Source organism: Rana temporaria, chromosome 11 (genome assembly GCF_905171775.1).
Source record: "Rana temporaria chromosome 11, aRanTem1.1, whole genome shotgun sequence".
In the NCBI taxonomy this organism is placed as follows: domain Eukaryota; kingdom Metazoa; phylum Chordata; class Amphibia; order Anura; family Ranidae; genus Rana; species Rana temporaria.
Window position 1 is genome coordinate 39,547,575 of NC_053499.1, and position 121,896 is coordinate 39,669,470.

At 45.2% G+C, this 121,896-nt stretch overlaps 1 protein-coding gene across 2 annotated transcripts; it reads left to right on the top strand.

The window, feature by feature from the left end:
• The first annotated feature begins 11,796 nt into the window (after positions 1-11,796).
• CPT1A (carnitine palmitoyltransferase 1A) lies at positions 11,797-121,168 on the top strand. Of its 2 annotated transcripts, none has more exons than XM_040328372.1 (19): positions 11,797-11,893; positions 46,451-46,608; positions 60,027-60,169; positions 66,075-66,246; positions 67,717-67,818; positions 71,316-71,453; positions 75,492-75,569; positions 79,106-79,213; positions 81,912-81,999; positions 94,817-95,012; positions 97,331-97,519; positions 100,754-100,859; positions 102,620-102,736; positions 103,309-103,473; positions 104,398-104,532; positions 107,968-108,120; positions 112,476-112,589; positions 113,307-113,399; positions 119,899-121,168. In XM_040328372.1, exons 2-19 carry the CDS (start codon positions 46,468-46,470, stop codon positions 119,995-119,997), a joined length of 2,337 nt encoding a protein of 778 aa, XP_040184306.1. In that variant the 5' UTR covers positions 11,797-11,893; positions 46,451-46,467; the 3' UTR covers positions 119,998-121,168. The 2 variants fall into 2 exon arrangements, with proteins under 2 accessions (XP_040184306.1, XP_040184307.1); XM_040328373.1 differs by lacking the exon at positions 81,912-81,999 and adding an exon at positions 82,560-82,644.
• Positions 121,169-121,896: the final 728 nt, after the last annotated feature.

Sequence of the window (121,896 nt, forward strand, 5' to 3'; positions counted from 1 at the left end):
TGAACGCTGATAGCCGCAAACGCGGTAAAACGCTGCAAAATTCGCGGCAAAAACATGCGTTTTAAACGCCGGTTTTTGCCTTTGAAAACTTGAGTTTACATGTGTTTGCATTTGCTTCTCGTGTGCATGGGGCCTTAGAGGCGCCTCTCTTCTCTTTTATACTCAGTTGTGACATAACGCTACTCTTATATCAAGAAATTGCCTGTATATCAAGGCAAAATTTATAAAAAAAATTAGCTTGTCTTGCAAAACGCTGTCAAACCAAGTTATGCCTCGTACACACGACCGGGATTCCCGACGGGAAAAGATCTGTCGGAAATCCCGGGGAGAAAACCTAGAACCTGTTCGGTAACTTTTCCCCGTACACACGAGAGGTTTTCCCGTCGGGAAAACTCCATAAGAGCTTTGGTCGGGAATCCCGACTGTGTGTATGCTCCATCGCAGTTTTTCCCATAGGAAAACTGCCAAAAACTGCCGGGAAAAAGTCACCCGGGAATTCCGGCAGAAAAAAAGAGAGCAGGTTCTCCCGTCTGAAAAACTTTTCCTATCTGGAAACGCGGCCATGTGTATGAGGCATTACTCTCAAACCAAGGTTTTACTGTATAAATTAATGTTTACATCCTTTGACCTCCAATTCATAAGGTTTGGTCCAAAAAAAATTAGAACGTTTGGTCCAAAGAATTCAAACGTTCCTGTTTTATTTCCCAACCTAAGGCCCCTTTCACACGGGTGTCTCCATTTGGCGGACTTTGCTTGCTCAGCAAGGGGTCGCTCCACTGATCCACGCTGAGCAGGCGGATAACAGGTCCGTCTCTGCTCATTGTACAGAGCAGAGACGGACACAGTCCCGCTCTCCTCTATGAGGAAATCGGGTGAACACGGGCCGCCAGTCCATTTACACCCGATTTGATCTGCCAGACAGATGGAAAATAGGACCACCATCCATCTAGAGTTTATGTACAGGATCAGATTGGATAGCTAAGGATATCACCGGACATGCCGCTGAATCCACCATTAAATAGGGGTGAGTGCTGGGTCCGATCAGATCCGCCTGAAAAACGAACAAGTGGGCCAGATCAGACAGCCCGTGTAAAAGGGGCCTAAAGGGACTCATTAGAAAGATGTAAATAGAGGCACTTTTGTTTACATCCACCTGCCCATAGAATAACACTTGGGGCCAGATTCTGGTACATCCGCGTATCTTTGCCGTCCGTGGAAATCTCCCAGTGTGCATTGCTCGTAATACGCCGCAAGGACATATTGGTTTTGACGTGAACGTAAATTACGTCCAGCCCCATTCACGGACGAGTTACGCAAACAACGTAAAATTTTCAAATTTCGTCGCGGGAACGCCAGCCATACTTAACATTGGTACGCCGCACTTACACCACCATATAGCAGGGGTAACTTTATGCTGGAAAAATGCCTAACTTAAACGGCGTAACTGTACTGCGTCGGCCGGGCGTACGTTCGGGAATTCGCGTATCTAGCTGATTTTTTTCAATATTTCGACGCGTAAATCAGCGTACACGCCCCTAGCGGCCAGCGTAAATATGCAGTTACGATCCGAGGGCGTAAGAGACTTACGCCTGTCGGATCTAAGGGAAATCTATGCGTAACTGATTCTAAGAATCAGGCGCATAGATACAACGGTGCAACTCAGAGATACGACGGCGTATCTAGAGATACGCCGTCGTATCTTGGTTGTGAATCTGGGCCTGAGTTTCTGTTATGATCTGCTTGAAAACTGACATGCTGAAGGCTCGTCTTAAAGGTTAAGTTCACCTTTCTGAACTTGTTACATGTTACACCCATATTTATTGTGTAACATGTTCAGCGTCAGACCTCTCCTTCGATCCCCTTTCCTTCTCCCCACTATCGCTGTCACAATTTAGATCCCTGTGTATCAATGAACTACAAGTACAGGCAGCCTATGTGGCTGATGACTTTTAGTTCTTAATGAACGACCAGGCCACTGTAGAGCATTGTAGGTAGTTCATTGACCTTGCTGTCATTCAGTAACTGCTGACCCGTATCGGAGGTACAAGCAGACATCTACACAGACTGCAAAACCTTGGCATTACACCCATGATCTGCTAATTGTAAATGTAAAGCCTTGTACACATGTACGCGATTCCCTGCGGTAAAAAGTCCGCCTGAGGGGAAAACTAAGAACCTGCTCGGTAAGTTTTTCCCCCTACATACGAGAGGTTTTCCCAACAGGAAAACTGCGATGGAGCTTTGGTTGGGAATACCGGCCATGTGTATGCTTCACATAGGAAAACTGCCAGGAAAAAGACCGCCGTGAGCTGGTTCTCTTTTTTTTTCCGGCAATTTTCCTGTCGGGAAAACTTAGATGAAGCATACACACGGCCGGTTTTTCCGGCCAAAAAAATGATGATCAAATAACACCAAATGAAAGCTCTATTTGTGGGGGGAAAAAAACAAAGGCCCGGATTCAGATAGAAGTTACGCTGGCGTATCTATTGATTCGCCGCGTAACTTCTAGGAAGCTCCGGCGTATCTTTTTTCTGTATTCAGAAAACAAGATACGCCAGAATTTTGCTAAGATCTGACTGGCGTAAGCCTCTTACACCGTCGTATCTTAGTTGCATATTTACGCTGGCCGCTAGGTGGCGCTTCCGTATATTTACGCGAGGAATATGCAAATTAGGTAGATACGCCGATTCAGAAACGTACGTCCGCCCGGCGCATTTTTTTACGTCGTTTACATTAGGCTTTTTCCGGCGTAAAGTTACCCTTGCTATGTGAGGGGTATCCTATGGTAAGTATGGACGTCGTTCCCGCGTCAAATTTTAATTTTGTTTACGTTGTTTGCGTAAATCTTTCGCGAATAGGGCTGTACGTAAATTACGTTCACGTCTAAAGCATTGACGATTTGCGGCGTAATTCCGAGCATGCGCACTGGGATTCTTTCACAAACGGCGCATGCGCCGTTCGTAAAAAACATCAAATACGTGGGGTCACACTAAATTTGGATAAAACACGCCCACATCATCCACATTTGAATAAGGCGGGCTTACGCCGGACCACATACGTTACGCCGCCGTAACATAGGGCGCAAGTTCTTTCTGAATACGGAACTTGCGCCCTAATTTACGACGCCATAATGTATCTGAGATACGTTACGCCCGCCGATAGATACTCCAATGTATTTGAATCCGGGCCAAAGATTTCACATTGGGTACAGTGTTGCACTGCCGCGCAATTGTCATTCAAAGTGCGACAGCGCTGAAAACTAAAAATTGGTCTGGGCAGGAAGGGGGTGAAAATGCCCGGTATTGAAGAGGTTAAGAGACAGATTTCTTTTTTTCTTTTGCCTCTTTTGTTAAAAAAAATAAACAGTGCAGACACATCAATAAAATACAGTGCCATTGCTTTTAGCGTTACAACATGTTGACCAAATGCAAAATGCATACAGGCTTTAGTAAAAACGCAGGTGTTTATTTTTTCTTATAAAATCGTGGAATATCTACATGGTAATAAAAGAGAGACAAATAAAAAGTTGTACTATGACATGACCAGCCACTCCCTCATCATCCTCCTGAGTAACAGGATATAGTATTGTTTACTGACCTCTGACAGGTAGTGCTCTGTGCAGCTGCTGGGAAAACATTAGCATTGGCTGAACATCATCATTCCCCAGTGTAGTCTTATTTTTACATGTGCCCAAGGTATTGTACACAGTGGCCAGTGCTTTGTGCCATCTTCTGTTCTATAGATAGCAAGCAAACTCAAAAAGGCCAAAGAAAAACACTGGCCCAGATTCAGGTAGCCTTGCGCTTTTTTTACGTAGGCGCAGGGCACCGTTTTTGCCCTGCGCCCCCGCAAATTTTCTGCGCTACCCGCGATTCACGGAGCAGCAGCTCCGTAAATTGCGCGTGCGCTCCGGCAAAATGCCCGGCGTAAGCGCGCGCAATTTAAATGATCCCGTAGGGGGCGGGAATCATTTAAATTAGGCGCGTTCCCGCGTCGAGCGTAGGGCGCATGCTCCGTCGGGAAACTTTCTCGACGTGCATTGCGGTAAATGACGTCGCAAGGACGTCATTTGCTTCAAAGTGAACGTGAATGGCGTCCAGCGCCATTCACGATTCACTTACGCAAACGACGTAAATTTCAAATTTCGCGACGCGGGAACGACGGGTATACTTTAGCATTGGCTGCCCCTGCTATTAGAAGGGGCAGCCTTACGCTAAACACGCCGTACGCAAACGACGTAAACAGGGCGCGCGTACCGTAGTGAATCGGCGTTAGTATGCAATTTCCATACTATACGCTGAGCACAACGCAAGAATGCAGCGGCCATCGCAAGAATGCAGCCTAAGATATGCGGGCATAAGAGCCTTATGCTAGTCATATCTTAGGCTGCAGTCGGCGTAACGAGGTTCCTGAATCAGGAGCATTCGTTACGCCGGCGCAAGTAAGCAATTGCGCTGCGTAACTATGGTTACGCAGGCGCAATTGCTTCTTGAATCTGGGCCACTGTAACTGAACTTCTGGTAAACATCTAAGTTCACATATCAAATACATATAAGGGAGCGGTTTTACCTGCCAAAGGAATTTGATTTCAGTCCATCCATTCCTGAGATCATAGGCGTGCGCACTGGGTGTGCCAGGTGTGCCCACCCTAATCACCCTGTGCAGCACAGATTCCCCCTACTGCCCTGGCTCCCATCTTTCTCCATGCAGCACTGCCAGATTTACTCCTCTCCTATCTGCTGTTGCTGCTGGGATGTTTTAGGAGTGGGGAAGGGGCCAGTAAATATGTAATTTACCGGCCCCTTCCCTTTCTGAATGAACATTGTGAGTGATCGGTAGTGTATGTTTGGACTTTTTTCTAGGCCGGCCGCTAGGTGGCGATTCCATTGCGGTCGGCGTAGAATATGCAAATGACTAGTTACGGCGATCCACGAAGATCCGCGCGTTCGTCGCAATCTCGTACGTCGTCGCTAGTCGTTTTTACCCGTCGCAAAGTTACACCTGCTTTAACATGGCTTATCTTTAGAACAGCCATGTTAAAGTATGGCCGTCGTTCCCGTGTCGAATTTCAAATTTTTTTTTTTTGCGTAAGACGTCCGGGAATACGAAACGCCGTAATGCACGTCGCAGTTCAAAAAAACGTCGGGGCGCCGTAATTTTGCGCATAGCACGTCGGGAAATTTTAACACGGAGCATGCGCAGAACGTTCGGCGCAGGAACGCGCCTAATTTAAATGGTGCCCGCCCCATTTGAATTAGGCGGGCTTGCGCCGAGCGGATTTACGTTACACCACCGCAAGTTTACAGATAAGAGCTTTGTGAATCAGGCACTTACGCTGTAAACCTGCGGCGGTGTAACGTAAATCAGATACGTTACGCCGCAGGGGGAGCAACGTAATTGTACCTGAATCTGGCCCATAGATTCTTCCCTTTATTATCTAGTCTACATGAGTAATCTTATGCCCCGTACACACGATCGGAAATTCCGCCAGAAAAAGTCCGATGTGAGCTTTTGAACGGAAATTCCGACCGTGTGTATGCTCCATTGGACTTTTGCTGAAATTTCCGTCAGCAAAAGATTGAGACCTGGTTCTCCAATTTTCAGACGGAAAAAAATTCGATCCTCTGTAGCAATTCCGACGCGCAAAATTCCGACGCATGCTCGGAAATAATTCCACGCATGCTCTGAAGCATTGAACTTCATTTTCTCGGCTCGTCGTAGTGATCAATTCGGGACGAGGGTGCGGCTATTCGTTTCTAGCCGCCCCCTCGCGATCGCTCCCCAGAGCTGAAGAACGGGGAGAGCCGTATGTAAACACGGCTTCCCCGTGCTTCACTGTCATCCCTTTTATAGGGAGACTCGATAGATGACGTCAGACCTACAGCCACACCCCCCTACAGTTGTAAACACACACTAGGTGAAGCATAACTCCTTCAGCGCCCCCTGTGGTTAACTCCCAAACTGCAACTGTAATTTTCACAATAAACAATGCAATTTAAATGCATTTTTTGCTGTGAAAATGACAAAAAATGTGTCAAAATTGGCCGAAGTGTCCGCCATAATGTCGCAATCACAAAAAAAAATCGCTGATCGCCGCCATTAGTAGTAAAAAAAAAAATAATAATAAAACTATCCCCTATTTTGTAAGCTATAAATTTTGCACAAACCAATCGATAAACGCTTATTGTGATTTTTCTTTATACCAAAAATAGGTAGAAGAATACGTATCGGCCTAAACTGAGGAAAAAAATGTATATATGTTTTTGGGGGATATTTATTATAGCAAAAAATTGGCGCTCTATTTTTGTTTATAGCGCAAAAAATAAAAACCGCAGAGGTGATCAAATACCACCAAAAGAAAGCTCTATTTGTGGGGAAAAAAGGACGCCAATTTTGTTTGGGAACCACGTCGCACGACCGCGCAATTGTCTGTTAAAGCGACGCAGTGCCGAATCGCAAAACCTGGCCTGGGCATTTAGCTGCTTAAAGGTCCGGGGCTTAATTGGTTAATTACTCAAGTTCTGAGGCTGATTTAATGCAGATAAGGCACCAAGTGAGTTTAATTACAGAACCTGTGCAATTAATATGTGTCCTGGATTAAAGGGGTGTGACAACCCTAGCTCCACCCCCTACTCTCTCCTCATAGGATTTAATTGACAGCAGCAGGAGACCATGGCACCCACTACTCAGTGGCGGCTGATGGTTTTTATTTTTTAGGGGGGGCGCAAACAACCTCCCCCCTGCTCGCCAGTTGGTCCGGTGTTCTGCCGATGAAGTTCCCCCCTGGCGGATAAGGACCCCCCTGTACTGCGCAGGCGCGGTGCTTGCACAGAAAGAACCTCAATGGAGCCTCTGAAAATAGTCAAAGCTGTACACGGCTCTACACGGCGCCTGCGCAATGATTATGACACATGCCGCACGCTCCCGATGCTAGTGCTACTCTGCAAGGAGCGGGGGTGATTTTACAATAAAGTACACGTCTTAGCGGGGCATGTTAAATCAAATGAAGGGCGGGTTTTGCACTGTTGACGGGCGGGTTTTGCAACGTAATCTGCGCATCAACATTGCAAAACCAGCCCATCTACATTGCAAAACCCGCCCTTCATTTGTTTTAACCGCCCCACTAAGATGTGTAGTTTATTGCTAAAATCACCCCCGCTCCTTGCAGAGTAGCACTAGCATCGGGAGCGTGCGGCATGTGTCATAGTCATTGCGCAGGCGCTGTGTAGAACTGACTCTCAGCTCTACATCTTCGGCAGGACAGTTGAGGTTCGTACTGTGCAAGCGCCACGCCTGCGCAGTACAGGGGAGTCCTTATCCGCCGGGGGATCTTTTTCGGCAGGACACCGGCACTTACCCCAACTAGGTGGCGGGCGGCAGCTCCTCCGCTCCTGCTCTGTCTTCTCCTTCATCACGGCGGCTTCCATGCATCTTCTCCTCATAGGTGCTAAATAGGTTTGCCTGTCCTTTCAGCCAATCGGGTGACAGGACTCAAACCAGCTTCCTGGTTGGCCAGGAGGAGGAAAAGTGTTAGAATAATGAATAATGTTTCTCTATTCTAACACACCTGGGTGGGCTGTGAACGCACGTTCTGCGCCCCGAGCTCACCCTAGCTCCGGCTCTAATCAGTGCTTCAAAAAAACACCCACCCCGCATTGGATGCATGCGTCCTGAAAAGGTCCTGATGTATGAATTTGGGGGGGGGGGCGGCATGGATAGGGGAAGCGGCGCCCGTGCACCCTCAATAGATGAGCCATTACTATGAATCTGCCTTTTAAGACCAGGGAAATAGAGCAGCGTTGCTGCAGACGGGCACAGTGCTGGATTGATACAGGACTGCGTGGGCTTGTGCTTGTTTGGGCTCAATCCTGAGTCGGGCTGTGTGTGTCCAAAGACACATACAGCACGGCTCGGCCCTGCCCCCCACTCTCTGCTCACAGGAGTTGAATGACAACAGCAGGAGCCAATAGCTACCGCTGCCTCAGTAAAGCCTGTGAGAGCAGGGAGAGGGGAGAGAGCCACTACAGGAGGGGCACAGCGCTGGATCGAGTGAGGGCTTGGGTAAGTATTTGGGGAGGGGGGAGGAGGCGATACTGCTACTGGACATTTTTTACCTTAACCACTTCAGCTCTGGGAAGGTTTGACCAGAATGACCAGGCCATTTTTTGCGATGCGTTATTTTAACTGACAATTGTGCGGTCGTGCATTGATGTCTTTTCGCCCCCACAAATAGAGCTTTCTTTAGGAGGTATTTGATCACGTCTGTGGTTTTTATTTTTTGCGCTATAGCCTATAAACAAACAAAAAAATTACTATATAATAATATTTTTTACTTTCTGCTATAAAACACATCCAATAAAACAGTTTAAAAAATCCTGCTGCTGTCAATCATACTCCTGTGAGGAGAGAGGGGGCGGGGCTTGCCAGCACTGTGTGTGTCTTAGCAACCAGCTTGCTACAGGAGGTACACAAAGGAAGGAAGAGGGGCAACGTCACTGGGGACTGTCTGAAGAAGAGGTAAGTGACCCTTCTCTGTAATATTGTTGCACACAGCAGGTAAGTATAACCTAATTTTTGAGCCCAGGTTCACACTATTGCGAACACAGCCATCGCCTGTGATTCGCACTCGGTCTGTATGGCTGAATTTGCATTGCATATGATGTGGTGCGAATCACATGCGAGGTCGCACCGAGCACTTGTGAGAACCCAGCCTAAAGCCTAGTACACACCATTAATTTTTTAGGTTCAACCAAGCAGTTTGAACAAAAAAAAAACTTGACATCTTAGGACAGAGCAACTGTACTAACAATCTGTTAGTACAGCGATCTCCCCTGCACCAGAACACTTCCGGTCAGCACTCTCAGCCAAAACGCCAAACATCCGGCTTCTTTCAGACCGGCTCCTAAACACAAGGGTCGAATGTCGGCTGGTTTATTATGATGTCACCCAACATTTGGCCCGCGTATACTAGGCTTTAACCTCCTGGCGCTGAGAGTACGTAATTATGCAGCCTCTTGGGCGGTGGGCGTGGAAGCTGAGAGGTCGCACTAAAGGCCAAAAAAACACTCTGTCATGTTTTTATTGCTGCCCAGGGTCGCCATTAGGGGGGTACAGGCATTACACCTGTAAGGGGCCCGATGGTCCCCATGGGGCCCAGCCGCCCCCCCGTTTTTTTTTTTAAATGTAAATATATGCATCCAATGCGCTTTCTTCGCCATTAACCACTTCCCGACCACCGCATGTATATGTACGTCCACAGAATGGCACGTACAGGCAGATGGGCGTACATGTACGTCCCCGCCTTTCCGCGGGACCCCCCCCCCCCCCGCTACATGCGGCGGTCGGATACCCGCGGGGAGCGATCCGGGACGACGGTGCGGCTATTCGTTTATAGCCGCTCCGTCGCGATCGCTTCCCGGAGCTGAAGAACGGGGAGAGCCGTATGTAAACACGGCTTCACTGTGGCGCTGCATCGATCGAGTCATCCCTTTTATAGGGAGACTCGATCGATGACGTCAGACCTACAGCCACACCCCCCTACAGTTGTAAACACACACAAAGTGAACACTAACTCCTACAGCGTCCCCTGTGGTTAACTCCCAAACTGCAACTGTCATTTTCACAATAAAGAATGCAATTTAAATGCATTTTTTGCTGTGAAAATGACAATGGTCCCAAAAATGTGTCAAAATTGTCCGAAGTGTCCGCCATAATGTCGCAGTCACGAAAAAAATCGCTGATCGCCGCCATTAGTAGTAAAAAATGTTTTTTTATAAAAATGCAATAAAACTATCCCCTATTTTGTAAACGCTATAAATGTTGCGCAAACCAATCGATAAACGCTTATTGCGATTTTTTTTTACCAAAAATAGGTAGAAGAATACGTATCGCCCTAAACTGAGGAAAAAATAAATTATATATGTTTTTGGGGGATATTTATTATAGCAAAAAGTAAAAAATATTGCATTTTTTTCAAAATTGTCGCTCTATTTTTGTTTATAGCGCAAAAAATAAAAACCGCAGAGGTGATCAAATACCACCAAAAGAAAGCTCTATTTGTGGGGAAAAAAGGACGCCAATTTTGTTTGGGAGCCACGTCGCACGACCGCGCAATTGTCTGTTAAAGCGTCGCAGTGCCGAATCGCAAAACCTGGCCTGGGCATTTAGCTGCCTAAAGGTCCGGGGCTTAAGTGGTTAAAAAATGCATGGATAGTAAGTTATATGGTTTTCAGTGGCATAGCTCACACCAGTGCTGTCAGTTCCAGAAAAAGAAAGTAGAACATGCTGCATTTTGTCTGCACTGAACTGTACTGGAATGTGGTAAAACGCATCAAAAACGCGCTGGTTCCTATTTAATATGAAAAAAACAAGAGGGGGGAAAAAATGCAGTAAAACGAATTAAAAACGCTCATGCAGAAAAACATCCAGGGCCAGATTCAGAAAGATACGCGCATCTTTCTGCTGGCGTAACGTATCTCCGACACGTTACGCCACTCTAACTTTGGGCGCAAGTTCTGTATTCAAAAAGAACTTGCGCCCTTAGTTACGGCGGCGTAACGTATGTGTTGCGGCGTAATTCAAATGGGGATGTAGGGGGCGTGTTTTATTCAAATTTGGCTTGACCCCGCGTATTTGACGTTTTTTTTTAACGGCGCATGCGCCTTTTGTGAAAACATCCCAGTGCGCAATCTCGAAAATCTGCCGCAAAACGTCATTGCTTTTGACGTGAACGTAAATTATGTCCAGCCGTATTCGCGAACGACTTATGCAAACGACATAAACATTTCAAAACTCTGCGCGGGAACGACGGCCATACTTAACATAGGATACGCCGCACATACACCTCATATAGCAGGGGTAACTTTACGCCGGAAAAAGCCGAACGCAAACGACGTAAAAAAAAAGCGCCGGGCGGTCGTTCGTTTCTGAATCGACGTAAATAGTAATTTGCATATTCCTCGCGTAAACAAACGGAAGCGCCACCTAGCGGCCAGCGTGAAATTGCAGCCTAAGATACGACGGTGTAAGACACTTATGCCGCGTACACACCATCACTTTATGTGAGTGGAGGGAAAACGTTGTTTTATGTCTTGTGAAAAACGACAAAAAAAATTGAAGCATGCTTCAATTTTTTGTGTCGTTTTTCAAAACGTCGTTTTTTGTTTCACAAAAATTGACCGTGTGTAGCAAAAAACGACGTTTAAAACAACGTTTTTAAACCCGCGCATGCTCAGAAGCAAGTTATGAAGCGAGCTTCAATGGAAAAAAGTGCTGAACGTAACCTCGCTTTGCTAGAGCATTGTAAAAAAAAACGATGGTGTGTAGGCAACGTCGTTTTTGAAAATTGAAGTTTCAAAAACGTCGTTTTTTACTTCACAAAAAAAAAATCGTTTTTTTTCATGGTGTGTACGCGGCATTACACCTGTCGGATCTTAGGGATATCTATGCGTAACTCATTCTCTGAATCAGGCGCATAGATACGACGGCCGGACTCAGAGATATCAGGAGATACGCCGTCGTATCTCCTATCTGAATCCGGGCCCCACACTGCATTTCTATGGTGTGAACTGGCCCCTTGAGGTGTTTAACGCGTCTGTTCTGCGTTATCGTCTCAAGCAGGAAGTCCAAAGTGAAATATTGAAATGATGGCAACGACGCCAGCGATTTCCTCAGCATCGCCTGCCACTTGTGGGTTTGAATGAAATTCCATGGCAGCCAGCTAGGAAGCTCCAGCTTGTGTAGTGTGTGTGTGTGAGGAAACAATGCAGGTCCCTCCCTCTTGTAGGAAGGCGCAGGGCGGGGGAGGGCTGACTTTCCATTCTGTGAGGGTTGCAGGGCAGAGAGGCTTGGAGATCTGCAGAGCTCAGGCTTATCAAGAGGAGAGCACAGGCAGGTAACACATGCTTCCATTCTAGCAACTTCTAACCCTGCATCCTTTTCCCTGGGTATTGTATTGTTTGCTTTTCTCCCATCTGCTAATACAGGAGGACCATGCCACACATGCAACTTTATACCGGTGTCACCCATGGTGATGATGTAGTTGTCGCCGGTCATTGGGATGAGTAACCCTTGCATTGCCAGGGTCTTCATCAACGAGAAATGTGCCGCAACCTGTGATCTGTCATCAGACCGCAAGGGACAGCTGTCATCTTATTCCTATGGGCAACTTTAAGGGAGCTTTCATTAGACAAGACTGGGCTGTTGTGATCTGGTTGCTATGGGTTACCACATTAAAGGGCCCTTCCTTAGGCAAGACAACTGTCACCTGGCTGCTATGGGTAACCACATTAAAAGGCATTTCCTTCTACAACTGTCATCTGGTTGCTATTGGTAACCACATTAACGGGCCCTTCCTTAGACAAGACGGCGGTCATCTGGTTGCCATGGGTAACCACATTAAAGGGCATTTCCTTCGACAACTGTCATCTGGTTGCTATTGGGAACCACATTAACGGGCCCTTCCTTAGACAAGACGGCGGTCATCTGGTTGCCATGGGTAACCACATTAAAGGGCATTTCCTTCGACAACTGTCATCTGGTTGCTATTGGGAACCACATTAACGGGCCCTTCCTTAGACAAGACGGCGGTCATCTGGTTGCTATGGGTAACCACATTAAAGGGCCCTTCCTTAGGCAAGACAACTGTCACCTGGTTGCTATGGGTAACCACATTAAAGGGCATTTCCTTCGACAACTGTCATCTGGTTGCTATTGGTAACCACATTAACGGGCCCTTCCTTAGACAAGACGGCGGTCATCTGGTTGCTATTGGTAACCACATATTGCTAGTTGCACAATGCCAGTTATCACGTTCATTGTATGGTGCCAATTCATTCAGGACCTGCAGAAATGTCCTTTTTCTTTGTTACTTTCTATTTTGATATTGTTACATTTATGTGATACATTAGACATCAGGGCCTCCAAAAATGTTACAGTTTTCTTACATCTTAAAATATTTCTATGTTAATATTTTGTATTGTTGTTTTATTTTTATTTTATGTGTTGCAGTGCCTGTGATACATTAGACATCAGGGCCTCCAAAAATGTTACAGTTCTGTTTTCTTACATCTAAAAATATTGCTATGTTAATATTTTGTATTGTTGTTTTATTTTCTTAAATGCCCACACTTGTGCGGGTCGCGAACGCTCACAAAACCTTGCGCGTTCCCGACCCGCAGCCAAAACGCGCTGCTCTTTAGCAGGCGCATGGGTTACCATTCGTTCTTGCATCAGAAAAACGTGCAGTGTCGCAGCACCATGCAATTCAGTAGCGGCGCGATTTTTATTGAACTTGCGTTTTCTCATTTGAAATGAATGGGCTGCTGTACCCGCGACGTATACGTGCAAATGCGCCACACAAGCGCAAACGTAGCCTTACGTTGCACGCCGTTCGTTCATACATGGGATATAGTCCTGATTATTATGGATTTATATAGCGCAAACATTTTACGATATAAAGGGAGACGGCACTGTTATCATGGAATATAATACAAGATGGGTTGGGCGGGGGCTGCGCCCTAGAGCTTACAATCTAAAAGCTGAGGATTATGTTTTAGGATTATTATACATTCTGCTGCCTCCATCCTGTGTAGGGAAATGATTACAGGGGATAGATTTTTCAAATTCACTTTCATGTCAGCGTGGATTAGATTGCAAGCTTTGCTGCCCACGAATCCTTTGTACTCTCTAGAACCCTATCGCTATGATCTAGATCTGATTCACAGTGGAAGGATCTCTGGCTCAGCCTGTCCTATCACATGCTGTTTGGTGGTCTCCATTGTAAAGAGAACCTTCCTCTCCTCCATTGATTCACGTTCCGTCCAGGCCAGCCAATCACAGCGCGCGACCTTTTACCTACTTTCTGTGCAGACGCCGTCATGTGCTCTCAGAGCGGGTTTGGGGGTTGGGTGCGTGACGTGTACGGAGGGGCGGGGCCTGCTTTAGGAATAGTGTAGTGTGTGAATGCTGTTGTGCCCTTGACTATAAAAAAGGGAGATGATGAGGAGAAGTGGGGGAAGGTGGAAGTCATTAGAGTGCAGAGTAATGCTATAAGAACTGGCTGCCAGGGAGAATAGAATTCCTCCTCAGCTTCCTTGTTTATCCTGTGCTGCTGTTTATAAATAAAGTTCTGGCCCCCATTCACACATGAGCACTCTGTGGTGTTTCCTTACACCTGACTGGGCGTAACACTCGGACTGCCATTGTGTGTAATTGTGCTTGTTCACTTTTCAGCGCACAGTCGTTTGTACACTCGGCGCCGCACAGTCAAAGACGTATATGAGCTATATTGGCTGCATGCATAGAGCTGTGCAGAGCCTGCCTACCGATGTCTGGGACCCGCTGCTACCACCATGAACAGTTGCTCGTTGGGAGGTGGCTGTACGTGGTTGTGCGCCAGGAGTTGCGTAAAGTATCCGCATACGCACTGGCCCTATGCTCTGAATGTACGCTATCTGCATTCAGAGCATGCTTCAGTGCATATGTAGCTGCTTTACACAACCTGTGGCGCACGACTGCTTACAGCTACCTCTTCTTCTAATGTATCTCAATGGGCAGTTGTACATGGTTGCAGGGGGTCCCAGGAATGAAAGTCAGTATGCAGGCTCTTGCACGCACACATGGAGCGTATTTTTGATATACTCAGGTGTTTTTGGCCCCAAAGACTTCAATGGGAGTGCCTGTAAACACGCATGCCTCTCTGCACTTAAAGCGGAGCTCCACCCTAAAGTGGAACTCCCGCTTATCGGAACCCTCCCCCCTCCGGTGTCAAATTTGACACCTTTCAGGGGGAGGGGGGTGAAGTTACCTGTCTAAAGACAGGTATTTGCACCCACTTCCGGCCACACAGTCTCGGGCAGACTGCGGGCATGACGTCACCTCCCGTACCCCCCCCCCCCCGTTGTGTTCTGGGAACACTCGGCTCCCAGTACACAGCGGGAGCCAATCGACAGGCGTAGCGCGACTCGCGCATGTGCCGTAGGGAACCGGGCAGTGAAGCAGGAGCGCTTCACTTTCTTGTTTCCCTCACCGAGGATGGCAGGGGGGGGGGGGGCAGCAGAGTGATGAGCGATCGCTTGTCCTCTGCTGTGGACGATGCTGGACTCCAGGACAGGTAAGTGTCCTAATATTAAAAGTCAGTAGCTGCAGTATTTGTAGCTGCTGGCTTTTAATATTTTTTTTTCAGCGGACATCCTCTTTAAAGAGGAAGTAAACACTCAGGGCCAACTTACACCTACAGGTAAGCCTAGATTAAGGCTTACCTGTAGGTGTTTGCAATATTTCCGAGACCTACACGGTCTCTGAGATATTTGCAATTGCCCCAAGCGATGCCTAAGACGGCGCATGCGCCGTTGAAGGCATCGCTCTTGGAAATTGCAAATATCTCCGAGACAGGGCACACTGTGCCGTTTCAAGCTGGAGTCAGTGTTGCCAACGTCCGTATTTTTATGGACAGTTCATAAAAAACAGGCACTTTTTCCCCCCGTTCGTAAATGTCTGTGGTTGCGGGAATGGGCCAGTAAAAATACCCGGGATCGGTTCAGCTTGGAACTGCGCATGGAGATTGGAGGCAAGGAGGTGATTTGAGGCAGGGGGTGATAGTGGCTGCAGTGGCACCGCAGAGGGTGATGGAGGCAGGGGGAGATTGGAGGCAGGGGTGTTAGTGGCAGGGGGTGATTGGAGGCAGGGGATGATGGTGGCACCGCCGAGGGGGATGGTGGCACCGCAGAGGGTGGGGGATGGAGACAGGGGTTATTCATGGCACCACAGAGGGGGATGGAGGCAGGGGGTGATTGGAGGCAGGGGGCCTGGGGGAGATTGGAGGCTTGGGAAGATTGTGGCACTGCAGAGGGGGGAGAAGGCAGGGGGTGTTGGTGGCAGAGGGGGATGGAGGCAGGGGGTGATGTGACTAAATAATTTGCCCTAATTATATCGAAAATAACAAAAATATGTTTTTTTTTACCTTAATATCTACCTTAAATCACATTGCTATTTGCCTAGCGTACTTGTTTGTAGCCTAAATATTGAAATTTGCACCTTAAAATGTAATTTAGTAACTTTTGTGAAATGCCAGTAAAAACGTGGCTATTTCCAGTAAATTTTGTGTGTCGTGCCAGTACATTTCAATCTTGTAGGTTGGCAACACTGCCTGGAGTCATGCCGTTAAAGGCGGCTCCCGCACATGTCACAGAGCTGAAGCACAGGGCCAGTCAGAGAGCCAGAGTTCGTGGCCCCCAGAGAAAGAGGGCTGAAGAATGGACGCTCGCTGCCAGCGTGGAAGACAGTGACATTGCGGGCTTCTCCTGCAGGTAAGTGTCACATAATGGGTTACTATGCGATGCATAGTAGCCCATTATGCTTTACCTTTGCAGGGAAACATAGAGGAAGTAAAACCCATCAGGGTTTACGTCCTCTTTAAAGGATAAGTTCACCTTTTCTAACATGTCACATGTTACACCTATATTCAGGGTGAATATGTAAGACCCCTTTCTCACTAACGCCGCAAAGTGAAAAGCTCTGCAAAAGCACTTGGCATTTTATAAGCAGTTTCAAGCGCCTTAGTGTGAAAGGGGTCTAACATTTTAGTGCTACAACTGCCTCCATGCCCCCCTCCCCCCAAGCACTGTGGTAGTTCATTGAAAGTTCCTGTCAGTGTGTAAGCCCCCTTTCACACTGAAGGCGCTTTTCAGGCATTTCAACGCTAAAAATAGCGCCTGAAAAGCGACTCTCAAGGCTCCCCAGTGTGAAAGCCAGAGTGCCAGAACACTGGGGCGGTGCGCTTGCAGGACAGAAAAAAAATAGTCCTGCAAGCAGCGTCTTTGGGGCCGTGGGGGAGCACGCTCCTAAACCAACCCCCGCCATTGAAATCAGTGGGCAGTGCTGCCGAAGCGCCTGCAAAGCGCTTCAGCAGCAGTGTTTTCCGGGTGCTTTTAACCCCTGGTTAACTCCTTTAGGGTTAAAAGCACCCCGCAGAGCACCGGTAAAGCACCGCTAAAGCTAGCAGCGATTTACCGCTAACGCGGCTGCGCTACCAGTGTGAAAGGGGTCTAACTGAAAGCTTCTACGGGCACCCAGCTCACACACAGTCTGCAAGAGCCCTGCATAGCACACACAATCTGCTCATCATGAGTGCAATGCTTTGCAGGCTCCCAATAAAAATAAATGAATGTACATTTTTGTACCTGCAAAAAGATGTGCATTTAGGCCCCTTCCACATGGGGACGGATCCTTTAGCGGCATCCGCCAGCTTAGCGGGAGATCTCTCCGTTGATCTCCGAAGAGTCGGCGGATGACAGGTCCCTCTCTGCTCACTGAGCATGTCCGTTTTCATCAGATCTCATCCGATCTGGCGACGTATCGATTTTAGCGGATCGGATGTCAGCGGACATGGTCACCGCTGACATCCGATGCTCCATAGACCTGTATGGAGTGCCCGTTCAGGTCCGCCGAATAAACTGACAGGCGGACCTGAACGGCCTTATTTATTTATTAAAACATGAACTTATCCTTTAAGCTGGGTTCACATATATGCGAATTGGATGTGTTTTTAACCATATCCAATTCGCATAACATGTGAGTGTGACTGGCTTTCAATGGAGCGAGTTCACACATGTCTGGGGTGGCTGCGGTACAGTTTTGAAAAGGGTCCTGTGCGTTTTTAGGTCTGGTTCAGGTACAAATTCAGGGGGAAATTCGCACCGGAACCGGTAAACAAAGACGCACAGGACTCCGAAATGCAAACCGGAGCTGCAGATATGTGAACCCAGCCTCGTGTTTTTTCACCGGTGAAAAAAATTCTGTCAGTGACCGACCCAACAGCCCCCCCCCCCTGTTTTACTTACCTCAGCCATGTATTTCTCTCGGCGGAGAAGCGCTGTCCCTCTCTGCACGGGGTCCCGGCTCTTGATTGGATAGATTGACAGCAGCGCAGCCATTGGCTCCCGCTGCTGTCAATCAAATCCAATGACGCGGGGTGGGGCCGAGTCCGGCATTCGTGTCTATGGACTGGGGTGCGCGCCTGCAAGGTAACCCCCCAGAGAGCACTTCTTCTAGGGGGTTATCTGATGAGGAGTCGCGAGAGCTGCCGAGGGACCCCCAGAAGTCGAAGATCAGGGCCACACTGTGCAAAACGAGCTGCACAGTGGAGGGAAGTATGACATGTTTGTTTTAAAAAAAAAAAATCGAAGGTTTACAATAAATTTAAACAAATGCTTTCCTCCTCTAGAGCTCCTCGTCCTCCTTGCCTGGCACAGGAAATAAACGCCTGGAGCTTTATACATGTGCAAAACCTCTTGCACAAAGGTTGTAACATGTTTTAAAAACATTCATTTACATATACAAGAGCAGTTCAATAAGAAAATACACTCTACTCATGTGTGACTGAGGGCTGGACGTATCATGTTTTTGGTGTCACGTGGAAACAGATGTGTGGCAGTGCCACACCACACCTCCTGTGATTGCCTGTCATTAGTGGATTTATGTAAGGAACAGTAGAAGCAAATATATAGTACTAAAGTTTTTATCAAGGGCTCCTTCATACTGAGGATTACCTTTTCTGCTGACCAAAATCTGCAGCAGCTAAACTTTACCCTATGCATACACCCGTAGTTGGCAGCCATGAGGACAGATTGGTACCCTGTATAAGTCAATGGCTGGTGCCACCACTGTCCACGTTCAAGCACTCATACAGGTTGTTCAATGGCAATAGGGCTGTTGACTGGCCCTAGATAGAGACCGCTTGCATCCAGGGTTGGCTGTTCTGACTGCAGCTATTCATATAGTGTGAATGCGTACAGATGCTGCTTTTAGGCCTCGTTTACACATACGTTTAAGTGACAGATCCCAAGTTCCACAAGCAGCTGCAGGCATTAAGCCCCATACAAAGCAACAAAAGACCAACAAGGTCCGCAGCTGTTCACATGTAATCAGACATGCAGTGATTACCTGTGATAGCCGTTTCACACTAGCGTCATGCGGGAACCAGCGCCATTCCAGTGCCCATTCCCGCATCACATAGAATTTGCAGGCAGTTCACACTGCCCTATGTGAACTGCTGCAGGTGTCAATAGATAGTTAATGACACCACCAGATTGGTTCACGTATTGCAGTGCGAACTGTAAATTCGGCCAGAAATCTAATTACATCCATGCAATCTGATTCTGGTGCGGACAACGAAAAAGGATCCTGCATGATTTTGGTCCGAATGCGATGCAAATTCAGCTATACAATTTGTATGGCTGAATTTGCATCGCATGACATCGCATGTGATCTGCACAGCAGTGTGGTGCGAATCACATGTGATGCCTCAATCTGTGGATGATCTGCCCTGGATTCAAACAGTTGGCATCCACAAGCCAGCATCAGATCCCCCATTTTTAGCTTGTGGATCTGGACATTAAAGCGGATGTGCGCTGAAAAAAAAAAATGAAAAGCCAGCAGCTACAAATACTGCAGCTGCTGACTTTTAATATTAGGACACTTACTTGTCCTGGAGTCCAGCACCGTCCGCAGCAGAGGACGAGCGATCGCTCGTCACTCTGCTGCCCCCCCGCCATCCTCGGTGAGGAAACCAGGAAGTGAATCGCTCCGGCTTCACTGCCCGGTTCCCTACGGCGCATGCGATTGGCTCCCGCTGTGTACTGGGAGCCGAGTGTTCCCAGAACACAACAGGGGGGGGGGTTGGTGACGTCATGCCCGCAGTCTGCCCGAGACAGGTATCTGCACCCCCCTCCCCCTGAAAGGTGTCAAATGTGACACCGGAGGGGGGGAGGGTTCCGATCAGCGGGAGTTCCACTTTAGGGTGGAGCTCCGCTTTAAAGTGTTCCCACCTTGCTTTGCATGTTTCCGCACCTCATGTTTTAGAACTCTAACAGGCAGGACAAGTCTACCTACAACAATCAGGTCAGGTAGGTAGTAGTTGGAAGTACAATAAGAGTCACTGAGTAAAGGATGTAATAAAACACAATGGCATTCTCCAAAACCTGAAGTATCAGTTTTGTGTGGACTGACCTTGGTGCAAAGCACAGGTTGCTCTGATCTGGAGTTACCGATCACTAACTCACTAATATAAAGATCACATTCATTCATTCAGTCATAGCCCTGGTGCCAAACCAGTGGCCCAGGATCCTTGTGTGGCCCTTAAGCCGCTGCAGACACAAATCAGTTTTTCCCTATTGCCCTATTATAGTAGTGATTTCTAGCAGTTTTACGTGATATGTCTCCAGTCAATGTCCCCTGAAGCATGTTCCCAGTCTTCAACAATTCCTATAGCATGTTCAAAGTTTCTTACAGTCTCTTGTATTACGTCCCTGACCATCTCTTGTATCACGTCAGCAGTCCCTGACCATCTCTTGTATCATGTCTGCAGTCCCTGACCATCTCTTGTATCATGTCTGCAGTCCCTGACCATCCCTGACCATCTCTTGTATCTGCAGTCCCTGACCATCTCTTGTATCTGCAGTCCCTGACCATCTCTTGTATCATGTCTGCAGTCCCTGACCATCTCTTGTATCATGTCTGCAGTCCCTGACCATCTCTTGTATCATGTCAGCAGTCCCTGACCATCTCTTGTATCATGTCTGCAGTCCCTGACCATCTCTTGTATCATGTCTGCAGTCCCTGACCATCTCTTGTATCATGTCAGCAGTCCCTGACCATCTCTTGTATCATGTCTGCAGTCCCTGACCATCTCTTGTATCTGCAGTCCCTGACCATCTCTTGTATCTGCAGTCCCTGACCATCTCTTGTATCTGCAGTCCCTGACCATCTCTTGTATCTGCAGTCCCTGACCATCTCTTGTATCTGCAGTCCCTGACCATCTCTTGTATCTGCAGTCCCTGACCATCTCTTGTATCATGTCTGCAGTCTCTGATCATCTCTTGTATGGCCCTAAAATTATATTTCTACTCGTATACATTTGCAGTATAACAGCTAGGTAACACTATAGTCGGGTACTGCACTGCATTACATTTTCTGGCTTCCATTAAAGTTGAACTACAGTTAATTTATAAACAAATTCCAGTTAAAAATCATAATATAATAAGGAAAACTGGATTGTTTTAAATGCAAGTTGGCGTTGCCCTTTGTATCTGTGCAAGCATAACTATGCTTTGGTTATGATATGAATGAACACAGTGAGTGTGTTCACTGAGTTCATTTAGAAAAGGAAGGCATATTGACATATTTACCATCCCCTTCCCCATTGTCCATCCTCAAACATCCCCCCACAGCAGCTGGGGGGGGGGGGGGGTAACCAGCAGCACTGTGGGGGGAGGTGCAACATGGGGGGAAGCCTGGCCAGGAGAGGGAATTGGCACCACACGTAGTAGTTAGGTTATGCTCAGGCACACCACCTGTGCACGCCTATGGGGTACACAGCACTAGTGGCTCTCAGCTTAGTGTGGCGTGCTACAAAGTCCAAAAAATAAGGGTGTTGTTTAAAACAGCCAATCAGGTATTTTCTTTCATTTTCCAATATATTCTCGAGAAAGAAGATTGTGAATCATATCTGCATGAACTTTGCCTTTATGTGGCCTGTTACCTCCACCCCTCCCATGTTGTCTCATCTTTATTACTTTTATTACACTTGCTTTTTCTTGGAATTCTAAGTACTTGGCGCTTGATTAAAAACACTAATCAGTACCGATAGGCCAGCACTGAGCAGTCATTTATTATTATTATTAATTAAGATTGTCTGTCTGACACTTCTCCGTTAAAAAAATAATTATAGTCTTGACCAGGAAAATGTCAATACTTTTTTAAAGGGGTTGTAAAGGTTTGTTTTTTATTTTCTAAATAGGTTCCTTTAAGCTAGTGAATTGTTGGTTCACTTACCTTTTCCTTTGATTTCCCAATGTTTTATTTTATTTGTCTGAATCTCTCACTTCCTGTTCCTCCTCAGTAAGCTTTCCACCATCATCTGGTTGGGTGTTAGTCAGCCAGAACAGCTTACTGAGGAGGAACAGGAAGTGAGAAATTCAGACAAAGAAAACAAAGAAAAAAAAAACATTTAGAAGAGAAATTGAAGGAAAAGGTAAGTGAACCAACAATGCACTACCTTAAAGGAACCTATTTAGAAAATAAAAAATGAACCTTTACAACCCCTTTAACCACTTTCTTACTGGGCACTTAAACCCCCTTCCTGCCCAGGGGACTTTTTGCGATTTGGCACTGCGTCGCTTTAACTGACAATTGCGCGGTCGTGCGACGTGGCTCCCAAACAAAATTGACGTCCTTTTTTTCTCACAAATAGAGCTTTCTTTTGGTGGTATTTGATCACATCTGCGGTTTTTATTTTTTGCGCTATAAACAAAAATAGAGCGACAATTTTGAAAAAAAAAATATATATTTTTTACTTGTTGCTATAATAAATAGCTCAATTTTTTATTTATTTTTTTATCCTCAGTCTAGGCCGATACGTATTCTACATATTTTTAGTAAAAAAAAAAAAAAAAATCGCAATAAGCGACTGGTTTGCGCAAAAGTTATAGCACCTACAAAATAAGGGACAGAATTATTATTTTTTAGTATTTTTTTTTTACTAGTAATGGCGGCGATCTGCGATTTTGATTGCGACTGCGACATTATGGCGGACACATCGGACACTTTTGACACATTTTTGGCACCATTCACATTTATACTGCGATCAGTGCTATAAATATGCACTAATTACTGTATAAATGTGACTGGCAGGGAAGGGGTTAACACTAGGGGGTGAGGAAGGGATTAAATGAATTCCCTATATAGTGTTCTAACTGTGGGGGAAGGGGGGTGACTGGGGGAGGTGACCGATCTGTGTCCCTATGTACAAGAGACACAGATCGGTCTCCTCACTCCCTGACAGCACCGCTGTCTGTGAGAGCCGGCAATGAGAGATGATCTCATATGTAAACATATGAGATCATCTCTCATTGGCCGCACAGATCGCCTAGCAAACGGCCACTCCGTTCACGGCGATCTGTGATTGGCTGTGTCCAAGGGACACGGCCAGAACAGAAGTTCCCTGCTGCGTGCTCGGGAGCGCGCGTGGGGAACGCGGAAAGGGGCGGCCGTAAAAACACGGCGCCCCAGAGAAGTAGAACCACCCTGCGGCCGTATATAGTCCTACGGCCGTCGGGAAGTGGTTAAGTGAAGAAGAAGTGGTTAAGTTACCCCTTTATTTTTTCTGTACTCAGCCACAGACCTACAACTGCTGAGATTGGGGGCTACACAATTCATACTTCTATACTCATACTTGTATTACAGTATCTTGCTGTAACACCTGTGTAAATCATGCACACATTGTTGCACCATTCACGTAATTTACTGAAGCCGGCCATACATTCGCAGATTATTTATTTTTTTCATTCAGCCCGCAGGCTGAAAAAAAAAATTGGATTTCTTAATCCTTAATCCGTCTACCAGTATTGGTTTCAGTATCGGAGCATTTGCACGAGTAAAAGTACCACACCACATTAAAAAAATAGGTATTGGTATTGGCGAGTACTTAAAGCCTAAGGTCCGCCCGCCACTTTAAAAATTAAAAGTCTTTTAACATTAGGACACTTACCTGTCCTGGAGTCCAGCGATGTAGGCACCGCAGCCAATGTTTACATCGGCTGGTCGGGTGCTGCCACTGCCATTGCAAGTAAGGGAATCCGGCTTCACGGCCAGGTCCCTATTGAGCATGTGCGAAGCGTACTGCGCTCTCTAACTGGCCCGGCAGAAAGGGAGGGAGAGAGGAGGAGGGGAGGGGCCAAGTTGCTGATGTAATTCTCCGCTGTCTGGTCTTGCAGAAGTGGGGACAGGGTACCTGTAAAAAACAGGTACCCGCTCCCCACCGAAAGGTGCCAAATGTGGCATCGGAGGGGGGGGGGGGGGGATCGGATAAGCAGTTCCACTTTGGGGGCTCATTATGAAGATTGAGGTGAAGAATCCTGGAATTAGGCTGGGTTCACACTAGTGCGCTGTCCGTGCAAATCAAATGCGATGTCTGTGCAATGTGATTTTTGCCATACAGATAGTATGGCTGATATCGCACTATATTCAGACCAAACACGCTCAGGACCCTTTTTTTGGTCCGCACCAGAATTGGATCCCATGTTCGCGTGTTCACACTTATGCAATCCGATTCACGTCTGAACTGTCAGTTCACAGTGTGATATGCGAGCTGAAATGGGGGTGTTGTTAATGTTGTATGACACTCCCCAGCAGTTCGCATATGGCAGTGTGAACTGCCGTGCGATTCGGATGCGATGGGTGAACCCGCAGTGGATTCACTGGGTTCCCGCATCGCATGAGTGTGAACCCAGCCTTAAAGCTGAGAATTTCATAGCAGATCACTTTTTGTCCCTGTTGTTGATGTTGGGTGAAATCTGATTTCTTTCTATGGGAAACAGTTCAATGTTTGCTACTACTGTATTGTGATTGCTTGTGTTTTATGGCAACAAATAGCACCCTTCCTTTGTTGCATGATAGCAAAGCAGCTCTAGTGTTTGATTGGCTATTGTGGTAGTACAGACAGCATTCCTTCCAGACACTAATAAATTGGGCTCCTGAGATGTAAATCTGGCCCTGGCAGAAGTTCTGTTTAGTGTTGTTTGGACTCTTAGGCTGCATTCACATTGTAACGCCGCGTACGCGGCGTATTTTGCCGCGATTTGTTTACTTTATTTTTTTTGTTTAACAAATAATTTCCATTGATGTCTATGCCGAACGCCGAAAGCCGCCTGAAAAAAAGGGTCCGGGACTTGTTTTCAGGCGTACGGCGTACAGCGTTTCGGCGTGAGATGTGAACCATCTCATAGACAGCAATGGAAATTCGCCCCTCCAGCGGCACTAGCGTCGCGCTTCAGGCGTATATACGCCGAGGTGTGAATGCAGCCTTCATGGCAGCTTCCTGTAATGCCGCATACACACGATCGGAATTTCCGATGAAAAAAGTCCATCAGACTTTTTTCAATCGGAAATTCCGATCATGTGTGGGTCCCATCAGACTTTTTTCTGTCGGTATTTAGAAATAGAACATGTTTTATTTTCTTCCGATGGAAAAAAAAAAACGATAGGAAATTCCTATCGTCTGTGTGCAACTCCGACGTAGAGAAAAAACCCACGCATGCTCAGAATCAAGTCGACGCATGCTCGGAAGCATTGAAATTAATTTTTCTTGGCTCGTCGTAGTGTTTTATGTCACCGCGTTTTGGACGGTCAGAATATAGTCTGACAGTGTGTATGTAAGACTGATGGAAGTCGGCTTCATCGGATTTTATTCCATCGGAAATTCCGATCGTGTGTACGCGGCTTTAGAAGAACAGACTGCAGTTTGTTCACACTATAAAAATGAATTTGCTGCCCCTGTTATCAGTTATGGATACACAATGTCACTAACATGAGATAGTTTCCGTAACAATCTTTGATGACAGACCAAGTCTATTGGGGTGAGTTCTTCTTCTTATCTGTCTGTCCTGTTCCTTCCATTAGTTACCATTATATGAATGAAGCGTAGCCCAAAGCATGCTGGGTGTGACCCTGTACTCTGCCCCGCGCCATTATCATCAAAGGAACAGAAAGAACAATCGTCATTAGGGGTAGTGAGCATACAAAGATATTTTATTAGTACTAGACTTCCTTACACAATAAAACACTGTTATAAAGGCAGGAAGGAGTTCCATTGTTAACCTTTTCATGCCCTGTAAAAAGACATATATTATTGGTATAGTAAAGCCACATGTACACGTAGTACACCGCTGCGTTTGAAATTTTTTGGCTATAAACATAAAAAGACAAACAATAATAAAAAAAACACACTTGCTAAAAAAAACATCAAATAGAAAAAAAAATAATCCAATTTCTTCATCAATTTAGGCCAATGTGTATTCTGCTACATATTTTGGTCAAAGAAAATCCCAATAAGAGCCGGTTCACACACAGGCGACCCGATCTCAAGGCGTCTTGAGAGGCAACTTGCAAAATGACTTCAGTATTGAAGTCAATGCAAGTCGCCCCGAATCGCCCCCAAAGTAGTACAGGAACCTTTTTCTAAGTCGGAGCGACTTGCGTCGCTCCTATTAGAACGGTTCCATTCACTACAATGGGACGCCACTTGTCAGGCGGCTGAGTCGCCTGACGAGTCGCCCCAGTGTGAACCGGGTCTTAGTGTATATTGTTTGGTTTGTGCAAATGTTATAGTGTCTACAAACTATTGGATGGATACTGGAATTTTTATTTATTTTTTATACTAGTAATGGTACCAGGGGCGGACTGACAACCCAATGGCCCCCCTGGGCAATAGGAGATTATGGGGCCCCCGGGCAATAGATTATGGGGCCACAGTAGGGTGACCACGTGTCCCGGATTGCCCGGGACAGTCCCGCATTTTGCAGGTCTGTCCCGGGCACCTTCATTCCAGGACAATACAGTGTCCCGGAATGAAACTGACACAGCCACCCCCCGGGGGCCCCCAAAAAAGGCTGCCACATCACTGCTTTACACACTGACAGTACTTGTCTTGGCCGGGAATGCCTGGGGAAGCACAATCCCCCGCCCCCTGCTTGTGATTGGAGAAATCATAAATCCCACCTCTTGTGTCCAATCACTGTGTTGTGATTCGTTACAGCACAAGCTAATTTTTGAGAAGGTGGGGTGTCCCTGAATGGCAGTTTGGAAATGTGGTCACCCTAGGCCACAGTATACATACACACATACAGTATACATACACACATACAGTATACATACACACATACAGTATACATACACACATACAGTATACATACACAATATACACACAGAATACACATACACACACTGAAAAGGAACTGGAGAGCTATAATCTTGGGATTTTTTAAAAAGACAGATTTTTACATACTGTCCCTGGTTTTACTGAGGCTGGCAACCCTGATGGGGCCCCCTAGTGGCATGGGGCCCTCGGGCAGTGCCTGAATGGTCAGTCAGCCCCTGAATGTTGCCGATCAGCGACTTATAGCAGGACTGCAGTATTGCAGCGGACAGTCAGACACTAACTGACACTTTTTTGGAACCAGTGACACTACAGTTTTGGGGTTGCATGAAAAAAAACTGACAGCTCCGAGCCATGCAAGGTTAGTTCAACGATCTCCCCCCACTGAGCTGTTGAGTTCTGACAGAGGAATGCCCCCCCTGCTAGAACACTCCAATCACCACTCTCTGCCATTGGCTAAGAGCTTTGATCGGGAGTCGGTCGACTGCTGGTTTTCCAGCATCTATGTGCGACAGAAGCCAGCCGAACGGTTGGCTTCTGTCGTACAGGCCGACATACACACGGGCAGAATGTCAGATGATATTTTCAGTACCGGTAAATATTCTTTGACATTCTGCCCGTGTGTACGGGGCTTGATACAGTGATCACTACTAAAAATATACACTGACACTGTACTAATGACACTGGGTGAGAAGGGGGTTTAACATTTAGGGCTATCAAAGGGTTAAATATGGGCGTATCTAAAACACAGATCAATGCACTATTAGCACTATTATCCCGTTTTCCAAAATCAGACATATGGCGATACGTCCCCATCCATCCATGGCGGATCGGATCGGGTGAGATCTGATGAAAACAGACATGCAGATCTCTCCATAGGAGACAGCGGCGCTGCACAAGCCCCTCCCCGCTCAGTGAGCAGAGAGGGACTTGTCATCCGCCGGCTCAGTGGAGATCTGCGGAGAGATCTCCCGCTGAGCTGGCGGACTCCGCTGAGACGGAGTCTGCCTAGTGTGACAGAGGCCTTATGAATTAGCTCTAATACTGTTATTACATAAAACACGTGAACTGTGATGAGTAAGGATCTGTTTAGCTGCAGGCAATGTCTCGGATGTTTATCCAACACTCTGTATTATTAAGCACCTTTTTATTACTACAAATATTTTGCAAGTATTCTCTGGTGTGTGTCAGTTTATTTCAAGTGCTTGTTGTAAAAAAGTGCACACATGATGCCTGTGCCCCTCTAGCTAAAAGTCATTTGCAAGCAATCTTTTCTGCGTTTACAATTAAGTGAAAATCACTTAGCACGATTATTCTGTATAACGTTAAAGGGTGTAGTTATGAAAAAAAAATTTCTTTAACCACTTAAAACCCGGACCTTTATGCAGGTAAAGGACCCGACCAGTTTTTGCGATTCGGCACTGCGTCGCTTTAACTGACAATTGCGCGGTCGTGCGACGTGGCTCCCAAACAAAATTGGCATCCTTTTTTTCCCACAAATAGAGCTTTCTTTTGGTGGTATTTGATCACCTCTGCGGTTTTTCTTTTTTGCGCTATAAACAAAAATAGTTTGTTATAGCAAAAAATACTTTTTGCTATAATAAATATCCCCAAAAAAGATATAAAAAAACATTTTTTTTCCTCAGTTTAGGCCGATACGTATTCTTCTACCTATTTTTGGTAAAAAAAAATTGCAATCAGCGTTTATCAATTGTTTTTTTACAAAATTTATAGCGTTTACAAAATTGGAGATCGTTTTATTGCATTTTTATTAATATTTTTTTTTTACTACTAATGGCGGCGATCAGCGATTTTTTAATTTTTTTGTGACCGCGACCTTATGGCGGACACATCGGACAATTTTGTCACATTTTTGGGACCATTGTCATTTTCACAGCAAAAAATGCTATAAAAATGCATTGTTTACTGTGAACATGACAATTGCAGTTTGGGAGTTAACCACTAGGGGGAGCTGAAGGGGTTAAGTGTGACCTCATGTGTGTTTCTAACTGTAGGGGGCGGGGCTGGACGTGTGACGTCATTGATCGTGTTTCCTTATAACAGGGAACACACAATCAATGACACTGCCACAACGAAGAACAGGGAAGGTGTGTTTACACTCACCTCTCGCCGTTCTTCAGCTCCGGAGGACCGATCGTGGGACACCGGCGGCGATCGCGTCCGCGGGTGCCGCGGCCACGGTCATGGAGCTTCGGACCGGGACGCGTGCACGTGCCATTCTGCTGACGTATATCGGCGTGAAGGGGTCCTTAAGTGGTTAAATTAATGAACACATCATAATTACCTGCTCTGTGTAATGGTTTTGCACAGAGCAGCCCCAATACTCTTCTTCTCGGGTCCCCTGCCGGAACTTCTGGCCCCTCCTTCTTGCAGATTGTCCCCATAGCAAGCTGCTTGCTTGCTGCTCGCTCCCAAGCGCCTCTGTAAGTCTATAGGACACGGGGGGGGGGGGGGTTATTTACGAAAGGCAAATCCACTTTACACTACAAGTGCAAACTACAAGTGCAAAGTGCACTTGAAATTGCACTGAAAGTGCACTTGGAAGTGCAGTCACTGTAAATCTGAGGGGTAGATCTGAAATGAGGGGAAGCTCTGCTGATTTTATTATCCAATCATGTGCAAGCTAAAATACTGTTTTTTATTTTCCTTGTATATTGGAAATGGTTCACATCTCCACGCCGAACGCCGTACGCCTGACGCCTGAAAAAAGTCCCGGACCTTTTTTTCAGGCGGCTTTCGGCGTTCGGCATAGGAGATGGGAACCATCTCCATAGAGGGGGTCAAGGCTGCATTCACAATCGCAGCGTTTTGTCGCCGCAAATCGCGGTACAAAACGCCGCAATTTGTCGCCGCAATTCGCGGGACAAAACGCAGCGATTTTGTACGCCTAGGTGTGAATGCAGCCTAAGAGAGGAGCTACACACAGAAGTTTTTTTTTTTTTTTACAGTAACAAGTGCAGAAGTTACCATTGATGATGTCCTTTTGAAAAGCTAGTACACACGATCAGAAAATCGGACGGAAAATGCAGCTTTTTAAAGCGATCGTACGATTATCTGATCATTTGTGCACAGCTTTCGAGAGCCAATCACGACAGTTCATGCAAAATTATTTGCAGGAACAACCACGAAATTATGATTTCCGTTTAATCGGTACAGTATTCGTCTGAAAAAAATCAGAAGACCAAGACCGCGCATGTACGGAAATAAAAGGATACATTATACAATACATTACATCGCTTCCCAAGTTGTACGAGAATTTTCGTAAATCAAGTCACCTCTTCATTTTCGATATGAGACTACCAATGCGAAAAAATATTTGTGTGTAAGAGGCTTTAGGTTCCTGGCTGTGCCCGGCTTGTATTTATAGTCGCTGATCAGGAACAAGTATGCAGTTAGAGAATTCAGGGGAAGAAATTAACTCCTGATCTGCATCATAGTTCTATGGCCAGGTTTTCTCGGTCTCTCTTTCCCCAGTGATCACTCATGCCGCGTACACACGATAATTTTTCGGCATCGTTTTAAAAAAATTATCTAGCAAAGCGAGGTGACGTACAACACGTACAACGGCACTATAAAGGGAAGTTCCATTCGCCTTTGGGCTGCTTTAGCTGATTCCGCGTTAGTAAAAGACGATTCGCACTTTTCTGTCTGTTACAGCGTAATGAATGCGCTTACTCCATTATGAACGGCAGTTTTACCAGAACGAGCGCTACCGTCTCATAACTTGCTTCTGAGCATGCGCAGGTTTTTTACGTCGTTTTAGCCCACACATTTTTTTACAACCCGAAAAACGACATTGTTTAACCACTTAAGACCCGTACCTTTAGGCAGCTAAAGGACGCGGACACTTTTTGCGATTCGGCACTGCGTCGCTTTAACTGACAATTGCGTGGTCGTGCAAAGTGGCTCCCAAACAAAATTGAATTCCTTTTTTCCCCCCACAAATAGAGATTTATTTTGGTGGTATTTGATCACATCTGTGGTTTTTTATTTTTTGCGCTATAAACAAAAATAGAGCGACAATTTTTACTAGTAATGGCGGCGATCAGCGATTTTTACCGTGACTGCAACATAATGGCGGACACATCGGATACTTTTGACACCATTTTGGGACCATTGTCATTTTTACAGCGATCGGTGCTATACAAATGCACTGATTACTGTTAAAATTACACTGGCAGTGAAGGGGTTAACCTGTAGGGGGGTGCTGAAGGGGTTAAGTGTGTCCTAGGGAGTGATTCTAACGTAGGGGGCGTGGCTACGAGTGACACATCACTGATCGCTGTTCCCGATGACAGGGAACAGACGATCAGTGACATGTCACTAGGCAGAACGGGGAGATGTTGTGTTTACACTGACATCTCCCCGTTCTTCAGCTCTGTGACCCGATTGTGGGCAAGGTCACGGAGCTCGCAACAGGGTCGCGAGCGCGCCACCGGCAACGTGCATGCGACCACATGGCGGCAAATTAAAGGGGACGTGTCTGTACGCCCATTTGCCCAGCCGTGCCATTCTGTCGACGTAAATAGGCATGCGGCGGTCCTTAAGAGGTTAATGATGTGCTGGCCAGCTTCCCAGCCTGCTAGTTAACAACCAGCTATTCACATTTTGTTAAAGAGAAAAAAAAGAAAAACACATGAAAACTGCATGCAAAAATGCGGATTCATAAACGGAAAAACACACCACAAAAACACATTAGCCACCAGATGTGAACCAAGGGTTAAACACATTGGCAGGTCATTTTAGCCTTTGCCATGAGCCCTTTACCAGGCTCAGTACACAATTGGGTGGTTGGTGTTAGTTGTGGCATGCATGGCTCAGTTGGATGCAGCATTTGGCTAATGGTTGGTTATTGATCTTTATTGCACATGGGCGATGGATTCTCTTTTTTGCTTTATGGTGGCTAACAGATTTTGAACACTAGGGACTAACAAAAAAAAAAAATGTCCTAACTGTAATTTCACGGAAATCTATTTCCTTCTTGTTGGATTCACAAAGCACGAGTGCTTCCCAAAACGCACTATATGCAATCTCCTAACACTCAGGCCGGGTACACACGGACAAACATGTATGGTGAAAGCGGTCCGTCGGACCGTTTTCACCATACATGTCTGCCAGAGGGCTTCTGTACGATGGTTGTACACACCATCGTACAGAAGTCCGCGCGTAAACAATACGCGGGGCGTGTCCGCGGTGTCGCCGCGTCGATGACGCGGTGTCGCCGCGACAATGACGCGGCGACGTGGGCGGCCCGCCTGTAAAATGCTTCCACGCATGCGTCGAAGTCATTTGACGCATGCGAGGGACGGCGGGCGCCTGGACATGTACGGTAGGTCTGTACTGACGACCGTACATGTCCGAGCGGGCTGAATTCCAGCGGGCTGTTTTAAAACAAGTCCAGGAATATTTGTCTGCTGGGAAAAGGCCCGGCGGGCAAATGTTTGCTGGAATTCGGCCCGCTCGCGCCCACACACGACCAAACATGTCTGCTGAAACTGGCCTGCGGGCCAGTTTCAGCAGACATGTTTGCTCGTGAGTATGGGGCCTCAGAGTTTCCCTTTGCTATATTTAGCACATCAAAGAAAAAAAATCATACTTACAAGCGCAGACTCTGGCCAAGGGATGAAATCTGCAGTGAACTGCAGCACATATATTGCCGCAGGGAGGTCGTTAGACTATGCACTCCATCAGAATAGATTATGCTCAACAATTTGTTTGCATGCATAAAACTGCAGTTGCATGGGAAATTGCTTTTCCCGTGATCAGAAATGTATTTTAGTTTTGTGTCTAAAATGTTTTTTTTTTTTTAATAGAGATAAAAGGTGCCCTTTAGCCCAGGTTCACACTGGGCTGCGGGAGTGAAGCCGTGCGAGTTCAGCTGAACTCGCACGGCTTCACTCCCGCTGGCAGTCACGATTTTGGCCGCAATTTCAGAGACATCTGTGCAGGTTTCTGCACAGATGTCAATGGAAATCGCAAAAAGTAGTACAGGAACTACTTTTTGAAATCTGTGCGGCGTCGCACTGATTAGGATGGTGCCATTGCAGACAATTTCTGGCAAATGCCGCCGATTTGAGATGCGATTTGATATCTCAAATCGCATCTCAAATCGTACCAGTGTGAACCAGGCCTGAATAGAAGAGATATTGTACTCCTCTTTTCAGCAGCCCTTGACATCTACAACATTGCAGTTTCCATCAGTGGGCCAGATTCACATAGAGATACGACGGTGTATCTCCTGATACACCGTCGTATATCTGAGTTAGGCCCGTCGTATCTATGCGACTGATTCATAGAATCAGTTACGCATAGATATGCCTAAGGATCTTAACTGCAATTTAAAAATGGCCGCTGGGGGCGTTCTCGCTGATTTACGCTGAGAAATATGTAAATCAGCGAGATACGCCAATTCAGGAACGTACGCGGGCCCGACGCAGTGTTGTTACGACGTTTACGTAAGCGTTTTCCCGGCGTAAAGATAAATATGCCCCCTAGGTGGCGTAACCCAGAGGCGATTCAGTTCGCATGTGTTGCGCTTTACAAGTCTCTCTCTCTTAAGTATAGCCCTCGTTCACGCGTCGATTTTTTTTTTTTTACGTCGTTTGCATACGCCGATTCTCAAACGCGCTGGACGCAAGTTAAGCTCACGCCGAAACCAGCGATGTCATTGGGAGCAATACACGCCGGGAACATTTGCGGACGGCGCATGCGCATTTAAATCGGCGTGGGGACGCGCCTGATTTAAATAGTATACTCCCCACTAGCCGCGGAATTTGAATTCCGCCAGGGGATTTACGATCCGCCGCCGCAAGTTTGGAGGTAAGTGTTTTGTGAATTACCCACTTGCCTCTCAAACTTGCGGCGGCGGATCTTAAATCACATAGGTCACGCGGATCTAAAGATCCGCTGATCTATGTGAATCTAGCCCAGTGTCTTTTGCATTCAACACTTCTGGGAGTGTCAGAGGCCTGCATCTCCCGCTATGTGTGAAAGGCATCGTCAAGGAAAGTGCTGTGGTCTTTTCGAGATGTAATAAATACTTGTGTGCAGAGGTGTAACTACAGGGTGGGCCATTTATATGGATACACCAAAAACAAAAGTTGGATTCAAAATGGCCGCCATGGTCACCACCCATCTTGAAAAGTTTCCCCCCTCACATATACTAATGTGCCACAAACAGGAAGTTAATATCACCAACCATTCCCATTTTATTAAGGTGTATCCATGTAAATGGCCCACCCTGTAGAACCATCTGAGCTTCAGGGCAAGAAACCATTAAGGGCCCCCCTGACCGCCAAGGCCCTTTCAGTTGGCCCTTCCCTCCGAGCCTGGGACTTTTCCTATTGATTCCTGGTCTTTTACTTCTATCACACACTGGGACACATGAAGTTGCAAGACAAGTAAAAACACATTCCTTTCAATGAGTGCCTTTTTAATCAATGTGACTCAAGTCACAAAAAAAAGATCCTACACCTCTTTTCTGTAACTTTCTTGAGATTTAAGTGCCAAAGACTGAAATGTTTAATCACAAAAGACACAAGGAAAGCACATGCAAGTCAAATGATTTTGGGGTCAGAGCAGTGTGAACCAAGCCTTATGATCCCATTTGGCTCCCCCCATGGTGGCGGAATGCCAGGGCCCAGTCGCAAGTGAGACCTTCGCGACCCTGGTAGTTCCGCCACTGCCTGAATGCTTTACTCTTCCACAATCCTTAGAAGGCGTGCTTTTTTTCATGTCTGTATTAACGGTAATGGTGGCATGTGAGCTCATTGCAGCTTCGCCTAACAATAAGGGTACATTAACCTGTCCCATGTCCTTCTACCCCAGGTCTATGCATGTATGTGCCACCAAATGTAAAAAAATTATGTGTATTGTGGAAGTGCTGGATCCTAGAGTGGGCAAGGATATGTTGCCCAATTTGTGGATTGTTAGAGACAGCTCTCCATCAGCAGGGAAAAGCCAAAGAGTCCCTGGTAACATTTGTAGGATATTAGAAGCATTGGAGCACCACACTGATTAAATCAGTCCAGTATGGTGTTTTTTTTAGATTTGATGCAAAGGTAAAGAAAAAAAACGCATTTCAAGTGCTCACATTTCCCCCTTCATCAGGGTCTTGTGTGCTGCCCATGAATACCAATCTGTACCTGACTTATGTCAAAATAACAGATACAGCAGTGACAACCTACACTGGCTGCTGGCTGCTGGCTGCTGGCTGCTGGCTACTGCTGTGTTTGTTATCGGTACAGACAAGTAGAGATGTGTCATCATTGACAGAATATATGCCCTGATGAAGGGGGATTTCTCCTGGAAACGAGTTGGCTTTTTACCTTTTATTATATCCAGCAAAACTTCTATACTGGATTTTTTTAATCAGTGTACAGCTCCCATTCTTCCAAAACCCTGTCAGTAAATTTAGGCACAGTTAGACAAACGTAAAACAACATACATTTCGTAGGGTGGTAAACAGTTCTCTGATTTTAATTAGTGAGGGCCTCTATTTCCAGAAGAACATAAACGTGGAATGTAATATGAATCAAAGCACTGAGCTGATAAATATAATGTATTCACATAATGTGACTTTCAAAACAGCATCAGTTTTGTTTCTGTGGTTTGGTCTTGGTGTACATTCATGTTATAACTTGCAAATTGATTAGGTTTGGTTAAATACACATAGCGGAATGAAGTATTGTTTGCCTTGTGGTATGAAGTCAAAAAGGTTGTCGGGCTCCCTTTTATCAGCAAGGGAGAATGTAAACTGATCTACAGTGCCATGAAGATCATTGCTGATTACAGCTATGGCTGTGCCACTTGTCACATTGCTTTGTGATTTTCATGGTAAGGACACTGATGATTTCATACTGGGGCAGAGCCATAGGCTCAGAGCAGCCCCTTTTCATTTTTGGTGAAGTCCCAGCTTGGCCAATCATATAGACACATTTTAAAAAATCTGACCCTACTTATGGAAGCTTAAAGCGGAGCTCCACCCTAAAGTGGAATTCCCGCTGATCGGAACCCTCCCCCCTCCGGTGTCACATTTGATACCAGTCTTAAGACAGGTATTTTCACCCACTTCGGCCACACAGTCTGTGGGCAGACTGCGGGCAGGACGTCACCTCCCCCCCCCCCCCTCGTTGTGTTCTGGGAAAACTCGGCTCCCAGAGCACAGCGGGAGCCAGTCAGCAGGCGCAGCGCGACTCGCGCATGCGCCGTAGGGAACCGGGCAGTGAAGCCGGAGCGCTTCACTTCCTGGTTCCCTCACCGAGGATGGCGGGGATGGCGGGGGGGGCAGCCGAGTGACGAGCGATCGCTCGTCTTCTGCTGCGGACGGCGCTGGACTCCAGGACAGGTAAGTGTGCCGATATTAAAAGTCAGCAGCTGCAGTATTTGTAGCTGCTGACTTTTAATATTTTTTTTTTTTCAGCGGACATCCTCTTTAACATTTTTTTGGCAAAACCACAAAGCAATCCAAGACATAATGAATAAAGAGCAACAGATTTTATGCATCTAATCGTGCGGAATTGTTTTGGGATGATAAGAATACAAGGCATAAAATAATTTTAATCAACCACATGAATGTAATCTGAAATGGTCTAATCGAACGTAGTGGAAAAATCTAAAGAGCTTGCTGTTTTTGTTTTTTTTTATTCCATTTTGAATTTAATTGCAATTGTTCCTCTTCATTGAAACCATCATTTTTTAACATCATTTTATATTTTAACTTCCACATTAACCAAATTCTTGTGGTCAGTTGAACTCATGGATGGTATATTGACTCATTTCTGGCAATCACTTTCAATCAAATTTACAATTACCAGTGGATCGAAAGTGGTTGAAATCTAAAATTGCTGCCCATGTGGTGTGCGCAGTCTATAGCATTAGGGTGTGCACCCCAAAGCTCAAACACACAGTACTTGATCACTCACAATGTTCATTCAGAAGGGGAAGGGGATGGTCAATTACATATGTACAGGCCCCTTCCTCCACTCATCCTAAAACATCCTTGCACCAACAGCTGGCGGGAGAGGGGGGAAGCTGGTAGCGCTGCAGGGGGAAGGAGGAAGCCAGGGAAGTAGGGGGAATCTGTGCTCTAAAGGGTGATTAGGGTGTGCCTGGGCACACCTGGCACACGCTGTGCGTACGCCTATGTTGCTGCCTCAATGACCAGCTTTAGGGGGAATGGCCTGGGATGTATTCTGTCACACAATGGCCCATAAATAGTAGCTCACTGACCAAGCTATTCCTCTGGCTCCCCTTTGCACATCTCAAATAGCACCCTTTGTTTGCTTTTATCTAGCCCTTGGGGCACTATTTTATCTACTGATACCAACAATGGCACATAATTCCTTGCCAATGAAGAGGCACAAATCCTCCCAATGACACCAATATTGGGGCAAAATTCCTCTCAGTGATACCAACGATAGGGCACAATTGCTCCCAATGACACCAAAGATGGGGTATTTGTTTTTTCCCACTGACATCAAGACCTTTTCTACTCTCAATGGCCATAGCCCAGCCCTCCTAAAGTCTGAAAGACAGTAAACTGGCCCTTTGTTTAGAAAGTTTGGAGACCCTCATTAACTCCCGCCTCGACTATGCAAACTCCCTCTACCTAGGTCTACCCAAATACCAGATTTCTCGTCTACAAGTCGTTCAGAACATAGCAGCAAGACTGATAACAGGAAAAAAAAAACTTGGAATCTATCACCCCGGCATTGAAGACTCTCCACTGGTTATTTATAAAGGATTGGATTACATTCAAGACTCTCCGCCTCACCCACAAATGCACACAAGGAAACACGGCTCAATATCTATGTGAGAAAACGCTACACCACTAATCGGGCCCTCCGATCAACAAATCAAAACCTCCTCCACATCCCCAAATCCCACTACAAATCTAAAGGAGAACGAAAGATTCGCAGTCCAAGGACCACGGCTATGGAACACTCTACCCACGAACATCCGCATGGAAGAAAACCATCGGGCCTTCAGAAAAAAACTTAAGATCCACCTCTTCTGAAGGACCTGGACGAAATGGGACAAAGCGCCTTGAGGCGATTCAGTTCGCATTTGTAGCGCTATACAAGTTACTCACTCTCACCCTCACCCCTGCTTTGAACTATCTAAAGTCAAACTGTTGTCTTTGGGTATGAAAGGGAAGGGCTTTTCCTAGTGCAGATGCCTTTCTACATCTCTCCCTAGAGGTTAGCTCTGGGGTCTTGAAGTTTGGTTATTATCCCTATGTGAAACATTACCTACATGGACTGTACATGTCCTTGTTTTTTGTGAGGGCTTCCTTTCAAAATCAGGAAACATATTGCCTGGATAAATGGCTTCCAGCCAAATTGGCCCAAGTTTGTGTATACAGTGAGGAAAATAAGTATTTGAACACCCTGCTATTTTGCAAGTTCTCCCACTTGGAAATCATGGAGGGGTCTGAAATTGTCATCGTAGATGCATGTCCACTGTGAGAGACATAATCAAAAAAAAAAATTACAGAAATCACAATTTATGATTTTTTAACTATTTATTTGTATGATACAGCTGCAAATAAGTATTTGAACACCTGTCTATCAGCTAGAATTCTGACCCTCAAAGACCTGTTAGTCTGCCTTTAAAATGTCCACCTCCACTCCATTTATTATCCTAAATTAGATGCACCTGTTTGAGGTCATTAGCTGCATAAAGACACCTGTCCACCCCATACAATCAGTAAGAATCCAACTACTAACATGACCAAGACCAAAGAGCTGTCCAAAGACACTAGAGACAAAATTGTATACCTCCACAAGGCTGGAAAGGGCTACGGGGAAATTGCCAAGCAGCTTGGTGAAAAAAGGTCCACTGTTGGAGCAATCATTAGAAAATGGAAGATGCTAAACTTGACTGTCAATCTCCCTCAGACTGGGGCTCCATGCAAAATCTCACTTCGTGGGGTCTCAATGATCCTAAGAAAGGTGAGAAATCAGCCCAGGACTACACGGGAGGAGCTGGTCAATGACCTGAAAAGAGCTGGGACCACCGTTTCCAAGGTTACTGTTGGTAATACACTAAGACATCATGGTTTGAAATCATGCATGGCACGGAAGGTTCCCCTGCTTAAACCAGCACATGTCAAGGCCAGTCTTAAGTTTGCCAATGACCATTTGGATGATCCAGAGGAGTCATGGGAGAAAGTCATGTGGTCAGATGAGACCAAAATATAACTTTTTGGTCATAATTCCACTAACCGTGTTTGGAGGAAGAAGAATGATGAGTACCATCCCAAGAACACCATCCCTACTGTAAAGCATGGGGGTGGTAGCATCCTGCTTTGGGGGTGTTTTTCTGCACATGGGACAGGGCGACTGCACTGTAATAAAGAGAGGATGTCCAGGGCCATGTATTGCGAGATTTTGGGCAACAACCTCCTTCCCTCAGTTAGAGCTTTGAAGATGGGTCGAGGCTGGGTCTTCCAACATGACAATGACCTGAAGCACACAGCCAGGATAACCAAGGAGTGGCTCTGTAAGAAGCATATCAAGGTTCTGGCGTGGCCTAGCCAGTCTCCAGACCTAAACCCAATAGAGAATCTTTGGAGGGAGCTCAAACTCCGTGTTTCTCAGCGACGGCCCAGAAACCTGACTGATCTAGAGAAGATCTGTGTGGAGGAGTGGGCCAAAATCCCTCCTCCAGTGTGTGCAAACCTGGTGAAAAACTACAAGAAACGTTTGACCTCTGTAATTGCAAACAAAGGCTACTGTACCAAATATTAACATTGATTTTCTCAGGTGTTCAAATACTTATTTGCAGCTGTATCATACAAATAAATAGTTAAAAAAAATCATACATTGTGATTTTTGTATTTTTTTTTTTTGATTATGTCTCTCACAGTGGACATGCACCTACGATAACAATTTCAGACCCGTCCATGATTTCCAAGTGGGAGAACTTGCAAAATAGCAGGGTGTTCAAATACTTATTTTCCTCACTGTATATACACGTGTTTGATGTAGATAAGAATATTAGATAAAAAGCTCCACTGAAGTAAGGTCTGAGGTGAACCTCTTTACCACTGTAGTAGGGTCTGATGTGAACCTCTTTACCACTGTAGTAAGGTCTGAGGTGAACCTCTTTACCACTGTAGTAGGGTCTGAGGTGAACTTCTTTACCACTGTAGTAGGGTCTGAGGTGAACCTCTTTACTCAATGAAGCACTGGAGAAATGTTTAGGCCTCATCTGTTAATAAACGAAATAACTAAAGTAGTTTATATTCTCCAAACAGATGTATTGTACATAGAAGCTCGATATTCTCAAAACTTCCCCTGTGGATTATTGAAGCCACTGTCTGTGCCAAGTGACAGCTCCAGTTACAGTGATTCAGATTGTTGGCCATTTCTTATGTAAGAAAAACAGATGTGTTTGTTGCATTAAGTCAGTAGGAAATACCTGACCATGTTCCAGCGTTTGGCTGAAAAGAAAAACCTAACCCAGAGATCAATATGTGCTTTGAGTGTTTGAGTCTTTGTATTTTCCTTTATTATTTTGACATTTGTAGCACTAATGCCGCATACAGACGGTCATTTTTTGTGATGAAAAAAAATGACGTAGCATACACACCATAGTTTTTTCAAAATGCTCTAGCAAAGTGCGGTTATGTTCAGCACGTACGACGGCACTCTGTTCCATTCAAGCTCGCTTCATAACTTGCTTCTGAGCATGCGCGGGTTTAAAAACGTTGTTTTAAACGTCGTTTTGCCCACACACTATCATTTTAAATTACACAAAAAACGACGTTTTGAAAAACGACACCAAAAATTCAAGCATGTTCGAATTTTTTTTTTTGTCGTTTTTCAGAAGACATGGTCATTTTAAATGACGTTTTCAAAAATATTTCGTTTTTTTTTTCATCACAAAAAACGACCGTGTGTACGCAGCATTAGTCTAAGGCTGGGTTCACACTACTACACTACTTTCATCCTACTTTGCTCTGCTACATTGGTCCTACATGTATCCTACATTGGTCCTACATCCATCCTACTTTCATGAACAGGATACTACTTTGGTCCGACTTCAATGATATTCAATGGGCCTGAAGTAGGATCAATGTAGGACCAAAAGTAGTACAGGGAGCATTTTCAAAGTCGGACCGACTTGTGTAGGACGCTACAAGATGCTCTCATAGGGAAACATTGAACACAGAGCAAAGTAGGATGAAAGTAGTGTAGTAGTGTGAACCCAGCCTTAGGGGACCTGTTAAGGTGGCCCCTGGCAGTCTTTTTTATAGGGCAGGGCAGCTGTAACCAACACCTCCAATCTCATCTCACTGATTGGACTCCAATTGGCTGATGAGGCTGGGTTCACACTACTACACTACTTTCATCCTACTTTGCTCTGCGTTCAATGTTTCCCTATGAGAGCGTCTTGTAGCGTCCTACACAAGTCGGTCCGACTTTGAAAATGCTCCCTGTACTACTTTTGGTCCTACATTGATCCTACTTCAGGCCCATTGAATATCATTGAAGTCGGACCAAAGTAGTATCCTGTTCATGAAAGTAGGATGGATGTAGGACCAATGTAGGATACATGTAGGACCAATGTAGCAGAGCAAAGTAGGATGAAAGTAGTGTAGTAGTGTGAACCCAGCCTGACACCTCACTCCAATTTGCTCTTGGAGATGTCATTAGTCTAGGGGTTCACATACTTTTTCCACCTGCACTGTGAATGTTTACATGGTGTGGTCAATAAAAACATGGTAACATTTAATTATTTGTGTGTTATTAGTTTAAGCAGACTGTGATTGTCTATTGTTGTGACTTAGATGAAGATCAGATCACATTTTATGACCAATTTGTGCAGAAATCCATAGCAATCCAAAAGGGTTCACATACTTTTTATTGCAACTGTATATACATTTCAGCGGTGGATTTAGTGCCATTTAGGTTGTAGGTCAGAATTACAGAAATAGCTGGCCATACAATAAATTATACTTTTCCCTTTTAGATACACATTTTTCTCATTAGGTTTCCAAAATATTCCAGTTACACTGTTATTCTACAGAGCGTCTTTACTGCTTATGCTGTTCATAGGACTATATTTGGATTACGTCTCAGACATTTCTCAGGGAAACCTAATGCTAAATATGAAGTTGTACTTTTTATATTTAGCCTGTGTAAACAGGGAATACAGAGTTGAACATGTATTTATCATTCTTAGGGATTTTGATAAAAAATAAATGCATTTACAGTACGTTAAAGAGCTATGGCCCAGATTCTCGTAGATGGGAGTAAAACTGCAGCAGCGTAATGTATGTCATTTACGTTACGCCGCCGCAAGTTTTACAGGCAAGTGCTTTATTCACAAAGAACTTGCCTGTAAAATTGCGGCGGCGTATCGTAAATCCCCCGGCGCAAGCCCGCCTAATTCAAATGAGCCGGGTAGGGGGCGTGGAGCATTTAAATTAGGCGCGTTCCCGCACCGAACGTACTGCGCATGCGCCGTCCGGAAAATATCCCAGGGTGCATTGCTCCAAATGACGTCGCAAGGACGTCATTGGTTTCGACGTGAACGTAAATGGCGTCCAGCCCCATTCACGGACGACTTACGCAAACGACGTAAATTTTAAAATTTTGAAGGGGGAAACGACGGCCATACTTAACATTGGTTGCCCCTCATATAGCAGGGGCAACTTTACGCGTCGCAAATCTAATGTAAACGTCGTAACTTCACTGCGTCGACCGCGCGTACGTTCGGGAATTCGCGTATTTTGCTAATTTGCATACTCGACGAGGAAAACGACGGAGGCGACACCTAGCGGCGAAAAAAAATTGCATTTAAGATCCGACAGCATAAGAGCCTTACGCCTGTCGGATCTAATGGTTATCTGTGCGTAACTGATTCTAAGAATCAGTCGCATAGATACGGCGGCCCAGATTAGGACTTACGACGGCGTACATTGCGTTGCGCCGTCGTAAGCCCTTTGAAAATCTGGGCCTATGTGTGTAGTACTATAAGTCCCAACAGCCAATTAGGTCTCAAATACAGTTTTCTTTATTTTTTCACATGCTTTCGCCGGATCATCCTTTTGCATGTTGATGGGAACCACTGCAATCCAACGGTGAAAAAGCTGAGGTCTAAAAGCCAACATTCTTTTTTTACCAGTTTGGTGGGACATTGCAGCTTGACAAGACCTGGTACCTTACCAGTTTTGATCACTGTTAGGACTGGGGCAATATCACAGTTTGGTATCTGTTCTATTGCCCATACACTTACTATGGGGGGGGGGGGGGGGGCTGGGGTCTGCGCACAGGTGCGGTCACATGATTTGACATTTTATGTTGTCATGGGTTGGCTTTAGGTTTGCGGCTGCTGAGGAAGGCCAGTCCTGTAGCCTGTAGTAAGTAAGGACTCATTTTTATAATTGCTGCAGGGGTAACTATAGGACATGGGTGCTCAACCTGTGGCCCTCCAGCTGTTGCAGAACTACAAGTCCCATGAGGCATTGGAAGGCTGACAGTTACAAGCATGACTACCAAAGGCAGAGGCCGGATGGAACTTGTAGTTCCACAACAGCTGGCGGGCCACAGGTTGAGCGCCCATAGAAAAAATATATAGAAAAAAAACATTTCTTTCTTTCATCGGAGCCCCCCTTTTCCCTCATGTTACCTGCTGATTGACCCTGCTTTCCCTGTGTTTGTACCTTCTGCTATGAGTATGCATGGGTGGGTGAAAGAGGAGCTAGAAGCTGTGCAATAGGTGGTTTCACATGTGCCAGCACACAGCCAACCAACAGTATGCATACCATAGAGGGTGTCAACAATGCTCCTGCAGATGCACAGGCTTTATCAGCATTGTTACCCCATTACAAGAGATCCATTACTGGCAGGATCAACTGGTCAAAACTGAGTAAATAAAAACTTGCACAAAGAAGTGAACTCCCTCCATGCAATCAACAGGATAGGCTGCCGGGATTTTTTTTTTTGGGGGGGGGACTCACTTTTTAAAAATGGCAATGACAAGACCCTGAAAGACTTGTACCAAGTGCTTCAAGTGTCTTATCACATCTGCACATTGCTATACATTGGAGTTGATTTTCTTAAAGAAAATAGAAAATTAGGTGAAGCTTCACTTTCCAAAGAATACCCAATCACATGCAAGGAAAAAAAAAAAAAGATTTTTCCTTGCACATGATTTGATGATGGAAGTCAAGTAGCTACTGTACTTGCAGAGTGCACAGTCTATTTGCCTTTAGTAAAGCAACCCCATTATGTACACTGGCTACATCAAGTAAAATTGAGAAGGCTCCTATAAGTGTTTTTGGAATGCTATAAAAATGCTTAAAGGCTTATGCATCATTATTATACTTTAAGCCTATTATAAGTTGGCAAGTTCAGTAGGTTCCTTAATCTTAGTTGAGAACATTGTGTGCGTGTAAGACTAAAGATAAATCCATTGTCACAATTAAAATTTTTATTTTCCTCTATAAAGATTTAGTTAAAATTCAGCACGTGTGCACATAGAGAAAATGTTATCAATGCAGATACATTGTGAAATGTCACATTGCTTAGCACAGACACAAATGAAAGTTTGTGGTCACCCAACACTAAAATGTCAGCTTTGGTGGACAATGACGTGGTACAGTACATACTAACTACTGATCAGTCTTTTACAGTTCACGGTCCTGAACTCTGCTCCTGGATCTATGTAGCAGGCTCATAGATGGCGTGTCCCTTAAAGTTTACATTCTTTCATTCTGTTCCTGAATCTAGGTACCAAGCTCATAGATATAGTCTGTTGAAGTTCAAAGTTCTGAATTCTCCTCCTGAATCTAGGTACTAGGCTTATGGATATCAATCTGTTCTCGAATCTAGGTACTAGAGCTGCACGATTCTGACCAAAATGAGAATCACAATTTTTTTGCTTAGAATAAAGATCACGATTCTTTCACGATTCCCGCAGCGAAAAATCTTTCATATTATACAAAACAAAATTGGGCTAACTTTACTGGTTGAATTCATTAAAGTGTAATTTTTTCCCAAAAAATTGCATTTGAAAGACTGCTGCGCAAATACAGTGTGACATAAAATATTGCAACAACCACCATTTTATTCTCTAGGGTCTCTGCTAAAAATATATATATATATATATATATATATAAAATGTTTGGGGGTTCTAAGTAGGGTTGTACCGATACTAGTATCGGTATCTGGACCGATACTGAGCATTTGCGCGAGTACTTGTACTCGCGCAAATGCTCCCAAAGCCTGACCGATACTTTTTTTCCCCCCGAGAGCTGGTGGAGAGGGGGTGGAGTGTGGGTGGAGAGGGGGCGGAGAGTGGAGCAGAGCAGTCCTTGTATGGAGGAGAGGAGAGCTGCTGCCGCCTAGTCCCCTAAGACAAAGCCAAGTCCCCCCCCCCCTGCCGCTGCCGACATCTAGTTAATTTACGCTGGGGGAACACAACAGCTTTCATTTGAATAGCTGTGTGTTCCCAGCCACGCCTTATGTATAGACACTCCCCCTTGCCCAGAAACGTTGACAGACTGTCTATCAAAGTGCCCGAGCAAGGGGGAGTGTCTATACATGACCAGGCGCGGCGGGGAACACACAGCTATTCAAATGAAAGCTGTTGTGTTCCCCCAGCGCAAATTAACTATATGTCTGCAGCGGCGGGGGGGGGATTGGCTTTCTCTTAGGGGACACAAGGCTGCATTAGGGACATGGCTGCATTAGGGACATGGCTGCATCAGGGACATGGCTGCATCAGGGACATGGCTGCATCAGGGACATGGCTGCATCAGGGACATCAGACATGGCTGCATCAGGGACATGGCTGCATCAGGGACATGGCTGAATTTAGGGACAAGGCTGCATTTGGGGACACATGGCTGCATTTAAAAAAAATAATCTGTAATCGCTATCGGCGAGTACATGAAAAAAAGTATCGGTACTTGTACTCGGTCCTAAAAAAGTGGTATCGGGACAACCCTAGTTCTAAGTAATTTTTTTGCAAAAAAAAAAAAATGATTTTAACTTGAAACCAACAAATGTCAGAATTTTTTTAGTGTTTAAGTGGTTAAACTTTCCTTATTTACACACGGAAGTCTATTCCTTTGATCTAAAGGACAAATTGTTACAATGTTTATACTTAGTTCCACTGCTAAAGAATGTTCTAATACTTGGCAGACCACCATTTTTTTTTTTCTCCTTTCTTTTGACGGCTGTCGGCTTCAGCAGAGAGAATTCTCTGCATAGAAAGAATCAGGAAATATTGTTTCAAGATCGCAAGGGGGAAAAAATCGCAATAACGATTCTTAACGATTAATCTTGCAGCTCTGCTAGGTACCAGGCTCTCTTTTGAAGTTCAAGGTCCAATTCCTGAATTTTGTTCTTGAACCTAGGTACTGGGCTCATAGAAGTACTGTATATTGTAGTGCAACAGTCAGGGAGTTAGAGCAAAGAGCCGACTCATTCACCGTAAGCCGTTGCTAAGCAAAACCAAATCTGAAGAAACCTCAGTTTTGTAAATCGGACACATTTTCACACTTATGACCAAAGCTAAGACCACATCCAAGATTGCATTGCAAGTGTCATTTAGTAGGTTACTGAAAAACCTGCATTGCATTGTGGGTGGTTGTAAAATAGGCCTTTTAGGTTTGACTAATCTACACTCATCCTGTAATAAAGCTGTTGTCATTACATATGTCAGAACTCATTATTTTTTTTATTTTTTTTTTATCCATAGGAGAGTGGTAAGTAAGGATGGCAGAAGCCCACCAAGCCGTCGCATTTCAGTTTACAGTAACTCCAGATGGCATTGACCTGAGATTAAGTCATGAAGCTCTGCGACAGATCTATCTCTCTGGCCTCCACTCCTGGAAGAAGAAGTTCATTAGATTTAAGGTAACAAAAGCCTATATATATATGCAGTGATACCATCAAATGATTTTTATTAATATAATCTGTCACAGATGCAGTGTATTTTTTGACAAAATGCTCTGTGCAAATGCAGATACTACCAAAACTAACCGCACACCTTCAGACTTTGGGTCTGGTTGGGGTTGTACAAATTTTTACACGTCCATTTATTGCAGTGGTTCTCAACCTGGGGGTCGAATGATGATTTGCCAGGGGTTACCGAATCCTGGGCTCCTGAAGCCTTTTCGTGGCCGCCCTTTCTGGAGCCTGCGGAGGCCCACTCAACCTATTCGCAGCCACCAATTCTGTTCATTGCATGGCTGGGGAGAGACTAGAGGTCAGCTGACTGGTGAGGAATGTGAAGTGGGAGGGGCTGAAGGAGACCCTATCTCTTGACTTCGGCATAGGTGTCACTGCTGTGAGACACCACAGAGCTGGAGACAAAGTGAAGCCGGAGACGTAGTAAGTAACACTACCTGTGATTAGAGTTGCCATTAAAAGTCCCCACTATAGTTCTCAGATCAGCAGATGACCTTGCTCAAGAGCACCTAAGTTGGCTGATCAGAACTCCCCGCCAGCACTGCTACTCATCCAAACTTCCCGCTAGCATTGATACTCATCCCAACTCCCTGCCAGCATTGCTACTCATCCCAACTCCCCGCCAGCATTGCTAGTCATCCCAACTCCCCGCCAGCACTGCTACTCATCCCAACTCACCTCCAGCACTGCTACTCATCCCAACTCACCTCCAGCACTGCTACTCATCCCAACTCCCCGCCAGCATTGCTAGTCATCCCAACTCCCCGCCAGCATTGCTAGTCATCCCAACTCCCCGCCAGCATTGCTAGTCATCCCAACTCCCCGCCAGCATTGCTAGTCATCCCAACTCCCCGCCAGCATTGCTAGTCATCCCAACTCCCCGCCAGCATTGCTACTCATCCCAACTCCCCGCCAACATTGCTACTCATCCCAACTCCCCACCAGCACTTCTACTCATCCCAACTCCCCGCCAGCACTGCTACTCATCCCAACTCCCCGCCAGCACTGCTATTCATCCCAACTTCCCGCCAGCACTGCAACTCATCCCAACTTCCCGCCAGCACTGCAACTTATCCCAACTCCCCGCCAGCACTGCTACTCATTCCATTCTCTCCACCCCCCACCAAGGAGTAAGAGAAGGAATTAAAATAGAGAATACAGGGAAGGGAGACAAAAAGAGGGAGAGGAACAAAGAAAAAGGGAGAGAAAGAAAGAGAAAGAACAAGAAAGACGGCTAGCGAGAGGGATGGGGGACAAGAAATTAGGATAAAGAGGGATAAAGGGGGAAGGAGAACAAATAAAAAGTGGTACATCCTAAAATGTACCATAAGGGGTTTTAATACTGTACGAGGGACTCAGGGAGCACTAAATGTCCATGGGTTAGGGGCGCAAATTACTTGTCTTGCCTTGGGTGCTGACAACTCATGCTACAAATATTTCTCTTTCGTTCATAGACGGACACAGCATTCTTTGACATTAGGGTTATATCCGCTTTCACTAGGAGAGTTTAGGCAGAAAAAAAGCGCTTAAAGTGTTAACAAACACAAGCCTTAGTGCAGCTCCTCCCAGGGGGCGTGGCCCCCCCGGTATAACCCACACCCTGCTCTAACAGCCTCAGTTTTTTCCTGCCTAACGTCAGGAGAGTCAGGCACTCTGGAGTTCCTGTACTCTGGAGATTTTTTTCTTGCGATTTTCTCGCTTTTTATTATTTTGTTCCTGCATTTTTTTGGAATCCTGTGATTCTTCTATCAACAGCCGACTGGGTGACAGGCTGGGTCCTCGGCCCTTGTAGTCCCCCCAGGTTCGGCCTTCGAGCGTGTGCCGGCCCTCAGCTCAGCTTTGGGACGTCCACGACAGGCCCCATTGCTCCAGGGGCGGCCGGGGAACTTCGGTTCTAGGGCACACATATGACCGGTCTCTATGGCCTTGTCACAGTGTGTCTGGCCGACAGCCATGCCGTTTAGCGGACGTTGGATCTGTCTGGGATACCTCCAGCCGGTGGTCGCAGGACGGGTAAGTAGTGGCCTCTTGCTCAGGTAAGTGGTCTGGCTGGAAATTTCCCCTGGGGAGGTCGACTGAGGGTTTGCCCTGCTTTCCTCTCTCCCTTTTTTCCTCTCCCTCCTTCCCAGTTTCTGGGTGACGGCCGTGAGGTGGGGGCCCCGCTTGGGGGGCTCAGTCTGACCTGGGGGCTGCTACTGCTGTGGGTGCTGTGTTTTTCTGGGCTGCCATATGTGCGGAGGGGGTCCTGTGGGCCTGTGTACTGTGTGTGTCACTGGGGCTTTGCTGTGTGTTTTTTGAAAAAACCGCCGTTTTCGGGCGCCATTTTGCCGCTGACGGCGGTGTTTTATGGCGCAGTTGTAATTGCAGCGGCCATTTTCTCGGAGCCCGCAGACATATCGGCGGCCATCTTGATACAGCTCTTGTGCCTAGGATGACGGCGCGTACGGCTCTGCACATTTTCCTTTTGGATGGCGCGGCACAGGCAGCGTTTTTGGCTCTCGGCAGCGGCGGTCTGGTCGGACGGTGAGTCCTCCGGGGGGGGGGGTTTCCCTGTTCTCTGTGGCGGCTGGGGGGATGTCCTGTGGAGCCTGCCAGTACTAGGGGATGTTAACCCTTAGTGTCCCTGTTCCTGCGGCCTCCAGGGATGCTGTGCTGGCAGTCCCTGAGGCGTTTTGGGTCAGGATGGGAGTGTTGGAGGGATGTGGGAATTGCACTTTATTTCCCCCTCTGCCTCTCTCTGGGTATTTTTTCTGACAGGGAATCAGGCCTCACTGAGGCGTCTGGTTTTGTTTTTTTGTCAGTAGCTGCTGGCTGAAGTCCACACGGACTGTGAGGATGGCCCTGTTTCAGGGTCAGCACTTGATGGTGCTGTTGTTGGGGCTCTTAACACTGCGGTGCGGGTTACCATGGTTAGCTATGGTGGTTTCGGAGGTGGCATCAGTGGTGTCAGTCCCTTTTTGGGTTCCGTGCCACCCCGCACCGCAATATGTGTTTTTTCCTTGTGTTCCATGTCTGGAATATGTTGTGCAAGGATTGGGATCAGTCGCAGGGCACAAAATGCTTTGCGGTCTGTCCCCTCTTTTTTGGGGAGGATTCCTGTATCAGGGTGTCTCTCTCTCTCCCCCCCCCCCCCGCCCCCTGTGTTCAGCTGGGTAGCTTGTTTTTAAAACAAGGCTGCCACATTACCTGGGGAAGGGGCTCCCGCTTTTGGGGACCCCGCTGATAGGGGTGCTGTGAATGTGGTCGCTCCATATTCACAGCGGGGGGGGGGGGCGGTGGTGAGTCCGGTTTTGGCCGGGACTCTGGTGTCGCAGACGTTTCCCGGATGGGGAGCTGGAGGCGCAGAATGCTTCTATGGCCTGCGTGGTCCTGACCGACCAGTTTGTACTAGGTCAGATATTTGTCTGTGTGTCGACCCCGGATATGCTCCCCTTGCTCTCCAGGGCATCCGCCTGCGCCATGTTTTCTGCCCTGCCTTGTATGGCTGGGGGTTGGTCTGCGGACGGTCTTTTCAGTAGTCCCTGGTGGTATTGCCCTGTGGGGGTGTACGCAGGGGTGTCTCTGATTGTCATCATAAAGGATGCCATCATAAAGGATGCCACGGGCGGTGTGAGCACTCTGCTCCCGCAATCTAAAAAAGGGTAGGTGCCTCACTGTAGGCGAGGGCCCTCATTTACTGTTCCCCATGCGTTTTTTGGTTTTCGCCCGCCAAGTGCGGCAGGAAAACATTTTCAAGGGGCTAGGACGTCCACTGAGGACACAGGCGCCCCGGGTGCCGCAAGCCCAGCAAGCCTGCTCCCGCTTGGATGTTTGCCTCCGCTCGCATCTCGGGTGGGGGGCTGGCTCCGCGAATTCGCGGCTCGGTGGAGGTCTCTCCTCTCTGACCGTTGGGTTGCGAGGTAGTTTCCTCTGGGTGCGAGACAGGATTTCTCTCTTGTCTACCAAACAGGTTTTTTCCCTCCATCCTCTGGCTGGCCGGGTGGCTCTGTCAGGGGCTGTCCAGGATCTTCTGGTCAGGGCAGTGATTGTGCCAGTTCCCTCGTGGAACAGGCTCCGGGGTTTTTCTCCAATCTGTTTTGTGGTCCCCAAAGGAGGACGGGGCCCGTCCAATCCTGGGCCTCAGGCCCTTGTTTGTTTTTTTATAAAAGTGCAAACTATCAGGATGAGGTTTTTCTGGCGTCCTTGGATGCCGTGAACACAAACCTGCATGTTCCCATATGCTCAAAGCACCAGAGTTTCTGGACTTTGCGGTCAGGGAGGACCATTTTTCATTGTGGCCCTCCCGCTCGGCTTGGTGTCGACACCACAGGTTTTCACCGAGGTGCTCGTTCCGATACTGGCCCGGCTGTGGCAGAGGGGGTTTGTTATTGTGGGATGTCTGTACAACATTCTCCTACGAGCTTCCTCGAGCTCTGAATTAGTGGAGCCATGTCTGTCACGTGTCAGACTCTCCAAGAGTTTGGCTGACTTCTGTTTTGTCCAGAAGTCAGTGTTGGTCCCGTCTCAGGGACTGGAATTCCTGGGACTAGTCCTGGATTCCGCCGGGGCGAAAATTTTTTTCTCCTAACGGAAAGAATTCAGACTCTGCAATCTGCTGGGCAGCAGTTGTCGACCTAGTAGTGGTCATCTCTGCGATTCTGCATGAGGGTGCTGGGTCTGACGGTGGCCTCTGTCGAGGCGGTTCCGTATGCCAAATTCCACGCCAGGGTGCTACAGAGGGTACTGCTGTCTCGTGGGGACAAGCTTCCGTCATCCCTGGATTACCAGGTTCAGTTGAGTCACCTGGTCCCTGGTGTGGTGGCTGACTTTTCCGGTGCTTCGGGCTGGAAAGGCATTTCTGCCATGTCACTGGACGGTGGTCGCGACGGATGCCAGCCTCTCCGGTTGGGGAGGGTTTTTTTTGGGGCACCCAGTCAGCCCTGTGGCGCTGGACTCAGGTGGAGTCCCACCTACCAATCGGTGTTCTGGATCAGGCTTGCCTTGCCTGGTGGTCCCTGGATCTACAGGGCTGACCATTCAGGTCCCTGTCCGACAACGCTGTGGCGTACGTCGACCATCTGGGAAGCACACGGAGTTCTGTTGCAGCGACGAGGGTCGCGCACATCCTTCGGTGGGCCGAAAGGTCCGTTCCGGCTCTATCGGCCGTGTACATTCTGGGAGTATGGAATTGGCGGGCCGACTCCTGAGTCGGACTGCGCTAGACCAAGGAGAGTGGTCTCTCCACCCGTAGGGGTTTTCAGTGTCTGTGCCGAAAGTGGGGCACTCCATGCGTGGACCTTCTAGCGTCCCGCCTCAACCGGAAGGTGCCATGTTTTTTTGGCCAGGTCAAGGGACCCATGGGCAGACGCGTCAGGCGCGTTGGTGGCTCCTTGGGGTCACTGTCGCCTACTTTAAACCTTCCCTCCTCGGTAGCTTCTTCCTCGACTGCTGCGCAGAGTGGAAGCCGAGGGAATTCTATCAATCCTGATTGCCCCAGATTGGCCGCGTCGCTCATGGTACGCGGACCTGGTGCGTCTGGTGGCAGACACCCCCTAGCGCGTTCCCCTGGGGGTTGATCTTCTGTTACAGGGTCCGATCATCCACCCTGTTTTTTACAGCCACTGGCTTAGCGGCGTGGCTGTTGAGAGCCTGGGGCTGTGGGCCCGAGGCCTATTGGGCTCAGTGGTCTCTACCGTGCTGCCTGCATGGAAGTCTACCTCACGTAGGTTTTACATCATACGTGGAAGGCCTGCATCTCTGTGTGTGAGGAGATGAAGTGGCACCCTCGGACATACGTGGTGTCCAGGATTCTGCGTTTTTTTTTTACAGCAGGGAGTGGATCAGGCTCTCGCCTTAAGTACGGTTAGGAGTCAGTTTTCTGCTCTGGCTGTTACTTTCAATGAGCCTTGGCGTCGCACTCCTTGGTGCGTACGTCTGGTCTGGGGGTCTGGCATGTGGCCCCTCCACTACCCCCATGGGATTTGAATTTAGTCCTTTTGGTTCTTCTGGATGCTCCCTTTGTGGACATTCGGGAGGTTTTTTGTTGACTGTCACGAGACGGGAGCAGGTTTAGCTCAGCGCTAGAGTACCTGCCCTTCATGCATTTGACTCTGGGTGCTAGCCCAGGAAGGTCTGCATCGTCACGTGGCCATGGCTCAGCGTGGGCATTTACACTGTGATTTTTTCTGGTAGCAATTACCTCGATCAGACGAGTGTTTGTCTGTTCTGGCCAGTGGCGGCCCGTCCATAGGGGCGCCCGGGCGCCGCCCCCCATCCCACAGTCAGTAAAAAAAAAAAAAAAAAAAAAAAAATTTTTTTTAAATCTGTCCCTTTAAGAATTTTTTTTTTCCCCAAAAAAGGGCCTTATGGGCTCTATGTCCGCGTGCCGGACGCCGGGAACAGTCCTGTAAGAGTAGCGCCACGTCTGTGCAATCACGGGATTGCAGACGCGGCGCTACATTGGCACAAAAAATATGCCTTTGTGGCGCTCTCCATCGCGCCATTTGCTTCCGGCGCGATGGAGTGTATAGTTATGGCCGGGCGGGTGCATACACTGTCTGTGTGCACCCGCCCGTCTCTGTGCTCGTTCCGACGTCACTTGAAAAACAGGAAGTGACGTCGGGTCAGCTAGAGCTCAGTGCGCCCGACCGTGGACGAGGTAAGCTTGCCTGTCTCTACTTCGGCTGCCGCATCACAGCTGCATCCAACCCCTCCCGCGATTTGCGATTTCCACAAAGTATGTTCGTATTCGGCCGGCCGTCCCCCCCCCCGCTTATTCAAATAAATTTTTTCAATTGATTATTCGGCGGCACAACCCCCCCCCCCCCCGCTTATTCAAAGGCTTTTTTTTGCATTTAATATTCGGCGGCCCCCCCCACCCCCCGCTTATTCAGTCTTTTTTTTTATCTAATATTCGGCGGCTGGCATCCACCCTCCACCCCCCCCTGCTTAATCCAATTTCTTTTTTATATATTTTTGTAATATTTTTTTAAAATATTTTTTAATATTTAATATTCAGCGAAAATAATGCCAGGCAACAACCCCCCCCCCCCCAATCAATGTTTTTTTTTATTTAATATTATTTAAATATATTAAGCTTATTAACAGTTTATTTTTTATATTTGATTCAATTTAGCATTAAGTATAAAAAAGTTTTTTTTTTTAATAACTGGGGGGGGGGTGGTCTGGTGGGGTAGTGTTACCGCCCGCTGTAGTGTTACTTGTGCTGTAATGAATTTTTACATAGAAAATAAATGTTGTTAATAAATGGGTAAATGAATTATAAAAAAAAGATTTTTCCAATAACGGTTATTAAAAAAATCTTTTTTTTATAATTCATTTACCCATTTATTAACAACATTTCTTTTCTATGTAAAAAATCATTACAGCACAAATAGCGGGCGGTAACACTACCCCACCAGACCACCCCACCCCCCCCCCCCCCCCAGTTATTAAAAAAAAAAAAAAATTTTTATACTTAATGTGCAGGGAAAATATCGGCCGTCAACACCACCCCCCGCTTGCAAATTGTCCTGCGACTTGGGACTGGAAAGTTGCAGGATAAGTTGGACCCGATGATTTCCAATGAGAACTGTTCATATCTGTGCAACTTTGAAGTAGTCCCTGCATTACTTTTGTCCCACTTTGATGTGACTTGAGTCCATAGACCTCCAGAATACATAGGCATTGCTTCAAGTCGATGCAAAATCGCACCAAAAAATTGTGGCAGAATCTTGCGACTTTCAGGCTAATGCAGTCTGAAAGTTGCACAATTCTACTGCAATTCTGATGTGACTGTAAGCAATGCCTGTGTATTCTCGAGGTCTATGGACCTCAAGTTGCATCAAAGTGGGACCAAAGTAATGCAGGGACTACTTTGAAGTCGCACAGATATGAACGGTTCTCATTGGAAATCATGGGGTACGACTTGTCATGCAACATTTAAGTCCCAAGTCGCAGGACAAGTAATTCCTGCAGTCTCTGGTAATCTTGTGTAGTATGTCCGCAGTCTCTGGTAATCTTGTGCAGTATGTCCGCAGTCTCTGGTAATCTTGTGTAGTATGTCCGCAGTCTCTGGTAATCTTGTGTAGTATGTCCGCAGTCTCTGGTAATCTTGTGTAGTATGTCCGCAGTCTCTGGTAATCTTTTGCAGTATGTCCGCAGTCTCTGGTAATCTCCTGCAGTATGTCCGCAGTCTCTGGTAATCTCCTGCAGTATGTCTGCAGTCTCTGGTAATCTTGTGCAGTATGTCCGCAGTCTCTGGTAATCTTGTGCAGTATGTCCGCAGTCTCTGGTAATCTCCTGCAGTATGTTTGCAGTCTCTGGTAATCTCCTGCAGTATGTCCGCAGTCTCTGGTAATCTCCTGCTGTATGTCCGCAGTCTCTGGTAATCTTTTGCAGTATGTCCGCAGTCTCTGGTAATCTCCTGCAGTATGTCCGCAGTCTCTGGTAATCTCCTGCAGTATGTCCGCAGTATGTCCGCAGTCTCTGGTAATCTTCTGCAGTATGTCCGCAGTCTCTGGTACTCTTGTGCAGTATGTCCGCAGTCTCTGGTAATCTTGTGCAGTATGTCCGCAGTCTCTGGTAATCATGTGCAGTATGTCCGCAGTCTCTGGTAATCCTGTGCAGTATGTCCGCAGTCTCTGGAAATCTTGTGCAGTATGTCCGCAGTCTCTGGTAATCCTGTGCAGTATGTCCGCAGTCTCTGGTAATCCTGTGCAGTATGTCCGCAGTCTCTGGTAATCTTGTGCAGTATGTCCGCAGTCTCTGGTAATCCTGTGCAGTATGTCCGCAGTCTCTGGTAATCTTGTGCAGTATGTCCGCAGTCTCTGGTAATCTCCTGCCCATTTCGAGTACTTCATTACTAACAGTGTCATATTTTAGTTTGTTTGCACCGATCTGTAAGGCTGCGCTATATACCATGATTTGTGATGCTGGGGCTATATACTCTGTGCTGTGACGCTGAGCTGTATACTCCTGACATTGAGTGGAATACAGGGGACGGAGTGGTGGATTCTATAAGGGGTGTGGCTTATGAGAAGTGGGAGGGACCAAATGTGGAAGGGCGGGGTATTGCGCCCCCCCATCATAAAACTTCACCAGCCGCCACTGGTTCTGGCGGCCTTGTCTTGCAAGGCTCCCTACTTGGTCATCCATAAGGATGAGGGGGTGCTGCGACCGCAGCCGTCTTTTCTCTCCAGGGTCGTTTCGGCTTTTCACGTTGATGAGGACATTGTTCTTCCATCCTTATGTCCTTGGCCGAAATGCAGGGAGGCGGCCTCTTTACATCCTCTGTATGTGATTCGGGCCCTACGTATGTACTTATCTGCTACGATTCCGTTCCGGAAGTCGGTCTCACTGTTCGTGTCGCTGGCTGGTTCTACCAGGGGGCCTGGTAGTCTCGTCAGCCACCCCTTTTTCGGGGTGGATCCGACGAATTGTGCTTCAGGCCTATGCCCTGAAGGGGCTGGCGCCTCCCTTTTGGGTTACGGCGCATTCGACCAGGGCGATCGGAGCCTTTTTGGTTTTTCTGGCATCTGGCCTCTGTGTTACAGGGGTATATGGCAGCGACCTGGTCGTCGATCCACACTTTCAAGGTCTTACGAGGTGGATGTGTGCGCATCTTCTGATGCCTCCTTTGGCCGCAGATGTTACAGGCGGCGTTTTATGGTGGGAGTTTCTCCGTTGAGCAACTCCCGGTTTTGTTTGGGGTGTAACCTGTTTTGCTGTGTTATTTCCCGCCCCTCGAATTTTTTGACACTGCTTTGGGACGTCCCTAATGTCAAAGAATGCTGTGTCCGTCTATGAACGAAAGAGAAAATAGGATTTTTGTACTCACCGTAAAATCCATTTCTCTGAGTTCATAGACGGACACAGCACCCACCCCTCCTTGGTTTGTACTGCTTGTTACGTACTGAGGCTGTTAGAGCAGGGTGTGGGTTATACCGGGGGGGCCACGCCCCCTGGGAGGAGCTGCACTAAGGCTTGTGTTTGTTAACACTTTAAGCGCTTTTTTTCTGCCTAAACTCTCCTAGTGAAAGCGGATATAACCCTAATGTCAAAGAATGCTGTGTCCGTCTATGAACTCAGAGAAATGGATTTTACGCTGAGTACAAAAATCCTATTTTTACTGTTAGGGGTCCCCACAACGTGGCAAATTTTATTAAGGGGTAACTGCACTAGGAAGGTTGAGAACCACTGATTTATTGCATGCTTGTTCTCCTCTATAGTGTTTTATCAATTAACATTATTTACTTTGTGATACCCTATTAAATAATTAGCCCACCAAAAACTAATATATATCAGAAGCTTCTTTTATTGTGGGAATAGCATGGACTCTGTGTCTCTCTTGTCATTCTGTAATATATATCAAAATATTATCCAGCTCCCTCCTCATAGTGGCATATATGAGCTTGGTTCCTGGGTGAATGCCTGTCATAGTCCTTTGCATTTGCATCTTGTTTGCATTTTCTCGTGGCGACACTACATTGAAGTTCAGTGAACAGACACAACTGTAAGATAGATATTACAGAAGAAAGAAAGATAAAGATAGAGAAGTGCTTATATATGAAGCATGTATTCATATGATCATTTCTTGTCGACCGTCACAACCATTGAGCTTTCAACGGTCATTTCTACAGTCTGGAAAGACAGTCAGAAGCCATTGTTGACCTCTTTTTATGAAATGCCAGTTGCCAGTCGCCCAACTACAGTCCTTATCCTCTGACTTCAATACTTCAAGTCTCTGACCAGGAACAAGTACAAGTTATGACTTTTACTTGACTTTCCTAAACTGCTTAGACTCCTTTTACCCTGTTTTTTATTGCAGGCGCTATTGCGCTAAAAATAGCGCCTGCAAACCGACCTGAAACAGCCGCTGCTGTCTCTCCAGTGTGAAAGCCCGAGGGCCTTCACATTGGGATCGGTGTGTTAGCAGGACGGTAAAAAAAAGTCCTGCTAGCCGCATCTTTGGTGTGTACCGCTCCTTCACCGCTCCTGCCCATTGAAATCAATGGGGCACCGCGGCTATACCACTGGCAAAGCTCCTCTGCAGAGGTGCTTTGTGGTGGTTTTTAACCTTTTCTCGGCTGCTAGCGGGGGTAAAACCGCCCTGAATTGGCGGTAAATAGCGCCGCTTTACCGCCACTGCCGCCCCCACCCCAGTGTGAAAGGGGCCTTACTTGTTCCAGGAGATATCAGTTTGAAAATGTAAAACGATGATCACAAATTCTGCTATTGAGGAATTTATTTAAAGGATATGTTTACATTTTGTAACATGTTACACCCATATTCAGGGTATAACATGTTGCGAACGGACCAGCCCTTGCACCTCCCTGATTCCCCAATCTGGCAGATAGCGGAGATCCCCCCCCCCACCGCTAGCTGTCACAAAAAAAACGTGGCCGAGAAGAACTTCACCCGCTTGTCACTCATTTACAGTATTCTGTAAATGGAAAACTACAAGGTCCTGCAGCCTTTGCGGCCGTCGGCTTGTAGATTTAGGTGAACTACCACGGTGCCGTGGTGGTTCTTTCTCTCTTCCTGTTAGATTGTATCTGCTTGCCCATATTGGATATAAGGGCACACAGATACTCTGGCAGATCTGCTGGAAACCAATGCTTTACAGCAGGTTCAAAATAATAAATAAATAAATGCACATTTTCTTCCCTGCAGACAAATGTGCATTTATAATTTTTCTCTAAAAAAGGAACTTATCCTTTTAAATGTTTTTTGATGCCTAGAATTAAGGTTTAATGATATTGAATGTATGAGTTGTGATGTTTAGTATCATTATTCCAAAAGTACTCCACTACGACATTAAAGAGGAAGTAAACCCTCTTTAAAAATAAAGATAAATAAAACACCCTGCAGGGCAAAGGCGTAATGAGCTAGTATGCATAGCATACTAGCTCATTATGAAGTACTTACCTAAAATCGAAGCCCCTGCAGCGGTGCTCGCTCACCTCCTCCGTCGCCGCCATCTCTGCACGATTCACTTCCACATATCGTGGCTCCGGCGCTGTGACTGGCCGGAGCCGTTATGACGTCACTACAACGCATGCGCGCAGGTGCCGCCACTAACGGCATGATCGCTGCTAGTAACGGCACGCTCAGTGCACCTGCTCGCGTTGTCTATGGCGCATGCTTTTCTTTTGCAAATATCTCCTAAACTGTGAAGGTTTAGGAGATATTTGTTGCACCTATAGGTAAGCCTTAATCTAGGCCTACCTGTAGGTTAAAGTGGTCTGTAAGAGTTTACAACCACTTTAATCAGAAAATGTACAGGTGACAAGAGTGGCTAAGCTAAACGTCAGGTCCTGCCTATCACAGTCATGCCAAGGATAGCGAACGATTTCCTTGCCTTGGGCAAAAAAAGGAGTGCATATTTCACAGGGAATTTAACCGGCTCCCCTTCCTCTAAAATAATGCCCCGTACACACGGTCAGACTTTTGACCAGCCAAAATCACATCGGAATTCCGACGGAATTCCATAGGAGTAAAAGAGAACATGTTCTCTATCTAAACTCCAACAGAATTCCTCTGAATTTCCAATGAAAAAAGTCAGATGGGGCATACACACGGTCGGAATTTCCGATGGAAAAAGTCAGTCTGACTTTTCCATCTGAAATTCAGATTGTGTGTACGCGGCATAATTATGCTCTTTTTAAAGACCTTACATCTAGACCTAAACATGGAAGGAAGGAACAGCATCAGAGGTAAAGGAGATCCAAACCAAATAAAGAAGCCAGCGCACCGATAAACTAATGCCGCGTACACACGGCCGTTTTTCATGTCATGGAAAAAACAAAGTTTTTCTCGACGTGATTCTTGTCAAGCCTGCCTTGCATACACACGATCGTGAAAAGAAAATGCTCGAGCAAAGCACGGTGGTGTACAACATGTACGACAGCACTATAAAGGGGAAGTTCCATTCGATTGGCGCCACCCTTTGGGCTGATTATGCAAATTTTCCTTCTCATAACTTGCTTCTGAGCATGTGCGTGAAAAACAGCGAGAAAAAATAGAGCTAAATTTTTAATGGCCATTTTTCACGTCGAGAAAAATGCTCTGGAGCCTACACACGATCGTTTTTTCTCTTCATGAAAAACGGTCGTGTGTACGCGGCATTACAGTAGGAAACTTCGTTTACTAAGGCATAGCACAAATGGGACCCCTTCATTGTCACCTTGATAGGTGTTCGGGCTCACTTATGGCCCTGAAACACTGTTAGTAAATCAAGGCTTCCTCTGCAATTTTATTGAACTACTGGCTTCTTCTTTGTTTCTTTTTATAATCCTGGCACGGTACCAGAATCATATTTTAATCTAATCGCAAAATGTTTATTTGGTGGGACACAGACTGTAATATTATTATTTCCTCCGTAGAATGGAATCCTCACCGGCGTCTTCCCATCAAGCCCTACCAGCTGGTTAGTCGTGGTGGTTGGCGTGACATCAGCGCAAATGTATACCAAAGTGGACCCGTCACTAGGATTGATAGAGAAAATAAACCAAACACTTGCTACAACGTAAGTCATTAAATGAGATGACATCTGTACAATGATAAAGGAAGAAGGGCTGGGTCTCTAGTCTGGGCTCACAGCCAAGAACGGCACGTGTATTCTCTATAATAATATGAGTGAAAGAACAGTAATATGTTTTGAAGCAATGAACATCGCTCTAGTGGTGCTCAGACAATACACTATAATACAGAAAGTCGGCGCGGCCCAGCACTCCAATGACTAAGCAGATTGTTTGGTCTTAAAGTGGAACTCCAGCTATTATTGTCCACAAAGCCATCTGCCTACCTCCTGAAGCCCCACAGGTCTTTCTTATTTAATATAACCTATAGAAACCGTTTTCTGCAGTCCTATAGACAGTCCAGTGAAATCTTAGGAGCTCCCTCTCCTTTCTAAGTGAAGGTGATGGGAGGGGCAGGCATTCCTCGTAGGCTGAGCACTGTTCAGTCCTGGAGAACTGAGAGCCCACCCAGTGCAAAGACTCACCCCCAGGGGGTGTGTAAACAACAGGCTGGGCTTACATGAAATGGGCAGAATATATTGGGTGTCATTCTGCTTGAAGAGGACCTGTGGTGCCAGATGAAAGAATAATTTGGGGACAGCGCTGAAGCATGGAGGGCATAAGTAAAGCGTTGGCACTTTCATTTTTTTATTATTCAGGAGGGTAGAACACAGTAATGGAAAAAAATAACTTGGAGCTGTACTAAAAAAAAAAATGTGGCTGGTTTCCTTGTTAATTGATGGCTATCATCATTCGAGCCATGTCCAGGCTGTCATGGACATACCACCAGTGTTGCTAACCGCCATTTTTTTTTCACTGGCAGCCAGTAAGAAACGGGCACTTTTCTCCTGCCAGTAAATGCCAGTAAGGCCCCGTACACACGGCCGAGGAACTCGACGTGCCAAACACATCGAGTTCCTCGGCCAGTTCAGCCCTGAAGCCGCCGAGGAGCTCGGCGGGCCGAGAGCTCCCATAGAACAACGAGGAAATAGAGAACATGTTCTCTATTTCCTCGCCGAGGTCCTCGTCGGCTTCCTCGGCGAAATTGTACACACGGCCGGGTTTCTCGGCAGAATTCAGCCAGAAACTCGGTCGGAAGCTGAATTCTGGCGAGGAAACTGGTCGTGTGTACGGGGCCTATGAGGAAAAGGCTGCCAGTAAAAAATTTGGCTGTAACACTCGGCTCGGAACTGTGCATAGGCAGCTCGGGTCCAGAGCCAGCTGAGACCATCCAAAACTTTAATTTTGTAACTTTTGGAACTGCCAGTAAAAACTTAGCTGTTGCAGTAATTTTTGGGTGTTGTGTCAGTAAATTTCAACAATTGTTGGTGAAAAATTTTAAAGAACAATTGTCTGATGGAGCATACAAACGGTCGGATTTTCCGACAACAGCCTGTCATCACACAATTCCCGTCGGAAAATCTGATCATGTGTACGAGGCTTAACAGTTTCTGCTAAGTTCGTCCTGTGTTCCACGTTCACTGCTCTTGTCCTGCCATAGACAAACATTGCTGCCTTGGCACATTAGTCCTAGGACAGCTGTGGTTCTCAATGGCTGGGACCATTGAGATAGAAATAGTGTAACGTCGGTGGATAACGCCAAGACAGCTTTGATTTTGTTCAGACCTGACCCAGAAAATACATAAAAGCCATAAATCAATATGCTGTGGTGGTGTAAACCTGCAGCAGGATCCATCAACACACTGTAATATTATTAACCACTTGGGATCCGCCTGCCGTCAATAGACGGCTACAGTGCGGATCCCAAAAGCCAAACCGCCGTCAATTGACGGCCGCCCCTTTGGGCGTTCCCCGCGCGCGCTCCAGAGCGCGCTGCGGGGAAAATCTGTGTTGGCCGTGTCCCTCGGACACAGCCAATTACAGATCGCCGCGAACGGCCAATCAGAGTGGCCGTTCGCGAGGCGATCTGTGCGGCCAATGAGAGAGGATCTCATATGTAAACATATGAGATCATCTCTCATTGCCGTTTTACACAGAGACAGCGGTGCTGTCTCTGGAGAGGAGACCGATCTGTGTCTCTTGTACATAGAGACATAGATCGGTCACCCCCCCAGTCCCCCCCCCTCCACCTACAGTTAGAACACTAAGCAGGGATACATTTAACCCCTTCCTCACCCCCTAGTGTTAACCCCTTCAATGCCAGTCACATTTATACTGTAATTAGTGCATATTTATAGCACTGATCGCAGTATAAATGTGAATGGCGCCAAAAATGTGTCCGATGTGTCCGCCATAACGTCGCAGTCCATTAAAAATCGCAGATCGCCGCCATTTCTAGTAAAAAAAATAATAAAAAAAAAATAATTCTGTCCCCTATTTTGTAAGCGCTATAACTTTTGCGCAAACCAGTCGCTTATTGCGATTTTTTTTTTTTTGTTTACCAAAAATATGTAGAAGAATACGTATCGGCCTAAACTGAGAAAAAAAAATGTTATTTTTTTTTTAAATTGGGATATTTATTATAGCAAGAAGTAAAAAATATTGTATTTTTTTCAAAATTGTCTCACTTTTTTGTTTATAGCGCAAAAAATAAAAACCGCACAGGCGATTAAATACCACCAAAAGAAAGCTCTACTTGTGGGGAAAAAAGGACGTCAATTTTGTTTGGGAGCCACGTCGCACGACCGCGCAATTGTTAGTTAAAGCGATGCAGTGCCGAAAGCTGAAATTTCACCTGGGCAGGAGGGGGGTATATGTGCCCAGTAAGCAAGTGGTTAAATCAGTACAGTAGGCATATTGATTCATTGTTGTCTGTCCAGCAGTTTCTCTGATGTAATCATTCTGCAGAGAGTATGTTATTACCGTGGATACATCTTTCTGGTTACACAGCATCTATTTCTTCATAATTACAGTGTATACTGTTACTTAAAATTGGTATTCAGACAGTAACTCCGTTTTTATTTGTAATTGTTACAGTTATAATGAATTAGGTATAATTGTCATAAGGTGTATAATTCAATGACTGTCATTACTTCAGTATCAGAAAGCTGTGAATACACATTCATGATTTTTTTAGTAAATTTTTTAAAATACAATTTGGATATCTATTATATACCGTATATAACCCTTAACAAACAGATTTCATAGACTGATTTGCAGTTGGGAGTGATATTGTGATGTCTTTCTATATAGACGTGTCGTGTAGGCTCACAGGGGGAGATTTACTAAAACTGGTGCACACAGAATCTGGTTACCAATCAGCTTCTAGGTTTTATTGTCAAAGCTTAACCCCCTGAGCGGTATTCCAGAGTCTGGCTCGGGGTGGAATTTCAGGACCAAAAGCGGTAACCTCGAGCCAGACTTGGGATCGCTCGCAGTGTCCACAGGCACAACTTACCGTATTTATCGGGGTATACCGCGCGCCGGCACATAACGTGCACCCCAAACCTAGAAAGGTAGTTTAAGGGGAAAAAAAACGTACATTTTTGCCCTGCGTCCATCGGCGGCCTTGTCCGGCGTCCGTCTGCGGCCTTGCGCGGGGTCCGTCCAGCCTTGTGGGTGTCCGTCTGCGGCTTCCTTGCGCGGGGTCCATCCAGCCTTGTGGGTGTCCATCTGTGGCTTCGGAGGTGTCCGTCTGCGGCTTCCTCGAGGGGTCCGTCCATCCGCACCTTGCCCGGGGTTGCAGCAGTGTTTGTTTTTGCATTTGGCACGGAGAGGAGCCGAATTTCCTGTGTGTTCGGCTCCTCTCGCGTGGCTGCGGGCAGAGCCGAGCGTGGCCGAGCCTAGCCGAGTGCGCAGTACACTCGGGCTCGGATCTAGGCTGCGGCGCTCAGCTTGTCTCGGCTTCTCTTGGCTCCTCTCGCGTGGCTGTGGGCAGAGCCGAGCGTGGCCAAGCCTAGCCTAGTGCGCAGTACACTAAGCTAGGCTTGGTCTATTTCGGCGGTGCCCGGGAACAGCAGTATCGGCGTATATCGCGCACCCACAATTTTCCCCTGATTTTAAGGGGGAAAAAGTGTGCGGTATACGCCGATTAAATACGGTACTTACCTTGTCCCTGGATCCTGCGATGCCTCCCCGCTGTGTGATCGAGCTGTGTCCCCGCACGATTCACACAGTGCCCGTGTGCCGCCGAGCGGCACACGGGCATTTTAAAATGAGTTATTCGGTCTTCAAGAAGCTTTAGTTACATAGAAGGAAAAACAACCATCTATTTAATGCCTAAAGTTTAATTCTGATAGAATATATTGGGTGTCATTCTGCTTGAAGAGGACCTGTGGTGCCAGATGAAAGAATAATTTGGGGACAGCGCTGAAGCATGGAGGGCATAAGTAAAGCGTTGGCACTTTCATTTTTTTATTATTCAGGAGGGTAGAACACAGTAATGGAAAAAAATAACTTGGAGCTGTACTAAAAAAAAAAATGTGGCTGGTTTCCTTGTTAATTGATGGCTATCATCATTCGAGCCATGTCCAGGCTGTCATGGACATACCACCAGTGTTGCTAACCGCCATTTTTTTTTCACTGGCAGCCAGTAAGAAACGGGCACTTTTCTCCTGCCAGTAAATGCCAGTAAGGCCCCGTACACACGGCCGAGGAACTCGACGTGCCAAACACATCGAGTTCCTCGGCCAGTTCAGCCCTGAAGCCGCCGAGGAGCTCGGCGGGCCGAGAGCTCCCATAGAACAACGAGGAAATAGAGAACATGTTCTCTATTTCCTCGCCGAGGTCCTCGTCGGCTTCCTCGGCGAAATTGTACACACGGCCGGGTTTCTCGGCAGAATTCAGCCAGAAACTCGGTCGGAAGCTGAATTCTGGCGAGGAAACTGGTCGTGTGTACGGGGCCTATGAGGAAAAGGCTGCCAGTAAAAAATTTGGCTGTAACACTCGGCTCGGAACTGTGCATAGGCAGCTCGGGTCCAGAGCCAGCTGAGACCATCCAAAACTTTAATTTTGTAACTTTTGGAACTGCCAGTAAAAACTTAGCTGTTGCAGTAATTTTTTGGTGTTGTGTCAGTAAATTTCAACAATTGTTGGTGAAAAATTTTAAAGAACAATTGTCTGATGGAGCATACAAACGGTCGGATTTTCCGACAACAGCCTGTCATCACACAATTCCCGTCGGAAAATCTGATCATGTGTACGAGGCTTAACAGTTTCTGCTAAGTTCGTCCTGTGTTCCACGTTCACTGCTCTTGTCCTGCCATAGACAAACATTGCTGCCTTGGCACATTAGTCCTAGGACAGCTGTGGTTCTCAATGGCTGGGACCATTGAGATAGAAATAGTGTAACGTCGGTGGATAACGCCAAGACAGCTTTGATTTTGTTCAGACCTGACCCAGAAAATACATAAAAGCCATAAATCAATATGCTGTGGTGGTGTAAACCTGCAGCAGGATCCATCAACACACTGTAATATTATTAACCACTTGGGATCCGCCTGCCGTCAATAGACGGCTACAGTGCGGATCCCAAAAGCCAAACCGCCGTCAATTGACGGCCGCCCCTTTGGGCGTTCCCCGCGCGCGCTCCAGAGCGCGCTGCGGGGAAAATCTGTGTTGGCCGTGTCCCTCGGACACAGCCAATTACAGATCGCCGCGAACGGCCAATCAGAGTGGCCGTTCGCGAGGCGATCTGTGCGGCCAATGAGAGAGGATCTCATATGTAAACATATGAGATCATCTCTCATTGCCGTTTTACACAGAGACAGCGGTGCTGTCTCTGGAGAGGAGACCGATCTGTGTCTCTTGTACATAGAGACATAGATCGGTCACCCCCCCAGTCACCCCCCCTCCACCTACAGTTAGAACACTAAGCAGGGATACATTTAACCCCTTCCTCACCCCCTAGTGTTAACCCCTTCAATGCCAGTCACATTTATACTGTAATTAGGAATACGCACAGCTGATTTATGGATGTCCTTATGCTTGTAAATATATTTTGTTTTCTAACAGTGGATACATGACAAGTCAGACTCAGAACATTGTGAGTGGTGTTATCTTTGGCACTGGTCTATGGGTGGCTCTCTTTGCCACCATGCGCTACTCTCTGAAGACGCTCCTGTCTTATAGAGGATGGATGTTTGAGGAACATGGAAAGCTCTCCACTACTACCAGGTTATGGATGGTGAGTAGACCCAGTAAAATGCAGCTAAATTTGTTATAGCTCTTGTTTTGTCTACAATTTTACATCTATGATTCCCCCCCCCCCAAAAAAAAATAATTCTAACCACTATATCAACTTTTGCCTAAAGCTGCAAACCGGTCCTGGCTAAGCTAAGATTATCTAACACAAGAGTTGTACGGAATCTTGGTGTTTTTTTTAAATTTCTTCTAGACCTGTGCAGCAATCCTGCATGAAACAACTCCTACACTTTTCCTCTGTGCAGGAGTTTTCTGTAATAAAGACCTGTCAATATTACTCTCTCTTCTTGTGCAAGGTGACTGGTCTTGTATCTGCCCCCTGTAGTTTTCTGGAGGCAGCCTGTAGCGGGTGGAGTGCCTGGTCCCATCAGCACTTCACCAATCCGTTCAAGCTATGTGCAGCCCAGTGTTGATGTTACCGCTACTTTTACAAGGGAATATATGGGTTTGCAAAGGCATTTTTTTTGTGCAAATTTTAAAGCTCGTACAGGTCAAAGCTTTGTCTGCAGTTTCATGTCACGCTGTAGACCAATAACAAAGAAGCAGACAAGGAAATAATAATTAACTTACTTTGAACTTGCTTAATTGCCCAGTTACAGACTTTCACCCATAGCATCTTCTCTGTATATTGCATTGATATGCGTGGGAAATCATGGAAAGTTAACATATGCCATCCTTGCACAGGTGCAACTGTTGTTCGAACAGTAAACCTATATACTATATACAGACTGTAATGCCTTTATTTTTGGTGTAAAGACCAGCCATGTTGAAAAGTGTATTACAGCCACAAGTTTTGTTTGGCTGTCTACAGCTACCGTGTTTCCCCAAAAATAAGCCCGGGTCTTATAATAATTTTGGCAACTAAAGACACAGTAGTGCTTCTTTTCGGGCTAGGTCTTACCATGTAATGTGCTGTCCTTTTTCCCCTTCTCTCTCCCTGCCTGACAGGAATACCCAGTGTGAACTGAGTTAAAATGCTTGTAAAATCCTAGAATCCACTATTACAGTAGTATATAATGTACAATGTGTGTGTTTCTGTAATATAATTGTGGCAAATACCTTCGTTATAGCGCCGCTCTGCGCTTCTGTGACCCGCCGGAGCACTCTTCCCCGCAATTATATTACAGGAACAAACACATTGTACATTATATTCTACTGTAATAGAGTGGATTATAGAATTTTACAAGCATTTTAAACTAGGGCTTATTTTTGGGGTAGTGCTTATATTTCAGCCCTCCTGGAAAATAAAGCTAGGTCTTATTTTCGGGGAAACACAGTACAAGCTTGTTGTTGGATTGCAGTGGATTATTATCTTTTATTGGCCCCTTAAAATGGCTAATAACTCAATAGCCCATCAGTTGATGAGGTCTTTATGGGTAAACTTGCAATGTACTATTCTTAAGCAATTTGTGTCATTGTGCCAGAGGTTAGCATACATGTTTTGGTTTTTCAGGGAATGGTGAAGTTGTTCTCTGGACGGAAGCCAATGCTGTACAGCTTCCAAACTTGTCTTCCTCGCCTTCCAGTGCCAACTGTTAAGGACACAGTCAGAAGGGTAGGTTGTGCATTATTTATTGCATGTTTGATCATAGAAACACATGGCTGTTTGTTACTGTGTAACTGCTTTGTAGCTAAAGTACCTTCCATTACATTTGTGCTTTTTGGGAATTTTTTTTTTTAAACGTGTAAAAATCTCATATTTTTTGGTTAGGACTGTAACATGCATCTTACCATAGAGTAATACTGTGCAGTAGTATGTCAGAGCAATGAAGCACCCTCAATAGATATGAAACACACTCTCTGCCATGCTGACTGCTTGGTCCCTTTATTTTAATTAACTGCATAATTAAAGTATATCGAAAGCCAACCCTTTTTTATTTAAGATAGACTAGGGAATGATTAAAAGCACTGTCAATTTTTGCCATCTTTGTCTCAATGGGGAGATTTACCTTCACTGCCTGTACTGTCGGTGAGTAAGGACATCTCTTCAAAGTGAGGACAATCTCTTTTAAATCTGTCACTGGAAAAGGTGTCCCCATTGGAAAATGTCTTCCCTGTTCTGGTGTCTTGTCCTACTTAAAGTACCCTTTAGGATCAGTCCAGTATTTGTGTATTTTCTTCAATATTTGTCAAGCCATGATAAAGATGGACCATTTGAGCTTTTAAACGTGTTCGCTAAGTGTTGAAAACCATTTCTGGACTTTCCTTCTTGCACTCTCATTCAATCTGGAACATGAGCCCAGTCTTTACTCTTTGAAGGGCTGCCTAAAGGGAATTCCTATATATACCAGACCCGAGACTCAATTTGGGCAGTTAGTAAAATAAAAAATCCAGTACCCCACACTCCTTTCAAATTGTATTGCTTTCTTTGACCTGTTGGAGAATTTTACACTCTTTGTTTGTCCTGGAGACAGGTGCTAAAAGTAATAGGCAATCCAAAATGTTGAGCTGTCACCAGAACAGGAGGCAAGGATAAATCTTCCAATTTCACTCCTTCACTACTTGTAGTGGCAGCTGTCTTACAGAGAAGTTCCCTCACTTTGGAGATATGTCCGCTCACTTACTATTGTGTCTGTGAGGCTAGAAGTGATGGAATATCCCCCCAATGAGATGCAGATGGCAAAGAACTTGACAGGAGTTTTAACTCGTCTCCACTCTGTCCAAAACTACGTTTTGGCTTCAGATACATTTAAAGTAAGATAATAATTCTTTATTGCAATCTCAACTATTTTGAATATTTTCCAGAAAATTCTGAGATTCATCTAGAAGAGTAAAAGCATTTAAAACGCCCCTTTCACATGGTCAGACCGTTCAGGTCCGCCTGTCAGTCATGTCGGCGGACCTGAACGGCCGCTCCATGCAAGCCTATGGAGCGTTACATGTCAGTGGAGACATGTCCGCTGACATCCGACGCGATCCAATTCGCCAAAATCAGACGTATGGCGATACGTCCCCATCCGTCCATGGCAGGTCGGATTGGGTGTCCGTTTTAATCAGATCTCTCCATAGGAGACAGCAGCGCTGCACAAGCCCCTCCCTGCTTAGTGAGCAGAGAGAGACTTGTCATCCACCGGCTCAGCGGAGAGAACTCCCGCTGAGCCGGCGGGAGCTGGCAGACTCCGTAGCGACACATTTTTCTTCAGGGGGAGGGGGGTGTAGATACCTGAGACAGGTATTTGCACCACTTCCGGGTTCGGATCCCCGCGGTGAATCCAGCCTGGCACGTCACCCCCCAACCCCCCCCCCCCCCCCGTCTTCTGGGAAACACTGTTCCCAGGAGAGAGCGGGGACCAGTGACGGCGCGTCACGATCCTCGAGCATGCGCAGTAGGGAATCAGGCAATGAAGCTGTCTGGCGCGCTGGACAGGTAAGTGTCCATTTTTTTAAAGTCAGCAGCTGTTGTATTTGTAGCTGCTGGCTTTTTAAAAAAAATTTGTCCGAACCTCCTCTTTAAAGGAACCTATTTAGAAAATAAAAAACAAACCTTTACAACCCCTTTAAAAAGAAAGTTATATAAATAATGTGCAGATAATAAAACATATTTTATGAGTATGTGTTTTGAAGAGAACCCAAAAATACAGGTATGAGAAAATAAGTTAAGTGCTGTTTTAATTACTGTATTAGGGTTTTCATGTTATGATTGCTGAAATAAAACAAGCAATAAAATATCATACTCTTAGTATTCAATGTAACCTTGATTGCATTATCTGCTTTGAATTGGCAGCTACCTTACTGAAGTTTATATTTTGTCCTTTGCAAGATGTTCAAATTACTGAGCAAAGGTTGTGCTAGGTGAACTTCTGTTCATTATACTATAAAATTGAAACAATGTCTTGTTGACTTTTTGTATCGTTTTTACTATCTTCTTTTTAATGCTACAAAATTTATATATCACCTGTTTGCCTTTACATTGAAGTCATTGGAGGTTTAGTTCAACACATTGGTTATGATCTGAAAGTAGGGTGCAGTGGCGGCCCATCCATACGGAGTACAGGAGCACCTCCACCCTAATCAATGCGCCCGGCCTCTTTTCCACATGCAGGGTGCCAGACTCATGAATTCCAATAGGGTTTTTTATTTTAATTTTAGAAGCACATGACTAGAGTCTGAATCTCTAATTGGCTTCAAAAAGGGCTGGGCTTGGGGCGCAGTGCTCTGCACCCCAAGGCCACCCAGTTATGTGACAATAGCAAATTAATATTCGTTATTGTCTTCCTGATTCTCCCCCCGGCCAATCAAGAAGGGGGTCCCATCACCCATTTGGCCAAGAGGAGAAGTGATCCTTTTGGCCACCGAGGTGGAGTAGGGAGAAGACGTAGGGGAAGCTGCCGTGAAGCCTAGGAGGAGGAGACACAGGGTAAAGCTGCCCGCGACCTAGATGGGGTAAGTGCAAAGCTGGTGACCAACCGAGTGTGCGAGCGAGGGGGGGGGGTTTGGGGTTGATGCATTTCTTTGCTTCTTTGCCCTTAATTTCCTGAACTGGATGAACTGCAGGAAATTAGTGGAGGAAGTGAGGAGAAATCCACTCTTGGATAGTTGACAACCAAGCGGTGTACCCACCATAAAAAGATTTCCTAGCTACTCCTTTTCTGAAAAAAGAAACATGGACATAGGCTCTTAGATGTCATTAATGGTTGAAATATTATCTGTGGGTTTTGACCTACGGCAGCCAATCGGGTGAAAGCTACACTTTCTGAACTATCAATACAGGGTTGAAACTTATCAGTTGCTTTGTGGTATTCAATAAGTGTTGCTTTCCAATTGTCTCAGATTTCATAATAAAACACTCATTGTCATATCTGTTACTGTTTCAGTCTATTGATTTTTGCCTGTAGTAGGCTGGATTTGCTAGCTGTCCTGTAACGGCAAATGAACAGTACTTATAGCTCCTATCTTATATCAAGTCATTAGTAAAAGACATTAGTAATTCCTACACACTGATCATTTTCTGAATGACTATAGATGGGAAAGATAAAAAAAAAAAGCAGTGCAGTATGACCCCTACAGCATCATTATTTTGGCACTCTAACACTTTCTTCTTTATTTCTTTAGTACTTGGAGTCCGTTAGGCCCCTCATGGATGAGCAGCAGTTTAAGCGAATGGAAGGCCTTGCTGATGATTTTGCCATTAACCTTGGACCAAAACTTCAGTGGTACTTGAAGCTGAAATCGTGGTGGGCCACAAACTATGTAAGTGACATGTTTTTTTTCAGCAGTTTTTCTCTGTAGGTGCAAATAAGAAGAAAGCTTTTATTGTAATGTGAAAAAAAGTGTAGCTTCATTAAGGGCTCACACTTCATTTTTGTTCTGTGTGATGGAGGCGACAGACCTTCTGTCTGAAATGCTTGAACAAATCTGGTAGCATTATCCTTATATATTATAATCATAATAATTTTATACAAAAGTTGTAAAGGCTCAGGATAACAAAATAATCCGTTTGACAGACTGGGAAATTCTTGGAGGCGTTACAAGAAATGTCTAATAAAAAGATGAACAGAAAGCAAACCCAAATCTGCTTTCGTTCTGTCCTGCAATCCCCTAGAGGCTGTGTGCCCTTCGAGTTGAAAATTGACAAATGGCAGGAGGCAGAGTCCTTATCTCATGTATGCTGCTTCGGGTGCTCAATTTGCTTTGTCCTTTGTTCTTCGCTGATATGCACTGCTGCCTTCTGCTGTCTTGGTACATCTTGTAAGAACTGCTCTGATAGATGCACTCGTTTTCAGCTTTGCTAGATCAGCAATCGTTTTTTGTGCTGGACTCCTGAAACATAACACCATATCTTACTTTTAGGTTCCTGTCACTGTAACTTTAACCCTTCTTCTCTGCAACCCTAACCTTCTCTGTAACCCTCAACTGTAATTTCAATTCTCTGTAAAGCTCACCCTCTCTGTAATTCCAACCCTCTCTGTAACCCCAACACTCCCCCTAATTCCAACCTTTCTTGTAACCCCAACCCTCCCTCTAATTCCAACCTTTCTTGTAACCCCAACCCTCCCTCTAATTCCAACCTTTCTTGTAACCCCAACCCTCCCTCCAATTCCAACCGTTCTTGTAACCCCAAACCTCCCTCTAATTCCAACTGTTCTTGTAACCCCAAACCTCCCTCTAATTCCAACCGTTCTTGTAACCCCAACCCCCCTCTAATTCCATTCTTACACCCCCAACCCTCCCTCTAATTCCAACCGTTCTTGTAACCCCAACCCTCCCTGTAATTCCAACCGTTCTTGTAACCCCCAACACTCCCTCTAATTCCAACCATTCTCATAACCCTCCCTCTAATTCCAACCGTTCTTGTAACCCCAAACCTCCCTCTAATTCCAACCGTTCTTGTAACCCCCAACACTCCCTCTAATTCCAACCATTCTTGTATCCCTAGCCCTCCCTATAATAACAAAATTTTCAACCTTAACACTCCTTGTAACCCTAACTCTTTCTATAACCCCAACCCTTCCTGTAATTCTAACCCTCTCTGTAATCCTAACCCTTTCTGTAATTTCTCTTTGTAATCCCTAATCCATTCTGAAATTGGAACCCTCATTGTAACCGCAACTACAATAAAAACCCTCTCTGTAACCCTAACTCCACTCCTCCCATGCAACCATACACCCACCCCCCTCCCTTTACCCAAATGTACCCTTACTTTAGGCAACCTACAGCCTAGTATTGACTTGGAGTTTATGCCAGCTTTTTCTATTGCTGCCATTAGCTAAGAAAGTGTCAGGGGAACAAAGTAAAGGTAATCATAAGCAACTGCAGGGGTGGCATTAAAATGAATCTGTTGTTTTACTCTTTGTGGACAAAGTACATGTTCACTTTAAAGCTTCACTCATATGCCACTCGCTTTCCTCTAGTGGTGCCAAATGTTTTCTTTTCCAAAATCCCTCTTTGTGTCATTGTGTGTGATATGTGTGGGAGAAATATTTGTTACTAGTGCAGAATTTAGTAATCACAGAATTGTACTCATTGTTAGAATGCCTTCTGAAAGACCCCTAGTATCTAAATTATATAGCTTATGAATGTCATTATATGATTTTTTTATATATTTAATTTATAAAAAAAAATTTATATTACTGTATAGCAGCTAAAAGGTAGTAATAGATTACGGATTTCTTTTTGCCTCTCGTATTTAAAAAAAAGTATTGGTATCTTCTACTAAAGAGTCTGCAGTGGCAAAGATATCTCCTGATATCACTGAAGGGCCACACATAATATAGTGAATATAAGGTTAAAGAAAGCTGACAAAGACTAGGAGCATTCTACAAGAGATGGCCAGAGACTATGAACATGCTATAGGACTTGTTGGAGACATAATTTGCTTCAAGAGACGATTAAACTTTTCTGGTGTATATATGTAAATAAGGGGGCGCTAGTGCTCTCATCAACTTAAAGCGGGGGTTCACCCTAAAAAAAAATTCTAACATTACATTGAGCCGAGTTGTGAGAATGACATTATGCTGACCTTTTTTTATCTTCTTGCCATACATACCGTTTTATCTATATTTTCACCGCGGCTTCCGGGTATGTAATCCTGGCGTTCCTATTCACATGCTAATTGATTGACATGCTTCCCACCGGCACATACAGCGCGTCACAAGTTGCCGAAAGAAGCCGGACTGCGAGTCGGCTCTATATGGCGCCTGCGCACCGACGTTCGGCTTCTTTCGGCAACTCGTGACGCGCTGTATGCGCCGGTGGGAAACATGTCAATCAATTAGCATGTGAATAGGAACGCCCAGTCCCGCAGGATTACATACCCGGAAGCCACGGTGAAAATATAGATAAAACGGTATGTACGGCAAGATTTTTAAAAAAGGTCAGCATAATGTCATTCTCACAACTCGGCTCAATGTAATGTTAGATTTTTTTTTTAGGGTGAACCCCCGCTATTAATTCCTATGTATTATGCCACCCCCTTATTTACATATGTAAATAAGGGGGTGGCATAATACATAGGAATTAATTAGTGCTTAAATAGTCATAAAAAAATTAAATTAGTTTCTCCCCTGAAAAGTGCAATTTGCTAACTTTAAAGCGGGAGTTCACCCATTTATTACATTTTTTTTTTCTCCCCTTAGATTCCTGCTCGTTCGGTCTAGGGGAATCGGCTATTTGTATTAAAATATGAGCAGTACTTACCCGTTTTCGAGATGCATCTTCTTCCGCCGCTTTCGGGTATGGGTCTTCGGGAGCGGGCGTTCCTTCTTGATTGACAGTCTTCCGAGAGGCTTCCGACGGTCGCATCCATCGCGTCACTCGTAGCCGAAAGAAGCCGAACGTCGGTGCGGCTCTATACTGCGCCTGCGCACCGACGTTCGGCTTCTTTCGGAAAATCGTGACGCGATGGATGCGACCGTCGGAAGCCTCTCGGAAGACTGTCAATCAAGAAGGAACGCCCATTCCCGCAGCCCATACCCGGAAGCGACGGAGAGGATGCATCTCGTAAACGGGTAAGTACTGCACATATTTTAAAACAAATAGCCGATTCCCCTAGAGAAAACGAGCAGGAATCTAAGGGGAAAAAGTGCCCTCTAAGGGTGAACCCCCGCTTTAACTGGTGTATATATATACACCAGTTAAAGTTAGCAAATTGCACTTTTCAGGGGAGAAGCTTTTTTAGTTCTATATATTTTATTATTTTTTCATTATCCCATAGCTCAAGGTTTTTCTTTACGGTCAAATTAAACTTTTCTGAGGACAACTGGATGTTTTTCTGGGTACTCATTATTAAAGTATATCCCAAAAATATGTTGATTTATATTGCACTTACCAGTTTTTAGATGTGGTGGCTGCATTTGTTCTCTTTTTAATATATATATATATATATATATATATATTTTTTTTTTTTTTTTACTTTATTTTTCACCTGGTGCTTCTGCCAGTAATACACTTCCTGCCCTAGGTGACAACGCTGACTGATCTATGGAGTAGCAACGTTGTCAACCTAGGTTGCTCTCCTGATTCGGACTTCAAACATTTCTGTGACATAGAGGAACATCATGATTTCTGACGGGATCAAAAGGCATTTTTTTTGTACTTGCAAAATGTACTTCTCTTTAACAAAATAAAAAATAAGTGCTCCCACCCCATATAAGAATTTGTAAGCGGCAATTTTTTATTTTTATTTTTTCAATAAGGTTTAGATATAGCTTAAAATTTGTCTGACATTTTCTTTAAAAGGTTACCCTAAATCTATTTTCTCACTGTACTGATTTCTTTGTTTCTTGATAGGTAAGTGACTGGTGGGAAGAGTACATCTACCTCAGAGGCCGTGGACCAATCATGGTCAACAGCAATTACTATGCAATGGTGAGTTTGTCTATTTAGAGAAAGTATAGCCAGGTAGGTAGGTGTTAGATAGAATGAAATCAACCAAAAAGCTAAAACCAACCAACTAAACCAGTGGGAGAACCATCTAATGGGATATATGCATGTTTCTCCTCTGTCACATCTCCTTAAAATAGGTTGATTCCTTATTTTAGGATAGTGGCCATGCAGACTATTCTTTTTTGCCCCCGGGCCAGTTTTGCATCTAGGACTGTTGCCTTTTAGCACTAATACATGCTAATGTTATGGAACCAATGGGCTTTCTGCCCTTTACCAGCACATTATATGTAAACCATGGCTTAGCGGAGTAGAGATTATCGACTGACAAGCTGGTAAAGCCAGACAGATTATGGTGAGATGGGTTACGAGTCAACCAGTGCAATTCACAGTGGAGCCTTCCCAAAAGAAAAGTTGGCTGTCAACAGTGGCAGTGCGTGTATAGAGGGCGCCGGAGCGCCGCCCCCTCTGGCTCCCGCCACTGATCACAATATACATAGATTCATGCAATGCAATGCATGAATCTATGTATTGCCGCCAAATATTCAGATGGTTGGCCCCCTGGTGAGCGATTACAGCCCTCAGGCTGTAGTCGGCTTCCAGATGCTTATCCTCGGGACGCACGGGGGTGCGGTGCGTTCCTTGGATAAAAGTGACAAGCGTCTCAGCCAATCAGGTTCACAGGTTCTGGTTACCGGTAACCTGGCTGAAGCGTCACCGAGGGCGGGAGAAGACATTAAGGGACGGTAGAAGCACGGCTGACCCCAGAAAGGTAAGTGCCAGGCGGGGGGGGCATTTTACAGGTCAGTGGCAGCCAGCATTTTACTGGGCACAGTGGCGACAATTGCGGGGCACAGTGGCGACAATTGCGGGGCACAGTGGCGACAATTGCTGTGCACAGTGGTAACAATTGCTGTGCACAGTGGTAACAATTGCTGGGCACAGTGGTAACATTTGATGGCACAGTGGTAACAATTGATGGCACAGTGGCTGCGTTTGGCATGGCACAGTGGTGACAATTGATGGCACAGTGGTGACAATTAATGGCACAGTGGCTGCGTTTGATGGCATGGCATAGTGGTGACAATTGATGGCACAGTGGTGACAATTGATGGCACAGTGGTGACAATTGATGGCACAGTGGTGACAATTGATGGTACAGTGGCGACAATGAGCACAGTGGCGACAACTGATGGCACAGTGGCTGCGTTTGATGGCATGGCACAGTGGTGACAATTGATGGCACATTGGCGACAATTGATGGCACAGTGGTGACAATTGATGGCACAGTGGCGACAATGGGCACAGTGGCGACAATTGATGGCACAGTGGCTGCGTTTGATGGCATGACACAGTGGTGACAATTGATGGGCACAGTGGCTGCATTTGATGGGCACAGTGGTTGCAATTGATGATGGGCACAGTAGCTGCGTTTGATGGGCACAGTGAGGCCCCAAAAATTTTGAGCACCAGCCGCCACTGGCTGTCAATATCATTTCTATCACACATTTATTGTGTTTAGGTAAAAAGCTACTGACACATGGACATTTTTCCATTGTATTATTCCACCATTTCTGTGACGGTAGCCATATTGTGACTTTAGCTAGAAATTGCAATGCAGCTCATCAATTCACCAGAATGTTATCAGTGGCTAATTTCTCCCATTTCTTACATATGTTCAGAATAACTTATCTTGCGTCTGTCTGTTAAATATTGTTTTTTCTTCACCGGTTCCTTGTAAATGGTTTTATCTCATGTACTGTACTACGTATTACTAGAACAGTTGGGTAATTGTTACCAATGTAAAGTTCAAACTACAATAAAGTCACTATCAAAATAAAACACTGAATAGCAGGACATTTTATTACCACTTGACATCATTTGTCCTCTCCCCTATGAATAATGTTCCCATGAATTGACATTCAAGAACATTGACTAAACCTTTTTAATCAGCCTTTGTTTCCTAGTAAGAAGATACAGCTATCTATATCAGTGGCCTAATCCTCAAAAACCCGGCGCAACGTAACTTTTGCCATTTAAGTTACACCGCCGCAAAATCTCTAACTAAGTGCCCGATCCACAAAGCACTTACCTAGAAATTTTGAGCGGTGTAACTTAAATCCGGCCGGCGCAAGGCGTTCCTAATTTAATGGGGCGAGTCCCATTTAAATTAGGCGCGCTCCCGCGCCGGACGTACTGCGCATGCTCCCGATGTAATTTTCCCAACGTGCTTTGCGCGGTTTTACATTGCGCCGGGTTTTGAAGATAGCGACGGGCGTAAAAAAAAAATATGAGTTGCGGCGGGAAATTTTTTTTTTTTTAAAAAAAGACAGCGATGCAGGATAGAAGGGTCTACTTTTACAAGGTGTAAACAGTTTAGGCCTTGTAAAAGCAGCCCTAATATTGCGACGGCAAACTAATACTTACGGAGAAAAAACGAAGCGTAAAAGCTTCGTGGATCTCCGTAAGTGCTAATTTGCATACCCGAAGCGGCATTCCGACGAGAAATGCCCCCAGCGGCGGCTGCGGTACTGCATCCTAAGATCCGACAGTGTAAGTCCCTTACACATGTCGGATCTTCTCCCTATCTATGTGAAACTGATTCTGTGGATCAGTTCCATAGATAGAAACAGGGATACGACGGCGTAACAGTAGATATGCCGGCGTATCCCTTTTGAGGATCAGGCCCCTTGGGACTACATCCCTGCGGGGAAACACTGTGTTCACATTCACAGCGTGTCCTCCCAGGGATGTAGTCCCAAGGAAGGGGGGCGAGCACGCTGACTAACCCCCAGCCAGAACGGCTCGGATGATGGGGGCAAGCTTACTGAGGAGGAACAGGAAGTGAGAAATTCAGACAAAGAAAAAAAACATTTAGAAAGTAAATCGAAGGAAAAGTTAAGTGAACCAACAATGCACTAGCTTAAAGGAACATATTTAGAACCTTTACAACCCCAATAAGTTTGCCCTTGTAAGCAGCAACTACTCACCTAGACACATGGACAGATCCCAACTTCATTGTGGTGATCTTTCCCCAGCCTGGACCGGCTCTGAAGCTGTCGGCTAAAAACGGGTCACAGGAGTGGAAAAATGAACTGCACTCCTGTGATCCACAGGAGAAGTACAGCTACATGAGCTTTGGCTGTACTCCTTTTAAGTTAAATACATGTATATATTTTATTCTATCTAATAGAAACTAGAGAATAATGAAGTCTGACATTAATGACCTCTTTTAAAAGTTGCCTGTCAGCCTCTGGTTTCAGCTCCTAACTAGAAACAAGCTTGGAAATAAGTCAATTTAAAAAGTCAGAATTCTTGATCTGCATACTTGTTCCAGGAAAATGTCCAGGAAAAAGCTATTTTCCAGTAAATTAGCATGAGCCGGGAAACTAGTATTTTAAGAATAGCAGCAATGGAAGGTACATACTGTATGCCTTTTCAGTACAGGTTAAATGATGTCATTAAATTCTTTCCATGGTCACAATCGTGATGAATATAAAAAAATTATCTTTATCTTCCAGGATTACCTATATGTGTTGCCAACCCATATCCAAGCTGCAAGAGCTGGCAATGCCATCCATGCCATTTTACTCTATCGAAGAAAACTGGACAGAGAAGAAATTAAACCGGTATGTATAGTTATGTCCATAGCATTACTACTGATGTTTTTGTAAAATATTGTTTCACTCAATAATGTGGAATGTGACATATAACCAGGGATGGACTGGCCATTGGGACTACAGGGAGTTTCCCGGTGGGCCGATGGCTCAGTGGGCCGGCTTCAGTGACAGCGGACCGCCGTTCCCCTCCACTCCTCTGTCTCTCCCTTCCTGCAGCGCTTACTTCCTCTTCCTCCCGCAGCGCTCACCTGGGGGGAACAGAGAAGCAGGGGGAGGACCAGAGAAGCAGGGTGGATGACAGAGGAGCATGGGGTAGGGGACAGACAGCTGACTCAACAGCTATGGCCTGGGAGTTTCTCACTTCTGCCTAATCTTGTCCCATAAGGGGGGGGCACCGAACTGATTTTTTGCCCCGGGTTAAATAATGTCTAGCTTCCCCACTGGTACTGCCTATAAGAGTACCAGTACCAGCCGTTCTACTCTAATAAAGTAGAATGGCTAGTGGCTAGTGAAGGGGGAGAGGGGGCTTGGGTGGCCTGGGGGGGGGGTGCGGGAGTTGTCCGGCCGCCATGTGAGAGACCTGTCAAAGTGGGCCAGTCTGGATGAAGTCCAGGGCCAAATTTTTGTCCCAGTCCAGCCCTGCATATAACCATCTTTAGGGCTCCAGTACCAAGATTCATCAGCTGGACTTGGCTCTTTATACTGGAGCCATGCTTTTGAGCTCAATGCACATGGGGGTGCAAACAGTTGGCTGGTCTTTGAGGCTCGGCTTTGAGAAACATGCTGGAGTGTAGTTCTTCTAAATAATTTAGATTAACTGGAAACCAACCTTGGTGGGCATCTGATGTAAAGAGAAATATGTAAAGGTGCCAGATGAACATGGGCACAACCTAATGACATCATCATGCTCTGCATTGTGATTCATTCTTGAACTTTGACTAGATAAGGCTCTGTATATAAAATCTGATAATGGAAGTCCTTGGCTGGATGGAGTTAGAATGAAAGGGGATGAGCCTCTGTCAGGTTTAAAATGTTGTTTGTCTCCTCGTTGAGCAGATATTTGTTGTCAGATTGTAAATTCCATATCTGTGCCCATTAAGTAGTAAGTAAAAAAAAAAAAACATATGTTGCACATCTCTACAATACAAACATGTTTCCCCATGTTTTATTTATTTAGGTCGGGTTCACACATATGCAGCTACGGGTTTGTGCCTGGAGTCCAGTGCGCCCCTGTTCACCGGTTCAGATGCGAATCAGGTCCAAATTTTTGCCTGAATTCCAACATATATCGGACCCAAAGATGCATGAGACCCTTTTTAAATGTAGACCCCGATCGACCCGGACCTGTGTGAACCGTCTCCATTGAGAGCTGGTCACACTTGCCTGTCATGCGAATTGGATGCAGGAATACCCACATTGGAGCCGTTCGGAATTACAAGCCTTTCCGAGGGTTTTTGAGTTCAGCCAAGCTGCCCCCGAGTATTTCCGAGGCTCTCCGGCGCCCCCCCCACCTTTGGCCACATGCAGTATTGCATGCCATAGAAGTCAATGAGGAACAAATTATTTTCGTTTCCATTGACTTCTATGGGGAAACTCGCTTTGATATGCGAGTGCTTTGGATTACGAGCATTCTCCTGGAACGGATTATGCTTGTAAGGTTCCACTGTAAATTTAAAGTATATGTAAACCCTTACCTTGTTAAAAACATATTCAGTTTAAAATAGGGATGCAACATTTATATATGTATAGATAGAAAAAACATTATAAATTCTTTTTTTGCACGTTTGATCACATAAGTGATCTCATAATCTCAGTTCTCAGCTACATTAGAGCCAGGGGAGGAGAAACAGCAGCACACTGGTCTTTCTAGTGAATGGCTGTGTGTGTGTGGCAGGGAGGGGGGTAACAGGACAAGTCTAATTATTGGAGTAGATCAGGCTTAGTTCCCAGCCTAGTGTGGTTAGTTTTTTTAATAGGAAAGCAGAGGGACTGGCAGAAACACCAGGGATTTCACACACAGGGGCAGCACAGTGGTGCAGTGAGTAGCACTTTCGCCTAGCAGCAAAAGGGTCGCTGGTTCGAATCCCGACCACGACACCATCTGCCTGGAGTTTGCATGTTCTCCCTGTGCATGCGTGGGTTTCCTCCCGGTACTCCGGTTTCCTCCCACACTCCAAAGACATGCTGGTAGGTAAATTGGATCTTGTCCAAATTGGCCCAGTATATATGTATATCTGTGTGTACGACTGTGTGTCCCAATGCGTGTCACGATTCTACGGGGTAAAATGACTGCACCAGCCAAGCAGACTCTGGCTGGAAAAAGCACCCAGAGGCGATTCAGTTCGCATGAGTTGCGCTATATAAGTCATTCATTCATTCACACAGGAGGCAATACATTTAAAATAGGATACTTTTTCATACAAGTACATGGTACAGAAGGCACATATCAGGACTATGAAATGAACAAACCAAAGTGGAGAAAATAACAAAAGTTAATTCTAAGCATTTGCAGACACTTACAAATTGTCTCTTTTGGGTTTAAATAAAGATTTGCTTTTCAGTTGAAATGGAATTATAGTTAATTTTTTTTTGGAGGATGCAAACACGTGTAAATAAACTACATTGCCTTGTCTTTATTTCTACCCTTAATATATTTCTAAAATTGTATTTATAACCCCTGCGGCACACTGTGTGGTATGTGGTGTAGATTCTGCTGATGGGATCCACTGTTCCACTATGTTCATCTCAGTGGGAAAGAATGTTTAATACTTCCCGGATCCCTGGAGAAGAAACAGGTAAGAGCAGCCAGTGGTTGTATAACCAGTCCCTTCTATTGGTCAAATATTAACTGTGAGACTCCTCGCCCATCTAACTGGCATGGATGGCGGCTTCCAAGGATTACAGACAATAAGATTAGATGGCAACAGGTCAAAGTGTTTGATTGCCACCAGGAATTTGGCTTTATCCTTTACAAGGAACCATGTATACAACTCCATGGAAGCTGACATCTAATGAATTTGAGAGTTACACTATATTAGTATTATATTTGTTGAATTTGATCTAATTTTAAAAATTCCTAAATTAATTCTTGGCTGGTGATGGGCCAACAGGCACAGCCTGGGTACAGTTTTCAATGATGGTATCTCACAGGTAATATTTCACATCAATGTCCTTCCTTCGTCTAGATGGCTGCTTGGCTCTACCTCTACTTATTTTGTGTTTCCATTCTAGATTCATCTGGGTCCTTTCATGTTTTGTATTGCTTAATTTTTTTAAATGACTTTTTTGCCTGTTTGACCAGACTTTACTTTCCATACCCTCCCCTTATTTTGTCTCATCCTTTGTTTCCTTTCAGCTTATGATTAATAATACCATTCCAATGTGTTCCGCCCAGTATGAACGAATGTTCAATACTAGCCGTATACCTGGCATTGAGACAGGTACAGCTTTGCCCCTGTCTTTCATGTTGTCAGTCATCTCAATTGTAGCGCATGTGCAGCAAGAACCACATTTTTTTTTTTTAACACGCAAGTGACAACATAACGCTTAATTTTTGTATGTTTATGTCATTATTTTGTTGTATTGTTTCAAAGTGAAACGCAAGAGCCTAACTTTACTAGAGTGGACCATTTACAAACTGACTGCTATATACTGTATTTCTCTGGGAGATTCTGAGATTTTGCACACATGGCAAATTTTGTTGCTAGTTCCGTTTTTAGTAGGTTTCTGAAATGCTAACTAAAGGCCCGTACACATGATCGGATTTTCCAACAACAAATGTGTGATGGCAGGGTTTTGTCGGAAAATCTGACCGTTTGTATGCCGGGGGTTAAAGTAAGTAGTAGAGTCTCTAAATCCCCCTCTCCTATTTATTGATAATTTAACCCTTGCATTGTGGTGGGTTAACAAGGATACATTTGGACTAATTTCCGAAGAGCAGCCCTTTTATAGACTATACTCACGTTCATAAGAATGGACATTATTGCATGCCTCTACTGCTAGTCTGTGAATACGTTTAGTATAGATCGTCCTAATTAACCGATAGGGGCACCTTCCATGTAAATATATATCATACTTCCTTTACATCTGCTTTTACATTTCTCAAAAATATCTGTCTGGTCTACATCAGGGGTCCTCAAAACTGTTGGAACAAAGGGCCAGTTTATTGTCCTTCAGACTTATGGGGAGCCGGACCATGGCCAGCAGAAGTAGAAGTTTTCCTGGCATCAATGGGAGTAAACATTGCCACATTTGGTGTTTGTGGGAGGAATAGTGCCCCATTGTTGGTATCATTGGGAGGAATAGTTCCCCACTGTTTGTGTTAGTGGGAGAAATGGTGCCCCTATTGTTGATGTCAGTTGGCAGAATAGTGTCTCATATCAGAGGGAGGCATATGCTTCAAGGGCCAGATAAAGGCAAGAGAAGGGCCACATCTGGCCCCCAGGCCACAGTTTGGAGACCACTGGTCTACATCAGTCAGCAGTTGTGTTTGTAAATGATCCACACCACAGGCAAGCTTTATAATAACTGCGTGATGTTCGTCGAGTCTGCATTTGAATTGCCACTTAATGCTTTTTGCATTATTTTTGTCACCTAAATGTTGCTTAGCACACTACTTTTTTATTTTTGCACCAAAAAACACTTAATACTTCACCTACTTGCATGATCTAATCTTACTAACCCAATATTGTTTTACTGTCAGAGGGTAAGAATATTGCAACTTCTTCTACTGACCGTAAAAAGTTGGCTTTCCTAGTGAGCTAACAGCTTTCCTTCTTTATGAATCATGGTGTTTGTGGTGTTGGGGTTCTGATTTAATAAATGCCTGATAATTATATTGATAAATCATTGATCATCTCTTGCACATAATTACTGTTTTTAAATTTACAAATGGCACAGAAAAATAGGAACAAATTAAATGCTTGCTTTTTCTATTTCCCAAGTGTTCCTTTGGCTTGGAATTGGTCAGTTCTGCAGCCATTACAAAGCAACAAAATGATAGGGTCACTAACCATGAAATCCAGCAATGGAAGTTATACTTTCATTATGGCCCCAAAGAGGAAACAGAGACTCAGATTTGATGTTGATCATAGGGTATTTTTGAGATATACAAAAAAATCAGTAGGTGATTTAGCCCACCAGTGCCCACCCAATTGCTATACAGTAAAACCTTGGATTTTGAGCATAATTGGTTCCGGGAAGCATGCTTGTAATCCAAAGTACTTGTATATCACCGCAAATTTCCCCATAAAAACTAACAGAAACTCAAATGATTCGTTCCGCAACCATTTATTCATAAGTCTTTCAGGTTATAGTCTATATAAAAAGATTATAGCAATGGTTGTGTAACCATAAAATATCCATTCACAAATGGATGACTCCACAAGGGGATTAGAAGCAAAATCCAGCAGAAGCTACAGAGTCTAAAAGATAAGAGAAGCGCCTCCAAGTGTAGCATTATGGTTACATTTAGACACTGAGGGCATTTTGCAGGCACTATAGCATTAAAAATAGCGCCTGCAATCCGCCCTTAAACAGCAGCTCTATTCACTCCAGTGTGAAAGCCCTCTGGCTTTCATACTGGAGCGGTGCGCTGGCAGGGTGTCAGAAAAAGTCCTGCCAGCAGCTTCTTTGGAGCGCATTAGGAGCGGTGAACTCACCGCTCCTAATGCGCTCCTGCCCATTAAAATCAATGGGCAGTACTGCCAGCAATACGCTGCTGTAGCGGCGCATTTTGCCGGCGGTATTAACCCTTTCTCAGCCGCTAGCGGGGGTTAAAAGTGCCCCGCTAACGGCCAAAATGCGCAGCAAATTTGACGGTAAAATAGCAGCGTTTTACCGCTATTTTACCGCCAACGCTCGGGGTGGCATAGTGTGAAAGCAGCCTTAATGAAGGTACAACACTTAGAAACTCACACGGTTGATGATTCAAACAGGCACATCCAAGTATGCAGGCATTCCGGGGTAAAGCTGTCCACATTGACCATCCTCTGCCCTGCCGACTGTCTCCGCTGTCAGTCTGCAATCATGACCGGAAAGACTTCCCTGCAGTAGAGCGATCTGAAAGCGAGGCTTAAACCGCTCATGGAGCGCAGCATGGAAGGGATGACGTCGATGGCGGTGCGGGGGATGGTCTATGTGGACAGCTTTACCCCAAATGCCTGCATACTTAGATGTGTCTGTTTTAATCGTCAACTATGTGAGTTGCTAAATGTTGTACCTTCGTTAAATGTAATCATATTGCTACACTTACAGGCACCTCTGTTCTCTTTTATACTTAGTTGTGATATGACGACACTTGTATATCAAGAGATCGCTTGTATATCAAGTCAAAATGTATTAAAAAAGTTAGCTTGTCTTGTAAAACGTTCTCAAACCAAGTTACTCTCAAACTACGGCCTCGTACACACGATAGGTTAAGCAGAGGACAACGGTCTGATGGACCGTTTTCATCGGTCAAAACCGATCGTGTGTGGGCCCCATATGTTATTTAACCATCGGTTAAAAAAAAGCCAACTTTAAATTTAACCGATGGATTCCTAACCGATAGGACAAAACTGATCGTTAGTAGGCACAACCATTGGTTAAAAATCCACGCATGCTCAGAAACAAGTCGACGCATTCTTGGAAGCATTGAACTTCATTTTTTTTTCAGCACGTCGTTGTGTTTTACGTCACCGTGTTCTGACACGATCGGTTTTTCAACCAATGGTGTGTAGGCGCGATGGACCATCAGTCAGCTTCATCGGTTAACCGATGAAAACGGTCCATCGGTCCATTCTCATCGGATGGACTGATCGTGTGTACGAAGCCTAAGGTTTTACTGTATTTGAGTTAACTTTTAAGACGAAAGAAGCTCAGCATATATTGTATGCTCTTCAACCAAACTAGAGAGATCGAAGTCAGACAGTATATTTGTATAAAACATTTTTACTGTCTGAGTATTGGCGTTAAGTGCTGTATGTCCTAATGATAACATGATAGGTTAACAGTCTTGCTTGGATAGATGAATAAATAATAACAGAAGCGCTGAAATACTTACCCTTTGCGGAGTAAATGCTACTTTGGGTTCCCTCCAGTGCTTATCTCGTAAAGAAAAAAGCCTAGGCAGTTGGCCAGCCATTTTTGTTTAAAGATGGGGTCTGATTTCAGATTGGCTTCTCCCCTTCTGCAAGAATCATTTAGGCAAGCATCTTTGCTTTTTGTTATGTAATTACTACTATGAGAAGCTTGGAGCGGCGTTTTTTCATCAGGAAAGGTAAGGATTTCAGACACTTTATTCCTACGGTACTTATTTATTATGCATACCATCAAGACTGTTAACACAACTTTAAAGTGATTGTGAGCGATCACCTTGTAAAACAACTCATTCAGTTTAAAATAGAAATGAAAGGCAAACATTTGTGTATAGGCATAAAAAACATTATAAATAGCTTTTTCTCTTTTTTTAGAAGTGATCACATTCCCTCTGTTCTCAGCTGCATAAGAGGGGGAGGAGAAGCAACAGTAACATTGATCTTCCCAGTGAAAAGCTGTGTGGGAGGGGTGTTAGGGCAAGTCTGATCATTGGAGGAGAGCAGGCTGGGCTCCCAGCACAGCTACGGAACTGACCATGCTGTGCTCTTCTGCCTAGAGTGATCAGTTTTTCTTGTCCAATATTTTTTATTAAATTTTTCAAAATTTTTAACAAGCCGTGGTTTGCCCACGCAGGGGCGACATAGAACATACAACAAAAAAAAATATAAAAAATGTAAGAAATAGCGCATGAACACATAATAGACAACAAGATCAATTATAACCCAGGCCATAAAGGACCAGGTTGAAACATAGACCTATGTCCTAAACACAAATATCTTTCTGTACCTAGGAGTACAGCAGCTTGCATTGTTGGTCCTTATAACGAAGAATAATGACAGAGAAAGCAAACAGGAAAGAAGGAGAAGGGAAAACGAAAGAGTAGAGAGAAAGAGAAGCCCCAGAAGAGGGCAAGTATCACGGACATGGGACCCGCCGGAGCAAGTCTTCCTAAAGCCGACCATAACTGGTCGGGGGCAGGGATGGAAAAGCATAACTTATCCATGGTTCCCACACTTTCAAGAATTTTGCATGCGAATCCTTCAATATACTGGACATCTGCTCATTAATCATCATAGCCGTCATTCTGGATCTCACCCCCTGGAAAGCAACCGACGGAGTCTTCCAGGCCTGAGCAATAGTCCTTTTGGCAGAAATAAAAAGATACGTGGCCAATTTCTGTTGGGGCGCAAATAGGCCCAGTATCGGGCAGTGTAAAAGAGCCAATCGGGCATCCCTACGGACCGTCACATGAAATAATGTCTGTAATAGGCCAAAGACCCTTGACCAAAAGCCGATCAAGCGTGGGCACGACCACCATACATGTAAGACGTCCCCACGTTGACCACAATTCCGAAAGCATCTGTCACTGCTACCAGGATAAGCGTGGGCTAGTCTAGCTGGAACCCAGTACCACCGCAGAAGTACTTTATAGGCGGCCTCTAGAATGGAAGTGTTAAATGAACACTTCGCAATTGACGTCCAAGCTTTGCTCCAGTCCTCTCCCTCAACACTAGAACCAAGGTCTCGCTCCCATTGAGTCACATAGGAGAGGGTCGACAAGGACGACCTACTATTAAGAGATGCATAAAGCAAAGAAATAAGACCTGGGGACCCCGGAGAATGTAGACAAGTGTGCTCAAAAGAAGTCGTTCGAAAAGGAAAAGTAGAGGTACGACGAAGAGAAAGAATCCAATTGCGCAATTGCAAATAACGAAAATACTCTTGTCTAGGAATCTCGTGTGTCACCCGAAGGGCCTCCCATGATGGGAACGAACGCGCGGATAAAAAGTGTTTCACTCTGGAAAAACCATGGGTGGTCCACCAGGAGAAAGAACGGGGTTGTTCCAACCCTGGAAGAAAAAGAGGGTTGCTGACAATCGGTAGGAGAGGTAGGAAGGGGGACATCAAGTTCCCGGAATACCTAACAGAATCCCACAGCTTCAAACTATGAAGCATTAAAGGGCTTAACATAGTGGGACGTAATCCACGGGGAAGCCAGAGCAGCGCTTCTAAAGAAGTCGGGGCACAATTAGGCAGTTCCAAAAGCACCCACAATGGGACGTCAGAGGTAGCGTGTAACATGGACAGTTGAGAGATCTGAGCCGCCAAGTAATACTTGGCCAGGTTGGGAACTCCCAGGCCACCCTGTAATCTGTGAGTATAGAGCGTTGCTCTGGGAACTCTGGGATGCTTGTGAGCCCATATAAACCGAAGAATTCTAGTCTGCAAGAGACGTAGGAAAAAGGAGGGGACTTGTATGGGTAGGGTCCGAAAGAAATAGAGGGCCTTGGGGAGGATCGTCATTTTAACCGCATGTATCCGTCCTATCCAAGAAAGTGAAGGAAATTGCCAAGAGTGGAGAAGAGATGTCAGGGAGCGCAGTAGAGGATAATAGTTGGCTGAAAACAGAGTTGAGTACGAGGAAGTAAGTTTGATCCCCAAATAGTCAATAGACTGAGATGCCCAGCGATAAGGAAATTGGGACTGCAGATGCAGGACTAGGTCGTCAGGAAGAGTTATATTCAATGCTGTGGTCTTAGAAAGATTAATACGAAGACCCGAGATAGCGGAAAAGTTATCCAGCGTTACCTGAAGGTTAGGAAGGGTGATGATAGGGTTGGTAAGAACCAGGAGAGCGTCGTCCGCATAAAAGTTTGCCTTGTAATGGATACCCGCGTAAGGAACGCCAGTAATATCAGGGTTTTCACGGAGGGCCATAGCCAGAGGCTCCAGCGCAAGAACAAAAAGCGCCGGAGACAGTGGACAGCCCTGCCTTGTGCCCCGGAAAATCGGGAAAGGTGACGAAAAGAAACCAGCATATTTAACCGATGCTACTGGGGACGAGTATAGAGCTTTAATCCAGGCCAGAAAGTCCCCACCAAAGCCCCACCGTGCGAGCACAAATTCTAAGTAGTCCCAGGAGAGCGAATCAAATGCTTTGTATATATCAAGAGACAATACAAAGCCTGGTATTTTACGTTGGTGTAAAATATGAATTAAGTGTATGACCTTGCGGATATTGTCCCCCGCCTGCCTGCCTGTGACAAAACCCACCTGATCCCTATGTATAAGGGTTTGGAGATATATATTGACACGAGTGCTCAGAACCTTTCCCAAAACCTTCATGTCCACGTTCAACAAGGAAATGGGTCTGAACGCCTGAGGCTCATTGACCTCGTCCGATGTTTTAGGAATCATGGTAATAAAAGCTTTAAGGGATTCTGGGGAAGGTTGAGATCCCTGCTTCAATGAGTTAAAATAAGTGGCAAGATGGGGAGTCAATAGGGCGGCAAATTTCTTATAGTAGATTCCCGAAAACCCATCTGGGCCAGGGGCCTTCGAGGGTTTAAGTGACTTAATAGCCCTCCCGACTTCCTCCTCAGAGATATCTGCGTTTAAAGCATCGCGGGCCGCCGTGGATAAAGAGGGGAGATGGAGATCCTGAAAAAAGCGTACTGCACGCTCTGAATTGAACGAGTCTGGTTTTTGATACAGATCAGACAAGAAGGTGGCAAACTCTGCTGTGATCTTCGTTGGGTCGGAGGTGAGACCCCCACCCCTGGCACGCAGCCGAATAGGTTTGTGTATACGGCCCACGGAATTGAGTTTCCGGGCCAGCATGGGTCCTGGTTTGTTAGCACTAGTATAGAATCTATGTCTGGCCCATCGTAAGGCTTTTTCTGCCTGTTCACTGGTAAGGAGATCCAGCTCGGTAGCCAGTACATCTCGGGCCTTACGTGTAGCCACAGTAGGCCGAGCCTTCCACACTTCATCAGCCTGAGCCAAGCGGAAAGTCAGCTCCCGCACCCTCCTCTCCCTTTCCCGTTTTCTGGAGGCGGCAATTTGGATCAGGTAACCTCTAATAGTGGCCTTATGGGCCTCCCAAAGGGATACCGCTGAGGTCACTGAACCCAGGTTCTCCGAAAAATATGACTGAATATGTGATTCTATTTGGATGAAGGAGGCCTGAGTAGTGAGCAGAGACTCATTTAGCCTCCACTGATAAGCAGATCTTGGTCGGTCCACAAGGTTCACCAACAAAACTAAGGGATCATGGTCAGACCAGGTGGAGGCAGGGATGGAAATCCTTTTGATCAATGGTAAGTGTCGAAGGTGGGTGAATATGTGGTCGATTCTACAGGAGCTTTGGTGTGGATTCGAAAAGAAAGTATATTCTCGCGACCTGGGGTGAAGTTCCCGCCAGACATCCACTAAATTATATTTCCGTAGAAGAGAGCACATGTTCCTTTCCAGCGGGATATCAGAGACCGGGGCCACACCACTCAGAGAGTGCCTGTCCATGGAGGAATTAAGCGTCATATTTGAATCTCCCATAAGGAGAAGAATGCCCTTCTGGTGTCGTGAGACTACTTGTAGCAGGTGGGAAAAAAATCTATGTTGAAACCTGTTTGGGGCATAATACCCCACCAAAGTCACCTCCTGATCCCCCATGGTCCCCTGTAAAAGCAAATATCTACCCGTAGGGTCCGCAATTTCGTGAGAGCAAATAAAAGGTAGGTCCCGCCGAAACGCTATCAACACTCCCCTATGTTTCTCAGAAGCAGATGCAGAGAAAAAGGTTGGGTAGTGAGGGGAGAGGAATCGAGGAGCAGAGGACTGAGAGAACCGCGTCTCCTGCAGGCAGACCACGTCTACGGCCTGGGACTTCAGATGATGGAACACTTTGGACCGTTTAGCAGGGGAATTGAAGCCATGAATATTTTGGGAATAGATCTTCAGGGGTCTCAGAGCCATATTGGACACAGAAGGGTGAGCCGCAGCAATGAGTGACGAGCAGAGATCGCACCATCAAAGATCATGCCCATTCGACGGGCCCCAAGTCCGTGAGAAGAAGAAAGGAAGAAAAAGAAGAAAAAGGAAAAGAAAAGTGTGAAGAAAAACTGAAGCATAAGCACATAATGCCTCAGAGGTACAACACATAGTGGGAGCATCCTACCAAGGAGGATACACATGGGGGGTGGCCCTACCACTGGGCACATGGCTGCACCATGAGATCTAATGAAACATCCAGGAGGGGGGAGTGCAGCCGTCAAAGCTGCTGGGGGGAAATGGGAGTCTGTTAAAGATAAAACAATAAAGAAATAAGCCAAGAATACGTACATATAATGCACGCATACAAACAAACATACATATACAGACACACATACACACACACATACATTCATACATATGCGCACGCACACACACCCACATACAAACGTACATACATATACTCACACACACATACATACACGCACACATGCATTTATACCCACACACACATTTGTGGTCACATACGCACTCACACACGCACTGGCATATACATATGTACGCATGCATACACAATACAGTGAAACAATTCGGAAAAGGGGGAGGGAGGGATAGGGAAAATTTGGGATAATAAAAACATGAACAGTATCCCAATAACTACGGTAACATAGCACAAATTGAGAGCAGAAGTGAACTATGACATAAAAATATACATTGCCCCAAAAGAAAAAGAAAAAAAAAAAACTCCATACACACATGTCCCCGCATATACACACACACACACATACACATATGTGCACACATATATGTATACGTACACAGACATGCACACATACATACAAATCAAAAAATAATAATGACAAATAAGCCACTGAAATACAGACCCACCCAATCTTAAACCACCAACCATGTGGGCCCACAGGTCAGAAGCGTCCCAGGCACAAAACTTGCTGCAGAGAAAAAGACAAACAAATATAAAAAAATAAAAACAAATCAAAGAGCGCAAGTCTCCAGCATTGACATAGTGCCAAGAAAACTATGATAAGGTGTTAATCAACCATTGAAATACAAATGTGTAAAGGTGGCAAGACCCGTGGATAAGGCAGTGGAAAAAATGAAATAAAAAATAATACCAAAAAACAAAAAATAAAAAATACACTCAAAAAAAATAAAAATAAAAAGGGGGAGGGGGGGGCGGAAGTCCCGGGACATTCAATCCGGTACCAGTATGAATGGTGTAGTTCACGTCTCAAGTAAGGAGGAACCCGGGAGGGCATCATAGGTCAGAACTGTTCACACCATACTAGATGAGGTCCCAAACAAAATTGAAATTGAAAGGTATAACCAAGGGGCGTAACGCCCAACATTAGGCAGTCCAGACCGGTATACCGGCAAGGTCGGGCGATTCCCAACCGGCGGCCAAGCCGCACAAAAAAGTGAAAGGAAAGGCTTACCCACTCAAGTCTCAACCTGGGTTAGAACACGGCAATCCTGATTGTGGAGGGGTACCAGGAAGGGAGCGCTGACGGCTTCCAACTTTCTCCCAAATACGACCCAACGGGCTGGAAGGAGGATGTGCACTGGAATGCTGCGCCGGACTGTTAACCCGCGGGGGTAAAAGGTGCAGCGCCTCCAGAGTTGACTTGGCCTCCTCCGGGTTGTGAACTGTGTGGTTCCGACTTTTGTGGGTGAAGGTGAGCTTGAATGGAAAGCCCCATTGATATTTGATTTGATGATTCAGAAGGGTCGATGTGTAGGGTTTCATCAGACGTCGTTTTTGTATGGTGGAGGGTGCCAGATCTGCAAAAAGTTGATAGGGATGGTTCTGAAAGCAAAGATCACGTTTGTCCCGGGCCGCCCGCATAAGTGTTTCCTTTGTGCGGTAAAAAGTAAACTTTATTATAATGTCCCTGGGGGGGCCATCTGTTTTTTTCGGCCCAAGAGCTCTGTGAATACGATCAAATTCAAGACGCTCGATCGGCAAGGCGGGCACCAACTCCTGGAAAAGTGCCGTTGCGGTGGAAGTGAGGTCAACAATGGACTCAGGCAGGCCGCGTAGACGTAAATTGCCCCGGCGGGAGCGATTTTCAAAATCCTCCAGCTTCAGCAAAGCTATGTCGAGATCCTTTCTCAGATCAAAAATGTCCTGCTCATGGTTGTCAATTACAGTAGCAGCGGCGTCCATCTTGTCTTCCAGGACATTGGTACGAGCGCCCAGCTCCCTGATTTCTCTGGTCAAATGGGCTGCCAACTTAGATGTGGCTGCTGAAAGTTCACCCTGCAGCATCACTTTAAACCTGGCCAGTAAGTCGGCATCCCGCAGGGCTGGCGGCGGAAGGTCGGGTGATAGTTCTTGCAGGCTCTCAGACTCGGACAGAGCGTCCGGATCCCCGAAGAGGGGCGGCGGGGAAGACTCCATACTACAGACCGCGGCTTCCGGATCTCCGGCCAGCGAGAAGGCCGCAGCTCCGCGTGAGTTTGTGGATCTCGAGGCGGACGCTCTGGTGTTCATGGTCCGTCTCACCATATGCGACCGCGGGGTGGAGGGGAGGCAGAAGGTATCGAGGAAGGGGGAATAGGGCTCTCCTGGATGCTAAAATTATAGCTGATGTGCCCGGCAGTGGAGGAGCGAGGTTAGCACGCAGCCATCTCCGTTCGCTGCTCACGAGCGCCCCCGAGTGATCAGTTTTTAACAGGAAAGCAGAGGAATACCGGGGGTTTCACACAAAGGAGGCAAAAAAAGAAAACAGGATACTTTTTCATACAAGTACATAGTACAGCAGGCACATATCAGGAAATTTGGATAGGTTGGGGTAACAAACACTTTAAAGTGGAGCTCCAGCCCCCTTATGCCGCGTACACACGATCGGTCCATCCGATGAAAACGGTCTGATGGATTTTTCCATTGGTTAACCGATGAAGCTGACTAATGGTCAGTCGTGCCTACACACCATCGGTTAAAAAAACTATCGTGTCAGAAAGCGGTGACGTAAAACACAACGACGTGCTGAGAAAAATTAAGTTATTTTTCGGTAATGCCGCGTACAGTGTGTATGAATGGCATGCAATGCGCCAGAATTATGCCACTAAATTGTGCCCTTTCTTTAAAGTGGTTGTAAACTTGAGTCATGAAAGATGAACAAATTGTATCCCTCTATAATGTGTGCTTGTCTCATTTAAGAGCACTAAGTGTAATTTCTGTGTGCCGCTTTGTTCCTCTGCTAGCTGCCTGAGTCACTTATGATAAGTTTTCCTGACACCAAGAGAAAAAAGGTGACGGAAGGGAATTTCCAGCTGATTGACGGCCTCAGTTCTGTTCATGTGTGCTGTTTATAGGGGGTGTGTCTCTTCCCTCCAATCAGCTCTCATATCTCTTCTAACTGAGCTCTGCAGAGTGTAATTTCTGCTCTCCTCCGTCTTATGTGTGAACTCTCAGACAAGCCTACAAATTCAGTACTTTGAACAGATGTTCAGAAGAGAAAACTAAAGATAGACAAGTACAACTTATGTAGAAAGATTTATTTTGTTTCTGTGTATCACCTGGGTATTACTTCAGTTTTACTTCACTGGTTATATGTAGGGGTTTACAACCACTTTAAGCAACACAACAGTACTGTAAACCAGTCTCCACATTACAAATAGTTCCAAACCATTGTCTATTGACATCTAATATTATTCAGTCTCTGGAGGAAGGGAAGTTGGAAACACAGATTAAGCCGTACATTGCCTCTTGTTTTTATAACTGTAACTCTCTGACCATTGCAGACACCATTCAGCATGTAAAGGACAGCAGGCACATTATTGTCTTCCACAAGGGACGCTACTTCAAAGTGTGGCTGTATCATGATGGACGACTACTGAAGCCCAGGGAGATTGAACAGCAGATGCAAATTATTCTGAATGACAAATCTGAACCTCAGCCTGGAGAGGAGAAACTGGCAGCCCTTACTGCTGGAGACAGGTTAGTAGTGGACTCTCTGGATTCCGCACAGACCTTTCCATTCAGCACAGATGGACCCCCCCTTCAGCACAGACCCCTCCATTCAGCACAGATGGACTCCCCTTCAGCACAGACCCCCCATTCTGCCCAGACCCCTCCATTCAGCACAAATAGACCCCCCCCATTCTGCACAGACCCCTCCATTCAGCACAGACCCCTCTCAGCACAGATGGGACCCCCTTTAAGCACAGACCCCCCCTTTAGCACATACCCCTTATTCAGTACAGACCCTCCCTCCAGCACAGTTGGACCCCCCATTCAGCACAAACCCCCCCTTCAGCACAGACGGACCCCCCCTCCCCCCATCCCATTCAGTACCTCAGATTAGCCATCAGCGCGACACAGCAGGTTCCCTCCCCCTGTGTACACATAAACACTGGAGGGGGAGGCGGCTTCACTCTGCTCGCTGTGCCTGTGTGACATCCGGCTCGGAACCGCTCAGACAGCCCGCGGCCACGTGAGAAGGGGATAGTTCCACCTTCTCCATTTTCCAGGGTGGGTCAATTGCCCCCCCCTTGCCCTATGGAGTGGACGTCCATGACCTGAACAGTTATGTAAGAACTATATAAGGGTTTGTATTAATGATTCCAGTTTGGGACACTTCTGAGAAGAACCAGAATTCATTGACATGCATTTAACCTGCCATTGACCTCCTTCTGTCCTATATTTAACCTTGCTTCAAACAAGCTTTGTATACCGAAAGACTTTTATTTAGGCTTCATGTACACTGCTGCTGGTAAACTGATGTTTAGGAACAATTGGGCGTTTTTTTTCAGCTGCCCCATCTATGTTATCTTATCAGTACATGTACACAGGATCGTTTCTAGTCGTTTCTAGGCAGTTGAGTTTAGAAGTATTTTTTGGAAAGCAAAAAAATGCGTTCAGAATGGATGTTCAGAGGCATTTGAAATGCCAAACGCCTGTAATGGCTTGTAAGCGCGGTAGCTCGTGTTTAGCCACTTTTCGTTTACAGGTGTTTTAAACTTTTGACTAATTGAAAAAAAACGCTTCTAAACGCAAACGCAGCATGTAAACGCAGCAAAACAAGACATTTTGAAACGTTGGTTACTATCTGTCAGGTTAAATCGTTCAGGGGAAGTTGTAAAACGTCCCGTGTACATCAAGCCTTAAGGGCATGAAAAACCCACCTGATCCACCTGATCCAAAGAAGAGCCCATTGACACAGGCGCTAAAGCCTATTATTGATAACAGAAAACAAACAGTCAATAATCCATAACGATGATACTGACCTTGCTGCCCTTCATGGATGGGGGTATCCTGGTGACAAACAAAAAGAAAAAGAAAACAAGGGAGCACCAGCCTAATGTATTACCGTTTGGATACATTTTATTAAAATACAATATAAAACCTAATTACAATTGTAGTAGAAAGATTCCTGACGCGTTTCAAAGCACAAGGCTTCTTCATCAGAACCCAGCAGACTGCTGGGCTCTGATGAAGAAGCCTTGTGCTTTGAAATGCGTCAGCCGGCAGTGACCTTCATCACATCCTCCATTACCATTCGGAGTGCAGTTTGGGTTCTACATTGATACAGCCATTTATGGAATTACTTTTTTATTGCGAACCTTTCTACTACAATTGTGAGTAGGTTTTATATTGTATTTGAATAAAATGTATCCAAACGGTAATACACTAGGCTGGTGCGCCCTTGTTTTTCTTTTTGCTAAAGCCTATTATATCTGTTTTGGTGGCTAGATTTTTTTTTGCTGTCTTGCTTTGGAAACAGTAAGAGCCTGTTCACACTCCTACGGCACGACTTCGGGGGCGACTCTGCAAGTCGTCCTCAGGACGACTTCAGAGGCGACCAGCAAAACGACTTCTGTATAGAAGTCAATGCAGGTCGCCCCGAGCCGCCCCGAAGTCGTACAGGAACCTTTTTCTAAGTCGGAGCGACTTGCGTCGCTCCTATTAGAACGGTTCCATTGCATTGAATGGGACGCAACTCGTCAGGCGGCTGAGCCAGTGTGAACCGGCTCTAACCCACAATAAAAATAATAATAATAATTAATAATAATAATAATAATTAATTAATAATAATAATTATTAATAAATAATAATAAAAAATAATAATAATAATAATAATAATAAATACTAATAAAAAATAATAGAAATAATAATAAACACATTTCTAGATGTTGATAACATTTAAATAATTAATCACAGAATATATAGGTTTTATTTTGCGGGAATTGTGCTATACAGACATTAGGTCTTCATACCAGTGATAAACCCAGTTCTTTTGTATGTGTATAATACAGGATACCTTGGGCCAATGCTCGTAAAACCTACTTTATGAATGGAAGAAACAGGCAGAGCCTGGATGCTGTGGAGAAATCGGCTTTCTTTGTAACCCTGGATGACACTGAACAAGGATACAACAAGGAGGACCCTGTGACATCTCTTGACAAATATGCCAAGTCTCTCTTACATGGGAAATGTTATGACAGGTATTCTTTCTGAGTGATATTTGTATATGGGGACTGTTTTTTTCAATGTAATTGTTTGTTTAACTATTTCCATGCATTTACTAGATTATGTCTGGCTGAATAGATTAAAACTGATTTCCCATCAGGAAAACTGCCAAGACAGCTTTTGGCCGGGAAAACTGTCCGTGTGTATGCTCCATGGCGATTCCCGGCAGTCTTTTTCCCGACAGTTTTCCTATAGGAAACACTGCAGCGCAGCATGCACACGCCCGGGTTTCCCGGCCAAAGCTCTCATGGCAGTTTTCTTGCCAGGAAAACCGGCCGTGTGTAGGGGGAAAAAGCTGCCCCTTGGGTTTCCCCGCAGTAAAAAGTCCACGGGAAACCGCTACGTGTGTACGAGGCATTACTTATGTTTAACACTCCCAGTGTTAAAGTCAACCTCTGTCTAAGGCCCCGTACACACGAGGGGATCTCCGCTGGATTTGGATCCGATGGCTTGTACTTACCATCGGATCAAAATCCGCCGTCGCCGCGATGATGACGCGGCGACGTGCGCGACACTGGAAGGTAAGTACTTCCACGCATGCGTCGAATCATTACGACGCATGCGAGGGAGGGGAGCGGACGGATTGATCCGGTGAGTCTGTACAGACCACCGGATCAATCCGCTGGACCCGATTCAAGCGGATACATTTCTTAGCATGCTAAGAAATTTATATCCGCTTGAAATTGATCGGGCCGAGAAATGTCCGCGGATAAATATCCGCTAGGCCGTACAGACGACCGGATTTATCCGCTGGAACTGATCCGCGGATCAATTCCAGCGGATAGATCCGGTGGTGTGTACGAGGCCTAAAGGTTTCTGTAACATAATCCATACCCCTTATCCTCAAACTTTTTTTTAACCTACTTTCTCCAAAGGAACATGCTCATATTTTTTTCCCCTTTGACATCCCTACAGTGATCGCTGAGGTCTTCACTCCACTGGATGTGAGATACAAGATGGTGCCCTGCATTACTTTCTCCAGACACAGGGTACCCTCTTGGATCATATACCAGGCAGTGAATGGCAGGGAGTGTTATCAGCTGTGACAATGTTGATAATCCTTTTTATCAGCATATGTGCTGCTGCTAAGTATAGCAATGTTAAAGTTAATTCACTAAAAGTTTCTGAAGCGTTGCCTCCTCCTGATGGAGGACCAAAGAGGTGGCAGGATCACCAGGTATTTAAAAAAGATTTAGTTAGTAAAATGTTGTGCTTATTTGTATTGTGCTTCTAGGAACACATAGGACATTTTTCAATTTAGTGTATAGTTGTACTTTAATGCCATTGTAATTATTGTAATTGTACAATATGGTGTGCATTTACTAAAGTCAAATAGACTGTGCACTTTTCAAGTGCAGTTGCACTGATTTTCCCCAGAGCTTAGTGAATGTGGTGAAGTTCTGCTGATTTTATTCAGGGACGTGCAGTTAGGGAAAGGCAGGTGAGGCAGGGCCTCAGCTGCCATGAACATAAAAAACAAAACAAAAAATGATCACGCTTCAAGGGTCATAGCTCGGAAACCTGGGGTCTACCCCACCACTGGTCAAAATTTGGGGCTCTTGGCACCTATGGTTCTAGAGGTATTGGGCTCCTTGCACAACCTGTCAGAAGCTACATACAGCGCGGCCAGTTTGAATACAAGCATGCATATTCTGCAGCAGACTGAGAGGATGAGCTCATAGTGCCTCTCCTCACTTCTTGTCAGAGGCACTGAGCTGAATGGACAACTTGGAGCCTTGGACCTATGGTAAAGCACCAGGGGTCAAGTCCTGGGGAAAAAAGTGTGGGAACTCCCACCCAAGATCCTCTCCCCCACCAAAAAAAATAAATGATACGCTGATATGCATAATTACTAAACTGTGTGTTTTTCTTAAAGCAAGTTCTTTCTAAATCCTGCGAAACTCGCGGCAGGCCTCCGCAATGTCTCCTGGGAACAATGACAAAAGCTCCCATGAGACATTGCGACATCGAGGAAGTGACGGAATACCCGCACACTACCCGATTAATCCATATACAGGAAGCGGCCAGTAAGAAAGGATTATTCAGGTTTGCCTGCCCCTGACAGTGACTCGAGCTGGGCATCGCCGCTTAGTGAAGGATTGGCTCGGGTGGCTTGGATGCTCTTGGCTGCTCTTGTCCTGCAAAGGGAACTGCGTTTCTGCTGAGAAAAAAGTGCAGGAACTCCGTTCCCACGCTTTCCCGCAGGACTTGAGCCCTGTAAAGCACCATTGGTCCAAGCTGTCCAATATAAATGCTGCAGTGGAGGCACGCCTCTCACTGCAGTGTCAAAGAAGGGGGCATGTGTCTATAAGTCAAATGCTCCCTTCCAGCCCTCCTAACTACAAGGAAAAAACATATGGGTTTATGGGTAAAAGGTTTACCCATATTTCCATGATTTTATAACACAGTTAAGAGGGATAATCTGCTGCTGAAAATTTACTTTTTTTTAATCAAGCTTAAAGTGGATGTAAACCCTCCATACACCCAGTGAAGTGAACAGCCTCAGATGATACACTGAGATGAACCAAATCTCCCTACATCAGTTTTACATCCATATCTGCTGTCTTCACATTTATATACTGTTTAGAAAGTTCAGATGGTGTTAGGAAATCTTCTCTTCCTGTTTAACACAGAGTCTGATGTCTGGGCATACAGCCAAGACAGCTAAAATTGCTGATTGGAGGAAAGGCACACCCCCCCTCTCATCATAGGCAGAGACTCTCAGAGGTGTTTTGTAATAGGACCAGCTCTCTGCTACTCTATTTTAGAAACCTCCCCAGACAGAAATTTCAGGCTGCTTTTATCTGATGTGTCAGAGAATTTGTTAGGAGTTATCAGGCTGATAACAGAGGAACGGTTCAGAAAAGAGCTACAGGACGTAGCTCATTGAAGAGAGATAACAAAATACTGCATATATATTTGAAAAAGCTAAAATTTCATGAATTGGGTTTACATCCACTTTAATGATATATTATTATGCTATATGTTATAATAACAGTTGTTTTTACTTTGCACATTTCATCAGCTGTTTTAACACTGGGCTTTTTTTAAGAGTAGAAGGTCTTTAATGTACCAACCCATAGCAAACAATCTAAAATAGCAGCCAACATTAAGCTTCTATACACTCAAGTACTGGTCGGGTGCTAAGCCCTCCAGCTTGCTATTGCTCTTAGCACAAGAGTTTCCTAAGTCTGTATTTTCTTTTCCAGATGGTTTGATAAAACAATCAGTTTCATTGTGTTCAAGAATGGCAAGATGGGCATGAACTGTGAACATTCCTGGGCTGATGCCCCAATTTTGGGCCATCTCTGGGAGGTAAATGATTTTAAACTATTCATGCATCACCAGTCTGTTAAACCACATTGTACAGATTAATGATCACCTTAAAATGGGTGTGTAGATCTAACGTCGGACTGTTAGTACAGCATCTCCAACTGGAGCTGTCCGTTTTTTTCAGGTTGAAAGAGAAAAAACTATTAGGGGCAGATACACAAAAGGATTACGCCGGCGTATCTACTGATACGCCGGCGTAATTTTTAATTTCCTGCGTCGTATCTTTGTTTTGAATCCTCAAAACAAGATACGACGGCATCTGGGATCGATCCGACAGGCGTACGTCTTCGTACGCCGTCGGATCTAAGATGCAATTTTTCGGCGGCCGCTAGGTGACGTTCCCGTCGAAATCCGCGTTGAGTATGCAAATGAGCTATTTACAGCGATCCACGAACGTACGCCGGCCCGTCGCTTTTTTTTCCGTCGTTTGGGTTCGGCTTTTTTCCGGCGTATAGTTAAAGCTGCTATACTGAGGCGTATTCAATGTTAAGTATGGCCATCCTTCCCGCGTACAATTTTGAATTTTTTACTTTGTTTGTGTAAGTCGTTCGCGAATAGGAATTTGCGTAGAATGACGTCACCATCGTAAGCATTGGCGGGTTCCGGTTTAATTTCGAGCATGCGCACTGGGTTACCCCGAGGGACGGCGCATGCGCAGTTAAAAAAAAAAGTTGTTTACGTCGGGTCACAACGTATTAAAGCGGAGGTTCACCCGCACATGACACTATTTCCCCCTAGATGGATGCTCGTTTTGTCTAGGGGAATCCGCTAGTTGTGTTAAAATATGATCCGTACTTACCGTTTACGAGATGCATCTTCTCCGCCGCTTCCGGGTATGGGCTGCGGGACTGGGCGTTCCTATTTTGATTGACAGTCTTCCGAGAGGCTTCCGACGGTCGCATCCATCGCGTCACGATTTTCCGAAAGAAGCCGTACGTCGGTGCGCAGGCGCAGTATAGAGCCGCACCGACGTTCGGCTTCTTTCGGCTACTAGTGACGCGATGGATGCGACCGTCGGAAGCCTCTCGGAAGACTGTCAATCAAGAAGGAACGCCCGCTCCCGAAGACCCATACCCGGAAGCGACGGAGAAGATGCATCTCGAAAACGGTAAGTACGGATCATATTTTAAAACAACTAGCCGATTCCCCTAGACAAAACGAGCATCCATCTAAGGGGAAAAGAAAAAAAAATACTTAATTGGGTGAACTCCCGCTTTAACATAAAACACCCCATCACTCCTATTTGAATTCCGCGCCCTTACGCCGCAACAGATACACTACGCCGCCGTAACTTACGGCGCAAATTCGTTGAGGATTCGAAACAAAGCCAAGTAAGTTACAGCGGCGTAGTATATCTAAGATACGCTACGCCCGGCGCAATAATGCGCCATTGTACGAGGATCTACCCCTTAGTGTGTACCAGGCTTAAAAGAGTGGCTCGCTGAGAGGCTGAGCCAGGTGTCAGTCCAGGCACCTGGAGGGTCCAGACTCCATGGCCAGGATGATGCGGTGCCTGGACTGAAATCAGTGAACTTCAGCCCTCTCTCTGTGGAAAACGGATCACAGGAGTGTAAAACAAACTTCACTCCTGTGGTCCATAGGAGAAGTACAGCTAAACAAGCTTTGGCTGGACTTCTCCTTTAAGCGTACACACACATTGATGCAGTTAGATAAAAGTCCTTTTTTTGAACAATGTTGTTGCTTCTGTGTTTTACAATTTTCTTTTTGTGTCTCGTGTACAGTACACTATGGCAACTGATAAACTTGACTTGGGATACGAAGAGGATGGACATTGTAAAGGAAACCTTAATCCTAGCATCCCTCCTCCAAGCAGACTGCAGTGGGATATCCCTGAAGCGGTAAGAGGCACAATATTACAAATATACTGCAAGTGGCTACATTGTGGATCAACAGATTGTCTTTGGGGATCAAAAAGGATTTTCTTGCCATATGAATGAATTGGATCATGCTTTTTACAGGGTTTTTTTCCTTGTTCTGAAGCAACAGCAAGGTTGCAAGGTGTTTTTAAGAAAATTATTTCATGTAGAGATTTGTTTTCAGGTTCTTTTTTTTCTGAAAAATTATCTAATTTTGAAAAAGAATGTTTATTCTATTTGTGTTTTTGGTATTTAACACGCCTTGTAATAAGAAGCTATGTTTAGGGTGCATTAAATAACCACTTCAATCCAGGGAACTTTAACCCCCTTCCTGCCTGCCTAGGCCAATTTTCTGCTACAGTATATCACCTCGCTATTGGCCAAATTTGCAGACTAAATGATAAGTGTCCCACCATCTTGTGCCACTTTTGGTAACTGCATGGTCACACTTATTGTACTGTGCACATGAATATACTTTATCTTTTACAATGGATTCAATGGAAATTTATGACCAACCTGTGGCTAACGCTTTGTCTCTTGTTTTTTTGTTTCAGTGCCAAAACGTGATTGAGAGTTCCTTAGTTGTTGCCAATGCTCTTGCAGGTGACGTTGATTTTCACTCATTTCCTTTTGACAATTTTGGCAAAGGGCTTATCAAGAAAACCCGAACAAGCCCAGATGCCTTTGTCCAGTTGGCTCTTCAGCTGGCACATTTTCGGGTAAGCTTTGATGGGATAAATGGCTGTACTGAAATAGACTGCAGAGCTTGCTCGTGAAAGTTGTTCTGCAAGCATGGGCGTCCGCTCCATAGGGCAAGGGGGGTCGTTTGCCGCCCCCCTGGGATCGCCAGGGAGAGCCAGGAGCGGAGCCGAACTGGCCCTGGGGGCGCTTTAAGCGGCGACTGCAGCGCTCCCCTCCTTCTGTCCTTCGGCGCTCGTATTGTATGTCATGGAGATGGGTCTGTGTGCAAGGTCCCGCGCCCCTAGTTCGGCTCGTCTGATAGTCTTCTAGTGTTCTGCCTATCACACGAGCCGAACAAGGGGGCGGGACCTTGCACATACACCCAGCTCCGTGACATACGATACGAGCGACAGAGGGAGGGGAGCGCCATTTTATATCGTTTACCAGGCTTGTGCTTTGTTTGTTCCAACATCTGTTGCCACAGGTAACACTAGACTATTTTCTGATGTGTTTTTAGAAAGTCTGGAAACGCAGAGCAAACACAACACAGAGTTATAGCCTACGGCAAAGTTTCTAGTTGTCCCTTATTTAGTTAGTTTAGTTTACTTGTTTTTACATTTTAACGTGGGGGGTGGGGCGCTTTTAACCCCCGCTAGCGGTCAAAGAAAGGGTAAAATGCGACTGTGTATCGCCCCTGCCGGAGCGCGCCCCCCCCCCCTGAAAAAATTTCAGTGGACGCCCATGTCTGCAACTTAGCCATGTAATACAATAGATCCAGATAAGCTGTGTTAATAAAAATGGTCAATTTGTTCCTAATTAGAGTATTGCTTACACCATAATCCAAAACTGGAATGTTTTACTTCAGAGGCTCTTCTCTGTGCATTGCTGAGGTTTCTACAGTTTTGTCTACAAAAGGAACTATATCAGATCACTTCACGTCTTTTCATTTTTGTTTACTGCAGGACAAAAGAAAATTCTGTCTGACGTATGAGGCCTCCATGACCAGATTATTCAGGGAAGGCAGGACTGAAACTGTACGTTCCTGTACTATTGAAGCCAGTGAATTTGTGTTGGCCATGGCAGATCCCAAACAAAGCGTAAGTACCCAAAGCAGACCGTTCAGCAACTTTTACAAGTCTGCATGAATAAATTCCTGAAATGTTACAATATAGAGTAGCAGTGTTAGGCCCCTTTCACACTGGGGCGGGAGCCGCGGTGGCGGTATAGCGCCGCTAAAAATAGCAGCGCTATACCGTCGGATTTTCCACGGGATTCGGCCGCTAGCGGGGTGGTATTAACCCCCGCTAGCGGGCGATAAAGGGTTAATACCGCCCGCAATGCGCCTCTGCAGAGGCGCATTGCGGGCGGTATTGCCGCGGTTTCCCATTGTTTTACATGGGAAGGAGCGTTATACATACCGCTCCTCTCACTGCTCCAAAGATGCTGCTGACAGGAGATTTTTTTCTCTCCTGCCAGCTCATCGCCTCAGTGTGAAAGCCCTCCAGCTTTCAAATTGAGGTTGCTGTGCAGGAGTTTTTCAGGTGGTATAGCAGCGCTATTTTTAGCGCTGTACCGCCTGAAAAACTCCTCAGTGTGAAAGGGGTCTTAGGGCTCATGCACACTGCAGCTTAAAAAAAAGCTGCTTTTACAAGCATTATATTTATATTTATTTCAGCTTGAAAATGTTTGTACTTTTTGTGTTTTTCTGTTTCAAAGCTTCTCTTAAAAACGTGAGTTAGGTGGGTTTTATTTATGCCTGTAAACTCCTGAAAAAGCCAAAGTGTGCATAGACACATTGGCTAACATGGAGGGGAGTTTCCAAGCAGAAAAAATTAGAGCTTAAAAAAGCTCAAAAGGTTACTGTATAGAAGCCGCTTCTTTGAGCTGTAGCGAGCATGAGCCCTAAGAGCCGGTTCACACTTAGGCGGCACGACTTCGGGGGCGACTCCGCAATGCGTTCTGAAGACGACCTCAGAGGCGACCTGCAAAATGACTTCTGTATAGAAGTCAATGCAGGTCGTGCCGAGCCGCCCCCGAAGTCGTACAAGAACCTTTTTCTAAGTCGGAGCGACTTGCGTTGCTACTATTAGAACGGTTCTATTGCATAGAATGGGACGCAACTCGTCAGGCGGAGTCGCCCCAGTGTGAACCGGCTCTTAGGCTCCATGCACACTGGCATAGAAAAACGTTGCTTCTACAGGAGTTTTGTGTTCTGCCTGTAGAAGCAACTCAATGTTATCTTACATGTTCATGCAAATTATGACGTTTACAGGCATATTTTGAGATCAACGTTAAAAGACAGCCCAGTGTGCATGGAGCCTTATTGTTAATAAAGGTTCTTGTATCATTAAATATCTGTCCTTGAGCTCCAGGAAAATGACATTTGCTGAGATGATGCCATCAGTCTGCTGCAGGCAGATGGAAATATTGCTTTAGTCCCATCTTTCTTATTGATTAGGCTCTGAAGAAAGTCGCAAAGTAAGAGGGTGCATTAGAGGGGTAACTGTGACATTGGATAACACAGCCAGGAACTGCATAGGCACCAGGATTTACATGATGGTGTCATCCCTGAGATATGTCATCATCTCCGACCGTTCTGTTCAGGAAGTAGATGCTAGCCCTGCGTGATGCCTGAAAAAAGGTGGCAGTGACATTCTGAAGGATAAGGCCTCATTCACACGGACGGACCGTTCATTGACGGCGGACCTGAACGGCCACTCCATGCATCCCTATGGAGCGTCGGATGTCAGCGGAGACATGTCCACTGACATCCGACCCTATCCGATCCGCTAAAAACAGATCATATCGGATAAGATCTGATGAAAACTGACATGCTGTCCGTTTTCATCAGATTGCTCCATAGGAGACAGCGGTGCCCGACAAGCCCCTCCCCGCTCAATGAGCAGAGAGGAGCTTGTCATCCGTCGGCTCAGATCTCCCGTTGAGCTGGCGAGAGCAGGCGGACTCCGTATCGACGGAGTCCGCCTCGTGTGAATGGGGCCTAAAGCAGATAAAGGCATTGTCAGAAGTAGGGTGATCTCTGTGAGAGATAATAAATATCTCTCTTAGGCTATATTCACACCTTTGCATGATTGCTTGATGTGTCTTCCATTTAAAACAATGGTAATGCACCAGAACGCATCTCAAAGCATGTGTCAAAACGCACAATGGCAAATGATGTGTAATGACACACTTGAACACATCGTTATGTTCATCAAATGCTCATTGAAAATATGCAACACTGCAAGTTAATGAGCAAAGACATACATGTTAATGCATTTCCATTGATTTTATTGGAAATTGCATTGAAAAAGTATATCTAAGTCTAGTCCACTTTAAAGGACCCTTTCACTTCATTGTGTAGTGGGAATGAGCATTCCCGCTACACGATTTTGACAGTGCAATTTTGAAACGATCCCGCGTGTCGCATAGGGCATCCCGTTCGCTTGAATGGGCTGCCCTATGCGCATTTCTTGCCCAAAAAGAAGCTCCTGCTCCTTTTCAGTTGACTAGCTTCAGACGATTTTCGAAGGCGTGGTTTGCCACGATTGATGTGCGATAATAGCGGTAGAATCACATCTAGTTTGGGATACCATTGATGATAATGAAATCCGAACTCATGCAGTGCGTTGTGCTGCGATTGTCACGCAATTTAGGATCAGAGGCAGAATTGTAGCGGTTCTGTCTGCGATCCCAAATGGTGAGGTGTGAACGGGCCTAAGCGTTGGCTCCGGTGCGTGTGGCTAAAGCTGACCATTGTGATCACTCCAGTTTTTAGTACAATGTTTTTGGTATGTTATTGTCTTTAAACAAGATTATATTGGGGTTGCATATTTTATTTCTGTATAGGCTACTGGAAGAGAACTCATGCTGCAAGACTGTTCTATGTTCTAATCCAGGGGTCTCCAAACTGCGGTCCGAGGGCCAGATGTGGCCCTTTGCTAGCCTTAATCCGGCCCGTGGGGCACAATTCCTTCCACTGATATGAGGCACTATTCCTGCCACTGACACCAACAATGGGGCACTATATCTTCCATGGATACCAAAGATGGGATACTATTCCTCCTACTAATAGGTGGAATATTCCTCCTTCTATTGACCACCAACCCTGAGGCCATATTTATTCTAACTGATGTTGGGCCCGTGACATTTTCTGCCCCTGCTGGCCACAATCCGGCCCTCCTAAAGTCTAAAGGACAATAAAGTGTCCCTTTGTTTGAAAAGTTTGGAGACCCCTGTTCTAATCTATCTTGTGGTGTCCCCCCATTCTTTTTTTTTTTTTAAATGCTATAATAAGGAAGTGACTTTCCAATGTTTTACTTGTGTCACCAATGTGATCCTTGTGTCACCAATGTGATCCTTGTGTCACCAATGTGATCCTTGTGTCACCAATGTGATCCTTGTGTCACCAATGTGATCCCTTTTGTCACCAATGTGATCCTTTTGTCACCAATGTGATCCTTGTGTCACACCTGTATACCAATGATCAGAGAACTAAGATGTTTAATAAAATTTACTTTTTTTCCATGCAGAATGAAAATAAAATTAAGTTATTCAAGGCAGCAGCAGAGAAGCACCAACAGATGTACCGCCTGGCCATGACGGGACAAGGAATTGACCGTCACCTCTTCTGTCTCTATGTGGTGTCAAAATACCTGGGGGTTGACTCTCCTTTCCTTAAAGAAGTAGGTCTTATCTTCTTAATCAGCAGTCCTTTATATTAGTACAGTTTACAGTCTACACAGATCGAAAATTAAAGCAGAGTTCCTAGCAAAAGAAAAAGTTAAAATAAATATATGGGAAATATATTACTTGCCAAAGCAATTTTATCGCTGTTCAGTCAGTGCTCTAATCCAGACATTGCTGCCACCCATCAAAAACAATTCTTAAGATTTCCTTGAAGGCTACAACCAGTACTAAATGATCCAACACCCATGGAAGCCTGGCTGTCAGTGGACAATGAAGGAACAGCAGGACACCTTATCACTCTGCTCTCTTCTCCAGTCTGTTTGTTCCCTTTCATCTCATCTCCACTGAAGCAAAACTTCACTGGTTCCTAGTGTTGGCCTCCCTTCTTCCAGTCTCTGTCCTGCTTTAAAAGGGATTTACATGAGACGATAGCTTTACAAATGTGAATTCTACTAGTTGCATTGAAATATAATTGCATTTTTTTAAGTGAATGCAAATGTTTCTGTCACACGGTAATTGTGCAACTGTTTTTTAAATGCAAATTTTCAGGAAAAAAAATGAATTTTAGTGCAAACACACACAATATACTGTATATTCTCGAGTATAAGCCAACTTTTTCAGCACATTTTTTATGCTGAAAAAGCCCCCCCGCCTTATACTATGTCAGTCTTAACTGTTCCACGCCATCCGCACCGTCCACTGTAACAAAGCCCCGTCTCTTCTTAGTCCGTGATAGACTGAACACTGATAACAATGCTGGGAAACTGAATCATTGAATCAGGAGGAGGCGGGGCTTTGTTACAGTAGATGGCGCGGAACAGTTACGAATTACACAGCAGATCAAAGGTACATAAGGCTGCAAATGGGCATGGTGAGGCTGCAGATGGGCATGGTGAGGTTGCAGATGGGCACAGTGAGGCTGCAAATGGGTACAGGGAGGCTGCAGATGGGCACAGTGAGGTTGCAGATAGGCATTGTTGACCCTCCTTTCCACTTACAGTAGCTGCTGCATTTCCCACCCTAGGCTTACACTCGAGTCAATACGTTTTCCCAGTTTTTTTGTGGTAAAATTGGGTGCCTCTGCTTATATTCGGGTTGGCTTATACTCGAGTATATACAGTATTACACATTTATTGGTAAAATATAAAAGATGAGGTTGCATCTAGTAAATAGATAAAGGTGCCAAGTTTTTAAAAAGTGTGTGCCCGCGATATCACAAAAACAATGGTACCCAGAAATCTGAATAGGTGATGCTTTAACAGCCTTTGCAGCTCATCATTTTAGAGTTTGCATTGCTTCTTTTCATATGTGGTTGGCGCTATAGAGAGGATTGTCACTGCTGACCTTTTTCTAAAAATGCCTGTTGCCTGGCTGTCTCTGGCTGTCGTACTTTCTGAACAAGCATGCATCACATAAAGTCAGAACTCTTGTTCTCAGTGCTGGGCTTTTGACGCTGAAAGCAGTTAACAAAAGAATCTTCTTCCAAGTGCCTTTGAAACATTCAGAAGGTGCACATTAACAGTTAACCTTTGCTTAAAGCGGAGTTGCAGGCACATTTTTTTTTTCTGGTTTACAAGCATAATGCATTATTAACATTAAAAAATAATTGTGAATTGTGGATGTTGATAACATATGTGTTTTATACTCGCATCTTAGTAAATCTTCTGGCCGTTGCCAACATGATTGTGGGCATGTGAAGCCCAATCGATACCTCTTCCGGGAATATCGATGGAGAGGTGCATACTGGGTAACCAGCATGCACCTCTTTATATCGCGCATGCGCGATTCTTCGGCGGCTGTAGCACATATTGTTTTGACAGTTGCCATAAGAATGGGCGGTGATGGAGGAAGGTCCTGCTCCATTGTTATGGCAACTGCCTTAAATCACATCATTTCCTGTCAGGAAATAATGTGATTTTTGATCACAGTACTGCCCACAGACTCCTGGGAAATGATGGCTCACATTTCCCAGGAGCACAGGCGAGGAAGGAAGTGACGAGGAGCGCTGCAGACCAGGAAGTGGCAGATTAGGAGCACTACATAGCAACAGGGCATTTCTGGAATGTATAAAAACAAAAAATTTCCCCAAATGTTTCTCTATATTAAAGGTCTGTGAAAATGTAAAAAAAAATTCAGGATGGAACTCCGCTTTATTGAAACTTAAAACTCAGCCCTTAAAGTGATGCCTTAACATATGCTTTTAACACTAACCTAATCCTTAAAATCCAGATTAAGTTTTCCAAATTTAGCTTGCAGTGAAAGGGTAAGTGTGTTTTGTGTTAAAGAATTTTCATCAACCCTAAACAGCTTGTCCCTTGTCTGTAGATTGCAGACCAATGCTCTCTATATAAGATGTCTCTGCATTTTTTTTAACATGCACGCTCCATGGTAGGCCTCATTCACATGAGACCCTTAGACTGTGAATGGGCAGTTTGTTTATGCGTCTTGAGCCACCAGGTGCTGCTTGCAGGCAGCCTATGTAAGTGTATGGGGATACAGTGGCTGCACAGATGCAGTTGCTCATCCTACTATGACAGGCATGCAAGTGAATGGCTTTGAATGCACAATGTCTGTGTTTGGAGCTGCTCATCCAAACGTCTGTCAAATTAAAACGAGTGTCTGTGTCTGTGAAGCCGCTTACACTTACATGGCTGCCTACACGCATCACCTGGTGGTGATTAAGCTCCATGGGAGAAGTGAAACGCGTGGACATGGATTCCAGACTGAGGTTGTCAGAAACCTCCTCTCAGGCCCAGATTCACAAAGACTTACGACGGTGTATCTCCAGATACGCCATCGTAATTCCGAATGGCTGCCGTTGTATCTATGCGCCTGATTCATAGAATCAGTTACGCATAGATTTGGCCAAGATACGAGCGGAGCAAGTCTCCTACGCCGTCGTATCTTGGGTTGCAATAATTACGCTGGCCGCTAGGTGGCGCTTCCTTGATTTCCGTGTCGAATATGTAAATGAGCAAGATACGCCGATTCACGAACGTACGTACGCCCGTCGCAATTAGTTGCGCCTTTACGTAAGAAATATACGCCGGCGTAAAGATAAAGCAGGTCTCTAGGTGGAGCAGCCCATGCAAAGTATGGACGTCGGAACAAGCGTATATTTTTACGTCGTTTGCGTAAGTCGTACGCGAATAGGGCTGTGCGTAAGTTACGTTCACGTCACAGGCATTGAGCCGACGTATCTTTGGGCGTAAATACGACGTGATACTGAGCATGTGTCGTTTGGCCATGGATCTACATGGGGTCAAGCCTCATTTAAATACAACACACCCCCTACCAGCCTACTTTGAATTACGCGCGCTTACACCAGCCCATTTACGATACGCCGCCGTAACTTAGGACGCAAGTGCTTTGTGAATACAGCACTTGCCTCTCTAAGTTGCGGTGACGTAGCGCAAATACGGTATGCTACGCCCGCGCAACGTAGAGCGGCCGTACGTGAATCTAGGCCACAGTGTTTTACTGTGATGTGCAGCTTTTAGGACTGGTGGCTCAAGCCACATAAACCAGGTTGATAATTCATGGTCTAGGGGCCCCAAAGCCTGTGTGGATGAGGCCTTAGAGCCGCAGTGATATAATCAGCAGGGACTGTGAGAATTGTTGATTGCAGCACTGCAAGCTTTTGCATGGAGGGGTCAGATTGGATCACCGCTGTGATACAGAAGCAGTGCTCAGCTGCAGGCTACATGGGATGTATAAGTTACATGGGATGCTGTAACCTTTAACTTTCAGGCTGGGTTCACACTATTGCGAATTGGATGCAGGTTTCCCTGCAAGAGATTGTGGCTGGCTCTCTATGGAACGGTTCACACACTTCCGGAGCGGCTCCGGTGCGAATTGCACAGGAGTCCTGTGCGTCTTTTGGTCCATTTCAGGTCTGAATTCAGCCCAAAATTTGTGTGTCAATCGGACTTAAACCGGTGAATGGACACACATCGGCCGCTCCATGCTCTAGTGTGAACCAAGCCTCAAACAAAGGCCAATGGTAACCCTTGCATCACTTACCATTTCACTGCCTGCTCTCAATGATTTTCACAGATACTTAAAATGGGCTTTAACACCTAAACTAACCTTTATGTCAGCAAACCTTCATTATGTAGTGTCTGAAACTTCTTTACCTAAATCTACCAGTTCCATGCCAAAATGTAACATCTGACCAGCTGGAACTGAAAACTGAGCCGCGCCTTCTGTAAATCACTGGAAGAGAATCTCTATTGTGTTTTTTTTTTAATTGGCAACCTGTTTAACTCAAGATTTAGATACTGTAATTGTAATCCTTTTGCAGTCATATGATTACTTGGATGATACTAATGTCAACATTTAATTCTCGCAGGTCCTGTCGGAGCCATGGAGATTGTCTACCAGCCAGACACCACAGCAGCAGGTTCACCTTTTCCAGTTGGAGAAGTACCCAGAAAATGTTTCAAGTGGCGGTGGCTTTGGACCTGTAAGTAGACTTGACTGTTCTTTTAATTTGCAGTGTAATTGTTGTGATTAAAAAGTCCAAAGATCTATTGTATGGTCATCCTACTATACCATATTAAACAAGCAGGTAGTCCTGTAGTAAAGGTAAAGTATATCTAAAAAAATGGTTTAGTCTTCAAGAGTCTGGAAATCCAAATCAATAATAAAATAATTATCTGCACTTTAAGAAGACCTTGTCACCAGACCATGCATATTTTATATATGTTACTTACCTGGCAAAGCCTCTTTTATTTAGACATGCAAAAGGCCTAAAACCTCTGCTGGGTGCCACCATCTTGGATTTGATATCAGCAGCCCCGGCAGACTCAAAGCTGTCAGTCGTATGACACTCTATAATCGTATTCCCCTTTGCTCCTCTCCCAGCTTCTACATAAAAGGTTAGGAAGGTGAAGGCACATTGTTAGTGGTAATTAAAAAAAATGATGGAAAGGGAAAAGACTGCAAGTAAGAATTTAAAATACTTGATTTGTTGGTGCTTTTATCTGCAGTTTTTATATTGGGGACAAATAGGCGTCTTTACATTTTTAGCTGTACCTCCTTTCCTTGCTGGAGGGGGTCCCACGTGTCACTATGCAGAGATATCAAAGTCAATTGCCAATTTTTGTTTTAATTCATACATTTGAATTATACCCTAGTATATTACTGAAAAGTTCCTGCTAACAGTTTGTTGTATTTGCAGGTTGCTGATGATGGGTACGGTGTCTCCTATATCATTGTTGGTGAAAACCTGATCAACTTCCACATATCAAGCAAATTCTCCAGTCCAGAGACGGTAAGTGTAATATATGCTTGCTTCCTTTATCACTAGTAGCTGTGGAAACCCTTCTTCAGATTTAGATATGTATTTCTAGGGACTTATCGTTGAAGTGATAAATGCCATTCTGATTAAAGGTGCCATTTAGTAATCATTGTTCTTGCAAGCCAGACGTCCCCCCAAGTTCTGTTAGTTTTTGTAAAAAAACATGAGGCAACTTTCAGAAAAAAAATAAAACTCCCCTTAGTTCCCTATCTGATTAAGATTGAGAGGGTCTCCAGTTACTGGAACCCTTTTGTAAACTAAACCAGTGTTTCCCAACTCCAGTCCTCAAGGCACACCAACAGGCCATGTTTTCAGGTTTTCCCTCAAATGAAACGGCTGTGGTAATTACTAAGGCAGTGAAACTGATCAAATCACCTGTGCAAAATAATGGAAAGCCTGAAAACATGACCTGTTGGTGTGCCTTGAAGACTGGAGTTGGGAAACACTGAACTAAACAAGCAATCTTGTATTTTGACTACTTGTAATGAGATAGGACTGACAGAGAACCTTAGTATTTTGGATGCAGTACAAATTTTCACCAGCAGGTGTATCTACAGAGGAAACCTCTAACTATATATTCTCCAAATCGTGGAACTTCGGAAGGGCATGTCACAAATACGCAGAAAATTCCAGTTTTCTTTGAAATTCTCATTTAACTCAGCGAGCCATGGTTAAGTTAAACCTTGGTCAATAACATAAAAAAATATACCTTACCACTCTAGTGCAGCACTGCTTAATTTCTCTACCTAATCAAATGTAACTTATAATTAATGTGCAACACAATACAACAAAAATTATTACATACAAAATTAAAATGATCTGCATGCTGGGAATTGAATGCAGTTGTTGCTTCACACGTACATTATAACATAATCATATTGCACACCATGTGATCTCGTGAAATAAGGCGCCTGCCTGGCCACCAGTGGGTGGAACCTCTCAGTCTCAAGTGCTGTCCTGGGTGATTCCCGGAAACTAAGTTACCAGGATTTAGGTCCTCTTTGAAGAAGCACCGTCGCCAACATGCATAAAATTACAAGTTCAGACAACCTGCTTATGGCAGCAAGCATGGATAACTGGAAAATGAGCTGCAATGGAAAATCCTTCATCAGAGAACAACTGTCTTGATGGATTTGGAGGAAGGTGAGAGTAAGAGCTATTACCCTTTAAAGGGGAAAAGGCTGCAAGTTTACCTAAGAAGATATCAGAAGGTGTTGGAAACAACTGATCACCCAGAGAGTGGAGAGAAGGAAACTGATGTTCATTACCCCTTAAAGGGTAAGGCAGTGAGTGACCTAATGGATATTTTTGGAAAACCGATCGCAAATAGTGAAGTTAGGACCTTTCACTTCTGAGAAACGCACATTATCGTGCGGAATCCCTCAAGGATCCCCCCTGTCGCCGGTGTTATTCAACATCTATCTTCGCCCTCTTTTTGAGATTATTAGCAGTCAAAAACTGCTCTACCACTCATATGCAGACGACACGCAACTATATTTCCGCATTTGCAATAAAAAGGATCATCACCTCAATCTAGAGACATGCCTCTCTTTGATAGAGGACTGGATGACAAAGAGTTATCTTAAACTCAACGGAGAGAAAACAGAACTTCTCCTGTTTCACGCCAAGCGTATGAATCAACCTACAACAACTTGGACCCCCCGCCCATTCTGGGCAAAATCATCACCCCTAGCGCCAAAGTCAAAAGTCTCGGGGTCATCTTTGACTCTCACATGACATTGGACGCACAAATGGGGTCAGTAGTCAGCGGATCTCACCATCTGCTGCGCCTACTACGCAGACTTACTCCTTTTATTCCCAAGGAAGACATAGCGGTCGTGGTGGGAGCTATTGTAAACTCAAGATTGGACTATGCAAATGCCCTTTACCTCGGACTCCCCAAGTACCAAATCGCTCGTCTACAAGTCGTTCAAAATACGACCGCTAGACTTGTGACTGGGAAAAAACCTTGGGAATCAATCTCACCTTCACTGAGAACCCTTCACTGGTTACCAGTAAAAGACAGAATCACTTTTTAAACACTCTGTCTAACGCATAGATGTATCTATGGGAATGCTCCCCATTATCTATGCGAAAAAATAAAAGCTCATAATCCCAATCGCGTTCTGCGATCCACCAATCAAAATTTCCTCCAAATACCGAAAGCCAACTACAAGTCCAAAGGAGAAAGGAGATTCGCGGTCCAAGGGCCTAGACTATGGAACGCTTTACCAACCAGCATTCGGTTGGAGGAGAACCACTTGACGTTCAGGAGAAAGATCAAGACTCATCTCTTTTGATACCAAATGTGACAGGAACAACAAGCGCCCAGAGGCGATTAAGTTCGCATGTGCTGCGCTATATACGTTTTTCATTCATTCATTCATTCATATAGGTCAACATTTGGAGGTGGGAGAATAGTGTACATGGTGGGCAAAACACGTGTGACACAAAAGAAGTGGATTTTGGAGTGAATCATGGTGGAGCACAGGAATATTTTGTATTGTTTGTGGACTGTATTTCACAAGATCACATGGTGTTTTTGATGTATTGTATTGGGCACTAATTATAAGTTACATTGTTAGGTAGAGAAATTAAGCAGTGCTGCACTAGAGTGGTAAGTTATACATTGAGGTGTGGGAACACATTACAGTGTTGGCTGCAGCCCATTTGAGTGTACTGAGGTTCTAATTGGCTTAAAAAAAGGGTGGGCTCAGGGCGCATAGCACTGCGCTCCGAGCCCACTTACTCATGTGACAATAGCAAATTAGTATTCGCTATTGTCTTCCTGATTCTCCTCCTGGCCAATCAGGAAATGGCCATGGGTCCTAAAACCTGATTGGTGAGGTCTCAGGACCCACTTCCTGTTCAGCCAGGAGGAGAAGGAACGGCCCTGGAGCGAGGTCTCCATGGACGGCTCACTCGCAGCCACATCCAGTACTCCGGCCCAGACAATGGAGGAAGGAGGAGGGGAAATCACAGTGTTATCCTGGGTGGACTCATCATCTGCCTACCCCCCCCCCCCCGACGTCTTCTGCCTGGGGAGGAAGGGGGTGGTGTTAGTTTGCCGTCTCCCCCCTAAAAATATTGAGCACCAGCTACCACTGCTCAGCTGCCTGTCAAAACCAGGCAGTGGCCTGTCCGGCCCTATACACATTGTTGCAGTCAAAAAACTGTGCTTCACAGTGGCAAAAATAAAACATCATGTCGTGGTCAGCAGGCAATACCGTCTGCCGCCTGCCACCACAACCCATAGAAGTGAATGGGATCACATCACAACTGTGGTGCAGCCACACCTCCTAGATGCAGTTGCACCACAGTGAGGAGGAACTTCAATGTGAAAGCAGCAGCTAGGCCCACGTGAAAGAAGTCTTACAGAGAGAACAAAAAGAGCTGAATCCAGCTCACAAATACTGCTCTAAACCATTTACAGTACCATGGAAATATGTCATCCTGAAGCAGAAATAACGCAAAATAGAGAAACTAGTCGTCAAGGGTCAAAGGCTTTTTAAATTAATGCATTGAAATCATTTAAACTTTTTTCTTTACAACCACTTTAAGGTAGAATGATGCAAAAGGAACTAAATAACCGTGTGACAGTCTATAAATGATTCACAGTGGCTTGTGGCTGGAAAGTCAAATTTAGAAGTGCAAGTGTGGTGTCTGGCCTTGTTTTTGTTACAATGTGAAAATAAGTGCAACAAGAATTTTTTATTTTTTCCCATTAGAGTAAGTAAGGATTAAAACCTCTGTCAGTTTAACTTTTGTTCCTCTTCTCTTGGGGTAATCTCATTTCAGTTCATACCAATTAGGAAGTGAGATGAGATAGATTCACCAGTAAGATGAGTTTCCCGTTTTGAAAGTTGTCACTGGATAAGTGTCCACATTGGGGGAGTTCATTTCATCTCCTGTTCCTGTGACAACTGTAAAATTTGGTACTGCCCATAACTTTCTTAGTGACAGTGGTCACCAGGATAAACACAGACAGCAAATCTCCCCAGCAGGTAACCAGCAATACAAACCTGACAGACTTTTGGCTATAAATACCCGTTAATGCCTGCATGGGTTTATTGTTGCAAGTGATTTTATTTTCTCTTTATAGAGCTAGTTACTATTGTAGAATGATACAGATCTTAGGTGTGGGATCTCTTTCTAAGAGATTAGGATATTATGCCGCATACACACGGCCGGACTTTCCAACGGGAAAAACGTTCCCATGGAAAAATAGAGAATCTGCTCTCTTTCTAAGTCTGTTGGAAATTCCGGCAGAAAAAGTCAGATGGGGCATACACACAGTCAGAATATCCGATGAAAAGCTCCCATCTGACTTTTTCTGCCGGAAATTCTGACCGTGTTTACGCAGCTTTATAGTGATTTTGTTAAGTAGCTCCATTGTAAACTGACAGTTGATATGGTTTGAGCATCTCAAGAAGATGACCCCTGGGTCAGGAACATCCAACTGGCTGGAGAACTAAAAGCAGACCTAGATCACACAGGAAAGCTAGATCTCCCACATGACTAGGTTGCTCCTAGGGTTTAGTTTGGCTCTTGACAACCACTAAACAAGTGGTATCCAAACTGTGGCCCGTGGGCCAAATTAGGCCCTTTGCTAGCCTTTTTCCGGTCCTTGTGGCACTATTCTTCCCATTGACACCAACAGTGGGGAACTAGCCATTTCACTGACATAAACAATGGAGCATTTTTCCTTCCACTGACACCAATGATAGGACACTATTCCTCTTGCTGACACCGGCAATAGGGCATAATTCCACTGATATAAACAATTAGGCAAAATTCCTCCCACTAATACCAATGATTGGGCACTAATCCTCTTTTTTTTTTTTTTTTTTTACTCCCACTGGCGTTAGGGCATTTTCTATTTCCACTGGCCACTCCTAAAGTCTTAAGGACAGTAAACTGGCCCTCTGAAAAGTTTGGGCACCCCTGCACTAAACAAACTGATTTTAGCATTGTGTCTTTGTTGGTCATGGGTTCAGTTCTTTCAAATTACACTACCTGCAAGCAATTTGTATGTTCTTCTCATGTTCATGTGGGTTTCCACTGGCTTGTTTACTTTCCTCCCAGAAGCCAAAGGCTTACAAGTTGGGTTTTGAGCCGATCCCAGTGTGTGTCTGTGTGACGGTGGTCTGGGCATTAGTCTGTGAGCACCTTCAGGAGCAGGGCGTGTTATAGTCACTTCTGTGTACTTTCTTAAAGTGGTTCTAAAGCCTTAAAAACCTTCTGTGCTGCAGAATCCCCCCCAGCCCCCCTTTATTCTTATCTGAACCCATTCCAATCCAGCAATGTGCATGAGAGCAGCGGCACTTGCCGCCATCTCCCCGCCTCCCTGGACAGATTGATGACAATGGGAGCCATTGGCTCCCTTTGCTGTCAATCAAAGGCTTTGCCGAGTGAGCAGGGGGGCAGGGTTGAGCCACGCGCTCTGTGTCAGTAGATGCAGACATGGTGGCTTGAGAGCGCACACACACAGGTGCCCCCATGGAAAGCAGTTTTCCTTGGGGGGAACTTGCCGAAGAGGAGGAGCCCAGAACAAGAGCATCGTAGCTGCTCTGTGAAAAAGTATAACATGTTTGTTTAATATAATAATAATAAAAAATGAACCTTGAAAGGGGTTGTAAAGGCAGAAAGTTTTTTTTATCCTAATGCATTCTATGCATTAAGATAAAAAGCCTTCTGTGTGTAGCAGCCCCCCTAATACTTACCCGAGATCCATCTCTATCCAGCAACAAGTCCCTCAGCCATCCGGGACTCTCCCTCCTGAATGGCTGAGACACAGCATCGGCGCTATTGGCTCCTGCTGCTGTCAATCAGTCAGTTAGCCAATCAGGAGAGAGAGGTGGTGGGGCAGAACTGCAGCTCCGTGTCTGAATGGATACACTGAGCTGTAGCTCGGCTCGGGTGCCCTTATAGCAAGCTGCTTGCTGTGAGGGCACTCAACAGGAGGAAGGGGCCAGGAGCAGCGAAGAGGAACACGAATAGAGGAGAATCCAGGCTGCCCTGTGCAAAACCACTGCAACAGAGCAGGTAAGAATGACATGTTTGTTATTTTTTTTTAATGAGACTTTACAATCACTTTAATATCGCTTTAAGCACTGAAATGACCAGTGCTATGTGAATAAATCAACTGTGTTTGAAATTTATTTTAGCCTAGGTTTGGCATGTGGTTTGACATGTCGACGGCAATTGCCGGCAATGGCACCGCCCGAATTGGTGCGACGCCGCATTTGCCGCGCTGCACCGATTCCCAAAAGCAGTTTCTGTACTACTTTTGCCCTCAAAGTCGGGACTGACATGCGAGAATAAATCGTGCGAGTTCGGCTTAACTCCCACGATTTCATTCCCACTGTCAGTGTGAACCTGGGCTCTCAAATGATTACTGTATGATCTCTAATTAAAACAATAACGAAACACTGTGGCAATTTAAAATATATACTTTTTTTACTCTCCTTAGGATTCACATCGCTTTGGACAGCACATCAGACAAGCAGTGCTTGAAATTATGGGTTTATTTAACAACAGCACAAACAACTGCAACAAGACCAAGAAGTAATACACTTAAATTTTTCTTCTAAGAGACCAGAAAAATCATTCAGACACAAATCTAAGTTCTAAAACATACACAATGCAACATCGGAAAACAGACTCTGTAGTTGCTAAATGTAGTAACTTCGAAATAACAGGTCATATAAGATCTGTTCACCTTACATCGGTTTAAGAATTTTCTTTTATACATTTTTATGTTTCAAGGCTTGTGGAACGTACATACACTTCATATGATTTTAGTTGCTGCTGAAATGTCAGACAGAAATGTTACAAGGGCTTCTTATATTTTGGAATAGTATATATAGCTGTGTATAACCTCATTTGCTATACACCGAACATTACATTTTTGTCTTGATTTTGTTTTCAACTCGGTCAGCCATCCATCTTTTAAACAGTCCGTCTATTTATTGATTTTTTTTTTTTTTTTTCGTTTTGTTTTTTTTTGCCAACAGCTAACCCTCAAATGGTTGACATATGGATCAATAACTTCATCTACATCCAAGTGCATAAAACATATAAAGCTTAGCGGGGACCTAGACTCAAACAGTCTTATTCATAAAGCATTCCTAAACTCCAAAACAATAAATGAATGTATAGCAGCTTATCAGCTCTTAGATGTGGTGGTTCTGCTCACTCACTGTATTTATGAATGAGCCATTGTTGTCACAAAGGCTGGACTTTAAACACGTCTTCCTCTTTTCATCTCCATTACATGGGAGATTAATAGTAGTTTACAGAAGAAAGATAATATTTTTTTTGCTCATAGGACATAAAAAACATACTGCTTTTTTGGCAAGAACAACGGTATTTTCTGTACTTGCCGAAAATCTTTCTTAGATTGCAAAAGAAGAAAATAAATGCAGCCACCAAATCTAGAAACTGTAAGCTGCAATGTATTAAATGTTTGTTCTTGGTTTTAGTTAAGCTTTCAAACAGTGTCAGACAAGTAGTGAATGATATAAAACTTGCAGTAGGAATGCAGCTGCTCTTTAGCCTAGGCTCACTTTGTTATCCATATCACAGTGCTGTGTGGTGATCATCAGATTAGGGGAGATGCCAGCTATCTCCAAGCCAAATTCTCTGCTTCTAGACTTTGGGTCCCGATGACACCAATAATGTCATCAAAAACAGTTGCCCCAGATGATGTAGAATTCCTGATAGGCTTTAGTAAGTCTAGAGTCTAGACAAACAGGGGAAGCCTAGGCACCATTGCTAGTGGAAGTGCACTGTGTCTTCTAATTAGGAACTATTTGCCGAAGATACATTTATACTATGTGCTCTGAAACATTAAACTGTGTTAATCGATCCCTTTTAGACAACCAAAGTTTAGATTTTGAGAGTAGGTCTGCTTTAACCACATTTAAATTACTGTAAATATCACATTAACTGTACACTGTTGCTTTGCCTTTAAAGGTGCTTTCCAAGCTAAATTACCTTTAGCCATTGGTTCTGACCCCTCCTCCAGTTCCCCTGGATCAGGACCAGATTTTCAATTTATAGAGAGCCCTAGCAACCAATTACAACTCATCCCTGAACTGACTATACTTATTGAAATCTGGTTGCTCTGGGTTATTGAACACTGCAGTATATTATTGAATAAGTCTGCAGCTGTGATGTCTCAATGTTTTTAGTATGATGCTGGGTCTGAATTAGCTGGCAAATGGTATTTTAGCTTTTAAAAAAACTTTTTAAGATACATATGCAGAGAAAGTATATTTCTCTACATTTAAACAGAACCGAGTTATCTTGGGGGACCTAAACTTATTACCAAACGTTAACTTAACAATGTCGTTAGTTGAAATTACTTTGTGATCTTAATAAGTACTTGAATATGCAGAGCTATTCTCTGTAACATATAAAACTGAAATGTAATTAAATAATGACCAGGGAGTGGATAGGTTGAAGT

What these genes read in the sequence shown, in the direction of transcription:
- CPT1A (XM_040328372.1), top strand. Translation starts at nt 46,468, where the DNA reads ATGGCAGAAGCCCACCAAGCCGTCGCATTTCAGTTTACAGTAACTCCA. An exon ending in GCCCTTACTGCTGGAGACAG is followed by an intron (nt 95,013 to 97,330) that starts GTTAGTAGTGGA and finishes TGTATAATACAG; the next exon opens with GATACCTTGGGCCAATGCTC. An exon ending in TTTTGGGCCATCTCTGGGAG is followed by an intron (nt 100,860 to 102,619) that starts GTAAATGATTTT and finishes TCTCGTGTACAG; the next exon opens with TACACTATGGCAACTGATAA.